The sequence below is a fragment of the Maylandia zebra genome, linkage group LG23 (assembly GCF_041146795.1).
Source record: "Maylandia zebra isolate NMK-2024a linkage group LG23, Mzebra_GT3a, whole genome shotgun sequence".
NCBI classification, from domain to species: domain Eukaryota; kingdom Metazoa; phylum Chordata; class Actinopteri; order Cichliformes; family Cichlidae; genus Maylandia; species Maylandia zebra.
The window spans coordinates 27,340,785-27,484,963 of NC_135188.1; the positions used below are offsets into that span (position 1 = coordinate 27,340,785).

The 144,179-nt window shown below is 42.7% G+C and overlaps 1 protein-coding gene and 1 long non-coding RNA gene across 6 annotated transcripts; one reads left to right on the top strand and one right to left on the bottom strand.

The window, feature by feature from the left end:
* Positions 1 to 18,514: 18,514 nt before the first annotated feature.
* zeb2b (zinc finger E-box binding homeobox 2b) lies at positions 18,515 to 118,341 on the bottom strand. Of its 5 annotated transcripts, none has more exons than XM_023152367.3 (10): positions 118,210 to 118,341; positions 116,651 to 116,791; positions 44,820 to 45,071; positions 38,287 to 38,355; positions 34,963 to 35,151; positions 33,353 to 33,567; positions 29,429 to 29,537; positions 25,158 to 27,160; positions 22,264 to 22,444; positions 18,515 to 20,730 (listed from the first exon to the last, which is right to left on the bottom strand). In XM_023152367.3, the coding sequence occupies exons 2-10, from the start codon at positions 116,721 to 116,723 to the stop codon at positions 20,156 to 20,158; spliced, it is 3,666 nt and encodes a 1,221-aa protein (XP_023008135.2). In that variant the 5' UTR covers positions 116,724 to 116,791; positions 118,210 to 118,341; the 3' UTR covers positions 18,515 to 20,155. The 5 variants fall into 5 exon arrangements, with proteins under 5 accessions (XP_023008135.2, XP_014263134.2, XP_014263128.2 ...); XM_014407648.4 differs by having other exon boundaries at positions 22,342 to 22,444; positions 44,820 to 45,074; XM_014407642.4 differs by having other exon boundaries at positions 44,820 to 45,074.
* Positions 118,274 to 120,905, top strand: LOC112430404 (uncharacterized). The gene is made up of 3 exons (XR_003022039.2): positions 118,274 to 118,362; positions 118,586 to 118,822; positions 120,303 to 120,905. It is a non-coding gene; the product is annotated as an uncharacterized LOC112430404 (long non-coding RNA).
* The last annotated feature ends 23,274 nt before the right edge of the window (positions 120,906 to 144,179 follow it).

Here is a 144,179-nt window from a genome sequence, read left to right on the forward strand (position 1 = left end):
ATCAGGCTCCAGCCGGCCCTCTGGCACGAGCCGAGGCTTTGCCGGTGCGTAACTGACCGGTGATTTAGAATGATATGATTACACCTACACCGGCATGCTGCGCAGCCGTGTGAATTAGCCTTCCCCCTTCTAGAAAATGTGTAATGAGCGATGTTCCCCGCGCCCAGCTGGGGCCCCACAGATTCAGCCATGAGCCGGCATCCTAATCAGCCGTCAGCCAAAAAGCCTGCTATTGCAGGCGCATTAGAATCTGTGTTTGTGCATATCAAAAGATTTCCACAAACGCATTGGCAAAACACATAATCACTTATCCCTCAGAGGGAGGGCAGGCGGAGGGTGGATGGACGAGGGACACGCCGACAGAGATCGTTTCCTTTGAGTGTTGGAGGAAATCGCTGTTCTCATGTGACGAGCCTGCAATAACTGCTGGCCGTGCGTGTATGTGTGTGTGTTCAATTGGAGGGCCCGGATATTCCGGAATATCTGAGCAGAGGAAATACACTGAGCTCATGAAAGTTCAGGAATTCCAAAAGCACAAAATAATCAAATCAGAGCTGCACTTCGACTCATTGTTCCTGACATAACCTACAAATTCGTGCCATTCCCTAACAGCTGCTTTTCTTTTAATAAAAAGAAATGTGATTGGTAGATTACAGCCTATCACTCACTCCCAGCCTTCATGTAAACAATAAGATGCAATACAAGAGAGCAACAAATAAAAAATACACATTTTGAAAGTGGTATTTTGTAACCTAGCAATGAGATATCAGCCCCAAGATAAATAGAGAGGGCTGGGTCAGAAAGAGTTCAATACCTGATCAGATGAGGCCCAGGTTCAATATTGGCCATTGGTACTGCAAGGTGCTGGTGGATATAATACAATTCTCTTTCAGTTCAGTGTTATTTATATAGCTGGGGTGGGCAGATCTATCCAACTATCGATATTATCGACATTAATGCTAGTATCGGTACTGAATCACTAGTAGCACTATAGGATCCATACTACGTATGTTCAGTATGTCCCCTATATAAGCTGCCTTTACAGGTATCAGTATTGGCATCCAGGATACTGGTCCTGTATTTACTTGGTATCGGACTGACGCTAAAATTTGCAGTATTGCACAGCACTATTACATAGCACCAAATCACAAGCAAGGTGCTTTATTATTGTAGGTTAAAGGACCTGCAATAACAGAGAGAAAAGCCCAACAATCAGCCAAAACCCCTTTGAGCAAACACTTGGTGACAGTCTGTAGGAAAAACTGCCTTTTAACAGGAACCAGAAGCAGCCTCAGAGAGGAAAAAGAGCCAGAGTTTAATTATGAAATATGTTAAATAACCAACTATTCAACTGAAATATAATAGGTCATGCATGTACGTTCAAACATTACTGTGTCAACTGCAAAATGAGCTGCATTCCACCAACCAACAGTAAACTATTTACAACTAAACGTACTGTGTTTCACCCACCTACTGGTACCAAAAGAAGCACCTCTCAATTTTAAATACACTTAGACATTGAGGGCTATCAGGAGGGACCATGCGCTCACCTGCTGCTCTCTGGCAGGTAGCTCCATGCCCTCCTGGGTTTTAATTGCACCTTAGAACACACATGCATCAACACTACAATGAGCGGGTGGAGGGAGGTTTGGAGTCTTCTCCCACCCCCATTCTCTGCGGCCTGCTGGAGCGGGAGGGCTAGGAGGAGTTGGCCGTCCGACTGCGGTCTGGAGTGTGGGGCCTCCCTGCTGCTACGGAGTCGGGGCGGTCTGCCTCTCCCCACCGCAGGGAAAAGGGTAACACCACCTGGGTCTGGGTGCAGTTCCCCCCTCCAGGGGCAAGGGTACCTAGACCCGGTTTGTAGAGTACGCTTGGGGAGTGTGATCGTGTGTACAGCGTCTCTTTATGTCTGTCTCCACGTTGGTTGAGTGTGGAGTGAGTGCATATGAGAGCATGAGGGGGGGAATGGATGTTTGTGTCTGTGTGTGCCTGTATGTCTGTGTCTATATGTCAGGTTGGGTATCAGACACCACCTCTCTGGGGACACCTCAGGCCCTCCAAGGTTTGGAGGCCTATCTCCACCCCTCCACCACTTCCCCTGCCGGTGGCGGACTCCCTCAGGTGTCGGTGCGTTGGTGGTTCTTTGTGTCTGGGGGTGGGCGTCCAGGTACACACCGGCTCACTCCTTGGCGGCCGCTTATCGGGGCCTGGAACCTTGGGCTCGCTCGGGCCACTTCGGAGGTGGGGTGCCCCCGGCCTCTCGGCCTGGGGCTCGGTCACTCAGGCACAGCTGGCTGCCGGTGGAGCTCACGGGCGCGTCACTGCAACTCCCCCTGGCTTCTGCTCCGCGGCAGCTGAGTGAGCCCTCATCTGGGACTCTCCTCAGCTCTTGCTGGGACAGTGGCGCGGCTGCCCCTCTGTTGGTCTTCTATGGTCTCTTGTGTTCTGGGGGCCTCTGGATGTCTGGAGTTTTGATCTCCTCCATACCTGCTTCATACCCTGGAGGACGGGGCTGTGCCCCCCCACACTCCCTAGCAGATCGTTACATGGAGAAACCTTTGGAATACAAGCACGCTGATCCACACAGGTATGCACACGGGTGTTCACTGCTCGTAGACTTAAATTACACCTTTCTTGGCTACTACTTCGAAGCACATCTGTCCTGCGTACTGCACAACAACATTGAATATTTAGTATTTACTGCTGTTTACACTTAGCTAGATTAATGCGATGGTGTTGTGTTTAGTATGTTGCTTTGGTTTTTTTTTGTTTTTTTGCTTGTTTTCTATTCTTCTCTCAAAAGGTGATCCAACAGATTCTTATTTTTTTTCTCCCCCCCTTTCTCACTGTCCCTCTCCCCTTCTGTTTTTCCTTTCCTATCCCTCACTCATGTCTGTCCCATCTGTAACATCTGAAAATAAAATATAATAAATAATAAAAACAAAGATCGACCAAATGGACCAATACGGCAATGCCACGAAGATCCATTTGGCAAAGTAAATCCATTGGGTATCCTTGTTGGTCTTCAGACAACAATTCTGATGGCTAAAGAACCAAATGGGACAGGCAAAAAAAAAAAAAAAAAAAAGAAGCAAATTATTGTGGAAAAGACCACCGAGTTCAAACCACGCAAGTGATCTCCTCCATACCTGCTTCATGGACGGGGCTGTGGCTCCCCACACCCTCTACCGATCATTACATGAAGGAACCTTTTAAATACAAGCGCGCTCATGCTCACAGGTGTACACACGTGTGCTCACACACACAAACTACACCCTTTTTGGCTCCTACCTCAAAGCACACTGTGCGCTGTTGATCTTATGTGCTGCACAATAATGTTTAATATTTAGTATTTACTGTTATATTCCCATAGATCATCGTGATGTTGTTTATTATGTTGCTCTTTTTTTTTCTTCTGCTTGTTTTCTCTTTTTTCTTTCTCAACAGGTGATCCAGATGATCGATAGATGTATTTTTGTCTGCTTATTTTGTTGTTTTTTTTCCCTTTATCCCCATCCCTCTTCCCCGCTGTTTTTCTTTCCCTCTTTCTTTCTCCCCTTTCTTTTCCCCAGCCAAATCTGTCCTGTATTTAGCAAGTGAAAATAAAATAAAATAAACAATAAAAGGTGAATCAAATAGACCAATACGGCAAGGCTGGGATGGTCCATTTGGTAAAGTAAATCCGTTGGGCATCTTTCTTCGCCTTTAGACAATCATTCTGATGGCAAAAGAGCCAAACGGGACAGGCAAAAAAAAAAAAAAAGTAACACACATAAACATTTGTCACTGTCACTGCTTAGGAGCTCTAGACAATGTAACTGCCACCACAATGCCCAAACCTTTTATGGTATTTAGTGTACTGAATATCTGACTAATAGGACTGTAATAATAGCAACTTAAAACACTTTCTCTACAAAAGCAGTTGCATTACTACTAGCTTTATTTTAACCCTTATTCTAACTGTACCTTAACTCGTACAGCTTCTACTTGCTCCATTTCCTAGACGGTAATTAAAGTTCTTCCCAAATGTGACCCACATTACCAATGTTCCATGGGCCACATCTGACCTTAAGTCTGGCTGCCACAAACCATCCACAGGTGCACCTTATATTGCCAAGATGTCGCATGTATTGCAACATTGGGGCAACATCTGGCCCACACAACACTTGCCAGAATCCAAATCAATGCCAGCTCACGAGTATTAGGCCCGTACTTCAGCCGCAAGTGCCAAAATAAGCCCAGATCTGGCTCAAATGGGTTTTCCTTGTACTCCTATAGTTTTTGCCACATGTTCAATATGAGATGTATCAGTGACCCTAAAGCAACTCACTAGTTTTTGTGGTGGCAGACCTTTTTTCACTTTTCACTGAAATTTCCTCAGTTTTATATCCAAAACTGCCTCAAAATAAAAAAAAATCTTGGTTTCCAATAAACTCCATCGGAGAAGAATTTTACAGGAGCACCAGCAGCAGAGAAGCTATTCCAGATCTCGGCAGGAGCGCTGCCATACCATGACTCCGCTGTGCCAAACATGGTGTTTCGGTGGGAGTGAGAGGATAAAACGATAAATGCAAATTAATAAAATTCCACGCGGGGGGTCCTTGCAGAGCTGTCCAACATCACCGCAGTGCACCGAACCCCCTCTGATGGTGAGAGCATTGTTGTCTTTGTGGACGCTCTGCAGCTGCTGTATTCACTGGACGAGGCAGCGATAGCACTCTATTCCCCTCATGCTCACACGGTCACCTCCAGCTCGCATGCAGTTCTGCAGAAAATAACTCCAGCACATCCTAAACAGACACATATATGTCTAAAGGATTTATGTGTAGCGCTTGTGATGGTCCACACTGTATAGTAAAGACTGAAGCTACCTAGTCACTAAGCATTCTGGGAAACGTGGGACATCAACACTTTAAAAATGAGTATTTGAAGATGTCTTTGCCCCTTACACCGCAGGAACACATTTTTTTAAATTAATGTTTGATCAACAACAAGATCAAGAACAGTGACTTGGAGATGTTAATCACTACAGGAGCATCGGTCTTTAAAGATAAAATTAAAACAGCAGTTCACAACTTTTTTTAACCCTGTCAGCGGGAACCCCCGACTCAAATCTGCTCATTTAAATTAATTTTTAAAAAGGATCTGGATCATGTTCAGCTTACCATTTACTCTTGCTGATTATACTCAACTCAGTATTTACTATTATTATGTTAAGCTACACTGTCAGCTAATGTATTTAACAATACGTTTAAACCATTAGTGGTTTTTCTACTATTTAGGCATGCTTTTAGCTAAATATTTAAAGTTTAAAGTGTTTTTTTTAATATATTTTAGTAATGATTTTAGTTAACCATTTGTCCGGTCTGCTTAGCTAACATTTGGGGGGTTTTTTTTGTTAATTTATACTGCTGGTTAATAACAGTTTCAACAATTTAAACATGGTTTTTACTACGTTTAAATATTTTATTACTTACAATCATTTTATTTTTCTATTCAGATAGTTCTGGGTTTATTACTTTTACTGTAGTTTTAGTGAAACATTTTAACATATACCTATAAAAGTTTCACATTATACTTTCCAGCAATAATGTTGTTATTTTAGCTGGGTTTAATCAGTTAGCCAAGAATTTCAACTGCGTATCTACACTCACCTGTGACTTTGTTTGGTTCACTTGCTGAACTGCTGGTTGATGTAATTATCTAACCAGCCATGTGATTGGTGCATTAGGCATGTAGACATGCTCAAGACGACCTGCTGAAGTTCAAACCGAGCATCAGAATTGGGAAAAAAGGTGATTTTAATGACTTTAAATGTGGCCTGGTTGTTTGTCTGGGTGTTTCAGAAGCTGCTGATCTGCTGGGATTTTCTCACAGAGCATCTCTGAATGCACAAACTTGTCCAGCTTTGAAGCAGATGGGCTATAGTGGCAGCAGAAGACTTAGACATGGATACCAAACTTGTCAGCTAAGAACAGGAAACTGAGGCTTTAATTCCCACGGGCTCACCAAAACTGGACAATATATTCAATATTCAGATGGTGTCAGCTGGTGATCAGCTGATCACGGGGCCGGGTTTAAAAGAGACGCCACCCACCTGTTCGCCGCTCAGACATCGTTCTCTTCATGTCAGGAGCTCCAAAACTTTGCCGACATCAGTCTCCGCCTGATTCAGCAACTGTGAGTGTTTTTCCCTTCGATTCTTTTTCTCATCCCGGCTCCGCTCGCTCTCCGTCTGTAATGCCAGTTCCGAAGCCACGCTTCGTGCACTGATCGTTACTAGAATAACTGTGTGTCTGTTCCAACCCACCGCTAGCCTTCGCCGCGTTTGGGTCTAGCCAGCACGCCACACGGGCACGCCGAATTACTGTGTGTAATTCGCCCGATCGTGACAGGATGTCTGAGCCACATATAGACCCAGCGGAATTCGAACGGCTGAAAGCTGAAGTACTATATCTTTGCGGTGTGGTGAATCGGATGAGCACAAAAATGGAGTCTCTCACCGAAACTGTCCTCCAACTTTCCACTTCCGTCACCTCGCTGCAACGTCAGCCAGCGCCAGTGAGCGCGGAGCCCCGGATCGGACTACCAGATAAGTGGAACGGAGTTGATGGCCGGCCTGATGGTTTGCTCGCCACTTTAGACATGAATGGGCCGCGGCTCTCTACAACAATAAATCTGCAGCTTGCAATGACTATGCCCTGTTTGTGGAGGAATTAAAAAAGACGTTTGTTCCCCCGAGCAGTGAAGTGGAAGTGGAGTCACAGCTGCTTCATTTACGCCAGGGCAGTCGACCCGTCTGTCACTTTGCCTCCCAATTCCATACCCTGGCTGCTAAGCTAAAGTGGGGAGGCGCTTCTCCATTTTTCTGGAGGGACTGGCTGATTACATCCGAGATGAGATGACCGGCCGTGAGACCCCAAAAACTCTGGATGAGGCCGTGGACCTCGCCCTGAAGATCGACCAACGAGTGATGTCGCGGCCTCGCCACACCCCTCGGGCCTTCAAACCCTTCCAGCCTCAGAGGGCCACGTCTTCGCAGCCTCCTCCCCCCTCTGAAGGAGCCACTGCTAACCCAAGCAGTACATCCAGCGAGGAGCCCATGCAGCTGGGTAGACTCTCCAAAGAGGAGAGAGAGAGACGCTGGCGTGAGGGTCTCTGCACCTACTGTGGATCAGCTCGACACCGTCGTCCCCAGTGCCCGCTACGTCCGGGAAACGACGACGCCAGGTAGACTGCGGGGGAGTCCCACCTGGCCCTTCCCACTCCTCTGACCCCTCTCGTTTTCTGTTACCAGTAATATTTCACCTGAAACACCAACAGTTCTCATCTAAAGCCCTCCTGGACACCGGAGCCGCTGAGAACTTCATGGACCAAAAACTAGCCTCTCGACTTCGCATTCCGTTAACTTCTGTTGATCAATTTCTCCCGGTGACCTCAGTAGATGGGCGACCCCTCCAACCCTACCCGATCCAGTTCCAGACCCAGCCGGTTCGCATGTCTATTGGGGATCATCAGGAGGAGGTCCGGTTTCTAGTAGTCTCGGCCACTTCCTCTCCTCTCATCCTTGGATACCCCTGGTTCCGTCAACATGACCCCCACATCTCCTGGTCTTCCTGCCAGATCCTGGATTGGGGTCCCCAGTGTCCACGCCGCTGCCTTCTCTCTCGGACCCAAAAGACCTCAAAGTCAGAAGAGGCCTCACCCCCGGAGCCCATTGATCTGGATAAGATCCCTCCGGCTTACCACGACCTATCTGAGGTCTTCAGTAAGAGGCGAGCCTCATCTACTCTACCTCCTCATCGCTCCTACGACATGGCCATTGAGCTCCTCCCGGGAGCGGTCCCTCCTCGTGGTCGCCTGTTCTCTCTGTCACCCGCAGAGAATAAGGCCATGGAGGAGTACGTTGCTGAGGCTCTCCAACAGGGCTTTATTCGCCCTTCTACCTCTCCTGCTGCTGCTGGATTCTTCTTTGTCAAGAAGAAAGATGGCGGGCTCCGCCCCTGTATAGATTATCGGGGCTTGAATAAAGTCACTGTCAAGAACCGCCATCCTCTTCCTCTGCTATCCACCGCGCTCGATTCCCTCTCCCAGGCCTGCATCTTCACCAAACTAGACCTACGTAGCGCCTACAAATTGGTGCGCATTAGGGAAGGGGACGAATGGAAGACGGCCTTCATCACCCCTAACGGGCACTGGGAGTACCTGGTGATGCCCTTCGGCCTCTGCAACAGCCCTGCTGTCTTCCAACATCTGATCAACGATGTCTTGCGGGATAATCTAGGCCGGTGGGTGTTTGCTTATCTAGATGACATCTTGATCTACTCCCGCACCGAAGTGGACCATATTCGCCATGTGAGGGCCGTGCTGAGCAGGCTGCTTGAGTACCAGCTGTTCTGCAAACTGGAGAAGTGTGCTTTCCATCAGCGGTCCACCACCTTCCTAGGTTTCACCATCTCCTCCGATGGCCTGACCATGGACCCGCAAAAGGTCCAAGCCGTGACCCAGTGGCCTCAGCCCTCCAGCCTTAAGCAGCTACAGAGCTTCCTGGGCTTTGCCAATTTCTATCGGCGCTTTATCCGTAACTTCAGCACCGTTGTCGTCCCACTGACATCCCTCACCAAACCAGCTAACCTGCCTAAGCCCTTCTGCCTCTCCCCAGGTGCAAAACAGGCATTCCAAGACTTTATCCACCGGTTCACTACGGCCCCCGTCCTGCTCCACCCTGATCCTGCCAGAGATTTTGTGGTGGAGGTGGATGCCTCTGATGTTGGCGCTGGCGCCGTCCTTTCTCAACACGGCCCGGATGGAAAACTTCACCCATGCTGCAATTTCTCAAGGAAATTTTCTCCCACGCAGCAACAGTATGGTGTCGGAGACCGAGAACTCCTGGCCATCAAGTGGGCCTTAGAAGAGTGGCGGAATTGGCTCCTGGGAGCGAAAGACCCTTTTCTGATCTGGACTGATCATCAGAACCTGATCCATATTCGTTCTGCCAAGCAGCTCAACCCAAGGCAGGCCCGTTGGGCCTTATTCTTTGAGCCTTACAATTTCCACCTCGCCTACCGCCCTGGTTCCAAAAACGCTAAGGCGGACGCTCTCTCCAGACAGTTCGCCCAGGATGGCCTCACGTCAGACCCTGGACCTATCCTACCTTCTCATTGCTTCGCTGCCCCCCTTCGGTGGCCCTTGGAGGACTCTATCCGGGATGCCCTGAACGCCGAACCACCTCCGCCTGACACCCCTGCTGGGAGGCTCTATGTACCATCCCGGTGCCGTCAGGAGGCCTTGCTCTGGGCTCACTCCTCCCCACTCTCTGGTCACCCGGGGCCTGACAGGACCCTCCAACTCCTCCGTCGTGGCCCTCCATGACTCGGGACGTCCGTGAATTCGTTTCCGCCTGTGACACCTGTGCTCGGGCCAAGTCCTCCACTCAGCCTCCCGCTGGCGACCTTCGCCCTCTCCCTGTGCCAGGACGTCCCTGGTCCCATGTCGGCCTTGACTTTGTTACCGCCCTCCCATCCGTGGACGGTCTTGACACCATCCTCACCTTTGTAGACCGGTTTTCAAAGGCGGTGCACCTGGTCGCCCTGGCCGGTCTCCCTTCTGCCAAACAGATGGCCAAGCTCCTCTTGAACCATGTCGTCCGGCTTCACGGTTCCCCAAGGACATAGTCTCCGACAGGGGGCCTCAGTTCACCGCCAGGTTCTGGAAAGCCTTTTGCCGCCTGATTGGAGCGTCTCCCAGCCTCTCGTCCGGCTATCACCCTCAGACCAATGGGCAGGTTGAACGGACCAATCAACAGCTGGGGCGCTTCTTGAGGTGCTTCGTCTCCGCCCAACCGTCTCTTTGGCCTCGTTACCTGTTGTGGGCTGAGCTGTCTCATAACCTTCACGTCTCTTCTGCCACCGGTCTCTCGCCCTTTGAAGTTTGTCATGGTTTTCATCCTCCTATCTTCAGCCATCAGGAGGCAGAGGTCGACGTGCCTGCTGCTGAACGGATGGTCTGCCGCTGTCGTCTGGCCTGGATCAAGGCGCAGGTTGCCATTTCCCGAGCCAACGCTCTGTACACCAAGCAGCATCGTCGCCGCCACCGCCCGGGTCATCCATTCCAGCCGGGGGATCGCGTCTGGCTCTCCACAAGGCACCTGCGGCTCCGCACCGAGTCCAAGAAGCTCACTCCCAGGTTCGTTGGCCCGTACGAGATCGCTGCCCGGCTCAACCCCGTGACTTATCGTCTCCGGCTTCCACCCGCCATGAAGGTCCGTCCGGTTTTCCACGTCTCGCAGCTTAAACGGCGCGTTACTTCCCCGCTGGCACCCCCCTCCCCGGCCCCGCCTCCGCCCAGGTTCGTCGATGGGGGTCTTGTCTACACTGTCTGGCGGATCTTGGACTTCCGTCCCCGGGGTTGAGGGGTCCAGTATCTGGTGGACTGGGCTGGCTACGGTCCTGAGGAGCGCTCCTGGGTGCCGTCCCACTTCGTCTTGGATCCTTCCCTCATCTCGGATTTCCGTCGTCGCCGTCCTGGACCGTCGGGTGCCGGTCTTCGGGGGGGGGGGCCTGTCAGCTGGTGATCAGCTGATCACGGGGCCGGGTTTAAAAGAGACGCCACCCACCTGTTCGCCGCTCAGACATCGTTCTCTTCATGTCAGGAGCTCCAAAACTTTGCCGACATCAGTCTCCGCCTGATTCAGCAACTGTGAGTGTTTTTCCCTTCGATTCTTTTTCTCATCCCAGCTCCGCTCGCTCTCCGTCTGTAACGCCAGTTCCGAAGCCACGCTTCGTGCACTGATCGTTACTAGAATAACTGCGTGTCTGTTCCAACCCACCGCTAGCCTTCGCCGCGTTTGGGTCTAGCCAGCACGCCACACGGGCATGCCGAATTACTGTGTGTAATTCGCCCAAGTTGTGACAGATGGTAGAATTTGAAACATTTATGATTATATTTTAGCATTCCTTTTACTTTTAGTTAACTCATTAGTTTCCATTTATTCAAATCTGGTAATTTCTTTAATCAAATGTAAACTCGTTTCAGTTTTATCAGCTTTATGTAATGACCTTTTTATTTTACATTTGTAGACTATGCATGACTCCTGACTCACTTTTACCTTTGCTGTCTTTTACTTAATTGCTTTTTCGTTTATGCTTTGTGAAGCATTTTGGACCCATTTCCCAAAATGGCCCATAAATAGCTGAGATATTCTTATGTCCCTGGAATATTTATGCATAATAATCGCAGGCAAAGGAAGCACCAGGCAGCCAAAAAAAAAGAAGACACCAAGTCCAAAAGTAATGCATTAACAGCTCTGCATTAGGCAAGGATGGGTTTCTTTTATCGTCCTCTTCTTCTTCTTCACCTCCTTTTTTCCCCTCCTCTGTAGCACCGCTGGCACCGGACTGCACCACCTGCTCCACAGCTCTTTTCACTCCAGCCAGAATGAACAGCTGGCTGCTCTTCTGAAGCTCTGATTGGCTAATCCCTGCTGGTCACTTGCGCTTTTCCTCCCTGCGTGTCATTGAACTTTCTCTCGCCGAGTGCCAGGTCCGAGGAGTGTTTTCTCTCTCCCGTCTTTGCCCAGGCCCGTCCTTCATGTGCCCTGCGAATGGTCCGGGTGGCATATGGGGATATGTAAATAATTTAATGAGGTCAAAAGTGTGAGAGTCTCCTCTTTTTTCCCTTCATTCAAACCTTTTTCATGGCATCGATGGTTAAATATGAAACGTGCTTGCTGGGTTGTCAGGAACACCACCTTTACACCTGCTATAACATGCATCTGCATTCACTGGATACTTAATGAAAGCTGCGCATGAATGCAAGACCTCCCCCTTCCTCGGCCAGGAAAGTTTCAGATAAAAACAGTGTTCAATGCACCTCAAAACACCTCTGAGTTCAGTTGTTTCTAACTTTTTCCATTCAGAGACAAATACAACTCCAATTCCAAAAAAGTTAGGATGCCATTTAAAAGATCTCAGGATCAAACAACTAACCATCTGGTAAATAGATCACCTCACTCCACCTCCAAAGACACAGCTACCCTCTACTTTACAGCACCTGTTGTTCCCTGAAACTCTCCCATCCAGGTATAAACCAGACCTGACACTGGTTAGTGTCTGAGATCTGGAGTGCTCAGGGTGATGTGGTTACTCTCCACTGTGGACATTGATAGCTGGAGAGCCGATGGCCGAGTAGTCATTATTGTTGTACTTCTTTGAAGTTCGCCAACTGTCCATGTGGTCACAAAAACAGGCAAGCACCCAGACAGCCACACAGATCCTCGCACTCACCGTCTAATGATGTATGTCCTTTACACAGGAAGTTGTCATCAGCCTCATGCCGATTACGTCCGATCTCTGTTTCTTTACTTGTCAGGCTCACTTGATTTTAACCCCAATAAAACATGATTCAGACTCTTTAATGTTCTGTGCCTCGCCAGATTTGAACTTTTACACCTCAGCAATGCTCCACAGAAAATAAAAAGCTATTTTTTTAGTGCGTGTGTTCTGAAAGTTTGCTCACAGTTTGCTCAAACTTAAACGAGCTAATCTGACATGGATGCACCTAATTTGGAGCTTTGGGGACTACACAGCCACATTTTCATACTAGTTCTGCTTTACTTGAATTTCAGGTGCATTTCTACTCTTCTTAAGTCTGGATAAATAAAATGACTTAAAACTGTTCTGGACACACCACCGGCTCCAAGAACAGGTCTAGGATCAGCATTAAAAAAGACAAGAGGAGGAGATCACATGTAACTTACACAGTTCTAGATTGTTCCACTGAGGGTGGAAAAACTACAAGAAAGGAAGTTGAACCTGTTTACATGGATGCTAAACCTCTCAGTATCCTTTGCTTCACTTATTGGATTGGCTGGTCTTGTACAGCCTCCTCTTCTCCTCATCAAATGCAAAGCTAGCACTGAGTCATATACTCTGAATATTTCAGGGACTAATCTGTTCTCCAGTGGAGCCCAGACTGACTTCAAAATGGAAAAAATGCCCCTCAAATCCTCAGTTGCAACCAAACCTCAAACCTATTTTCATTCACTGGCCTCCGACGTGTTCTGTCATGCTCTATCAGTCATATTTTGTGCATTAAAGCGTGATCTTTTTTTCCCTTACGACTTCATTTCGCTGTTGATGTTTCATGCTCTGGCTCCCTTTTTCCATAATGTAACCCCTCGGCTTCTTAAAGCACATGTATGCGCCGGTTTTGTATTTATAAGCTGGTGTATAAATAGAGTTGATTGACAATCACCTACGGTATTTGACAAATGACCTTTGTGTCTCTCTGAGGATGAGAAATGCAGGTAAAGGAGTGAAGACGATGAATAATACAAGACGGACAAGCATTTTTTAAATGCAAAACGAGTCGATTTTACTACTAAGTGTATCTGTGGAGGCAGCAGAGTAGCCCGAGGCAAAATGTACACTTAGCTTTGGTCTATACAAGGCCCAGCACTGAATCATCAGAGCTCAGCTGTCCAAAATACACCACCAATCTGGCCGAGGCATATGGCTGCATGACACTCGTATGAATTACTACTACACGCTTGTGTTGTTGTTTTTCCTCCCTTTTAAATGTTCTATGAGCCGGGTAGTGCTCCCACCACCGTTTTACATGAGAACAGATCAAAATCGCTGCCCCGATGCCCGAGAAGAGCGGCCAGACAGGTCTGCTTTTTCAGCTTCTTAACACCAGAGAGAGAGACATGCGATCAGGCTCAAGGTTTTCACAGATCAGTCTGAAAGATGTGAAAATGAATATTTGTTGGTGATAAAACTGCATTTAAAGCAGCAGACTTCAGTGACTTATTTTGGGATTTTTAGGCTCTCTTCATAATTCGTAACTCTGAAGGTCTTTCAATGTTTTTCTCTGCTTTTTTACTCATTTTCAGTCCAGTCCTGACCATCCTCGTGTGGATGGTTTTGTTTTTGTTTGTTTGTTAAGCTATTTTACACTGACCTAAAATTCAAGCATAAGAAAGGCTGATGAACCAGTGTTGTGTCTACACATGACTGAAATATTAGCAAAGAACCAAGCAGGTACAATAAGGAAGATCTCACTGGGCTGCCTGCTTTTCTAGCTGTTGTCTACTCTTTACATCTCATGGTATCAAACTCACTGCTGTAGTCCAGTCATCTTCATTCCCACCTTCTACTTCTTACTGTCTGTGGTTGGCATCCACGGTCACACCCCTACTACTGCATAATTTTAAGTCCTGAAACAATTGAAATGGGTAAGTTATTAAAAAACTCAAAACCTGTGCAGTTTTCACAAATTTGGGCTTCAGATATAGAGATTAAAACTGTTTTCATAACCCTATATAATTGTGTTTATTTCTGCTGTAAAGTTGGACCTTTTAACATGGGAGTCTATGTGGAGAGACTCACTGTAGGAGCCAGCCTCTAGTGGCTGCTAGAGGGACTGCAGCTACTGGAATTATTTTCCTCTCTTATTTTTGATTTATTTGTTTTATGTATTTTTTTCTGTGTGATGTGCAGCTTAAAAATTTTAAAGGAGCAAATTTCAATTTTCTGTCAAAACATATTTATAGAAAACACACACACACAAACATACAGAAACACACAGACAGAAAAAAAATCAATTCAGGGCACCATCATGCAGCTTGATTGCAATTAAAAGCTGTCCTCCTCTGGGCCCAGGGCTAATAGTATGAGACAGTATTGATCAGTAAATGTAAGAGCAGACTGGATCAACATCAGTGTCAGTCAATATTTAAGAGTGACAGCGGGAATTCATACAGAAGGAAGAAACGCGCAGGAGCTGGATGGCAGACACACTTCAGAAATCAGCAGATTCTAATGTAAACAGAAGTGGAAAACTCATCTTCTGCCTTTTGCACCTTTTCCCTGTTTTATTTTCCTCTACACCATCTAATAAGTTGAAATCCTGTCATTTCTTTCCTCTGTTTCCAATTCACTCTCTGCCTCCTTTACTTTAGGGTTGCAGGAATGTTTCATCACTCCCATCTCGACCTTTGACCTTCCCCATTAGTGGCTTGTAAAGTTAGAGAGTGGCGAACGCAGTCTTGTATGCAAGTCTAATAGATGTAAAATGCAGAAGTAGAGGAAGGTTGAAAATTTCTCCCTTAATGATAGTGATATACTCCAGAGGATTCCCTCCTCACCCGCTCATTTTTCCGCATGCGTAATTGTCCAGGCGGTTCACGGCACATTATCAAATTCATCAGCTAATCATTTAAGACCCCCTCTTTTATCTGCGAGAAGGTCCGCGCATGATCCGATGGCGTGCCGATCGATAGGAAAATCGAGATATGCAAAGCGCGTTCTGATGTTTGGCATCGCTCAACCTTTGGCGCTTTTATCTTTGCCTTTTGATGTTGCTTTTAATCTGCATAACGCCGCATGAGTGGATGATAGAAGCGAGCGTCTTCTCCACTGGAGAGGACTCCTCCGATGGAGTCCACCTGTCAGGGCAGAGGGAAGTTTCAAAAAAAGAGATTCAGGAAATGAGGAGCTGATTTTTGGTTAGGGGAGAAAAAAAATGTCAGAAAACGGTGAAAAAATGCAGGTCACGGGTTCAACATGAAACCTTCAGATGTCTTCTTCAGTCTCGCCACAAGTCCAAACCCAAGAAATCTTTAATGTCATGATAGAAAAGAAACAAATGCTTACATCTGGCATCCTTGAACCATAATTGCAGTGTTTGTTTTTGTTATATTTAATTATAATGTTGAATAGATACTTGCAAATGCTTTAATTTGAAATTGGTAGCTTTATTTTGAAAGGAGAAATTGAGTCAATCCTTGTTTACAGATCTTTGTAATGTGCCTGAAAAGGTAAAGCCATTTCTTATGCTAGACACGAAATAACCTAGTTGGAAAATGGTAGCTCCACACATTTGATTTGGCAGGTTTTTAAATGTAAATTTTTTTAACACGAGATATCATTCCAGACGCAGTCCCAAAGGGATTTGCATCTCTCTTCCTGGATCAAACCAGGATCTTTCACTTATTAGGTGACAAGGAAGACCACCCTGCAATGAACCCTCGGCTAACGAACCACATTAAGACAGTTAAAATTTGTTGGCAGCTCTGATTTGGACACACGATTTCACAAACTTGTACTTTAACTGTTCAAGCAGATTGCAGGATTGCTCAAGTTTTGACAATCAAGAACGTATAATTAATAGAAGATTATGTAATTTCACAACTTTTATATACTCACACACATTCAAGAAGCTTTAAAAGAGCTTCTGATTAACCCCGTCCATTGTCTCCATTAAAAATAAATGCTGTCTTGTGCAGACAAATAAATATTAATTGAATAAGTCAGGTAAAAACACACAGTTTCATCAAAGAAAAAGTTTAGTAATTTACCAAAACAGCTGATCACTGTAGTTTACACTTAATCAAAATGAAGTAGTGCATTTGGACTATTTATAAGTACTATTTTCAGTAGCAGATTAATACATGTGTTATTCTGTAGGCAGTGAATTTCATTATTAGTAGTTTTTTGGTCTTTCTGTTGGATATTATCAGTTTGATAGGGTTTAAACCCCAGGTGTCAAAAATAAGGCCTGGGGGCCAGAGTCAGCCCAGCAAAGGCTTTGGAAAATGGGATAAATTTTAAATTTTTACTCTATTTTCTAAGGTTTTACAACTTTTATCTTCTTATAAACACTTCCTTCATGTCCATTCAGACTACACTGAAGTAAACAATTGATAGATAAACAATTAAAAGGCAGAAAGTTCCTTTTTTTTCACTAGCTGTTATAAAAATGTTCAATTTTTAGAGATGTTTCACTGTGAAACTTTATAAAAAATCGAGGTCACATGTTTCATGTCCAATGTGACACTTTTAAATCTGAATGACATTTATTGTTTAATGCTGGTAGAACAAAAGCAGCAGAAAATTTTAGTCATCAGCTCCTAACATTTTATATTTGAAATAATCCTCACAAAACCATAAAAATCGCAGGTCCCAGGATCTCAGATAGTTGAACCTAACCTAAAGATGATACTTTCTTCCCTAAATGTACTTTCAGCAACTCAGATCAGCTGAAGGTGCTTTAATGTTATGTTGTCATACTTCAAAATAAAAATCACAAAAAAGTTTCTTTACATTTAAAAGCTTCTGCTCTTTTTATCTAGTGTTATTTCACTGATTTTGACAGTTTTGTGAAGCCTTTAAAGTAATCTGGGAATGCAGTTGCATTTGCTTGTTTTTTTTTAATATTGGTTTTTAATTGAAAATCACATATAGAATATATAGAACTACCCTTTACTTAAAAAATGTGGAGAAACAGCAAAAGATGCCTTTAAATCACACATCTATTCTAGCTGAAAGCAATATAAAGAATATAGTTAAAGGCTCAATAAACACCATATTTTAATACTTTAATACAAAAACTTCCAAATGTGTTTTTATTTAAACTATTCGTGCTTTTTCAATAATCAGTGTTGATATTGAATGATACATGCAGCATTTTTATTACTGTCATCACTGTAGCTTCTCAGCTGCTTCACTATAACGGGAGGAAGAGGGGGGTTTATTATGAACTATTAAATATTATCATACAATCTCATACTTCAAAACGAGCTTTAAATAAAACCTTTAAGGGTTTTAAATCCTTTAAATGTGTCTTGAGTTTTCTTGTAGTAGCTTTTAATCAGTTATTAAGCGGAGGTGGTGTATTTATTTAGAATTATCAGGGATAAGTTGGATCGGTGCATGTTAGATCCTTCAGTTAGTCGGATCAATTCAGTGAAACAACAAGGAGTTTATCAAAATTGTCATGCGTCAAAATAAAAGCTTCAAATATGCTTTAAAAACCTTTAAATGTGTCTTCGCCTTGTGTTTTCTTGCCTTAAACCAGCCTTTAAATAAGTAGTAGTCGTAGGTTTGCTCTGGTGTACATTTGGTCCTCCAATCAGCGGGAGTAACTCAGTGAAACAAAGCAAATCATTTTGATTCTTAAACCTGCTGACAGCTACATAAGTATGTTATCTGCTTACAGCAATTTGCTCAAGATGCTTTAATTAAAGCGTTAAAATGTCATTTGTTTCAAAAGAAAAGCTTCCAAATATGATTTTAATATTTTTTAGAGGTTTTAAAAAGCTTCACTTTGTGTTTTCTTGTCTAAATTAATAATTTGTTTTATATGTACAGCATTTTTTAACCTGTAAAAGAACACTTCCAGAACAGCTGGACACAGCACATTTCAGCAAATTCAGTAAAAACAGGATGAGACTATTTTCATTGGCAGATTGATTCACATTCACACATTCCAGTGACTGGAATCCAAGTTTTAGTCATTTAATGTGATTTACTAAGAAACTAATACAGAATATTTTTGGCTTTATTGTTTAAAACTTTGGTCGTGGCATTTATGTTGTTTTCTCATCTTAAAATAGTGATAATCAGCAGGAGGGCTGGGCTCAGTTGACTTTAATCCATCTGAAAAGAAAGAGTTCATTGTGACGAAGCCAAGCACACCTCACCGTTTGTGAACAAACACGAAGCCCCGAGGGTTTGGTACTCTGTAATTTGGCTACTTTTATTCGAGCAGGGTCATTTTCAAGAGAAATTACAAATTAAGAATTCAATAATACTTTTACAAAGACATTTCAGGAAAGATTCTTCTTCAGTCATGATATCATACATAGTATTTAACAGTCCCTCTTCATTTTTTTTAGCTTAAAAAAAGAAACAAAGATGAAGAAAGTGGAATTTTTCAGTCGAAAATACAGTGTTTTCACAATTGTATAAAAGTTCCCAAATTTGGAATTTTCCAGTAGCTGGAAAATAAAGGAAAAAAAAATAAAAATAAAATAAGATTAAACTTCGCATTTCACAATGTTTCAAAACACAATAAATGCTCTCTTTACGTAAAATTTGCCCCTATGATCGACACCATGTTCCTTTTTACTAAAATATATCTATATATTGAAGAACTATAGTACTGTACACAACAGTATGAAATAAATAAAATTAGGAAATATAAAATGGGCCACATAAATAATGTTTTCTTTTCAACCTACAAATAAATGAAATGCAATTTGTTGTTTTCAAAAAAAAAAAGAAGAAAAAATGGTTTGGTGTAATACTGACAAAGAAAAGAGGTGAGAAAACATTGCACAACATAATGTAAACTAAGGAACTGCTGCCTATAATACTGACACGGGTGCTTCAAAGAACAACGGTGAACCATTTCATCAATACTGAAGCTGGTGAAAAAAAGTAACCTTCCTTTTACACAATACGAGGGTGGCACTTGCAGAAAACACACAGGTTAAAAGGTTTGCATATAAGGCTTCTTTTTTCTTATCAAAAACACCTTACAAAGGCTTCGTCCTTCATTTTTTTTTTTGACCCTCCCCAAAAAACAACATCTGTCCGTAAAACTGTATTTTCCCTTAAAATGAAGGTCTCTTTTAAAAAAAATAATAAAGAAACAAACAAAAAAATAAACGGGGGGGGGAAAGCTCCTTCACACAGTCTTTGAATTTTAATTCCTTCATTTGATTCAAGAGGCCTAAAACAGTGTGGCTGGAGATGAAAACTAAAGACGACACCGTAGGTAGGTTGGTGATAACAAAGGTAATACTGAAGGACTGTAGTAGTGCAGATACTACTGCTCTTTTTCCAACACTGTATAAATATATACATAGGCAATACTTTTTATTATTTTTGTTCATGATTATAGAAGCGGAGTGCAATTTGTACAAGTCACTAGTTGTGCTATAAATACTATGGAACACAGGGGTTTTTATTTGAGGAGGTTAGCACCACACATATTTTTAGGCCTTAGTACTGTACATTTTTTGAAATGTATTCATTTATTCATTGTTCGGTTTGCATAATGCAGCTTATTTCACAAACCCAAGCCTCCCCCTTCCCCCTTCAATGCCTCCTTCTTCCTCCTCCTCCTCCTCTTCCGGATTGATATTTGAGTCCATGTTGAGGAGTCCGTCAAGCTTCCCGGAAGCTTCAGGCACGTGCACGTACAGCTTAAAACACGGCGTTTTAAACCGAGCAGGTAAGAATACTTGAACCGAAAAGAGAGAAACTTAAAAACTTTTTTTCTTTTCTTTTCTTTTGTTTTTTTTTTTCATCAGTTTTTCTTTTTTTAAACTTCTAAAGATGGGAAGCTTCTGAAGTGTCGCCGCCGATTACACGCCATCCTCCATCGCGTCCTCGTGATCCGATTTGGTTTCCGTTTTGCCGTCCAGCGAGCTATCGTCCATCGAGTGCTCTCCGTTCTCCTCCTCGTCCCTCAACGTGTCCGGGTCCGTGTCCATGCTCTTGCTCTCCTCCTCCTCCTCCTCAAACTCGTCGTCCCTCCGTCCAATCTTTGTGTACGTTCCATCCACTTCCTTTCGCCCTGCATCTCTGATCCCTCCGTTCACCACGTCATGCCTCAGAATAGCCTCTCGCTCCGCCAGCTCTGGGTAACCCTGAGGAGTCATGCCCTGCAAGTACGCCCTGCTCATGAGCAGCTCGGTGGGCTCCAGGTGGCCCTTCTCGCGGGCCTCCCTCTCTGCGGCCTCCCGCTCCTCGGCCTCACGCTTGCAGTAGGAGTAGCGGTGGTTCATGTGCTGCGAGTATGAGCCCGAGTGCGAGAACCTCTTCCCGCACTTGTCGCATTGGTAAGGTTTCTCCCCCGAGTGCAGTCTGGAGTGCTCGATGAGATGGTGTTTGTGTTTGAAGGCTTTCTTGCAGATCTGGCACTGGTGCGGCCTCTTGCCTGCGGAGACACAAAGCAGAGAAAAAACGAAAAGGGACGTGAGAGGCGTCCTGCAGCCACAGCAAATCAAACACACACACACACACACACACACACAAGTCAGAATCAAAGCAAAATATTGAGGAAAAACTCTGATGAACTGGATGGCATGGAGTAAAAATGACATCACCGAGCATTAAATCCAACTTACGACTTTGGGCTATTTGTTTATTCAAATTGGGAGCACGATGAGAAAAGCGTGCTCGCATTCACAGGCCTACATTATGGAAATTCCCCTCCTGTGGTTGAAGCATGAAGAAACTCAACCGCAACTACTTATTTTAGGCCCTGCGTGCCACACTGATGAATGCAACATAAATAAACTACTGCAAAAGCAAACAAACAGAGAAGGCGACAAAGGGGTAAACAAACCCGAGATGGGGCTGTGGGGCGGGGAAGGCTCCGAGGGGTAACCCTGCTCATCTCCAATTGCAATTCGAGTTCATGGCGAGGCCTGGGACTATATTAGGTTTTGAGCTGGAGCTCCTTCCCTACCAAATATGACGGCGCGGCTCAGATGCCAAGGCTCAAAATGAGAAACCCGAGCTGTCCAAGAGTGCAGGGTGAGATAGTTTTATGGCTGGCTAAATGGCACTTTTTCCCCACACTCCTTCACCTAAAATATACCTGGATTCTTTTTAAAAAGCTACAAAGAAGCCTCTAATTTTGGCATTTCCCTAACTGCTGCTCACCACGTGTGGAAATATGGCTTCCTGCCTCGCACAAATCACATGACTCCCCCCTCTGACAGCTCCGAAACTGCACTCCAGGTCCAACATCTGGCACGATATTGTTAAAAACACACAGCGACGCATCAGGAGTGGAGATAACGCATCCCCGCGCCCCACCCCATATTTTCTCTTTTAAATGAAGAGGAGATCTGACGGTGGAGCCTCCCTCCCTTTTATGTCCAACCAGATAACACGAAGGCTGCGTAAAGCACAGAGCGCTTCTCTACAGATAGTGGATAAAATAAATGATGCAACTTGGTGAAAGAGGATCTCTGTATAATAACTATAATGAAAGACTTGTTATCGGTGCTCTGAAGCTTCTAAGCACTACTCCGCTGATGTGATCTATCGTCAATAATAGGGCCGATAAAGGCATTAGGGGGCCTTTTGCTGGCTTTACATATCTAGGTGAATTGATGTGTGTCTTTAAAGATAGCAAAGTGGTTCATACAGGAAGACATGATTGGGAAATAAATGGTACAATCCTGCCTATACCTGCAAAATTACAGAAAAAGAACACACAAAGCCTTTACTCATTCGCTGGATTTCAACCCTGTCAATGAAGAAGCAAGTTAGGTGTGGGTTTACATATATACAACTTAAGGGTTAAACAGAGAAGGAAAGAAGGAGGGAAAAGGGGGATAACATAAAAAAATATTTATATATATTAAAATATATTCATACTGATAGGATTTGGCAACACAAACATTTAAAACATAAAAAAAGCATGGGGTTTAAAATAAGGGTCTAGAACAGTATATACCTGTGTGTTCATATTTGTGTCTTAGAAGGGAACTGCTCTTCTGGAATGTTTTGTCGCACAAGTCACACGCGTACATACCACTTTCGGTCTTCTTAATCTTCTTCCGCGACAGACAGGAGTCGGGGTCTGTCATGTCGTCCAGCCCTGACATGTAATCTGGTGTACCGTCGAGCAGGTCCCCCTAAAAAGAAAAAAAATCACAAACAAAAAATAGGGAGAAAGGATAACACAATAATGAATTTAGTGTGATGATGAGATGTTGTATATTCTTTTAAAAGTGAGAAAACAGTGAGGTGGTCACTGTGTGTGTGGCAAATAACATGACTCTAGCTTAAGCTAGCTTCATGTAAATGTTGCTAATATCTGTTGCTGACATTATTCCACATGTAATCCCTTTAAATTTTTACTTAAATTATGAGTTTATGTTCTTAATGTGACTCAAACAAAAATTTATTTATTTATAGTTATGTTTAACCAGAAGACACCCTTTTCTGAAGTGTAAATTGCTAAGCTAACTGTAAATTAAGAGTAAATATCAAAATGCTACACATTGCTCAAAGAGCGTTCGTGTTATAATCTCAAAAGGTGTGACAAATTTTTTTTTAGCAAACACAATAAATATTTTCTGAGCTGCTGGGAGTTTTTAACCCCTTTAGAAGGGTATTTACCTTAAGCCGCTGTAGCAAAAAAGCTAATATTTGTTAACCACTATCTGGTTTTAATGAAAAGTGGAGTTTATTTTATCTATAAAGCTATAAAACCTATAAGCTCTTTATAAGCAGTGTATACTTTTTTAAATGTGAAAAAAGTTTATTAGTTGTTTATTTTTTTAGAATATGTATGTTAGAAATGCTAAAGTTTATTTTTCCTGCTAACTTTGTCTTGCTAGAAAAACAACCTTGTACTAGTAGTTACATTTTCAAGCTATATAATCTTTTAAGGTGACAGTTAATTATAACTAAATTAAGGAAAAATAAGGTGCCTGTGTTCATGTGCCGGTTTATTAACTCCTAATACTAATTTGAGAGAAAGCTAATGTTTATAATTTTAGTTGCAATTTCTTATATTTAGGTTTGCTATGATATATCTTGAAAAATTGTATGAAGTTTGACAAAAAGTTAGCAATTAGGTGTCATGCTAATTGCTATATTAACAGCTAAGTGTTTGTTAGCTAATTAGTATGCTTTGAGAGTGTCATTTAGCAAAACTACAAACACTTTGTAGCTCAATCTACGTTGGTGGAAAAGCTCATACTTGATACTTATATTATTTTAAATTACATTGATTTACATTATTAGCTGATTTTTGTGAGTTTAGGTCATAACTGCTTCATATTACATTAATATAAAGTTACTGATAGCATGCTAATTTCTAAACTAACTGTTAAATTTTAAAGGAAAGTCCAGAAGATCAACGCAAAAAAAGGAAGTTATTTAGTTGTGAATATCCTCTTTTCTTTAAACAATAGCTGGTGAAAGATCATAAAAATATCTAGCCAGACACCATTTGTCCACATAGGATCATTACACTGAAGCGTTCCTCCCAAACAATCACACAACGCTACATGTTCTCATGCATTTTTGATTACCAGCACATACCGGCGTTTATTTCTTATAAAACTTTCAGCTCTGCAGTAATATCACCCATCTATAACTGACAGTCTCCTCATTATGAAACACCGCTATAATGGTGTATTCAGTGTGGTCTAATTTTGTACACGAGCGTTAATTCTGCACATTCCTTTAAAATTCTCTTTTATGATGAAGATTAGTCTTAAATATGAATTGATGGAGAACAATATTATAACATTAGAGGAGGCACAGTGAGCCATTCTTGACATTGCAAACTCATATAATGATTAAAATCAGAAGGTGCACCTTAATGGCCAATATTGAGCCACTGAAGCTTTCCTTAATGAATATGTGTGTGATAATGTGGGGACAGCACTGCACTGTGTTTTAAGAAGGGACCACTATCACTCTGCAATCAATTTGAACTAAACGCCTGTAGCTGTATTTTTAAAATCTAATTTAATAACTTAGAATAGGAAACATTATTAATACTTTTTTTCATCAAAATGGCTCCCTCTATGTTAAACAGCCTTCAGCATTCACTGGTAATGAACATGGAGACTGTGCATTATTAATCCACATGTAGAAGCTCATTTTGGCTTTGGCTCTCTTTAAAATGCAGCAAAGTTGCAATGGGAAATTTCAGAGAAGTGCACAGCTCCGGGGCTCACCTTTGTCATTTTTACAAAGGCCTTTCACCCATATTTAATAACAAAATATGTGAGTTCAGGCCAGCTCTGGAGGAGGACTGGAGTCGAGAGCATTAATGTACTCCAGCGGGTAAAATTTACTGTGCAGAGTGGTAACAATTAGAGCTTTAACGAGATTAAACTTTAGGGCCAATATGGGTCCTGTCATATATTTTAACCTGATGCTGTTTGATATTTTGTGCCAGTGTTTTTTTGAGGGTAAAAATTAAAACACCACTAACATTCATAAATCTGCAAATGAAACTCTGGTAGAAGGGCTGGAGGCTCATTAAGACGGGATGAGATAATCCAGTTAAAATGAAGTCAAGGAAGTAGAAGCAATCCTCAAAGCTTTTTCTTTTTCATCACTGAATGATATTACTGCTAAAACAGCTGAACACAGGCTGCACAGGCCCTCCTTTCCTCCCACTAATGACGCCTCACTTTTTCCACCCCGGGGTTGTGTCACAGCTGTTTATCTCCATCGCCTATGCCAGTTCAGTCTACCTCAGGTGAGCGTTTCACTCTCCTAACTCCTGAGTGGTTTTTTAATTAGTACAGAAATGAGTTCAGATCATTTCAGAGAATCTGAGTGAGCCTGGGGCTTTCACAAAACCACAGGTGGCTTATTTACCTGGAAACCTGGTTTCCGCTGGTACTTTCTCCTCTGCTGCATCTCGGCAAGGGTAGCTGCCCCTGCTGCATAAGTGTAGGCCATGTGTGGTAGGAAGCCCATTTGATCCATGCCCGGATAGGGCCTAAGACCTGGTATGCTGGCCTGCATCGGGGGCATGAATGTGGCGGGTGGGAAAGCGCTCTGAGGTGGAAGCGACGTGTACAAGGGTTTGGCCGCAAACGGGTTAATGCCGAAGATGGGGCTAGTGCTTTTTTCTAAGTTTCCATTGTTGGTAGAGCCTGAGAAATCCTTTTTGAGATAGGCCAAGTTCAAAGGCTCTTCGAAGTGCTCTCGGGGAGAAGGGATGCTGTTATGGTCAATGGTAATACTGTTGACTTTAGGTCTGCTTTTGACAGTCAGTGCATGCTTGGGTTCCTTCATGAGTCTCGGCAGAGACAGGTCCAGCGGCTCAGCCTGCAGGTCTTCTGAAGTCAAGCTGTTTGGAGTGTAGGAGCTGCTGTGAGAGTTTTTGGAAGAAGTGGAGGACAGATTTAGCGGGGAAGGGGTGTTGCTGCGGGAGTGGTCCAACTTTTCACCTGTGGGTTTGGTTTGGCTGCCGCTGAACTGGTGGTTTTTCAAATGTCTGAGCGAGTTGTCACAGTTGTTCACGTTGTTATGGAGCTCTGCTATGGAGGGTGATGTGATGCGGTCAGTAGGCTTGATTAGAGACAGTGGCGACCTAGCTGCCAAAGAGTCTTTTGGTGGAGTGTGGTGGTTATTTGTTCCGACAACCATATCCATGTTGTTCCTGTGCTCTAGTGGTGGGGTCCTGTTAGTGCCGTACTCGTACATCTTTCGCTGCTCAAACCACTCCTTGACAAATTCCTGAGGAAGACCGACCGCTATGGAAATCTTGAGCAGCTCCTCCGAGTTGGGCTCCATGTTCATGGCAGAGTATGCCTTCAACACAGACATGTGGTCCCTGTAAGGGTTAAGAGGCCCAGTGAGTACCTTCTCAGACAACACGGAGGAGGGTAAGTGAGTGTTCTTCTCCATGAATATCCCTGGTTTATTGGGCATCAAATTCTCACTGGGCTGCAGCACAGCTTTGATCTCCTCGTTCATTTTACACAGGTAGCGTTCGTGCTGATGCAAAGGTATTGGCCCGGGGAAGGTTTCTTTGCAGTATTGGCAAGCGTAAGGTGTAAACATGTTGTTTTCCTGCACCTTCTCATCCACACCTCCTTCAAGCATGTGGTTGGGTTTCTCTCGTTTGATATTGCTAATCTGTCTCTTTGAGTCTGTAGTCAAGCTCTGGAGGCAGGCTTTGGCTTCGTTCACTTTTTCTAATGTGTAGTCGATGATGCTTTTGGTGGCGCCGTTGTGATTGACAAGTGGAAGACCGACCTGAGCCGTTGTCAGCGCTTGTTTCTGCTCCTCTATCTGGGATCCCAGCTCCTTCATGTGGGCTTTGAGCTTGGAGAGCTCTTCTGGCTTGCAGTCCATTTTCTGCCTGCACACAGTGTTGTCCACGATCTGGAGAACCTTCTGTACTTCGCTCAGGTTATTCCCCAGTGGACCCGGGTAGCTCAGGAGCTGCGCTTCAAGTCCGGCCATCCCAAGATGCTGCAAGGGGCTCTGGGCCGAGCTGTGGTGGATCCCAAGTGGGCTGTTTCCCCCCACTCCTCCATTCATGAAAGGCCCAGGAGCGGCAAATCCATGAGAAGCCATCATCAGCTTGTAGTCGAAGTCCAGCGGCTCCGTCTTGATGTTCAGGTGGTTGTTGTGCTCGGCGAGGCTGAGTGGCTTTCCGTTCTCAAGCTTTTGTCGCAGCTGGGTGATGGCAGTGTTAGTGGGGGAGGCGGAGGCAGAGGTAGGGGAGGAGCCTGTCTTCATGTTGCTGCGCATCCTGCCATTGACTGCAATCAAGCCAATACACTTTTTGCTGCTGATGTGGGAACTGTAGGAGCCCGAGTGAGAGAAGCGCTTCTTGCAGTTGGGGCACTCATAAGGTTTTTCACCTGAAACAAGAAATATAGATGGTTAGCCAAGACCAGTAAACAACCAATTGGCTCAAAGGGGGGTCATGCAATTTTGCTTTTTCTCTCATATTATTTTACGGTCTATACTTTACAATATAAAATGCCTTGAGGTGGCTGTTGCTGTGAACTGGTGCTATGTAAATAAAACAGAATTGAAATTAACTGAATTGTGCCAAGATGTGCGATATGCGCTAGAGCCGGTAATCTTCCAGTATAGTGTCTGCGTTTTCTTTATTTTCTGCCAAACTGAATTGGTTTAGAGATCTTTGCTCTTTTTTTGTACTTACATGTTTTGAGTGAAAGTAAACCATTCTTTAACATTTATTAGCTTTAACATTTTCTGCTCAGCTCAGTGAGCACACAAAGACACTAAACACAAAGGCATGGAAACCTCACTGACTACTTTTGTTTTGGACATTTTAAGCATGTTCAAACAAGTGTGATGGACATGAAATTATTTTTATTTGATTTTATTTGTAGGGAAAAAGGCTCCCATCCAATAAACTGTAGGAATTAATTGAAAAAACAAATTCCTTAAGAGTTGGGGCACTGTTAAGAAAATGTAAAAGTTATTTAATTCTTCATGTTTTGCTTTGAACCTAAAGTCAATATAATCTGAAAAAACTGCATTAAAATTAAATTAAATTATATAAAATAATAAATTATAGTTGAGCAATAGGGCTTCCTAGGTAAGGATACTATTTGTTTCATGCTTGTATTACCAGAATAACAGCTCCACAGTACATGAAGTTTTGAAGTAAGTTTAATGTACACATCTGAACTCTGCAACAAAATACTCTTTGTTTAAGGCTGATAAAAAGGAAAGTTTGCAACAAGTAAACAAATAAATTCAATTCAATTTAAAAGCTTCACACACATAAGCAAATATTGCACACCCCGAGGACTTCAGTGTCCATTAACAGCCGACGAGTGTCCAAAATAAACCAAAAGGAATATCTGTGGATCCTTAAATCACCGTTATGAGAATGTGGCAGGATGAATGTTATCCTTCGGTCCAACCCACTTTCAGCCTGGCCCATTAGGGGGCGCTGGTATAAATAGTGGCCATTTGAGTGTCTCTGCGTCGCTTGCCTGTGATCTCCTTTTTGGTCACCTGACTTCCCCTCGGTGTGGTGGAGATCATTTGCGGGTTATTCTTCTGAAGCCTCCATCGCGGCTGGTCATAGCTATAGAAGCCTCCTCTGAGCTATTCTGCTTACGTTCTGTGACCCGGCTTACTTGGTACGTAATCAACTTTTGTTACGCTCTCTGCCTTCTATTGTTCTTTTATAGTAATTATTTATTATGTTTCGCAGGAAGTGTGGGCCTTAGTTTTGCGCCAAGCTACGCGAACTGAAGTGCTGCTGTTTTGCCTTGCTGTGCTTTTACCGTCTGTTCCCGTTGTGAGAATTCTTTCCCTGCTGCTGTCAGCTTTTACAGTGGACGTCGGCGTGGACAACGGCCATATGCATGCCGGTTATCGGAGTCAGCTGGCGTGCATATTGATTGACTGTTAACTTATCGTCGTGTGGACGGCAAGTTGGAGCAGTACGGCGATTCCGTTTGCTCCAGATTTTAGAGTTTTATTCAGATTGTATGTTGTTTTATTGCTTTTTGATTTGTAGTTTGGATTTTCTGTTACACCACTGGTGGGAGGCCCTTTTTCTAGCTGTAGATCACCAGTGTGGTCCTGCAGTTGGGTTATCCCCCGGTGCTACACATTAGTTTGTTGTAATATATTGACATTTTCTTTGTTTCTTTTATTCAGATGCGGAGTGCCGATGTGGAGGAGACTAGGGTGCCTTGGTGGTGGGATCCCTTGAGTGTACACACCTGCCTTGTCTAGTTTATTAGTGTGAGTGTGTGATAGTGTGTTGCACTTGTGTTTTGGTGTGTTTTCTTTCTTTAGTTGTGTGTGGCATCCCTGCCCCTCCACTGGTAAGCCTCAGCTCTGAATACCTTTTTAAGCATATTTGTATTTGAATATTTATGATTATGTTTTTATTCGGTGTTTTAAATAATTACCAATAAATTGTCAATTTGTTTATTATTGAACCTCGTCTCTGGATTGAGTATAGCGAACCTAAGTGCCTTTTTGGTGATTTAGTGTCATTTCCAGTATTCTCTGGGTGAAATTCCCAGGGTGGCGTTGTCGTTCTTTAAAACTGAAGAGTATTTACTTTATATCCCAACCTCGTCTCGCCACAAACTTTCAAAGAGCAGGGCAGCGTTCTTCCTGCAACTCACCGCTATGAATCCGGAGGTGTTCCTTCAGATGGTGCTTGTATTTGAAGGCCTTGCCGCACTCGGTGCATTTGAACTTGCGGTTGCCGGCCGCTTGGTTGAGCAGTTGGTGCTGTGAGAGAGAGAAAAAAAAAGAGCGAGAGAGAGAGAAAGAGATTTAAAAAAAAGAAAAATGTACAAACATGGAGGGGGTAAGAGTTCAGTTCACGCTACAAGCCAAATGGCTCCTGTCGCAAACGAAGCATCTTGGCTTTCTACTCCCACCTCCATTGAGCAACTACAGGCAGCGGCGGCGATAACAGAGAGAATCACATACCTTTTAATTTCCTGGCTGCACAGCCAAAGGAGGCCTGCCTTTAGAATTTGGCAGCCCAGAAAATAGAATAAATGAAAAGAGTCTTTTTTTAGAGCGTTTCTCCTTCATTAGAGGTGCCGATGTGATCTACTTTTCATTAATTTGGGGTCTAATCAGTCCAAAATGTATTCAGAATCATCTGTGAGCTCTCTCTCGCCAGCATACCTGTATTCACACCATCTCTGAATTTCACTTTTTTTTCTTTCCTCCCCTCTGCAAATGTGTTGCAGTAATTAGGTCCCCCCCCCCCCCCCCCAAAAAAAAAAAAAAAAAAAACCCTCAAATGTCTCTTTAATAATCTTGGGATAAAGAAGCCAGCACATGGGCCCGGCCTTGATTTTGCTGTTCAAAAAAAAGGTAAACATCAGTTGCAATCCATCACATTTGCAATTCAAACAGAGCCTTCCTCTCTTAAAAAAAGGGAAAGAAAAATTAAAATATAATAATACTCAGCAACAACAACACGGGGTGTGTAAACCTGGCTCGTCACTCACAAAACAATTAATTCCAAGTGGGAGGTAGGGATGTTAAATGGTTAGTAAATATGGATAAAAGAAAAAAAGAGAGAGAGACACATTTTCTCTGAGCTTGCTAGGGGGAAAAGCAGAGCGACTCCCTCCTCCCAGTTCAGCCTTGACAAATGCTGGGGTGTGTGCTGACTCTACCCACATTCCTGGGGAGACAGATGGTGGCGCGCAGGACACTGGGAGGACTGGGAGGAATTGTTCAAACAGCCCCAACCTTCAAAGATCAAGCAGGGAGAGTCGAGGCCCCGCCAAGCGCCGGAGAGGGACCCCACCGCTCGTATGTTGCTGAGTTGCATAAACAAACAGCAACAGCTGCTTCGCTACCTCCGCCCCCACCTCCATCGCCACCGCCACCACCTTCCTCTTACTTCCCCCTCCCTGAGGACCCCTGCCCGGTAAAGTTTAGTCTCGCCACCACTGCTAATAAGACACAATTGCTCCGCGCTCATAATTGTGAATGGCACTGGCGAAAACGCTCCGTCTCTCCTTCATGGCTTGTTGTCTGTGTGAATGCCACCACTGCTGTTTGTGGGCGGGGGCCCGACTGGATTGGACTGGATGTTTGCATATGTATAACCTCTAATTAGTCATATTTCAGCTAATTGCTTAAGAGGAGGAGGAGTATTAACGCTTGTAAACATAGCAGACAGAACGGAGCAGCACATGTTTACCTATCAGAACATTACTCTTTATGTTAATCTGACTGCGGCTCGGCTTGTTGTTAATTGCCAAATGTACATCTAATATAAGCAAACAGTGGAGTTTGTCAGTGTCGATAATTAGAGGACAGGCTAAAAAAAAACAAGAGCGCCACCTAGGGAAAGGAATCAAAATGAGTAAGACATCACCTCAATCTCATCTGGAGGATTAGCACTTAAACAATCCAGCTCATTTACAAATCAAGATAACCGGCTTTGTAGAAGGAGCCACGGTGCTTGAATAGGAGTCTTTGGCCATTGACTGGACTCCGGAGGGGAGCAGCAACAGCATTGTAATATGAGGATTGGGACAGCGGCTCAGTCGGCCGGCCCATCTGCTCACGTTTACACCCAGCTGGTAGATCAGGTGAAAGTGCTGGCTGCTGACATCTGATCAAATCAGCCACAGTCTGAGCCTGTCATCCTCGCTTCAGAGAGCACAACACAACACCCACGACCTGGGACTGAACACCGCAAAGCATCAGAGTACATGATATCATCTGTTATTGGCTGAATGGCTCAGTTCTTTTTTTATAACTCTACTTGCATCACAAGGTTTTTCTAGCAGAGGAAGTCCAAGAGAAAATTGGACACCGAGACGTGACAGATTATTTTTCTCCAAACGGGGCTGACCCATTTGAGCTGTAGTTTCTCTGTATGTAAAAGAAAAAAGTCTAACATTTTATAATAAACATTGGTAATAAACGATAAATTGGTAGTTACCTTTGTATCTCTCCAGGACCAATTCATTCTTGATTTTTCACTTAGTTTGGCAGACAAGTACATTACATTCATTTTGGACCCCCTACATTAGTCTAGTTATTATTACAGTCCGCCAAGTTATTACTGCTATTAGTTATTAGTAAAATGTTTAACTAAGTTTCTTACTGAGACCCATATATAATCTGATTACTGGCATGTCTACAATAACCATTGCAACACAGATTTACATCAGTTTTTCTACTTTTAACAAACCACGAAATGACAATATTATTTGCTACTTAATAGTTTGTGTTTATAGATGGTTAAACATCATTTCCTGTCTTACTCATTGTTTGGTTTTGTTTGTAGTCTAGGTTCACATTAGGCTGGGGAAGGCTGTTCAGATCAGGGTTGACTGAATCTGTGGTTTTATAGGTGAGCTAAGAAAATTAGGAAAGTAATGGTGACATTTATTAATCATTAATAGCTTGTTATATAATCAGAATGTAACTATTACAGAATTGTATTATTTATGTAGTTAAAAATAATAAATTAACAAATTTTTACAAATTATTAGCCAATGATTTCAGGGTGTCTGAGTGAAAAAAAAATTCTGTTTTTTTTTTTGTTTTTTGTTTTTAAAGGCCAAACAGCTGCCTGCTAGAGGTCTCTTCCTGAGAAAAAGGGAGTTTCTTGTCCCTACTTTCATCAAGTGATTGTTCATAGGTGGATCAATGGATTGCTGGCTGAAGTGTCATTAACTCATAATACGATACAGTTTGGCATGACTGTTGCATGGCGCTGTTTACATGTCTGCATAAGTGGATTCTTTACATTTAGAGGTTAAGTCGCAGTTTTTAATAAAGCAAAAATTCTTCAATTATAATTATCCTCCGAAGCAAAAACATCAACTTCATCTACTTTGAAATTTACTGCTCCGATTTTAGCTTACTGAGAACTTATAATTATCCCCAAATGTGCAAAAACTCTGAAAGCGTGCAATTTTTTTTTGCCACAATCTATCTCAGCGCACATCTTCAACTAAAAGCTGACAAGCGAGTTAAACACCCGTAACTGCTGGATGCGTTTTCACCTCACAGAACTTTAAGGTGATTCATGCTAACTGCCAGCGGATTCACATTATATTTCAGACGTACAGGATATAAATCGTGGGAGAAAAAAATTAAAGTATACACAGATGTTTATGCAGTGCATGAAATTAGAAGTGGAGGGGGGTGGAGTTTGATGGAGTGCTACGACTGCGGGCTGCACCAGAAGAACATTAAAGGCCAGGAGTGAAGTGAAGTTAAGGAGCTGATAAAAATTTCCAAATTGGAAATTAACACAATCATTCGATCGTGAACACGAGACTGGAAAATCATATCAGGGAGGGCCATCAAAAAACCATTTAGGGCCTCAATTAAAGTTATTACCATTAAAGGATCTGCATCTTCAAAATGCCATGAAAAATTAATAATGATTGCCAATCAGAAAAAATGATCTCCCTTCTCTGAGGGATCGGGGCACATTAGAAATGAAATGAAACAGGGGACAGGCAGAGGAGGAAAAGGAAGGAGGGAAAAACAGGAAGAAGGGGATGGGATGAGGAAGAAGAAGGAGAAAAAAGAAAGAATATCCCCCTCACCTGATCCCTTGCAGGCTTGTGTGTGGCCATATGCCGCTCAAGCTGAGTGCGGTAAGCAAACGTGTAGTTGCACAGGGGGCAGGCGAAGTTCTCCTCGTTCTTCTCATGGCGGTACTTGATGTGCTCCTTTAGCGATGTCAAACGCTTGTAGCCCCGGTCGCAGTAGGGGCAGGTCAACAGTTGGGCGAAGGCATCTGGCGTTCCAGGTGGCAGGTCTGCACAGGAGACAGCGGGAGGAGGAGAAGGAGGGAGGAGGAAGGGGAAAGGAAAGCGGGCCAAAAGGTCAGCGAATCAATGGCAACTAACGGGCGGGCTGCCCAGAGTGGTATGGGAGTTATCTCTGCAATCTGCTCCACATGAGAGTCACAGTGTCAGGCTGGCATCCGCTGCACTATGACCTCCTCCCGACTCACACACAGCACTCCCACTCGTTCTCACTTTCCTCCACATAGTTACAAACACGTACACGGTACTGGATGCACACACTATTCCACAGACAGTCCGAATTTCTTTAAACAGCCCTCATTTTCTAGTCCCCCCACACCTAACCACCACCGCTGGCACGTTCATAGTGTCTGTAGCGTGAATCACAATCCCGCTCAAATTCAAGCCCCCCTCTTCCAATTCTTTCCCTCCGGGGAGCTTCGGAGGTGTGCTATCTGATTTCAAGCCCCTGCCCAGCTGTTGCTTAAGACTGTAGGTAAACACCCAGGCATCCGGCGAATCTGTGGGACCAACAGCTGCCCGGTCGTGTCAGCGAGAAGACTTTTTCTCCCCCTTTCTTTTCTTTTTTTTTTTAACATTTGCCAGGACATTAGCTGAGCAAGCACCCTCAGTTACTGCAGCAGTTATGGTATAAGAGTAGGCACATTTAAGGCTGGATATCCTTTAAAATGGTCTGGAGTAATAGGAAAGGTTTTTAAATGCATCGGTTTAAAGAACGTTTTAAGACATTCTTCAAGTTTAAAGGTTATTGTGGGTGTCTTTCTGCAAAAAACATCCACCAAGCTGCTGGCAACACATCTAGAGTTAAGAGCAGGGTTTGGGTTAGGTTTTGTCTACTTGGACAACCTTGAACTGAAAAACTATGATGCCAGAACAAATGCATGAGGCTTAATTTGAAAGATATCATATTATCCTTCCTGAAAATATGCCTGTTTAGCCCTGTGAGGTCTAACCCTAAACCTACTTATATTTTAGAGGAAAAAAACTTTAATAGATTTGATGCTTGCCATCTAGAAGGATCCTTTTTGGTATCCCATGATTGTGAACATTTGGAAGAACAATTAAAAAAACATAATGACAAATTCTGATAGGTTAGGGTTCGGGTTGGGTCAGTGCCAATGACCCCAATGACTTAGACTTTACTTTCTTTTAACACGTGACTAAAAATAACCCTAACCCTGACTCTGAGAGGTTAAACCTACCTGTAACTCTTCCTTAACACAGGGAACCATAGATAGGTTATCAAAATTAGGTCAAACTTAGCATCAATTCCCAATATTTTCTGAGTCATAGCTGTTCTGGGTTACATCTTGTCTTGTTTCCTTCCTCTCACCCTAATCTTTCGACCCAGATCCTTCCTACAAACCCTTGGACAGGACCCGTACCGTTCTCCTCCGGTCCAGTGGCTTCCGGTGTGCCCAGGCGGGACAGCTCCTCGGGGGCTTCCGGGTAGATGATGGCGGTGTCACCCCGCTGCAGGTACTCGGCGATGCTCACCACGTGGCTGTCGCTGTCATCCAGCTTCCGCTTGGCAAAGAAGTCCTCCAACTCTGAAGTGCAATCGACGCTCTTGACTGAAGTGACAGAGAGGAAGAGAGAGAGATGGAGATTGTGAAGGAGGAGACTGAGGACAGGAGGGTGGGGGGGAGGCGAGAGGAATAAATTGGATTCCCTTCGTCCCCAGAGAAATGTCTTACAGGAGGATATTGGGAACATCTTGGTGGAAATGTGATGAGGATAGCCACCCTAAAACATTACAGCCGTGCTTTGGGGAGAATGCATCTAAATTACTGGGCTTGCTTGTCACGCCACGTCGGCTAAAACAAGAACTGTAACTTAATCCGAACAAAAGTCGGGAGATAAAGGTGCTACCATGAGCCTTGAAAAAACCTTCACTGACCTAATTTACTCAAATAATTTTTTAAAAAAAGAGCCTCATATACATACACATACAGACAAGCCTGGTTTAATCAGCAACAGAGCCACGTTTCTCAGTATCGACTTTCACATATAAGGTCAATCAAGAGGCTGTGGCTTTTGTTGATTCTGTGTTGAACAGATTACCAGGGCCAAACCACAAAAAGAGAAGAAAAAAAGGGAAAAAAAGGGCGAGAGAGGAGAGAGAGTGTGGGGGGTGGGGGCGGGGGGCATGCTTTGCCATAGCTGAGCTGAATGAATCTTAAGCCAACCAAAGTGCTGAGGCCACACAATGCATTTTCTCAAATTATTTCCCAGTCCCTTCTCTTCAGGGAAACTCTTAAGCTGCAGCGTGGAGATAGCTGCCTCCTAAACAACAAACCGGAGCAAAAAGAAAATCAGCAGCCTTCATTAGTCAAGGGGATGGCCGACTTTCAAAACATCACACGTACGCGCGCACACATACTGTTTACAACCTGGAGAGATCCTGGAGGATGTTTGGTGACCAAAAATATATATATTTTTAAAAATCCTCACAAAACAAAAACAACCAAGTGACATCTCATCAGACTTCACCCCCGTTAATTAGGCTTTTAGACTGCGAGCCAAGGTGAAGTTTAAAGAGCGATTTGTTAGACCGTGATGACTTTGCAGGCCAATTTGCGAAAGGTCAAGGTAGTACATATTTGGATGTCAAAAATGGCACCGAAATGTCATCGGTGCCAATGGATCGCTTTTGATAACCGTGATGGCATAATTCTCAGTCTTCTCATTAGATGATTCTTTGTAGCTTTGGAGGAAGTGCTAAGCTAATTGTGATGATTGACTGATGATTGACTGGGTGCGGCTCAATGCAAGCAGTTCCTGGACTTAAAGCTGAAAAGCTTCAGGGTAATGAAACATGGTTTACTTTAACATTCAGCTGATGCAAGCGACCAAGCTTCTATCGTCAGGAATAATAAAATGAGGACATATTCTGGATGAAAAAACATACATGCAAAGTGTTTCTTTAAGGAGAAAACGACCAGCTTTCTTTCCAACGGACGAGGAAATCACCTGGATCAAAGTGTGCTTTGGCATCGGGGGACGTGATCAAACTGCTCATGTCTTTAAATGAAATCACATGTGATCTAGTGGCGGGGAGCTTCCACAGCGGTGCCACAGTATTGTTTCCAAAAGTCCTTTAAATGGAAAACATTTGCTGGGCTTGAATTTCCAGAACATGAAGAAGGGGAGAGGAGAAAAGAAAGCGAAGAGGAAAACACCAGCAGAAAGTAACGGTAATTAAAGCTGAAGGGAGGATTTTGATTCAGGGCTGCATGGTGTTCTGCGGGGCGAGTTCGGTTTACCATAACGGCGTCCGAGGCCAATTGTCAGGGTGGCCAGGATGATATCATGGAAGGGAGGGTATGTGGCGACAAATCAGCTTTGGTGGCTTAATGAAAAATGGCAGATCGTGTTCGACTCCACCAGAAGAAACACTTAGCTAACTGGGAAAGCTGAAAGTAGCATGTGTAATCAATGGTTATTAAAATCAAAATCACTTCAGCTGCCTATAAACATACACGGGATTGCCTCAGTGATCACTGAGTCAGCAGAGGAAGATTTCCTTTTAATTACAGCGCGCAGTTTGTGGATATGTTTGCTTTGTTCTGTTCAGGAACTCCTCCAGGGACTGCAAAAAGCTAAAAAGGCCTGTATTAACTTATTAACATTCACCAGGCCACCAGCACCCCATTTAGGTTTGATTTTTCTTTTATCCACATGTTAATTAGGCAAATTTTCACAAATTGGAAACCCATAACTCTAGCTCTAGATCAGTTGGCAGTGACCTGGTAGATCTTAAGAGATTCAGGTTCTGTGGTTTAGTGGTTATAACTATTACAACCTTTTATGTTACAGCCAAATTTAGTCTAGTTTTAAACCCAGTTTTGACTTGGAATTAGTCATTTTGACCCCATCAGTCTTCAGCAGGTTATCAATAAACCGTTAAGGTTAGAATTACAAACTAGTGACCCTTCAAATTAATCAAATGTCTTACATACATTTTGGCATTACAGTTCTTCTTTTTTGAGATTATCCAACTGAGTATCTAAAACAGGCAGAAGTGCCATCAAAGGGCTGGATATTAGCTGAAATCCAACCCCACTGAAACAAGCCACATTCAGCCTGATGGCACATCAAAGACCTTCTAACCTCTTAACATCCACCAGGTCACTAGCAACACATCTAAGAAGGAGGGATTTGTTTAGTTTCAATCACTTACTAAATAGTCAATTTTTCATAAACTAGAAACTACAAACATATGCTTAGCCTAACACTAGATCAGTAGTCGGTAGTTTGGGGTCTTTAAAATGTACAACTTTAGCTGAATTTGAACCCAGTGTTGGGCGTGAAATGGTCATGTTGAACAGTTCACTTTCAGTTTGAGAAGCTCTTAACATCTACGAGGTCCTACAAGTTGCAGCTGAGCTGCTGGAAGTAAGTTTTTAACCTCTTAACATGACCTGCTAGATGTAAAGATGGTAAAAGACAGTAAGAGAAAGAAAACTAAAATATCCAATCCTTGACGTAGAGGTAGAGAACCCTTACCCTATATTTCGGAGTTAAAAACAAAGGACTTCCATTATTATGTTTATTTGTTCCAATAGGTTAGAGTACTAATCATCAACGATAGGGCTGTCAGACCTTAAAGACTTGCAGACTGACAAAGAAACATGCACGTAAGGCACCAGACAAGAATGGCTTAATATGAAAGGTTTGACACACATACAGCAAATATCTGAACTCACCTGTACCGTTTCCAACTGTCTGCAAAGTGGTATCAGGCCCCAGGGTGTCAAAATCATCTTTTATTTCATCTGCACAAAAACAGAAGAAGAAGAAAAAGCAGAGAAGGGAGGGTGAGTACCTCGATGTACCATGCACGCTGACAAACGCTGACAATGAGGCCTTTAAGAAGAAGGTATGGTGAAACCAATAAAGGCACCGCTGTGCATCGCAGTGCACCACGGCTTTATTCAGCATGCTTAATGAATGCTATCATCTGAGCCAGACAGAGACTTATTTACCTTTAACGTGACAACAAGCGGCGGGGGAGGCGAAGAAAGCTTCAATCGCCAAACAGAGCGATTAAATACAACACGGAACACATCCACCTGAGCAATCATAGAGCTCCAGCCAACACGCAGGCTGAGCTTATTACTCCCCGGCTGTGACGCCGCTGCAATCCGCTGCATGCAGGATCACGCTTGTTTTTTATCATATGTCATTTTGGTGGATGCTTTTATCCAAAGCAGCTTGGAGTATTGTGAGCGCGCACATTTTTGTGATTCACCACAAGCCCTGGCAGAGACTTAGTAGTGCCTTGCTCCGAAACTAAAAGGAATACAACCCTTAACCACAAATTAAGAGTTTTAGTTGCACAAACATTTCTCCCGGGCAGAAATAACCTCATTGGTTGGGGTAAACCTCAGGTGGGTGGAGTCAGAAAATAAATAAATTAATGTTTTCTGGTGAGGTATGAAGCCCGACAATACAGAAAAACATGTAAAACAGGCGGAAACTATTATTTCAAAGCCTCGCACACACGATACTGAAGGGGAAAGTGCATTTTTAACCAAAAAAAAGACACACATTTGATCTGCCCTATTTACCACTTTTCCAGGCCTTACAGGCCTTTGAATATTCCTTATTCTACAGCAACCTATCTTGATTGAAAGCCTTTCATAAAAGCCTTTTATTTGAAAGTTATCAAGCAATATTCCTCAGTCTCTGGCTAGATTTTAGGCTCTAAGAATCTGTGGCTTTCCTTTTTTGGCTCCACCTACTCAAGCCTGACCTCAGCTATTCAGATTATTCCTTCATCTCAAAGAAACCCTTCCTCGGAGAAATGTTGGTTTAAGCAGGACAAGTTCTTACTGCCAATCAGGATAATGGCTCCCGGTCTGTGCAGACGGGGAGATATTGCCCTGGCACAGGTGAGGCGACAGTAAATAAAGGGTGGATTGACAAGCTCATAAACAAACCCTCTTTTCCACCTCCACCTCACGGTCGACAGGAGGACAGAGACTTGACAATCAGCTTAAGAAGTCCCTGGTCCCTCCTTCCTGCCTCGTCAGTAAAAATTAAATCAAGGTGCTTCCGAGAACATGAGGCCTTTGTCTTAAAATAAAAAACAAGAACAAAAAACCTGCATTGTCTTCTTTTCACGCATCTGTTCTTGCTCTGCTGCTCCTGCAAGGAGGTTACAAGCGTTGCATTGTGAGCATTTTTAATTTTTTTTCCCAGATGACAGCAGGATCCGATGTATCGGACTATCCCTTGGCTATTAAAACAGGATGAGCGCCTACATAAGAGCAACCTGGCTCAGATAATACAGGAAAGGTGGTGGGTGTGTTGTTGATAATAATGTTATCCTGCTTACATTGCTTTGCACAAAAGCCAGAAGCAAAAAGAGTTTTTATTTGGAGTTGGAAACAATGGGCTTGATCGTTGTGGAATGCTTTCTAAGGCTTGCAATTCGGGTTTGCTTGAAATTAGAGATTTGGCTTCTGCGGTGAAATGATAAATACCCCTGTCAATGGCTTCAGAGAATAATGACAGACTCTTCTGCAGGGGTATGTCCTAGTTTAACTTTCCCCATGCTGTACATTTGATTGCACGTCTGCCAAACAGCATCAAAACCACAGTCGCACTATGGGAAAATAAATGGGTTTTAAAGAACATAAATTAAAGCTACAACAAAACAAAACAGATTTAAAAAAATACTTCCACCACAGATTAAAATATACCCACAAGTATCAGATATCAGAATGTAGAAAAGCCTCCCCCCACCCCGTCCACCCTTTTGTGCTTAAAACTCCCTCACATTTCTGTGTCCTCGTAGGCACCGTGTTTGCGTTGGGTAATCAAATTTGACTGCATACTTTTAGTCTGACGCAAGGGGATGACCAGTGGGATTTACTGGCCCTTCACTCTCCCCTATTTACCTTGGAGAACTTTTGTTATCTGTGGTCTAAAGGGAGGGACGGCTGCTTCCAGTAGGAGGTAGACTAACACCACATACACCTCTCTGCTATGGCCTCTGGGACACTTAAATACATAGATCCATGCCAGTGCTGAGCTACATTCAAATGGGCCAAAGTGCCATTGCAGTGAGTGACAGTGGCTCATTGCTCTTTTTAACTTTTTCTGTTTACATATCGCACAACCCTCTCTCAGAGAGACTCAAATTAGTTTCCTTGTTTTAAAACTGGTACTAAAAAGGCATTACATTGAGTGTAATGCCTTTTTATTCTATTTAGCGATGTATTTATAACAATTTAATCATTATGTTAAGTTGTGCTTTTTCCCCCGACATGACAGGGATCAGTAATAACTGTTACTCCATGTTGTTGTCTAGCTATTTCATTTGTTAATCCACATTTTTAGCTTGCAATTCAAAGTGACTGCTAGCCATACTGTTAAATAAAGAATTTCCAAATTTATTTCCAACCAAAATTTGCAATTTTAGTTCACTGTTTTAAGTGTATATCCAAAGAAATTATGGGCCAAACTGGACTAAAACCATGAAAATATCTTTAAGTCTCTTAGCTATTTCAAACAGTTATCTATATTTCTAATACCCTGGCAGCTTTAAAATCTTCATTTCTCTATTCATAATTTTAAGTCTTTATTTCAATTGTTATTTATACTTTTACTAAAAAAAATCATTGTCTGTAAATTCTTAATTTTAGCTACCTATTTCAACTATTGTCCACAATTTAAGCTAACTGTTAGCTATATTATTAGCAAAGCTAATAAGCTAGCCAGTTCAATTATATTTAGTTTGTAAAATAAACTGTATTTTCTCGTTTTTCATATTAGCTGGGCTGGGCACAGAATATAGAAACACGCCCTTGGCAATGGATGGGAATTATGATTAGTGTCATTGGCTGGGAATTGCTGCCTTAAACTAATAAAAACGTCCAACATTAGTGTTATTAGCTTCTGTTTAGAGAAGAATTCTTAGAAAAGTGAGTTTATCCTTGAAAGGGAGCTTAAAAATGTTACATTATGAAAACAAAAACTGCAAGTAATGTCAGAAAAGCAAAAGAAGAGAGGCATCTGATTTCTGCTGGATCCACTTATACCACAAATATGTGCCTATTCTTGGTCATGGAAAGCGTCTTGGATGAAAGTGTCCGCTAAATGGTGGAAAAGTGTGTTTTGTTAGCAGTAAATCACTGAAGACCTGAGGCGGTAAGGTACACACCTCCTTGAAGAGTGATGTTGAGGTTTGAGAGCCGACTCTGGACTCAGGAGGAGTCCAGACTACCTTTGGCCCGACTGTAATTCCACCTATTTTCATAGCAGCTCAGATGCTGTTTATTTTGAAAACATTCCTGTTTTTATGGCCGGTCACCGCAGTCACAGGCGCTTTAAAGTTCTGCCTTTGTGCATTTAGCCTCATTTATCCTGAATCTGTCATGTTTGAGTCAAGCGCCTAATAGTTCTGAATCTCGGAAACAAAACAAAAGTGGCAGGATTAAAGGTTTTAGAAGGCTAATGCAAAATGGGATATTTTTAGACTTGTCAATGGCAGATACTCTGTTCCATCGCTTCAAAATTGAGCATTTAGCAGCCAAAGAACACAGTGTTTTCCTCTGAATTTTATTCTTGGCAGGATGGATAGGCATCTAAAACGCTATGGGAAAGTCCTGGACTGCAGTAGGTGTTTAAATGACAAATTAATAACTGCACAACTCGATAGATGTGCAAAGAAAACAAGAACCACTGTTTGATCGAAAACAGAAGGCCAAATTTGGCTAAAAAAATATATATTTTCGTTTTGTTTTGTTTGCAAACAACACAAACATGAAGCAAACAGCGCTGCTGTGAGAAATCCCCCTGACCCCCCACCGACGGCTGGGAGAAGGGGTTTAAAAAGGGCAATGGGGGGAAGACAGGTGATTTATTTGAAAACGCCTGTCAGTGATAATGATGTCATGCTTTCCAGCACATCGTGTCCAGCCTCACTGTGGGATTAAGGAATGTCAAGGACAATGCCAGACACAAGACTCTGATTGTGCGGTGGAATCAGACGAGGCTCTGCGATAAACTTTTTCTTTCTTACATGCTGTAGTTGTGTCTGGGAGAGTCACCTCGGCTGTTTTTGCCCCGTACAGTTTCTATTTGGCTCGAATATTCCCAACCCTTCCCAAGACCTTCATTCAATCACGCTTCCAAGACCTGTGCAAAAACTCTCGATAGGGGAGTGACGACCAAATCAGTCCGAGTAGGAAGGAGGGAGGGTGCTAACTTATCTCAGGCCTGAGTTATGTGCTGAGGTATCACTGTAGACACTTAGGCACCGCGGATGTTAAAAAAAAAAAAAAAAAGAAAAAGGCAGGCTGGGAAACACAGCACCCGCAAGATTGGGAAAGAGACTCCCAAACGCTCTAATGAACTTGACTTGCTCTCCGAAATATGTCAGACGCTTTATCACACAAGAAGCATATTATCTGGGAATTGCAACATAGTTGAATTACAGACATTATGGCACCGCAGGTCTTTATCAAATAAACAATTACCGTGTGCAATGACAGCTTGTTTATCCTTTATCTTGATTTATTTACCAAACTGTCTTTTCTTTCTTCCACCCCTTAAGGAGGCAATATGAACGGTTATTTAGGAGAAGTGAAAGTTGATACCCGCTAAGTTTTTCCCCCCCTTATCCCTAATAAATGTGCAATTTTCCCCCATATTAAAATTTAAGACTGCTGAATGTTCCCCCGTTTTTCGGCACTGTGCACAGCTAGTTCATTAGCAGAAATGAATAGCAAAGCCCAGCTCATTTAAATGGGCTGTCTTACATGACTTCTCGCCATACTCTGTTCCTGTCACATGCTTCCAAGAATCATTGACTCTTATTATACATGTAAATGGCTATCATAAAAATAAAAATTTCATTTAAGATTGTTAATGACTTTTTGCAGCAGTCTGGCTTCCTTTAATGATTATACCCTGCCCCCTAATTAAAAGTATTTATCTTTCAAGCATCTGTGACTGGGGCCCCTGCAGAAGGAGTTGCTCAAACAAAAGACAATAAGTCAGTCAAGTTGGGGTAGGTATCACCTGCCTGGGATTAGGCAGCTTGTTAGGGGCGAGACGAATTAAGCAGCATCAGTCACTGCTGGACGTTGCTGAAACACCATAAAAACACCCTAAGATTTCATTTCCTGCAGCGCACAGGCTTCTTCCCCACTCCACCTCCTCTTTATACATTACTGTAAATATTTTTTTGTTGTTTGGCTTTTCTCTAAGCGTGAACCAAATGGTCTCTGCCGCTCACAGAGAAACTGTTTATCATGTCTGTCTGCTGAGGGAGCGTCATCGGGGCTTCACCGTCAGACCTGGCTCAAGCATTGTTTGCAAAACGCTCCGTGGCGTTTGTTTAAGTCTGCTCGGGCACCAGATGGGTGGGGTTTACAGCATAAGATGATACCACAAGTGGCAGGATGAGCACACATTCACTATAGAGTATCCATGAGTGAGCTTAGTGGTAGTTTTTCTGACTGACAGCTCACCTGAACCCCACACATCTGGTAAGAAAAGCCAAGAGTTCTTATGGTTCTAAATCTTCCCAACCCCAACCCTAACTCGAAACCTAAAAAAATCTAAAATCTAATTTTTGCTTTATTAAGTCTTGGCAATCAGGGTACAAAGAAAATAACCATCCTAATTGACCAAAATCAACCAAACTTAACATTTCTTCTACAAAAAAGCCCAAAACATAGGCTGAGGGTAGGGAAGGTGTTAGTGTTACCGCCTATAAGAACTTAAACCGCAAAGGGTTAAAAGAACATGGATGTTTGCATGATTTAAAATATATTCTTCTATCATCTTCTGATATTTCTAATAGTGCAGGTCACGTTTCTCAAATAGTGGATATCCGAGTTTGGAATAAACACCCCCATATGTTTTCTTTGTCATTTCAGGCAACAGATTGCTGCCTGTTTAGGAACCTCAGTGGGCAGATCCACAACTGTTCTAGTCAACAAAACCTAGACTGAAAGCCAAGCAGAATTTAATTAGGAAATCATCAATTTGCCGTTTTGCCAGCTTTACAAGCTCAAGAAAAATCCAGCACAGAGTTACTTTGGGAAGTCACAGAGCTTATCCGCGATCACGACATCAAGCTGATGCCATTCTACACATCTGACAACTGCCAAGGCTCATTTTAAAGTGTCCCATTAAGGTTGCCTGTGCAAGCTGCTTTGCAACCCAACTATTACCAAACTCCTACAGTTGACATGACTGAATTTACTTGTTCTACACTCACCAGTACCGTCCACGGAAGCACTCAGCATGTCATTGTCGGGCCAAATGTGCTCCACGCCGCTGTCCCTCATCTCGTCGTCATCGTCGTCCTTGTTCAGCAGGCCGTGTCCCTCGATACGTGGCGAGACCTCAGGGTTGGTGAGGCTGGCCGGGCTGCCGGTTCCGTTGATCAGAGGGTCTTCCTCAGACACTGGCAGCTTGTCTTCCTCCTCCGTCTCTGATCCGGTCTCCACCACATTCTCGTAGTTGAGAGCTGTGATACAAAGGAAGAACAAATTTGGTCAGTACAGGAAAGCACGGCGGAGAAATAATGCAGTTCTCTACAACTTCTTGTGGACAGATGAATCTGACGAGGGATTTAGACCAGTTTTGGAAAACTGAGGTCTATCCGCAGATTAAAAGGATAACCCCACATTACTGCTCAATGCAAGGCGTAGGCCCCTTTTTCTTTTGGTGGGTTACACCCCAATTACAGCATCCATGGCTGGAATTTGTGACTAAACCACAGCGGTGGGCAGACAGCTGTCGAGGAGATACGAGCCAAAATAGCCACTAATTTTCAGCCGTGCTCACATGCCTTGGATGCCAACGAGCTGCACCTTTCAGGATGGCTCTGCTCCGGAGCATACCGCTCACATTTGAGATGCTCCACATAGCACGTACAATATTACAACTGTTGTTGCTATGCATACAAAAGGCTTAACCTATAGTGATTTAGATTATTCACTGCATGTAGCCCTCGGATGTCTTCACATTTGCATTGCCAGTGAACCATGAACATTAATATAAATGTTTCCTAACATATTAAAATATAAAAGCATGGCAGCGCCTTTAGGCACATACACACACACACATTCAAAACTCCAACAGCAGGGCTCGCCCAGTTCCACAACACCCAGGTCCCAGACATATGCCTGCATTTCTTAAAATAGACGGCCTGTAAATAAGGGCTGTGAACTCAATCAAAGGTGGCTCTCGTGCAAATTAGTCACCACCATCGGCTGGTTCTCAGCGAGTACGCGCCACGGCGTAAATCACTGCAGAAAAGGGACGTCAGAGGACTTATTGGAGCAGTGCAGATGGATGGCATCACATGGGGACACACCTCATTGGCAGCTTGTGCAAAAATGTTCTGTGGTGAGAGCCAATCATGGGAGGGCCCAGAGTCTGAGCCACCGAAGTGAAGAGGTGGAGGCTTTCGTTGAATTTATGTTTCCGAGTCATAAAAAAAGCCTTAGTGAGCCCACAAGTCAGCAGAGCTTCGGTGAAAATCAATAGATTTATATCTTGTTTGTGGAAAATATGCAGAACTCCTCACATTGTGACCCTGCGAGGAATGAACAAGCTTAATTAAGGCGGTTTTTATGCCAAAGTTATAGCTACAAGTGTCCCTGCCTCTTGAACTCTCTGAGAATCAGGAGTGCCAACCAGATGAAGTTCATGCACGGCATTTCTGAAAACGTTATACATATCAAAAGATAAGCCTCCCCACATCTCCTTCTGACACGTCTCTGTGCGATTGACTGGTCTGCACTTGCCTTCAGCGAACAACTGCACAACAGGTGCAAATTAAAATGAAAACAGGGCTTTCAAACGTGGGAGGGGAGGCAGTTGGGGGTGGTGGGCAGGGGTGGCAGGCAGGCAGAAAGTGGGGGAGGAGATGAGGAGGAGGACGAGGAGGAGGGTGGGAGTGCGGTGACCTGCCTCGAATACCAATCGACGGAGGAAACAAAACCTTTTCAAGAGGTGTGATCACAAGGGTTTAGGCAAGTTCAGACTCAGTAATGCTCCTTGGGGACGACAAAAAAGGCAACCGAGGCAGGAGACCCACGAGTGGAGAGAGACGTTAGGAGTTCCTGGGTGGTCCACATCCACCTTGGTACAATTGATATTGTGCTTTTATTTGAAAGGTTGGATTGAAAGAGAGCCGTCTCTACCTGTCAAACGTCTAGACGTCTGAATGAGATGAAAGTTTGCCAGACTTAGAAATCTCTTAACTTAAAAATTGTTGGAATTCACCTCTCTGCGCCCCTTCACCCCTGAAGTTTTGAACTTTCCTCAGCAATGTCCCATCAGCTCTGTATCCCCCTCCTCCCCAGCTTGCCGAGGAGGGGGCAGCAGCACAGGATTGGTAGAACAAAAGGCCAAGAGGCTTGGGAAGCTATCAACCCGTTGCTGTGAACCTGATCTCTGGATGCAGATTCAATGACGGCCGGGCAGGGGCCGGCTGAATGAAATTATCTAAGGCTGGACAGGTTTTAAAGGGCCTATTCTTCCCTAATAAAAGGAGCTAGGGAGCTTCTTTTTGTTTAGCAACACATCCACCGCAGCAATGCACACCGTTCTGACTTCCCACATAAGGAATGAGGGAGCGGAGCAAACTTTTCAGGGCAGGACTGAGAACACCGGACCTCAAAGTAAAGCAAAAGAAAAAGAAAAAAAAAGAGAGAGGAGCTTTCTTTTTTATTTTTGACACCAGTTTATGTCTCCTGCTGCTTTTTCTTATCTCTCGTGACGTCTTGTCCTCAAGTTTCTGAACAAATTTAAACACGGGGGCGTTGAACTGTCTCCGTGGATGCAATCTTCCCCGAACGTCAGCTGTCTCCTCCGCATTCAACGTATACCTCCAAGAAGGCAAAATGACAGTGGGGTGCTCGTCAAGTCAAACGCGCAGTATTAACGTCAAGAAAGCTGCCATTGTTTAGGTGCCACTGCTGACAAGAGCCTCTCCCTCTCTGAGCATGAAGCATCTATTGGTATTGTGTCAAGCAACAAAGTAATTCTAACCTACTAATATTTCGCAGGCAGTTATTTCATCCCCCTCCCCGAACCTCACTCTTAATCAGTCTTTTGTGTTGCCGAGGAGAGCGAAAGACAAAGAAAAGATAGTGTTTACTTCTCCAGTGCCTCTCCTCTTCTCTCCTTTTCTTACCTTAAGTGTCATCCTTGACAAAAGCAATTATGAACGACGTTTCGCAAACTGTTGCCGCTACCTGTTTGCTTTCTTCTACTCCTCTTAAGGTAAATTGGGGGGGGGGGGGGGGGGGGGGGGGTTCTTCGACTTGCGTTTTTGTTGATAATTAAAGTGACATGTGTAGCAGCGCAATTCTTGTTTAATATCAGGTTTTAAGCTATCTGACATAACCCTTTCACAGTCCCAGCATTATTCTGTCACTCACAAAAAAAGTACAGAGTGAGGACTAATATTGATTAGTACGGCTGGAAGCATCAGCAATGACAGCCTGAGAAAAAAATCAAGAGTGCAAAGGGACAAAGTCTTATTAAAATCTCATCATTTCTTTGATAAAGTCAGGGAGGAAGAAAAAAAAAAAACAATGGCGCAGGCAATTCTTCAGCTGTGACAGTTGCACTCTGCAGACACAGAGAAGCCCGTGGAATTAATTTAGTCCAACTCTAACATGATTGTATTTACAAAGCTTCAGGTTTGACAGGGAACGAGTAGCTCCAGTGATCAAAACACGCTTTTAATGTTGGAATCACAATTGACTCCTGCACACAAAAAAGAAAGAAAAAACCCCACCAAAGATAACAGTTGTCAGGCCACATGCTGCGTTCAAAGATGCCCAAAGTCACTTGGAGGAATAGGCAGCTACCAACTTGCGTCTTTGATGTTGACCGCATGCATCTGTTTGTCGGAAAACTTTTGCATATATGATAAGTCTGTACAAGCCGAGCGTGCTTGACACAGAATAAAAAGTCAAAAAAGGAGCTTACGTTTAATTGTGACTTCATCACAAAAAATACATTAGTGTCTAAGTACTTAAACCTAACCCCTAAAATCACCCAAATCCTACATTTGGCCTATTTTTAACATAGAAAAGTGGTTTGGGCTCCTTAAATAATAGAAATCAGGTTGTAGCGACACATTAACTCTTTGATGACTTAGACTTTGGGCTGGAAATTGACTTTTTTGGTAAAAGGTAAACAACTTTTATTGTATGTCAGATGGAATGATTATTTTCTTTTAAATCATTAAATTATTTTCTAATTTAATAAAAGCAAAAAATGAGATATGATTGTCTACAAGGTTGCAAATAGGTTCAGAGCTGTATTTTGGGTCATTAGTCGTTAAATCTAACTCTTAAAATCATGCAAACCCATATCTGTGCCTCATTTTAAGCATCAAAACTTGTTTCTGCTTCCTTAAATATCAGATATCTGATTGTAGCATCAAGTTAAATGAAGCTGGGTTACAACAAATCAAGAACATTTCTCTTCAATGCCCAAGTACATTAGGTTACTCTATGCCATAAAATCCACCCTCCTATGCTCTAAAGCCCGAGTTCAGAGGTGTTCCACTTGCGTTCTGCCAAGAAAAACCACTTCACAATGCTAACAGGTATAATCACATTTATTTAACAATCCCAAAGTAGTCATCAGGTGCCCAGAGGAGGCTGCGCTAAAAGCCCTTCCTGCTGGAGTCTCCGAGCCAGAGAGGAAAAAGAGCTCTTACTGTTCGGCAGGCCAACGGTGGAGGTGATCGCTGCGGGGAGAATGACTAACACCCACGTTCGCGCTCTCACGCTAACCCCGGCTGACTTTTTAGTCAAGTGTCGAGGCTTAGCTCCAGGTGACACGCTCGGCCTCCTACGCCGATAATGAGCCAGGACATTCTCCCTATTGGACGATAACTGCTCGCGCTCGCTCCCTGTCTCATGAATGTGAGCCAAGCGGATCACCTGGATGGCTGGGAGGGAGATGGGGAAGCAGGGGCGCTCTGTTAGTCAGAGTGTGTCCGTGTTTGTGTGTGTGTGGGAGGGCATTAAGGTGGAAGCGAGGTCGCTGCCTTGTGGCTACCGCCAGCAGTAGTGGATTCTCGCGATGACCTTTTGTCTGCCATTGTTCCTGTCTGCAACAGTTTAAGCACTTCCTCGGGTAAGTCTTACTCCTGTCTGATGGAAAGCTCACACCTACAGCGAAGACGGTTAAATCTTATTTTATACATATCCTTAGACAGACTTTAAGGCATTTTTTCTGAAATAAAACTCAAACTGGGCTAACAGCGCTCCTTAAAGAGGAACTATTTTATAGATTATTTCACCTTTGTGTTCAAAACAAGAATACACCCTCCTTCAGTCGCTAAACCAGAGCCACCCCAACCCAAATCAGGCCAGACAAAAGGATAGCAGACATGTTTGGATATTTTGTGCTATCTTGTCTCAGTATAATGGTGTGATCGAGCACAAGGGGCAAATCAGGGCCAAGTCGGTGAAAGGACGGTGGCAGAGGGCAAACAAAAGCTCTGAAAGGAGACAGAGGGGGAGAGTGAGGGGTGAGGGCCGGAGAGAGGGGAGGGAGAGACGATGAATGGTGAAAACTCAGTGAAGTGTAAACGCAACCTGGGAGTGTTTGTGTGTGTGCGTCTGTCTGGGCACTGCATGTGTGCGTCTATAGAGAGGGGGAGGTGTGCTGCTGCAAAGTGAAGTAAGTGACGGATATAAGTTGCTGGGGACGACACCTTTAGGTGTTTAAGAGCTAATTTTGAGTCAGATTTATGAGCAAATAGCAGTAAAAGAAGTCACTGTCGAAGCTTAGTAAGTTAAAGAAAGTCTAACTGTGGACATCCAGAGTGAGGCAAACAAAATAAACTCCAAAAACTGCGACGTGATGAGAGTTTTGACGGAATTTAAATCATTCTGCTTGCAAGAGAGTGAAACGTAAGAAATACTGCACTGTTTTCATGCCAAGAAAAGCCTCCCAGCATGAGCGTTTTTCAGGAAATTTGCTCCGACTAATGTGTCTGATAAGTCTTGTTGACCAGATGACATTAAAGCATTGCAAAAAGGACCGATTGCGGGGTTCAAATGAGGCAATCGTAGCCCTTTTTTCTTTCGTGTTTGCAGTCGTTTAACTTTAATACGACAGCACTATAGCACGATAGCGTAGGTTGCCCCGAAAACAAACGACGCTCATAACTCGATTGTGCATAATTAAGCTGAGATTACAGAAGGATTTTTACACGGAGACACATAAGGGGGTAAAGAGGCCACCAAATGGCAGATTTTCTTCCTCTGTTAGAGACTACCAAAGAAAAAACTCGCAGCATCGATATTTGTGGCATCTTCCGACCCATTGGACTGCGTCGAATCGCCGCTGGGTTGTGTCCACGAGGAGCCCCTCGCGCAGCCCTGACTCTAATTCAATTAAAGCGCCATTTATTTGCAGAGGAGGCCCGAGCAACAGGCTGGGGAGGGCGAGGGAGGCACAGAAAGCTTCAAGGTTTGCTCAACAGCTCAGAGGTCCCACCTTTGCCGGGTCCTGCATGGATTCACCATCTGTGCCCACCCCGCCCCTTCCTCCTCCTCCTCCTCCCCCAGTTCACACATGTTCCTGCCTCCAACAAATGTTCGAAGAAGTAAACCTCCCGTCCTTCCCCCCACCGCCTGCCTCCTCTTCGTCACACAAGCCAAAGAAGAAGAATAAAAAAGACACACAAAAGCTTCCCCTGGCTGCCCTCAGGACTCCCAGGCCAGGAGAGTGGGAGGGAGGATTCAGAGAAGAAGAACAGAGGAGGGAAAGGTTGGGAGGCAAAGGGGAAGGATGAGGAGAAGGGGGAGGTGGTGATGGAATATATATATATATCCATACATATATAAAATGTTTTCTCGGCACAGGTGAGCTTCCCCTTCGTCTCCTCACGTTACCTGACACTCGTCAAGCAACGGGAAGAAGGGGGAAAAAACGGTTAAAATTAGAAAATTTAATTTATTTGATAATTTCCCAGAATAATTAGAGTTAATATGGGTTAATTAATATGCAAATCTCTCAGCAGATGTTCAGCAGCGAGGCTGCGCACGGCTGAGGAAAAACAGCCCCCTTCTACTTTCTCCTGCCTGGTTTTGGCTGTCAGTTATTGGGCCGTAATTACTGTAACTAACCAAACACACACACACACACACACACACACACACACACACACACACACACACACACACACACACACACACACACACACACACACACACACAGAAGGGGGAAAAAAGAAAACGTTTGCTGGGTGAACTGCTTCCAGTTTTGGAGTCGTCACAGGCAAAGCAGGGCTTCTTACACACATAAAGGGAGACCATCGCTAATTTCCCCTCCACTATAAAGGCCCTTTTTAATGCTCGGAGCTGAATGAATGCAGCAAGTGCTTTAAACTATTTGAAATTTGCGGGGCTTTTTCTGTGCGTGCGGGTATTAATGTGAATTGTAAAGAAGAAGAAGAAGAAGAAGAAGCATCAGTGCAGGCAGCGACAAGAGCACCTGCGGGTTAATATGAAGAAGGAAACACAGCTAATAAAACAGATGTGTGGAGCCGCTGCGAGCATAATAAAGAGACGGACATGTTTACACGCGTGTCTACAGCTGAGCCGAAACACAATGATCGCACGTGGATTCAAACCAGAGTATGGACAAGTACCAGGGCCACGCTAGGGAAGGACTTTCGGTGTTACTGTTTGTTAGAAACAAAAAGGAAACAAATCAGAAGATGTGATGTTATTCCCACATTTGAACTTTTAGTCCATCATTATTTTACGTACTTTTCAAAAACATTTTGTGGATGAGTTGATCATGTCCTCCTCTTTTCATCTTTATTCTTCGAACTTTCCATCGTTTTTTGTTTACTCTACCTTTCTCCTGTCTTCTCTCCATCATTTGTAGTCCCATTATTAAAACTTTTATTTACTTTTTCACGTTTTCTCGACACGCTCATCACATCTTCTACTTTTCGTCTTTGTTCTCAGCATTTCTCCTTTATTTTAAAAGTTTTAACTACATCTTCCAACATTTTGACTTTATTGTACGGTCAAGTTTCAGTCTTGATATTTTAACTTATACTTCACTTTGTTTAAGATGTTGATTTTACCCTCTGCTCAACTTTTTGACTTTATTCTCAAACTTATTTTAACTTTGTTCTTAAAAAATTAACTGTATTTTTTAACATTTTGATTTTAATCTACTTTCCAACTTTCTTCTTCTTTTATCTTTCTTCTGAAGTTTTGATTTAATTTTCCTACATTTGTGATTTTATTCTTGACATTTCAACTAGAATCTTGAAAATTATGGTATTTTTTTTCAGTATTTCAACTTTATTTAGGCTTAAATTATACTATATAACGGTGTCATTTTCTTTCTGACTTTGTTCTTGATATTACACCCGTACTCGTCATTCTCTGTAAGCATTCAGAATTTATTCTCAAAATTTTAACTTTACTCCCAATATTAAGATTTTGAATCTTTATTTGTTAAACTTTATCAACAAGTCAGTTTTGCAAAATTGTTGGTTTTATTAGGAAACATTTTAAATTTACTCTTAATAATTTAACTGTATTCTAAACATTAACTTCAATTCCAACTGATTTCTCTACATTTTGTTTCCACTTTACTTCTGATTTTATTTATTTCTCCTACTTTTCAACTTTATTCTTGACACCTCTCAACTTTAATCAAAAAATTATAGCTAGTTATAATTAATATTTCAATCTATTTCTTGAACTTGATTCTCATTAAAATGAAAAATAAAATAACTAAATTCTCCCTACACGTTTTTTTAAAATTATTAACAGGAACTATGCCGTGCTTCTTAATATGAAACACTTGCACTGAATATAATGCTGGATTTTTTCCATTTTTTGACACAAATATCTGCACACTTCTTACATAACTTAACAACTTGCTAATCAGAACTTGAAGAAAAGTGCCATCTATTCCTACATGTTAACAGTGTAAAAACATGCTGTTTCAATTTGAACATCTCTGAATCCTGTGCTGACTTTAATTGAGCTCCGACGGCTGACAGTAGAGTGGCTGGGTCTTTTTTAAAACAACTTATTGATCAGCTTACCAAAACAATAATCAGGAGATTGTTTGGTAATGAAAATAATCACCAGTTGCAGGTCCAGACTGAATACGTCTCCCTCTCTCTCTCCCCCTTGTTTGTATTCTTGTGGGAGGAGGAGAGAGTTACCTTTAATAGAAAGATTTAATTCATGAATTCTTCCCTGGGGAGGGAGGAAGAATATAAGAGCCTATCTCGGGGTGCTTGCCAGGGTTCTCCTGTGGTCAGCTCTCTCCAATAATAATGTGTTTCTGATAGCAGCTGTGTGTGTGTGTGTGTGTGTGTGTGTGTGTGTGTGTGTGTGTGTGTGTGCGTGTGTGTGTGTGTCCATGTGTGTATGTGTGTGCATGCCACAAGCTGAGACTTTTATCTAAATCGTTCCTCTTTCTCTCTCTCTCTCTCTCGGTGTCCACTCCTCCTCCTCCTGCCCAGTCTCAAAGGGACACTGTGGCTCAATGCCATGAGTCCACGCCCCACAAAAAACACACATGCACACACACACACACACACACACACACACACACCTTTGCACAGCCGCAACATGCATGTATAAAAATAGCGTTTTTAAATATAGACAAACATGTTAGCACACACTCAGGTGGAGGAATCTGCTGACGGAGCCTTGGATCAAGTTGGAGGTGGGGGTAACAAATTGATAGAGGCAGCCTTCTGTTATCAGGTCTCCCTGTTTAAACCTGACTTCATCAAATGTGTGTGTGTGTGTGTGTGTGTGTGTGTGTGTGTGTGTGTGTGTGTGTGTGTGTGTGTGTGTGTGTGTGAGCCCCAGGAGAGCTGGTGTGGCCTTGCAGTACTTTGTGCACAGTGCCACCATGATAACACATCTGCTTTGGGTTCATCTGTTTATGAATCACTCTTATCTGCCCTGCAAGTGTGTGTGCGTGTGCTTGTGTATGTGTGTACATTTGCGTTCCTGTGTACCCAAGTGTGTGTTTCTTTGTAGGCTCGTGTTATTGTGAGCATTTACACGGGAGGAAAACAGCGAGACGAGGAGGAAGGTGGCGTTTTATCAAGTAGCAAACACACCTGAATCCGTTACAGGCCATATTTGCATTTTTATGATAATACAGGCCAAAAGGGCAGCAAAGGGTAGCATTCAGTACGGTACGAGGCATTAAAGTGGCATTTAAGGTGCTTTCTTTGATTTGCGAATTTATCAGGATTACTCAACAGGTTTGAACAACATTTTTACCAAAGTTAGAGATTAAATATTAGCTAACTTCCATGATCAATAAGATTCCAGGAATCCCTTAAGAATGAGAAAAAGTAAAATACACAACTGCTTAAATTGCAGTGGGATTGTTGCTATGGCAAGATTCTAGAATGTCAAAACAGACCGAAGGAAGTATTCTAGAATGTTGCTATGGTCACAGGCAAGCAATTTAGACTGGTAATGGAACATTCCGCCCATTAAAGTGAAAGTTTTTTTTCCAAGAAATTGGTAAATAATTTGAAAACGCTAAATTTTAATCGCACATTACATACTCAAGTCAGTCATTTCCAAGTTTGAAGAGTATTTCTATGACAAACTGGTGCTGCAATAGGGTGAATTTGGTCTCCATTATGTATGTAGAAATACATTTTTAAGAATGAAAGGAAGAAATCCCCCAGTAATAAACTTAAAATGAATACACTTTGAAAGAAAATGGGCATTTTTCTCTGGAAACAACTATTTACAGGTCAGAATGTAAAGAAACAGGAAACTTGCTTTGCAGCTTTTCTGAAGCTCTATGTTCATATACAAATAGGCTCATATCTCAAGCCTTAATAAAAATCTGTAAACCCTAAAACAGCGGTGTTAAAAACACTCCTCCATGGCTCTAATACGCAGTGACCTTCAGTGCAGGCAGAGACATTACAAACAACAGGAAACAGGGATGAAACAGCCTCCTCACAACACCCCGGGCTGCCACCACGTGACCCGTCGCCTCCTGTCAGGACAGGTGCTGTGACACCTTTCCTCACACCTAAGAGGAAACCCTTTCCCTCGCAGCACGGAAAGCCAAAAAAACCCCAGCAATTCCTCATCTCTGACGGCTCCCACGTGCCTCAGTTTAATAAAAAAGAATCTATAAAAATAAATTACTCGCACTAAGTATATGCAAATTCAAATGTAAGCAATCATTGCAAAATTAATTTTGCCAGAACTGATTAAAAGCTTTAATAAATCTATATACAGTATTGCGCCAATCTGATATTGTAAATTTATTACGCTCCCTGTAAGATTAATTAGAAAGCGACGGTAACATATTGCACTGCCAGGCCAGATTACTGTACTTTTTTGTTAATAATAGTTAAGCAGAACCTGAGCTGTAATTACCGGCTAACGGGAGCTTTTTGATGCTGATTTCATTCACCGTGAGGAAGGAGAATGGGGATGCGGTGAAAGGAAACAAAAATGAAGGCGTCTATTTTGGAGGAATTAATCACGAGGCTTGAAGTTCATCTTTTAATATTGCTAAAAATTCCAAAAGCTGGAAAGCTGGAGGACTTCGTTTTGTGGAAGAAGTCGTTTGGTCTGCGAGTTGAGCAATTGTTGCAAAGGTTAGCAGTTGCAGACCTAGTTGGGCAACACTTTGGGGGTCTGAAAAAGAAAAAAAATGTTGCAAAAAAAAAAAAAGCAGTAAAACATCAGTCTGGTTCATTCTGCTTGCATAAAAGTGTCTGAAGTAATCTCTCCACCCCCTCCAACCCTTTGACAACCAGCCACCTCGCTGCTAGAGACACATCACCGTGGTTACTCCTTTCACCTTTCTCCTCAGACGACAAAACTGTCGCACTGGCCAGATAGCAGCAAGGGGAAAAAAAGCACAACACACACACACACTAACACAACAACCGGTTTGATCTGGCCAAGGTTGTTTTGCATTCTTGTCCACAGCGATGGGGCCACGGCCGCGTTTATCTCAGCAAAACAGCACCTGAGAGCGAAAGCGAGCACTTCTCAGTCCTCAAAAGCGGCAGCGGCGGCAGAAAGAGAGAGAAAACGCTCCTGTGAAATATTTCTTTGAGCAGAGTGGGACCTTGCGCAGCCATAAAACTGCCAATCAGCAGCTGTTTAAAGGTCGATCTGTGTGTGCGTCTGTGTGTATGAGTGTGTGTGTGGAATGAACAGGGAGCTCAGATGGACTAAAGAGATCAGACAGGATGAACCGGGAGGGTGGGGGGTCCAGGTGAGGGGCCACCACGTTAAAGCGAGGAGGAGGTTTGAATCTGCTTCTTCTTCTGTGGTTGAAGCCAATCTGGGGGCCTGGGGCCTCATTCACATGGTAATGAGAGTGTAAAATCACATCTGTTACCCCCTCACACACACACACACACACACACACTGAAGCTCTTTGTCACCTGAATAGCATCCCCACCAGGTATCAAATAAGGACCAGGAAATGGGGAAGTGTGTGTGTGTACATGTGTGTGCTTGTGTGTGTGTGTGTGTGTGTGTGTGTGTAACGTTCCCAGCGGGCAAACTGGGCTCACCCCACACACACACACACACACACACACATAGAAGAGGTGGCCTGGACCCTTGCAGAGAGGGAAAGCCCTCTGGAGAAAGGCAACTCTCTCTGACACTGTTACCAACTTCCCAATTAGCTACTAGCCAGCCACAGGGAGGAGAGAAAAGAGGAGGTGGATGAGGAGGAGGGGGGGGGTGTTAGGGTTTGGGCTGACAGGGGCACAGCTTATTGTCACAGCAACTACCTGAGCGTCCACAACCATCTCCTAGGGGCTCTTTTGTGAGGTGATTTCAGTTAAATCTCAGCAGCATTCGGTGCCAAATATCTGGCTCGGTAGCATTAGAGGTGCCCCTGTAACCCAAAGGTCACGTGATGATCCCCTACAGCTTGTCTGCTAGCACCTTATGATATAATAAGCTGCCCTTAAGCGTGACAAAGACCTACAAAATCATAATTAGGAATGATAAAAGCTGGTTAAATGGGACCTATTGTGCTTTTTCTTATCTGGTTTCTCACACTGTTGAGATCATGCCAGGTTACCGGTCTTACTTCCAGGCTAAATAAACACATAAAAGTGCTCTAAATATGCTGTTTCTGACAGTTTTCTCTCCTCTTGGAACTTTATGACATCAGAGAAATCATATAACCCTAGTATGGTCATCTGACAGAAGCCCCATCCACCTGCTTGTGAGCGGCAGCCAGTTAAAAGAAAGTTGCCTTCTGAGGGGAGGAGCCATAAAGGCTTGTTTTGATTTGTAAATCATGCAAAGCATGCTAATAGCCCAGGAATAAAAAAAAAACAACAAAAAAAAAACACAAAGCTTGAACTTGAGGTGAAAAAAATGCTTATAAATATATATTTACAGCCTTCCTCAATTGATTTTAGCTCTTATTTTGATTTCCAGTTGAATGAGATTTTGCACACCTTCATATGTGCAGATCTGTGTGTGTGTATGTGTTAGATGGTGCCAGCGGCAAGGTACGCCAGGTGTAAGACAGTAGCTAGATGACACAACTTAACCTCTCTCTCGATCTCGGTAAACGGCGCAAACAGGCAGCGCTGAAGTCGGAGGGCCCCAGAGCCCATGACTTACACATGACGTGGGTGGGTGTAAACAGGAGCAGATCGAGGCATTTTGTTTCCTTTCTTCCCTCTTGCCAGATGCTTTTTTTTAATGTTGTACCTGTCTTTCTTATCTAGCTGCAGGAGGGCGAAAGCTACACTTTTAATTACATGGTGGGAGTAGAGGGTGGAAGCAGGCGGTAGCAGTGGAGGGATGGAGGGAAGGAGAAGGAGGGAGGTGTGTGTGTGTGTGTGTGTGTGTGTGTGTGTGTGTGTGTGTGTGTGTGTGTGTGTGTGTGTGTGTGTGTGAATACCTTGGCCTCTTTTCAAAACACCTTAATAAGGGAGCTCAGACGTTAACGGCAAAGTTCAAAACAGCAACAGCCTCGATGTGCACAGGTGAAAGCCATTTATTTGATTAGCTTAGCAGTTAACAGCAAAATTAACACCTTTTCTGACTCCTCAAAGCAACACCAAACTATATTTTGTGGACACAGATGCGCAAAAAAAATCCTGCAAGATAATTGGCTAAAAACCCAAGAAAGACAACATCTAAGAAAGTTATAATATTTCTAGTTATATTTTATATATATATATATATATATATATATATATATATATATATATATATATATATATATATATATATTTTTTTTTTTTTTTTTTTTTTTTTTTTTTTTGTTAATTTATGTTGTAATTTATGTTGCATGTAGCACCTTGGTTCCTGGAGGAACGTTGTTTCGCCTCACTTTGTACTGTTAAACTGTATATGGTTGAAGTGACAATAAAGCCAACTTGACTTGACTTGACTTGAGGTATTAGGCTGTACTTCTAATCCTACCATTAATCCCTAGATCAAAAAATACAAGCAATGAAGTAAAGCCTTGTGCTTTCGCTTTACTCGATGCAGAGAAAAGTACAACGGTTAATTCTTGTGGTGCATTTCTTACTGTAACTACATAAGTTGTGTGGTCACTTCATTAGGTATACCTGTTCAGCTGCATTTTAAGGCAGAAATCTGATTATCCAATTATGTGCCGGCCACTCAGTGCATTTAGGGCATGGTGACATGCTGAAGTTCAAACTTAGCATCAGAATGGAGATGAAAGGTGGCTTTGAATCTGACGTGATGAGAATTTTTCTGCGTCACCCATCTCTGGGGTTTACAGAAAACTGGCCAAAAAAGAGAAACTACCCATCGAGCAGCAGTTTTCTCAAGGAGAAAATGTCTTGTTGAAGAAGTCAGAAGAGAATGGCCAGACTACTCGGTCAGCCAAGGTATGCAGAAGAGCATCTCAACAGCAGCAGCAGACCACACTGTCAGCTAAGAACAAGAAATTGTGACTACAATTCATGAAGATGGACAACAGAAGATGAGAATTGGACTCTGATGAGTCTCAATTTCTGCTGCAACATTTAGATGGCAGGGTCAAAATTTCAGATAAGCATAATAATCGCATGGATCTATCCACAGTCACCAGATCCAACAGAGCACCTTTGGGATGTTGTGAAACGGGAGATTCTCGTGTCAATATGCATCAAAATCTCAGAGGAATGTCTCCAGCACCTTGTTGAATCAGTGCCATGAAGAATTAAGACAGTTCTGAAGGCAAAAGATGGTCCAACTCGGTACTAGCAAGGTCAACATAATAAAGTGGCTGGTGAATGTATGTGCTTCTTAAAGTCACCTCCAAACATGATATTTTCCATCATAGATGCAACATAATATCTCCAATCAAATTTCAGGTACTGGTAAGGTTTCTCGTGGAGAGAAGTACAAACAAAGGTCACAGTCTATGCAAAAATGAGAATTTCCTACTATAGGCTATGATTGCATACACTCACCCCCATGTGTTTATGAATGTATATGTATATAGGGCTTACATAATTGAGCAGCTCCATTGGCATGATGTGAATGGCTGAAACGCGGGCACACACACACTCACTCGCACACTTGTGGTATACTGTAAGTAAAAAGGAAATTTTGATCTAAGGCTTTTCCCCCCACCTACCCTTGGGTTCTGCCTCCCCGTGTTTCTGTCAATCCCCTGCTTTTTTTTTTTTTTTTTTTTTTTTTGATCAGTGGCTTGAAAGAGGCGAGCATGTGTGAGTGCTCAGGTACCTGGGGTATGCAGAGGTGCTAATTAGCTCGGCAGGATAATTGATGTGTAGATTACACCGTTGAACAAATGCTCCGACTTGTTTGTTCTTCGCACTTCTCGGTCGCCGTGCGAGGAAAAAGCAGGAAAAAAAAGAAAGAAAGTCCCCCCCCAACCACCCACCTACCCCACCACCATCTCCTTTTACCTCGGCCCTAATGAACAATTTACCTGGCTTGTAAAGGAGGTGGTTAAGCCTGCCAAGGCAGAGGGAAAACAAAGGAGGGGTTGCACCAGAGTTCATTTCCCACAGGTGGAACTACTGTCTCCTGTGCTTCCAGACCTTACTCTGGTCCCTGGTGTTAGTGGAAGAGGGGAATGTGTATATACGCTTTGCCAAACCCTGAAGGAGAGGATGGCGAGCATACATAATTCCAAAAGGGAAACAATTTTCAAAATGAAAGAGCATGCCATTAAGAGCGCCGGTAGGCCTCCATTGTTCTACCCCCTCCTCTTCCACCTTCTCTTCCTATAATGCTATTTCCTCCATCTTTTGTCTTTGGGATGCTATTATTAGCCAACTGTGCACGCGTACAACCCTCCTCCCCCTGCGTCCGTTCAATAGGGTTTGAATTTGCTCATTAACGGCTAAGAATCCGCAAACACATTCGCCGGAGCTTTTGCTACTGCTAATAAACTAATCATGCCCTCGCGTCTAATTGGGAAATGGAATGAGCGCTTCGCCTGAGGATTTTAGGAGCCCGCTCTCTTAACGGCGGGGAAGTGTGGAAGCGAAGCCCATTAGCAGGACAGATGTAGAGGCAAAAGGTGAGCGGGCTGAGACGGCGGCTCCTCGCCACACTCCCTGGACCGCCCGTAATCTGTCACCCACACTGGTTTACAAGTTAAACACATTATAGCGCTCGCCGAGGCTCATTTCTAGGATGCATAGCCCCGGCTGCTTTTTCTTTTCTCCCCCCCTCTCCCTTGTGAGATGCTTACAAACCTGCCAGGGCACTGTCACCAAGCATTTTTCTCAGCAGTCCTGATTATTCAGGCAGAAAAACAGAGACATCTTAGATCTGAGTCTTATTGTTTCCTGATATTTCCCCTCACAAACCAAGCCCGAGAAGGCCCCTCAATCAGCTCGCCGTAGTCTGATCTCCACAGCTTCCGGAAGTCATATCATTTTTATTTTTCCTGTGTAAGAGGCAAATGATTTCAAATGAGAGGAAATGTGTTCAAATGCTCCTGTTAAGTCTGTATTTACCAGTGAATTAAAGCCCACCTCACCACCCCCCCCAAAAAGCACCACATACACAAACACACACATAGTTCAGCCATGAAAAATGACCTCAATACAACCTTCCTCAAGAAGATCATTTTATTCTCTTGTTATTGTGTCGCTGGCCTTAGGCACCTCCAGTTTGCTATGTCGGTGTGATAAGGAGGAAAAAAGATGAGCCCTCTTCTTTAGATCAACCCTGAACTCCCTGGGACAGATTACCGTGTCATCGAAAACCCGCGGCGGCATGTTTGGACTACACCGGATTGGGAGTCTTGCTGACTAACTGGCAGTTTCCATCGCCAACCTGATAACTCTCCTCCAACATCCCTCACCGCAGCTCAGCCAGCCAGCTAAACAGGCAGCCACTTTCTTTTTTTTTCTTTTCTTTTTTTTTGTTTTTCCTCCCTGCCTTTTTCCTGTCGCCATCTCGGTATTTAATCTAACACCGGCAGGCGGCAAGAAGGGTTTACTTTTCCCCCCTCAAAGACAGCTTTGCGAGACAGAGAAGGCAAAAGTGGAAGGAGGAAGAGAGCCGAGCACTCAGGCAGGGAGGGACAGGGGAGTCTAGGCAAGGCACAGGAAACCTGGGCCAAGCGTCACTTTTAACAAAAGCCTTTCATCTTTCTCTCTGCTTTCCCCCCAAGACAGTGTGCTTCCAGCAGTGGGATCCTTTTAAGTACATACCTGATAAGGAAACTTTTTTCTTCCCTTTCGAGAGTGCATAAAGGAAAGTATCCCCCTCCCACACACATATACGCACACCCCAGTGCGGCTAAAAACCTCTCAGTGCTTTGAACGCCAGATACTGTCCCTTTTATCCCCGGCAAACGGGTTTCCTATGGCTATTAACTCATTCAAAACAGGTAATTACGGCGGGCAAACAGAGACGCCACGGATCAGAGCAAGCTGCTCAGGCCCACTCCACCTTTGCAATCAAACCAGGCAACATCTCGGCTAACAGGATGGAGGTAGTCAAGAATCCATTTGTGGATAACTGTACCTAATCCATTTTAGTCAGGAGTCGCTGTGGCAGGGCTGTGTGCACATTGGGGGAGGGCCCATGGGACGGATCTGATGGAGAGGTCATAAATCACGGAGAAGAAGTTGGAAAAGTTGAGCTCCCATGAAGGGAGTGAGATAGGAGAAAAGAGAGGGGTTTTGGGATTGGGAACGCCCCTCAGAGGAAAACAACTAAGGCTATCATCACCTTAGTTAAAATATCAGCAACCTCAGCCCAGTGAAGGTGGGGGCTGCCAAACAATGCCCTCTTCCCTGTGGTTGGAGAGGAGGATACATGCAGAACCTCCAGTGGGTGGTTGTTATTGCGGGACAATTCCCTCAAGTGCAGTTAACATAGCCTGAGCCAGTTGGTGGACATTTTTATCCAAAGCATTTTTGCTGCGTACAATTTTAGCATGGGCGACACCAGTCGGAGTTAGACTGGTAGTCTGACATTGTTGCTCCAGGAGGGCTGAACCTTTAACCCTGGAGAACCCAGTGCAGAATCACACACCAAACACTTGCAACATATTTTTCAAAAAATCATTTATATGGACATGAAGCAATTAAAAGGTCAAAGCTGTAGGTAACAGATATTACAATAAAGTAGTGGTTAAAAAGTAAAAAGGAACACTGAAATAGCAAGTTAAAATTCTTGCTTGCAGTAAAAGCCAACAGTATGAAAAAAGCTCAAACTTTCTGAGCTAACTGTATGGCTAGTAGTTATAATTGCCAGCTAAAAGCAGTTAAAATTGTTAGCTAAAACAGCTGGATTAGTAAAAACATGGTAAAAAGTAAATAAAATTTTAAAATAGCAAGCTAATATTAGCGAACAAATTGCTGAATTGTTGTTAGCTAACAGAAAAAGAGAAAAATACAATACTTAGCTAAATGTGGATAACTGGTTGAAACAGATAAAAGAAAGATTTAAAAGTTCAAAATGACCGCTTATAATTACAACTACCAATTATTTTTTTCTAGCTAGCAGTTCATATTGAATCCCAAAAAATACGGATTTATATAATTTTTTTATAAACACCAGCTGAAGTCGTCATCGTAAGTACCGGTCAGTGGTTAAACTTTTTCCATTGCTATCAGTTTGTGTTTTTACCTCAAGAATGAAATAACAGTGTAAACTAAACTGTTAGCTAATTGTATGGATAAACAAGCAAAACCTGACGAATAAGTAGTTAAAATGTGTGACTAAATAAAATGCTTAGTCAATAAAGTAGTAAAAGTAGTCTGTGAATGCGTTATTGAAACTATAAAGCGTTAGCTATGCTAAAGTGATAAATGGTAAACTGAATGTAATACTCAGAGCAAATGCTAAGCTGAAATTAATTCAGATCTAGTTTAAAGATGAGTTTAGATAAAGCTATTTGAATTAAGTTGTTCTTCAGTCCATCTGCCAGGACTATGAGGATTTTTGGATGAAAAAGCTTGGATCCATAAAAGATGACAAAGAGCAAGTGGAAAAAAAGAACAGACAAGAGTGAGAATCTTAACCCAATCTCAGGAGCCAAGTAGTCTTTTTTCACCTATCTCCTCATCTACACAGGAAGTAAATGGCGCCCCAAGGGAGCACTCACTCTTTCCTTCCTCGTCTCCTATTTTTTTTCTACACTGTTTGTTGTTTCAGGTAATGAAAACAGAGTGGCTGACAGAGACGTTTTCATGTTGTTTTCATGACCTGGACAACGTGCCAGAGCCTCCCGCCACGCTTGTTCAAGCCAGAGGTGAGGTTTGACAAGATCCTTAAACATTTTTCCCCCTCTTCTCCTCCTCACCCGTCCTCCACTCAAATTTTGAAGCAAGCTGTTGCGTAAGAAACTCTCTGTATCTATGGTAATGGGCAGCTAATTGATCCCATGGGGCTTCGCTGGCATGGGGAGAACTTATTTACTCTTGCGACACAGGAATATTTCAGCTCAGACATTTTTCTCCCTCCTCTCAAGCTCTTCCTCTAATGTGACTACAACTCTCAAATTCTCTTATCTGTGCAGGGCACGGCGAGGTGCAAAGGAGGACAATGTCTACACATTTTCCCATTTGAGAAACATGTGTTCATGGGGTGACAATCAGCTGCCCGTTGCACCACAGAGAGGAACCAATCAAGCTTTAACACCTTGACTCTTCTCACCGAATGTGGCCGCCGCTGCTGAGCCACTACACCGCTTCAATGTCAGTGCAACAAATTGGCTTCCAACAGGAATCCAAGGTGCCAAAGAGCCATTAGATGGACAAAGGCTTGAAGTCTACCCGGCGATTAATGCGTCAGAAATCCTTACACTGCAATGAGCTCTCTTTATTAGGTCTCGCTATAAAGGAAAGAGAGGCAATGTCAGTTCACCTCAGCATTTACTATCATTTCAAATGATTTGAAGGTTTTCAAGAGCTTGAGCATTTACCTGATCCTTCCACTCAGGGTTACAGATATAAGTCTCTCGAAACCTAGTAATTCAGTGAGGTATTTTCTAGGAATCTAAGAGTCATTACTGGATGTACAATGATGATAAATACCAGTTCACCTCAGTATTTATCATGATTTCAATGGATCTTAAGCTCGAGCATTTATCTGATCCTTCGAGTGGGGGTCATAGATATCAGCCTGCCTAAAACCTTGTAATTTGGGGGCCTATTCCACAACTCTCGGATGCTCAATGGTGATGAAAAGCACCGGTAAAACACCTGCACAACTGAGCAACAACAGGTACGATTGTTTGCAAAGCCCATCTCCAATTAAACAGTCATAATCTGCCCCTGACAGAGCAGATTAGGTTTTGTCCTGGAGGGACCCTCATAGAGGGAGGAAGGAGAAGGAGGCGGGGGTTAGCCATGGCCGGCAACTTCATTTCCTGTGAGTACACCCTTGTATCCTCCCGTGAAGTTACCTGACTCAGCGCAGTCTGTCCGGTGGGCAACTGACTGTCAGCTGACTTGCCTTCCTGCTTGTAGGAATCAAATCCTGCTCAAGATAATGGCTAATCATTTGTCACCCTGAGAAGCAATTCCCCCCAAATCACCCAGGAGGAGAGCGCCACTTTATTCTGTGGTGCTGTCAGGATGGCAAGAAATTACATTCAGCCAAGCTTTCCCTTAAGTTCCCCCCCCCCCCTCCCGAAATCTCTCCCGAGTCCCGTTTGGAATGACAGAACAACAGCTGAGAAGACTGGAAGACACTGTCTTTCCAACTCCGAAGACTACACCTGGCAGGATATTCCTTAAAAACAACTGCACTTCCAGGCTTTACCCTAAACCTTGCAAAATATCTGGTGCAATCTTTGCCGTTCTTATGCAAACACATTGCCCCGAACACGTAATCACACAGGGGCTTTGGGAAACTATGGGAAAACACATGCTGGCAATATGCAGGCCCGTATCAAACACACACACAACCACACACACACACACAGAAACACTTCAGCCTGTCCATGCAGCTGTTTCCTTTTGGGATTCTTGAGCTGTTACACTGTGACACTTGCTCTGCTTTCTCCCTCACATGAAACAGCATCCAAGTTTCAAATTTTGCAAGATCGTCAAAATGTTCAAGAACGCAAACCTACACTAATCTGCAAACATGACTTCCAAGCTGTTTAGGAAAAAAGTCTAAACAATAACCTGCCAGATATCACCAGGATCACATATATCCGCCCGTCCCTTCTCTTTTACAGCAGACAGCAGCTTCGTGTTTCCCACAGCTTTCCGGTGAACTTTAGCTTTCCATTTTGAAATTATTTTCTTGAGCAACGGGAGCTGTTTTATCATCAAGAAAAGTTGAACTTTGTGCGCCAAACTTATGTTGTGTTTGAAATGTTGCTACAGACAGAGCGTTGCCCACATTTGGCCTCGTGTGACGGCAGGGTGAGTCGTAGCTCCAAGTCCACCTTTAATGGGCCAGATGTGAGGTGTACCGTGACTTTTGTGCCACCTCTGATCCGCACAATGCTTTCCATAACACATTGGCCTATGTCTGGCTTGTACTACATTTGTCAAGGTTGTAAATGCTCAAAATAGCACTGATTAGATCGAAATGTGTGTGAAAACTGAGCAAACTTGTGCCAACACAACCTGTGTCAAATCTGGCTGGTGATTTTTGGGCCCATGTCTGGCCCACACTGTGTTTGTCAGTGCCGTAGCTGAGCCAAAAGTAGCCCAGATTAGGTTGAAATGCATCACACAATGCCACACAATACGTATTTATCTAATAGATGCTTTTAACTGTCACATTTATAGAAAATACATATCAAGTTCAGACAAATAACGTCGTAAATCGGAACTACAACACAGCTTTTCAGATAAACGCAGCTGGTGTCACTGCCACAAGAGCTCAGCGACAGAACAGCAAAGCGGTGGCAGTTCATAAGGTTTTTATATTTTGAGTTAGTCAACTGACTGGCTCTGGGACGGCTGCCCGCGCAGCATTGGTCATACTTAATTACATTATGCACGGCGTGGGGATATTCATAGCATACATGAGCAGCAAATTAAAAGGAAAAAAGAGACAATATTGCCAGTGTGGAAAAGGACCTCTGACACTGAGCGAATTTGGCGATTTATTTTAAAAAAAGACACCATCCCATTTGATTAGCAATGCTAAATTAACGTCAATTTAGAAAAGGGGAGAAGAAGTCCAACCTGAGAGGAGATCAGTGCGGCGGTGGCGTCTGGGAGACACCAGCTTGTTGATGGCACAATGCTAAGTCTGTGCGTTGCAGATAAGAGTGCCATACAGTAGGCCCTAGGCCCAATGCTGTGTGCGTACGGATGTCTCATGTGTGTGTGTTTGGGGGGTGGATGTGTGTTTGTACACAGATATATATGAGTGCATGTGTGTTAGCGTGCAAGACAAATGAGAAAGGTGCTTGATGGCATGAAGCGACTTATCTCTCATTATGTGGAACAGTGGATGAATAAGGCAGTCGATAGAAAGGAGAAACAATTAGAGGAAGAAAAGTCCAGGGACAGAGTACAGATGGAGCAATTTAAGGTGTGCGTGTTTTATAATTTCTTCTTTAAAGAAGAAACGTGGATTGTTTTGAGTTTTTTTTTTTTTTTAATTTTCAATTTGATGCTAGCATTTGGAAAAAGGGAAGAAGGGGAAACATCTGATCTTCCTCGGGTTCAACTGAATAATGTATGCATACTTTCATTTGACGGGCGTGATGAAGCAATTTTGGTCTTTACAACCTGCGAGAGAGGCGCTTCCTTGCACCTTTAAATAATTCAAGTGGCCAGGTGCAGACTCTCAGAATAAACTCCGCTGAGTAAAAGGGCTTGATTTCCACAGCACATTTAACATAGATGTAAGCAAAGGAGGTGGTGTTGCACAAACAAAAGCGTGGGTTGTCCTGAATTTATCACACCCATCTGAAATTTAAATTTTTGAAAGATGGATTTCAGGGATCAGAAGGTCACCAAACCAGCTCCCCAAATTGTAATAAATACATATAAACCTGACGTCTCCTCCTTCGGCTCTCCTGCTTTCACCTACATCTGACCATTCGCGTTCAGCCCTGCCGTTGCACTGTCTCTGTAAGTCACCCTGGATGAGAGCGTCAGCTAAACGGCTCAAATGTAAATGTAAAATGACAGGCCCTGGAGATCTCCCAGCCCTGGATGTGTGTGTGTGTGTTTTCCATGGAGTTCAGGTTTGCCCTTGATAAAAGAGAGAAAGGAGGTGAAAAAAAGGGAAAATATATTTGTGCCGAAGAGGAGAAAAATGAATAGAGGGATTTGGCATCATAAAAGTGTGTCTGACAGGTTGAAGGGCTGGAACTGTGAACGACTGGACACCTTGGTGGGTTTCCTGAAGTGGCGGCTCTCGAGCAGATATGAAAGAGAGAATATATGATATATATTGGGAACATAGCAGGATGTCCTTTCTGCCTAACCGTTAGGGAGAGTAAGTAACACTCCAACAGCTTGGATTCTCAGTATTTCAACGATATAATGTATTTATTGTGTCCCACCTTCTCGCTGACACTTAAAATTTCCCTCTGGGATAAACAGGCCCGGTATCCAGCAGAGGCCCCGCTGTTTTAACACACAAGCTCACACTGAGCTCTCTGCGAGAAAACTCAGGTACCAGTCCCTGCAGAACCTTCAAATTACTTTGAATCAGTGCAGTAAAATAAAGCAAAATGCATAATAATGTGTTAGCGCTCCACTGGGAGCACAGAAAACGCAGAGAAGACGAGGATAAGGAGGCAAAGGTTTCCCGGGCCAGGCAGCACAGTCGGTTTCTCGGCTTTCGCTCTCAAACTCTAAACGCCCCACGCTGCTCGCGCCGCTCGTTGCCCTCAGTGGCCAAACAAAGAGGAGGATGTTTGTCAGAAAAGTAACGAAAATCAATAAAAGCAAGACCCCACCACCAACCACCTGGCCAAAGGCTCGCTGTATTCATACACGTTGTTACGAGCCCTGCTCCTTTCCCTCCTAGGTTTTTCCTTCCTACGCTAGCTACAGCATGGAGGAGCTGAGAAGAGGAGACCACGGGGAGCCTCACAGGAGGCCGGAGGAGCTGCTGGGCTCCTCCCACAGTGTTGCCCATGGGCTGTCTGCACTGCTCTCGAGTCGGGGCAGAAGGCCACAGATCATTTGGATACTATTACCATCAGCACTACTACCTACAGTCAGATTCAAGGTATTTAAAGCGATGGTTGTGAAGTCAAAATCCTTGCTGTTTCCATCTCTGGTGCTAAGTGGTCTTTGTTGAGGTATTTTGAGCTGAGATCACTTGGCAGTCTAATAGTGTGGGTGGTACTGTGTGAACTACATTCTGCAAATGAAAGGTGGGTGAAGCAAACCAGAGTTTGGGAGGGTTTACTTAAATATCAAAACCAAATATCTTAAGCACTTCTATAAGAAAGTTTTTAAAGGCCCAGCAAGAAAAAAAATTGTGTTTTAGTTGTACATACAGCAAAAAACATTCAATAAAACAAATCGACCTGTCTGAGAAGTTACTGCGTTTGTCCCAAGTCCAAAGGATCTTTATTTGGAAAGTTTCTTTGCTTACATCAGGTCTTTTGTTTTTACTTTTGAGGTCAGACGTTGTTTGGCAACTATCAAGAAATCTTATCAGCTTTCCTTGGCTTGCCTCGATAGTAGTTTTCTCGAGATTATTCAGTGTTTTTTTTTTTTTAATTATTCGTTTTGGCTGTGGATTTCTAACCTATTAACATCTACCAGGTTGCCAGTGACCCAAAGTAAGGTTTAGGGTTATAAACCTTTGATTAAGTGGAATTGAGCAGTTTGGTAACATCTTTTAGCTTTTGAAACTAGGCTTGTTTAGCCTCTGACTCCAGTCCAAGCAAACCCTAAGTGGTTTGAGAACAACCTGTTGGGGCTAAGGGTAGGATTCAGATCTATTCCTCTGACATACTCACATGTGAACTGGAAGGCCACGTTTTTTCTAGAAAGGCTCCAGTTGTAAGGTAACATCTTCTAGTTTCTGAAACTAGCCTTGTTTATAAAAGGTCTAAAAACCAACGCTAACCATTATTGGTTTGCTAGTTCAGGTTAGCATCCACAAGGGTTGTTAAGTTAAGACCAGCTCCACCAGTCTGACCAAACCAACAAAGCACTAAAGCTACAGTTAAAAATGTGTTCAACAACCTGCAACTGCCAATATATCTATTGACGTCTATCTGAATCCAAAGCAGTTACTTTGAAAGCAGTTATTTACTGAAGTGGAATCTCAGCGAGGTATCCATCCATCCATCTCGTATCCCAACCTTAAGGCAGAAGTCTAAATTGCTAGATGAAGTGAGAGATAATACCAAAGAGTTGCTGATCAATAATCAATAGATTCGTCCTGTTGTACAACCCTTACAGAGACATTAATGTCTTATTGCTTTGAGGTGACTTTAATATAAACAAGCCTTATATAAAGACTTTGAGGTTTTTCCACTTTCCCTTTTTGCTGTATTTTTCAACCTCTGGCTCTTTTACAGCTTTTAATTTCTTCACCAGCTTGTGCCAAATCCAGTTACTTCAGTTTCAGTCAGAAATCCTTCCTCGCTGGCTGTTTCAGAGTATTTCCCTCTGACATCATGCATGAGCTCCTCTGGATAACAGTTGAATGGCTAAAATCAAAATATGACTCAACACTCCCTCCCTCCTTCTCTCTTCCACTCTGACACACTGTTCTGGCAACATATGGCAAAACAACATAAAACCCCTAATGCACTCCAACTGTGACTCGCCCTAAAATGCTGCTGCACCCTGTAAAGAGAGTACTTGTTTCCTCCCACACAATATGAGAGTGCAACTTAATCTCAATTACACCTAGAGGTGAGCACCATTTTACTTCCCCACCTGAGTGATTGGTGAACAACAACCGGCTGAACTCTTAAGAGCGGTGCTTTTCTCCACTCACCCGGCGAGAGGAGAGAGTATTGTGGTTGAGGTCAGCAGAAATGGCCTCTTACGGTTCCTCATTCCTCCACTGCAATCTGTATTAGAGCGTCTTAAAGGAAGGATTTTAGTGACCAGGAGAATTTTCCTTCATTTTTTTTCTTCCAAAGGTTTTGGCTCTGGATGCCAGCAATCCCCTGGATGCTGGGATGTTACAGCAGAGGCCTGCCCACGCCGAGACCGCATCACGGCCAGCTGCTATAAGGGTCACAGCTACTGCCCTCGGCCGTCAAGCTGAGCGATGTAGGTGGAGGTTACGCTGGAGAACTGAAACTTTTCTGGCGGTCTGATTGTTTGGTAGTTTGTTTTTAGCCATTATTTCCCCAGGAATTAAAAAAAATACTTTAAAAGAAAAGCTGGCTTATTATTACAGAGAAACTGCAATTTCAACCATTTGTGTATATCATATCTTAGAAGTTACTCAATTTAACAGGTTTTTTGTGTATGTTTAGTTACCAGTTCTCCCACTTACATTGTCAGCCAGTAATTACTGTTAATAATTCACACTGTTAGCCAACAATTTCTACTGTTTATATCTATATTCATACTTATAAGTATGTTTCTGTCCATTAACGACTCAATTTTGGCTAACTATTTCTGCCAACAATCCATTATGTTTATCTACAAGTTTAAATAGTTAGTCCGGTTAGTTAGTCCAGTTTTTTTATTCCAAATTTTACTTTTACTTTAGTTTTTAGTTAATTCAACAGTTAATCTGTTATCAATAAGTAATTTTAGCTAGCTATGTCATGTATTATCCTTTATGTTTAGCCAGCCATTTGTAGCTAATAGCATCAACTGGTAGCACTACTGCTAGCTAAGAATCTTTTAATTCATTATTAGCTTAGTATTAGCTATCAGTTTCATCTATTGACAACAATTCTAGCTATTCAAACATTTATATTTGGTTTTTGACCATTACTGTCATATATTTCTTCTGCTCATCCATACTTTTAGGCTCACTGTTAACTTTGTTCAGGTTTACTGAACTACACCCCTGGAGTATCCCTGACTGGAAAACATTGCACTTACAACATTTAAATTGCTCTCACTCTCATTCAACTCCAACGTTTTCTGTCTCCCACTGAATAGAGGAAATAGCCCAGCTTAAAATCCTGGTTGCACTCCTCCACAACTTTTACCTGCCTCCCCCCTTTCACATAGAAAAGAGAGAGAGTGTGAGTGGGTTTTAAGGACAAGGACAGGCAACATGTTTTTGTATTTTAAATAAACATGACCCTTGTGGTTTCTCCCAAGGCGAGGCATTTAAAAAAAAAGAGAGAGAAAGAGAAGGGCTCTCAACAACAACAACAACAATGATACCTTCGCCTGGACAAAAAGAGACGAGGAGAGTTATCAGAGAGGGGAGGCAGAAGTGCCATTCAGAGCCACTCAGACCTGCACTCTCTAAAAATAGCACAAAGTTAACCCCATTGCACTCAGGACAGGAGAAATAAAGACAAGGAATTCTATATTGCAAGAGTATTTTCATCATTCAAGAGTATAATCTAAGTATTTGAGCTGTTTATAAGACCACAGTGTGCCTGCAGATAGGGCGTATCCGGCAAAAATAACAATCATAGTTCAACAGGTAAAAGTTCAGACTCTCTGTCTCCTTAGATTAGCTAATCTTGTTTTCAGGGGCGCTCAAATTGTCTGTGCATGTACAGTAGCAACAACAGACATAGCAACGCAACAAATATATTTTTACCTGAAGAAACTTTGCTGAAAGTGCATTTTGGTGGACATTGGTGCGTTATATTAAATGCAGGAGAGGTAATGTATAGGAGGGTGACGGCGAGAGCGAGGGTCTGCTTTCTGAAACCTCTGCTGAAATCTTCCAATAAGGGATTATGACACATCATAAATATACTCAACCTTATAAATATTTGAGCTTGGCTACTCCCCTTGCTTAATGTGCTGTACAGGCCCTAATTAAGCTAGTATCTGATAGATGCCACCGCATAATGATGTGCTGGTGTCTGGGGGTGGACTGGTAAAAGGCGACGGCGGTGGCAATGGCGGCGGCGGCAGCTGGGGAAACAAGTATGATCCGAACTGCTCGCTTTGTAATAATGATAGCAATGTTAATGATGGCACTGCTGCTTCAATTAAAACTACTTAGCTACTACAGCTGACCCCGACTGAGCCCATGAGAGTGGAGAGGTAAGCTAGTCCTCCGTCTCCCTCGTTCACGGGAAAAAATCCTCCTTTTATCATCAGGTCATTTGGAGTCTATTGTGGAGCCTAATTCTCTTAAACCAAGTGAGAATATTTTCAATAGAGATCGACTGGTTTCCAGAACAGTTTGGGATGAAGGGTCATTTGGCGCTGTTCTAGCGTTATTATACCTACTTTAGAGATAATCACAGGGATTAAAGTTGCACTAGTTTGCTAAAATCAAGTGCAGGTCAGGATCTGACAGCATGTTCAGGGCAAACATCTGCAGTAAAAATAAAGTTCTGGAAGTAATTTACTGTGAACACTGATTTTGTTTTGATAAAACCGATATTTTAGGGCTCGAACGCAGACTAAAGCAGCCGATTGGATGGAGGATTTCTATCTTACACTCCGTTGTTTTTGCTTGGCAGTAAGATCCAAAAGTTTGGTTTAACCCCTTGTTTTCCGACATTTTTAACTGAAAAGCCCTGGGCTCCATGTATGGATTTAAATGCCATAAGTCTCTTAATGGTGTGAGTCCCAGCTGTTGCCAACTTAACTTTCCCAAATATGTTTTCCCAAGTTTAGTCAGTAACAGCTGCAAAGCTGTAACACCTTGGACTGGAAAAACTGATAATATGAATTTTAGCATTCAAAACAGGCAAAACTAGCCAATCTTTGCCTTTTTATCTTTTGGTTGTCTTCTAAATACCTACCTAGTACGCTACGAGAGACATGGGAGAATACAGTTGTTACACCAACTTAAAAGATAATAACACAGCATAAAGTGCTGGAGTTTTGCTACAATCAGCATCCCAAAAAATCCCTGTAATGCATTAACAGCATCGAAAAAAGTTAAATCGCCTTTATGTAAATACTAATCGTGTGTCAATAAAACTTTCTTTTCAAGTGTTAAAAATAGTCTAAATTTACTTAGAAGAGAGAATTTCCTTCTGTGTCGCATCATTCAAGCTTGACTTGAAGAAAACTTTTGAAATAAATGAAGTGCTTTCAAAGTGGCTGACAAAACAAACGTAAGGAAGACTAACGCACAGCAAAAGCTGCTAATTAGTGATGGAAGAAAGCCATAATGGGACAATAACACTTATTACTGATAGCTAAAATCCGAAAGTGAAATTTGGTGTTAGCAAGAAAATGTATAGTGCATTGTTATTCTATTTTCAAGGCAGTTCTAGACTTTCTGTAACTTTCAAGTCTACGTAGAGCTTCTCAGCCTCATCCTGTCTTCTTTCAAAATGTTTTCAGAGCTAATATTATTGTTTCCAAAACAGCTTGAGTATCTAGAAATAGGACAAAATGAGGCAAAATGGCAAAAGAAGTTAGATGTTAAATTCTTGTATTGTGTTAGAAAGAGGTATACATGAAAAGGATTTTCACTTGATTTAAGAAAAAAGACACACATACACACACACACAGCTCGTATCTGGATGAGATAGAGCAGGCATTGATTTACACGTCTCACTTTCACTCCCTCCTCTCTCCCCTTCACTGCAGCCGACTACCTTCTCCCACCATCCGTGCCTGTAAAGGGACGCCGTTAGTCCCCCTGCACATATTTGTACATTTCCTGCTAAATCCTGCAGCAGTGAACGCGACTTGACTTCTTTTTTTCTGTTGATGAGGTCAGTTTCACGTGCCGCACTTGCTATCCAGGCCTCACAAAGAGGAAGTTTCCCACTCCTGACCAGTAAATTATTCTAATAAAAGAACGATAAAAGGTGGCCATTTTTAAAACTCGCAAGTGCGGCCTTTATTGCTCATGCTGAAAGCTCCAAACAATCCAAATAAAGAGAGGAAACCTGACCCAGTTTGGATTCTTGAAGCGGTTTATAATAAGAAAATAAATGCAGAAAAGTTTTTTACGACGCTCCTCCGGGGAGCTGATTCTTCTGAGCTTCCCCTAATTTAAAAGCTCAACTTGTAACCTTCATTAAGACCCGAGACTGACTCGTCACCTCGAGTTCAAAATGTTAAAGCATTGTCTGGCCAACCCGTGCTGCCACGGACCATCGAGAGAGACGCACAGAGCGAGCGTGGAGTGGGGCGGGTTGGGTGGGAAGGAAGGGGGGCACCTGAAAACTTCATGACTCAATTATTCCCGGCATTTGATTCATGTGCTAACCAGATGATCAATGCAGATTAATTATGTAATAGTCGTTTTGGCGGAGTGCCACTTGCAGCAGAGGTAAAAAAAAAAAAAAGAAAAAAAAGAAAGAAAGAAAAGAAGCTGTAGACCCTTGGCTTGAATCAGGGTTTAAAAGCCACGTGGGCTGCAGGCTTGCTCAGGTACTTATTCAATTACTGTTCTGCAGAGCAGTGCTGGAAGTGTACACGCTCCCCTTCTCTCTCCGCTGCCCTGGCCTGCTTCTGACAGGCTCTTATTACTGAGCAAACACGCCTGCCAAGTAGCCATGAAGCAGATCCTAATGAGCACATTATTGTATTTACCTTAGATAAGGTGAGCCACCCGAGGTGATAACAGACAGATAATGCTGTGTTTGGATAGCGGACGTATACACGCAGCGGATCGTTTGGTATCTGGTGAGCAGGTTGAAGAGGAATGTGATACACCTGGATCAAAGGGGAGACAGGGAGTGGCTAAAGGAGGGTGAAGAGGGGCGCTATTATTTAACTACCACCCCACAGTGAGCCCTACCACAACAAATAGAGTTGTCATATCAGTTTAAGAGTTTAATATTTCAGGGATAATAATGTTGAAGTCATTGCAAATATAGCTGTAAAAATAGAAATCTTTGTTGTGTCAATAATACACACAGTGGAATTGTTGTTTTTGTATGATTTCCAAGATTATATTTAATTTAAAGTATAAAAAAAATTGTAATAACTAGACTAATTCCCCCCCAGTTTTGTTCTTTGCCAATTTTTTTGATCACACATTGGTGCATTTGTTAATTTAGATTAGTACTGGCATTATTTTTTAAATTTGTCATAGAAATTATTTAAATATCATTATATACTTGTGAAGTTAAAGCCTGATGAAATTAAAGTCCAGCTATGAATCAGTGGTTAATATAATAGATCTTAAAAAGCGCCGCCTCCCCAATCGCAGCATGTTTTTTTCCACTAGCTACTATTCCCTAACTCCTCCTAACTTAAATCAAAAGAAATGTGAGACACTGATCTGTACTTCTTCCTCTCAGCAGAGTCAAACATAATCAGTCTTGTAAACACACTGCATTCTGTTGGCTCCATTACCTCCCTGGTTGAATTTTGTGCTTCAGTGCGGGGCTGCCGTATCTCCTAATGTGCATTTATGGAGGCAGGTGGTCTGCTGACAATTAAAATTATTATAGCTCACTGATTTTTCAATTTTCAAGTGGGCTAGTTTGGTATTTATCACTGATTACTGAAAATTTTCTAATTTCACCCTCCCCCCACCCAGCTGGGTTGTGGTCCCCCCATTCAAAGAAATCCTAGAAATGCCCCTGAACAGTCAACAATCACAGAAAATCTGATTGAAATCTTTTTTTTTTTAAAAAACCCCAAATCCTTCAGAATCAGGGAAAGGGTCAGTAGGCTGTAAGTGGCCTAATGCTCTGACGCTGGAGGTGAAAGGTCACCGTTGAAGCCTTTTTATTTTACTTCAGCTGGACTGCTGCCTCCTTACCCCTGGAGAGCTCACATTTAAAGTACTGCAAAGAGCCCCTGTCAGATTTATCACCTATTGACCACAGTTCACGGCAAAGTCATAAATCCCCGCTGCTGCCTCTACAGATGGAGCTCTGTCAGCTCCATAATACGAACGGGATCCAGGCAGAGAAGAAGAACAAAAAGCTACGAACTCGCTGTTGTGTGAAAAGGTATCCGCCGCTGTCAATCCCGTGCATTCGCAGCCTCCTGATTTGGAGTTTTTTGTCCCCCGGTGGCACCTATAGTGTGCCAGATGTGCATTACCACCCCCCCCCCCCAACCCCTTCTGCCGATTCTCCCTCCCCACTTCCACTCCAACTCCCGTCCTCCTGCATGTGACCTGAGACAGGCCCGGGGCTGAATTCTGGGTAATTTCTCGCTCACATCCTACACCGTCGATTGCGGCGCCTTTTTGAGGTGAGGGAAAGTGACAGCACCGACTCTCCAGGGCAGAGCTTCCCAGTTGAGTGGATCAGCGGTCTGAAAATCGCTTATGAATAGTCATTAGGGCCTTCATTACAAAGCCCCTCACTACCCACTTCTTCCTGTGCAACCAAATGCCTCTTGTCATCTTCACAAGGTGTATCATTTAATTGCCAATTGATTTTTCTCCCCCCCCCATCCACCTCCTCCTCCTCTCCGCATATGACAACATGTCACATAGCAAAATGCAGTCCTCGACCAGCCCAAGGCGGCCACATATTCTTGGCATCCCAAGCAGCCTGTGAATATTCTTCAAAAAAAAATAGAGAAAAAAGAGAAACAGGGAGAGAGCTTAAGCGCCTCACACAATAATTAAACTCAATGCATGTGAAGACAGAAAGAGAAAAACGCTCTTTGTGCGGCGGATTGTTTCTTTGTGACCCATTTTCCGTTTCGGAGGCCACAAAGCTTTAGAGAGAGCGCACGTTCACCCCTCTTCTTTCTTTCTTTTTTTTTTTTTGTTATTTAAACATACAGGGTGACTCGTCATGGTGGCATTTTCTCCTTCTTTAAAAAAATCTGTATATTTCCCACTGACATGCCTGTTTGCTGCTTCACAGTCGCTGTCAGTGCCATTAGCACGAGTGACACACCTATTTTGTCTCAAAGTAAATGTGGGACAATCGTCTCTGATCGCAAAAGAGTGAATCTACTGTAAAAAAAAAGAAGGAAGAAAGAGGAGGAGGAAGGGGAAAAAAGCAACATTTCAGTGACAGCTCGACACACGTCTGCTCAAATCTCTCAGCGTTTTCTGTCAGCCTGCCGCGAAACCCCTCAGGTTTTTGCGCCCAGAAACTATGGAGCATTTGAAGTCAGAGGAAGGACGCAAATGGCCTCCTCCTCACTTCAACATGCTTCCTCGCTCATCAGATGCTGCTTGTTGTGTTTTCTTTTCTGTTTTTTCTTGTTTAAATATGTGTGTCTGTGCTGACGGATTGCTGCAGCCCACCGTTGTAATGACATCCAAATCGGCGGGGTTATCTGTCAGGTGCACTTTGCCTCGGGTTCGACTATGGGGAGGAGCGTGCATTGTGTCACGGAAAGACAGAGAAAAAAAAGCAGCATTACACGTCGCCTGTATTTACAGAGCAATTTCATCCCGCCTGCAATGCGTGGAGGATTGAGCTCGGAGCCTTGTCTAGCCTTCAAATGTGGCAAATCAGCACAGTCGCCCCCTTTGACACGAAATGCGGCACGATTATCGAGTTGGTGCAGCCTTAATAAGCTGAATAATGAGGGAATTTCAGAAATGCCCAAGCGCCATTATACCCCAACAATAAGAGCTAGGAGTGAGTAAACCAGTGCAGGGCAGAAGGTAGGCGTCGGGGATATAATGAGACTACTGTGTAAGTAATGTAGTCTCTATTGTATACCCATGTAAATGCCCATTTCTTCACATGCACAGCAACGACGGCATTAAGCCAGTCAGAGATTTCTGGAAGAATGGCACACACAGTGGTGCTCTCTTTTCTGCTTCACCCCTCTCTCTCTCTTTTTTCTTTTCTCTCTGCCTCGCTCTCTCTCTCTCTCTCTCTCTCTCTCTCTCTCTCTCTCTCTCTCTCTCTCTCTCTCTCTCTCGTTTTATTTTTTTCCTGCTCGTCCCGGTGACAGCCAGTGACAGTGGCTGGCAGCCGCCCGGCTTCTTGAAGGCAAACATTACAACGAAAGATGAGCTGCAGGTGTGCCAGACTTGTAAACATGCGCTAATTACACATTTTTCCAGTGGATGACAATGAGGTCACTGAAATAATTGCTGTTTTTTTATGTTGTTTTTTATAACTGCACAGCGTAATGTAAGTAACAACGACAGGCGTACAAATCCTGCTCCGCTGCTGGGCTCCAGAAAAAGTGTAGTGCCTACAAATTAAGTGATTAAAAAACAAAAGAACAAAGAAAAACAAGAACCAGTGTTTTTACCTGTTGCAGGGATTTCTGGACAGATTTTATGACAGAGAACTCGTTTGACTATCAAACTGAGCCCGTGAAGAATTATTTTAAGGTAACTCCTAATGTACGCTGATGTTTTTAAGAAACGCAGTTCCTCAAATGGCCACTAGAGGCTTGCTCGGAAAGTAAGTCAATCCCCATAGAATACCATGTTAAAAAGCCTACCTTTATAACAGAAATATACACATTTATCACCTGCCACGACAAACAGATTTGCTTTCTAAAGCTAATTTACACCCTTGTGAGAGCTTTAAGGGTGGTGAATCGCCCCCATTTTAAGTACATTAGAGTTAGGCACAGGCCATAGCTTCATGCTAGGCTCACTTCAGCCAATTCAAATTACTGAAGATGACCTCTCTGCCCTGCGATTTTGAAGCCTTCTGGAGCTCGTTTAGTGCAATTACCTGAGATCAGTGAGCTTTAGTACTCATCGGGGGTGTGCATCTGTGGATACAGCTTGCCAACCAACTTATCGAAGCATTAGCCAATCAGTTAGCACCCTTGCCTCCAAATAAGTTCAAGTTTGATCGTATTTTTTTTTAAATACAAAATTAAAAACCACAGGATGGTCATAGCCATAAGTCTAGAGCTCAGGCTTCAAAACCAGAGGGTGGGGTCTCAGGGGCTACATCCATCTTTTATATTCAGTCTGATGGATTCTGCCCTTTGCCCTGTTTTTGCTTTGTAACCCTGAACACAAAGCCCGATCACTATTTTACATCTGCTAAATGCATGAATGGGGTAAGTGGGCGAACAATTTCCGCACGATCATGATCGCCATTAATTATATTGGCGGTTCATTCAATACCGTTTGTCCTCATCTTTTGAAATATGAGTCGCCCGGACAGTAAATGATGTCAGGTACCTCACAAATCATGCCTGTGGCCGGCTAAGTTGCTTCAGCTGGGAGATGGCGGGGGAGGTCTGTTTGAAGAAAACAATCTCCCTCCTGCATTGTCAGACATGGTGGTGGTGGTGGTGGGGGGGTTACGCAGCGAATAGGCACATACATCAAAAGAACTGCCAAACAATTGTCTGTTTTTTATTAATAAGCTTCGAATATTGCTGCTGGACAAGGCCAGGAGAAGTGCCTGGCTTGCACTTTTTTTTCTTTTCCCCCTCCTGCAACACAATACAGGTGCAGCTCAGTGGTGTGGATTTTCCTGCAGCATAAAGAGGCTTGTAAAACGTCCTAATCTGTCAGGCTGCGTTGTGGCTCGGCTCTATTGAGGAGGGAGATAGGCCTTCGCCAGGACGCCTGCTCCTTTTCAAGCCGAGGTCACAAAAAATCCAGGTGGATCGTGTTCGCGAGCCAAGTCCCCCCACATTTATTCCCCTAACACAGTTAAAGACATGAATACAGATCTCCCTGAGCCTGCAGGGCCTGGCAATCCTCCACAGTGGAGCTAGTGTGAACAAACTCCATCTCAGCGAGTCACTTCTGACTAAAATTGACTCCTAGGAGACTCGTTTTAAAAAAAAAATAGTTTTCTAGAAATGACCATGGATATGAGTGGATAATAAAGCAGGAGAATCAAGAAAAAAAAATCAAAAGCAGGGATTTTTTGGCTTGTTTTTTTTTAACCGATGTTTTCTTTTTTAACTTATATATCAGTGGTTTATGTTTCTGTGAAGTTATTTTTGTTTATATTCAAATTAGAAATGCTTAAATATATCATTTCTGATCCAGTTGAACTTTGAGTCTCATTAATATATTGATAAAAAGATACTTCTGTTGCATACGCAATAAAAACTCCAAGTTTTTTGAGGGACAGTTCACCTCCAAAACCAAATTTACATATTTCTCCTGTGGTTTGGAAGCTGCAGAGATGTCCACCTACTATTGGATATGAAGGAACTAAATACTGCTCACCTTGTAGCACTTAAATCTGCCAAAAAGAAACCAAAAATTAAAACCCCAGCAGAAACCATGACCTAGTTACTCCACAAACCTTACTGTGAGCAGTTTCATGTAGGAACTGGTTTCTTTCTACCAAAGAAGCATTTTTTTTGAGTGAACTGGCCACAATGTCCCTGCTAAAGCCTCCGTCTTAAACATTTTTCTCCAATACACATCAACTGAAACAAAAGACGCTGGTTTTAATGAAATGTAAGAAAATGGATACTTTTTTTGGTTGGCGGATGTAGGCTGTGGGAAAAAAGTAGTTCCTGTATGAAGATGTATTAGTACTTTTTGATTCCTGGAGTCCTTCAGAAGACTACATCTATTATACTGAAGCCATCTCCCCAAAACAGCTCCACAGGCCAATGGGAAAAAGCATGAATTGGATGAGTCAAGTCTTCCCAATCGACTGGTGAATATCATTTTCAGAAATATCCACCTGCTGCCTCACTAACCACCTCCTCACTAACCACAAACGCTTGAGTTTCTATCTGATCTGCTACACTTTGTTTAAGTATCTCTTTCCATTTGTTGGGGGGAGGCTAATCCTTTGCCGAACTCTTTGCAAGCTGTTAATATTGATTGCCGCCGCGGACGAGAGTAGGGGCCGGCTCAATCTCAATAACAGCATTCCATTATATGGCAGACGACAGCCGTGCCGAGTGTGCATCTTCCATGCGGCCACGCATTTAGGGTATTATCAAATTGATAGTGACTCAAATTGATTTGGATAATGAAGGTCGCCGCACCTTGAAATATAATGGCCACTTATTGTAATTACCATCACAATTATCAAGGTCACTGCATCAAAAACAAAAGGGGGCTGACATTGTGACCAGAGCAATAGAGTCTGATGAGCCTTTATTATGAATCCTGATCACAGAGAAGGGGGGTGGGGGGTGCTGTTATATGTGATGGCGATAAATACAGATAAAGGCTCGAGTGTTTTATCTTTTGTATATAGGTCAATAATTTCCAAAAAACTAAAAAAAAGCTCAAAATCCTTGTTTCATTTGAGGTGAAAAGGCAAAAAAAAAACAGTTCACACAGATATCTCCTCCTGATTTTGACTTCTACTGCCCTTCACCCTCCCTCTTCTCTTTTCTTTTTTCCTCCCTGACGCCCGTCAACGTGTCAGGGAAAACGGGGATGACATCCCAACACGAGTGAACTGTCACGCTCGACACTTTGGCTGGGGCGCTCGCGGGCGTGACTGAAAAAATCCACACAGAAAAAAAATAAAAATAAAACCCCACATCAAAACAAAACCCACATCTCTCGGTTCAGATGTAAACCGACCTGCTTGATAGCGATAATACGGCCATACAAGCATTCAGAGGAAGCAGCAGGGATGGCTGCCGACTATCTCCGAGAATCAAACAATGTTGGAGTGTGTTTCCTTTCACACAGTCGGGCATGCAATAAACCCTTGGCCTTTGTTTCGACTACGCTGAGCAGAAGGATGACCTCAGCTTTGAAACAATAAAGGGCCTGTAATGGTCTCTCATGAGGCCTGCTGCCTCAACTTTGTTTCTCCTGAAAGTGTGAGAAGGCAGGGAGAGAAAAAAAAGAAAGAAAAAGGGCCGGGTTATAAACTTTTCTTGCTCTTTAACCAACCGTGCCCATCGGTGCCACCTAGAAGATACATGATAGCGATAGCAAAGCTTTTAAGTCTAGACCAGGGGTGTCAAAACCAGCCCACTGGATGGATATGGAAAATGTGAAAGTTTTAGACTTTTGACTGAATGCCTGGCATGCTACACCAAAGTAAAAGGTAAACCATTAAATGAGCAAAAAGTTCCTGATTTCTTACTATTTATCTTTTCAGTTCGGTCCACAATAAAAAAAGAAAGGACATACTGTGAATTACAAGTCATTTTTTCTGGTCTCCAAAGTACAAGGTTCTGGGTTAGGGTTGAAGTCATCATTTGAACTCAACTTAGACCTCAATGTGTTAAAATCTTTAATTCAACGCACCCGAGAAATCACACAAAGCCATATAAATGCCACAGCTTGGCATCCAAGACTGGCTTCTACTTTGTTAAATGGCAGATATCTAGTTGTAGCATCAAGTTAACCCTTTGAGGTCAAAGATATCATTGGTCATACAACCGTAACCCCCAACCCTAGACAATCAGGGTTGTTTCCAGTCTCTCCGTTCAGGGAACAAAGAAAATAATTATTCTATCAAAACGTCCTTAAAAACTAGAGACATATTTCCAAGAAAGTCACTTTTTGCATCTTCAAAATACAAGGTTAGAGCAGTATTAGGATTATCACCTATAATGCCTTAAACCTCAGATTTTCGAATTCTCAGGGTGTTTTTATCATCAGTTTTTTAAATCAATGATTTATTAAATGTCTGAATAAACTTTTTTTCCACCATGAGAACTCATTTGCATGTGCTTTTTTGTAGGCTATTAGGCAATATATCCCCTGGTCTGGCCTACTTAAGACCCACAAACTAAAATAAGTTTGACACCTCGGTTTTAAACAATCACAGAAAAGTGTTTCCCACCTTGCTGGGAGGTAACAGCGCTCAAAACAAACACGCTGAGGTTATTTTCTAACAGGTGACAAGAGAAAACGAGAGAAAGAGCAAATGAAAGTGTGTATGTGTGTGTTAATAGTCGTAGTAATAGTGGTGGAGGGTACTAAGGGGGCGGAGGCATGGAAAACTGCTAAGAGGATCAAATATCGAAGCACAACAAAAGCTGTGTCACAGGGGCGTTTGAGTCACAAGTCTCCCTTCGACAAACCCCTCCTTCGCCACCCACCTCTCCCCCCCGCCCGCCCGCCACCCCGTACCTCTAACCTCCTGTTACCACGACAGCGCTCTGCCACAAAGACAGCCCCCGATATGACAAAGAACAAAACGGCAGACAGATGTAGGTATTGTCATGCAGAATGTTCCCTCCCTCCGCCTCCTCCTCCATCCTCCACCTCCTCCTCCTTCTTCTCTCACAGAGAAAACCTGCTCTTCTTTGCCTCGAAAAAAGAAAAAGAAAAAAAGAGCAACCGCGTCGCTGCCCCAGAGTTGCTGCCGCTGGAACTTGGAGGCGGCCATGTCGGCCAGCGATCAGGCCAACTCTCTGGTCACGTCTCTGCAGCCCAGTGGTGGCGTGGAGTGACACAGAGGTGAAGCCAGATGTTTTTAAAAAACTGCAAAGGTGGTAGTTTGTGCTGATATTTTAGTGCATGTAATGTGGGCGCTTACGGTGCCAAAAGAAATCCAAAGATTCCTGCTTGTTTTATTCTTAGGGGAGAAAGCCACAGAGCTCAGGCCTCGCTATCACGGCGCACGAGAGCTCTGGAGTGGAAGTTTGCAGCAGCTCCTTAAGGCCGGTGAGGCCAGCTGATGCATTGATCTAGTTTCAACATCAAACAGGTTTTATTTTTAGCTTGTTGGTAAACTGGGTGAGACTGAATGCTCTCATTTCGCTCTCAAATCACAGACGGATAAGAGCAGACTATATTTGGTTTGAACTTTCCATCATGAGTAGAAAGTTTAGTTTAGACGGGAAAAAAAGACTCTTTAGGACTCTTCAGTGTCCTTCTATTCAGGTGCTGGGTCATCTGACCCGTGGGCTCTTGGTGAAGCCGGGGCATATTATTACAGCTGGGAGACCCAGAGGAGATGCTAGCGTGGGGACGAGGTCCTGATTGATTCAGACCAGATGGGCGTCCCAACACGTTGCAAAAAGCCACGACCGTAAACAGCTCCTACGCCGACTTGCTGCATTCCACGGGAACACATTGTGCACTTCATGGCAGAAGATCTACAAGTTGCTCCCCATAGGGACGGATGGGAGGGGGGGGGGCAACCTTAAATCCAGCTTTTTAATATCCACACCGATTGCTTATCAGAGTTGGACAAGAAGTGAGACGCTTAGATCAACAGATATTACAGGAGGAGGTTTAAAAGCAACAACCTTTCTTTCCACACCCACATTGGGTGATTAATCACCTGAGCAGAGCCATGCCAGCTACAGTACATGACTAAACAAACAAGCCTCAAATCTGCGGTTTCCAAGCACTCCGGCATGATTCTACTTTTCAGAGGTAAATTAACACCTATAATCGTGCTCGTCGCTATTGTTCCAACCAATGAGCGTGCGCACCAAAATAACATATTGCTTAACACTGTGGGAGTTGCAATGGCCAGAGAGGTACCTTAAATTAGCTGGGGATTTAGCCTAATTGGTGAAAGTCATCTGCTTCAACCTTCACCCTGCTAAATCCCCCCTCTGCTCTGCAGTCTAGACTGAATTCTTGACGGCACTAATGTCCCAGGCCGCCGCCGGCTGCAGTAGCAGGAGAGGGACAAATGCAGAGAGGCAGGCCAATCTGACATGAAGCCCGTCTCCGGGGTTTTAATGCAGGGTGGCAGCAAAGGCCTCTTTTTTAAGGAAATCAATTAAGGTTTAAAAAGGTGATTCCTGGATGCAGTGTCTGGCTTTATTCCTGGGAGGGAATGAAGGGGAAAGGAGGAGGCTGGCAGGAGGAAAAGAATGGAAGGGTAGTCCCATGGGGGTAAAATAGAAACCACACACACACATAATCACACACCTCAATGGCACCATTGTCGTAAGCAAAGCACATAACTGTGAATTTGGCAGAGCCGTTTCGCCTGATCTGCAAGTTTACACGGTTGTTTTAGTGTTGATTGACTCTTGGACCCTAGGAACATGCTGAAAGTTTAACTTCTTTACATCTTTCATCCCTCAACAGAGTTTTCTTGACAGCTCGGATAGGCTTCAGCCTCCCCGTGACCTTAAGTTGGATAAGCAGCTAAGAAAATGTTTGTATGTGGGTGTTGGGATGGAGAGAGAGGTATCTAAATTAGCCTTCAGGCTACATTGTGGACAGGTCACCAATCCACGATTGGCAGTCTAGACAAAAAAATAAAAAATGGCCTGGAGACATCAAGCGAGCTCTAGTGCAGACTGCCAAACGTGAGGAAAACATGGTGCCTAAAAATATGACGACGACTTTCCTGCGCGATTCTAAACTTGTGACACTTTTGAACACAAAGTGGCTCTAGCAGAAGTCATGGGCCCAATTTGAATGCAGAGATCACTCAAGTAGAAAACTGAAAACAGCTGAGTTGTTATGGCTCAGGCTTTTGCTGGTGCTAAAACGACTATTTTCCTAATGAACTTTGGGTCACCCTGTCACCCTCCATTTAAAACCACTAGCCTCTTTCCAAGTAGCCCTCTGTTTCTGTTTTCAATATAGCTCACATCTGATACCGCTATCACTCGCCACCAAAACTTTCAAACCTGTGGGAAAGGGTAGGAAGGGTTTTAGCCTCATTCTGCACCGTTTAGCAGTGAGCTTGTTGGATTTCACTCGGTTACACCATGTATCAAAGGGAAGGAGTCTTTACCAACACAAAGGTGCCTCTACACCTTAGCAGCGACTTTAATCTCCGCCCGAGGCACCAGACAAACTATTCTTTCCTCAGCGAGGCACCTTGCATAAGATGTCGAAATCAGCTTACGACATGATCTTTTAAGAAAGCTTGCTCTTGTGTGCAGGTTTCAGACAAGGTGAGATGTGCAGGGGTAGAGTAAATACCATTGTGGTCTCTGAAAGATATACATCATCCTCAGCTCCCGATCACAAGCCTTCAGCGCTCAGCTACACATAAACAAATCCAGGGAGTCTGGCTTAATGCATAACTCTTATTTATGTCATTCAATTTAGCCCCAGTCGCTTGGCAATTCATTTTCATGATCAATTACAAAACCTAAAGGCATCTGTAATGCATTTGGCTTGACAGGGCGCGTTCACAGATGCTCGCTCAAACACACAGCTGTAAAATATTCAACTCCAGCGCCTATGAGAATAGGCTGATTTGGCGAATTTTCCTCTCTTTTCATTGAGTATTTGTTTATATTTATCCCCCGGGAGTCAACAGTTACCTACACCTTTGATGCTAATAGCAGGCTTTGTGTTGTGTTGAACTCGCACACTCGTGTGAGGTGTGTCTGCAGCTGACTGAGCTTGTATGAAACAAGATGAGAAACAAGCAGCAAAGTGGTAATTTGTACTGCAAAGATACAAAGAACAGGGTTGATTCTGGATATCTGACTTGAGCCAAAGAGCAAATAATGGCCAGTTTCAGGGACAAAGAAGATATAAGAATCTCGCAGTGGGTAAAATGGTTATTAACTACTTTACGTACCTGATTATCAACATTACCGCCAATTAGGATGTATAAAAATGGCAAAAAATAAAAAACTTGGACCCAACTATGACCTGTTGTTGTTGATGTGCCACTCAAGATGATATAATTAAGCTTATATTGATGTCTTGCCATATTCTGCATGGGCTCACCATTGTTTAGTCTCTTAAAAGGGAATTTCTAGGTTGGCCCTTTATCTGGCTAATTGAGTGGTCTGTCTATCTCAGAAATTTGGCTTTACCAAATCCCAACCTTTAACCTTTGGACTTAACTTTGACCTTTTCTGTTTGAAGTTGATATGTTATAGCCACACTGACATCTCTTTAGATTAAAGCATTGGGTGAATGGGGATCTCTGTCGGCTATCAGCAATAGGCCAAGCAGATCGCATGTTGGTCTTTCAGAGGTGATTTTTGCTTTTGGTTGTTTGATTTTTGCCTGCTGGAGAATTTATCTTAATCCGGACCTTTGACCTTTGGACCTGACTTTGACCACTTTGTTTCTCAAACACTGTGCGACTGGGCAACTCTATCGGTTATCAGCAATTTACCAAATCCATCACCGGTTGGTCCTTTAAAGAAGATTTGTGGCGTGACTTTCCATTTTATTTCTCATTGCTTAAGAGTTAGGCCTTACCTAATCCTGATCTTTCATCTTTGTGCCTAACTTTGACCTTTTCTTGTTTCATCTGGTACTCAAATTGAGAACCAAATGATGTAACGTGAGAAATTACCATTTGTTGGATTGACAGTAGCTTGTTTCATAATATCTAGTCAGTGTCATCTACCTTTGAGCTGTTGATGATTTTTAGATTAATCCATAGTCTTAAAGCTTCTTTGACCATTATATAATTAACTATCAAATAAATTAACTGTTATTGAAAAGCTTCTAACACAGAGAGACTCATGTATCTAGGTTTTAGTGATGTTGGGCGCCCAGTGATGGGTAGGATGAAAAATCCAGAGGAAATATTAAACATTTTTAGCAGATAAATACCAGCGCTTGAATTATCTGCTGCCTGTAGTAAGAAAAAAAGTTCCTAGTATGAAAGGGCAAAAGCCTCAGCAGCTCAACAGCAGATGTAAAAAATAAACAAAACATTTGAAAACCACAAGGCTGTCCTGTTATTCTGCTGTTTCTCTTTTCTCTCCTCACACCGAGTTCCTCCTTCAAACAGGTTCGATTTTATGAATCACTGCTTGCTCCTCAAGGGAACACATTGTGCATTCCTAAAGCCACGGCTCCGGCCGTCTCTGCTCATATAACTGGGAAAATTCATTTCAATATTTATCTCCATGAATATTTTTCGTTTTCTTCATCCTTTTTTTTTTCTTTGTGAGGTGAAAAATAACGTGGAAATCACAAAACGGGTTTGGGGGATGCGCGCCTGGCTGCAGCGTGGAGGTGGGAAGCTTGGAGGAGATCATCAGAAAGGGAAATTGTGCACAGCGGGAAGAAAAATCATTGTGTTACCCCAGGTGAAAAATATTGTTGCTTTGCTTAAAAGTGCATGCAAGGCGAGCTACATTATTAGAATGTTTAAATATTAATTCTTCTGCTGGGTAGTAAAGATGATGGAGTCGCGGAGTCAACTACTTTGTTTTTCCTCCCCCCGCTTGTAGGCCACAGCTGCATTATTTTTTTTCCCATCTAACCTCGCTTTGTTCCCTGTTCCTGCAGAAAAATACACTTTCCTCTTTGCACCCAGGGTCACTCTGCAGATTCCTTTCACAGCTCAACATGTTAATTTTTGATGTTTAAGCAGAACGTTGTACCGCACGTGATAATACTGAAAGGATCCGGAGGGTTTAACGTGTCATCTGAGCAACTTTGATCTGAAAATCAATACTTCTTGTCTTGACCGAAGGTGAGGTCACATTTCAAGTGCTACAACAACATGCACTTGATGTAAAAGACTCCTTTTGAGACGCAGTCACAAACGGCAGCTTATGTTGGCTAAAAAGTGCTTCTTATTTTTTTGTCAAGGTGACTGTCATCTCACAGAGTGGACATGAAGTGGTTTCAGTCCAAAAACACTATGAATAAATTTCAAAAAGTAATTATCACCTGATGCTCATTTCCACAGCCTCACTTCTACAGATATCATTCAGTAAAATATTAATATTTCTTGTGCAAATGACTTCAGATTGCTGATAACTTCCACGCAGCAGCAGCTCGCTTCATTTCGAAATGAAACCCCTCAGACGTTAAGAAGTGCTTACAGGGTGTTACCGAGAAGAAAGGAGGGGAAAGTGTTTGCCCAACAAAGCCAGGTGTGATTTAGAAGGATCTCCACCGCCACTCAGGTAAAGTGGAGGGAAGCTAAGTTCCCTTGTTAGTCAGAAAGAGCTGCCAGCTTAAAGGTGGGTATTAACTTGCTCACATCTGAAATACTTTGGGATCCTTCAGACTGAAATGGATAAAGATACAAAGAGCTGAGGGCAGGGGGGAGGTGGGAAGGGAGGAGAAGGGGGTGGAAGAGAGAAGGATGGAGAGGGAGGCAAAGGCAGACCTAGAAAAGGAGAGGCTGCATTCACACTGCAGCTGAGGGTTTAACTGATATTTCTAACTTGTCTGGAAGGAGCACTAGACCATATAATGTGGGCTATGTGCTATGTCAGTGATTCCCAACCATACCCGTGGTGTATATTTACTATACCTCCATGCTTGTTTAGTTAACTTTTTATTGTGATTTCATTTTGAGTGTAGCTTTTTAAATTATTTTAGCTTCTAATAGTTTTAAATGTTTTATTTTTAGTTTAGTTTTTATCAGTTTCTGTGTAAGCTTATATGACAGGGGCATAATTTGAGGTTTTAGTCGACTAAAATATCCCCAAGCTAGCTAAGATTAGGAATATAAAGTTGGGAAAAAATAACATTTAACAACTTGCAGTTTAATTTTAACTAAAACTAAAGCTAGCAGTTAACATAAACTGTTAACTAAAAGTACAAATAGCAGATAAATGATTAGCTCACAGTGTAACAAACATAATGTAAAATTATGTTCAAACTGTATAGCTAGCACTCTAAATTGTTAGCTAAAAGTAAATCTTGTGGTTAAAAATGTAAATAAGGCATAAGAATGAATCCTATTAGCAAAAATGTAGTTAGCTAAAACTAAAACTAGTAGCTAAAAGTTTGGATTAAGGTTATTAGCTAAACACAATAAAAACAAAAACATTAAAAATAGTCTAGTAAAATTAAAAACTATATGATCTTGGAGTCAAATCATTAGTTAATGTCAAAATGTAACTGTTAAACTTTAAGCTGAAAGTACTGATTAACAGCTGAAATTATAAGCTAACAACACAAATAAAGAAAGACGCAGCAAGACAAAGAAAAACTGTTAATTACACTACTAAAAGAGGAATAATAATATGGCCCAGATCAACTTTAAAGTGAGTTCAAATAAACACATTTGACATCATTAACACAGAGATTTGACTTAATTTGAAAGTGCTTAGGGGGTCCATAATGAAAAAGGTTGGAAGCCACTGCTACATATGGTACTAAATCAGACCTGGAGTACAGGTGGCTGCTTTTAGTTGCTTTTGTCACCTTCCAGTGGTAAGATAAAAGTTCGCTTGGAGGCAGATAAAGAAGTTCAGTGAAAAGTCTCTGTTACCTGCAGGTTAACACAGACTGTACCAAGAGTTTAATTTTCCTCTCTTGAGCACATTTATGTTGGAAATGGGTTAAAACTGGGTTGGCAGGACTTGCTGAGATGGCTCTTTTTTCCAATATGTGAATGCAACCTGACACCATCAGAGCAGTGACACAAGAAAAGGCAAAGGGACTGAGCATAGACAAAGCAGACCACAGATAGTGACATGAAAGCCTCCAGTGTATGAAAGTGAGAGTGCTGTCACTCTTGGGAACCCCTGCCAGCAGTCCTCACCCTTCCAGCTCTCTGAACCACCCCACCTGAGAGCAATTGCGATGCATGTTCTAGTCACTCATGCGGGAGAAGCAATACATAAGTTGGGTGTACAGCCACTTTAAAAGCTCATCAAGCACATACTCGGCTTGTAGGAAATACCTTATTCATGACGGAGCTGGCTGAGGCCTAGGTAATTACTTGAATCAAGGTGGCCTCGGAAATGTTTAAATCTACAAGGACTGGGAGAAGGCATGAATAATGCAAAATAATTTGCATCTAAATTTTTTAAGTGTGCTTTATTCGAAAAAACTAAAACGCGGGCTCCGATTAAACTTTGATGAGTGAAAGCTGAGAGCATGCAGGCGGGTTAGGGCAGACGGGCGTGCGTGCTTGTAGTAGAGAAAACCTCCTCATTTGTAGAAATTATTTAGAGGGAAAGGGACAGAGGTAGTGCCAATAAATAATAATTAAGAGAGAGGTATTACAGCGGCAGGGTGTCTAGAGGACGGGAAGAAGAGTATCCGCTGTTGTGCAGTCAAACAGGTTGCAGCCGCACTCTTACATTTATGCTGAGCATCTTGTTTGGAGACTTTTCCCCTCCTCATACACGCGTTTTTACAGCTTGGCTTGTGCTGAATATTTATGAGATTGTGTTGTGCACGGAGCAGTATTTCCCTCTTAGTTATAGCTTGGGAATCTATTGGGCCTAGATAGCCAGGTCTGTGTGCATTATGTGAAACAAAAGGGGTAATGCAGGTGCAGTTTACATAATGTAGCATGCGTGAGGAGATGAAATGCTTACCTGCTTTGGAGTGAAGAGGCACAGGTGGAAGGAGTCCATGAACCAGGAGTACAAAAAAGAGAAAGACAAAGAGGAAACTGATTAATAAATGACCACTTTAAAGCTTTCAGTCATCTTTTGAGTCCTGGAATTTGTCTCACAACCTCCTAGCAGCTTGTCAAAGGCTGCCCAACTGAACCAATATCAACTTTCAGTGAACAATATGATGTTCAGATTTTTTAAAATCCTGATAAATCACTGAATAATTGTCAGCTTCTGACTCTGGTGAAACACAAATATTTATTATTGGCACACAATATCATCCGTTCAAATCCAAAGTGTCCAAAAATCTGTCACCGTGATTCCAATTTTTTTTAAAAAAAGCACTGAAAGGATGCACACACACACACCTCTCTCTTTGTTAAACAAACCATATATCTCTTCTTTTCTCTCCCTGTTTGGCCTGGACTGGGAGGTGATGGAGGAGTAGGGGGGAGGAGAAGGAGGAGGCGGCGGTGGGTATTTTTAAACGGAGGCTGGAAACAAAGGCCCCTCCTGAGGCCAGCCCCCTGCCCGGAGGATCACCTAGTCCCAGGCTACCCCACTCCACTTTTCCCACGCTAACCTCCGGCCTCATTTGCATCCCCTGCTGCCCCTCGTAGCGATTATTTTCAGGTGAGCTGCTCTGTATAGGCGGCCCGGCTTAAGTACGTGTGTGAACGTCTACGTGCATGTGTGTATCTTTGCCATTTTATGTCCCTAGGTCTATCTGTATGTGTGCGCCCACCCCCTGATCCTGCTCTTAATTACGACTGACTGGCACCAGACACAATTGCCCCCTTGATTCAGTCAGCTTGCCCCCCAACCCCCCCGAAACAAGCAGCCCGCAGTGACCCGAATCATCTCCCAGCAGCTGGAGGAGGAAAACCTTGTCTGCACACGATTACGAGCCCAAACAGAGATAGCTGAGACAGACTTGCGCTGTCTTTCTGCTCAGCTAACACAGCTCGGACACTGCTTAGGCTGTCACTGCTATTAAAAAGGCTTTCTATAGGTTACAACAGCCCCCTGTGTGCTACTGTATCATCTCAGCAGAGGAGCAGCAGTGTTGTCCTATTCATTCATTAACGCAGCTGTCACACATGTTAACTAGATTCACCAGTCAACTGTTACATATTAACACTAAAGGCTACAGCACAGTAATATACTGCTCTAATGGTTACTACAACACACGCTTTAAGGTGGAAACAGAAGATTCTTACCACACTTAGTCTCTGCAGATTAGTAAACTTGATGATAAAACCTGCTACATCATTTAGCCACACATTACCATACACAAGGCTCCAGCACGCTCCCTATAAAAGGATCCTGTCCAGTAACATGTGCACTTATCCTACACAATTTCAAATTCCCATATCAGATGTACTATTCCACATTAAACACACAATGACGCTATATTATAATATATGCAACAGACTTGCCAACAGTAACGGTGCGATACTGTTGTTTTACATTGAGCAGACTGTGATCAACAATAATAGTGTCGTACTGTAAACAAAAAAGTGGTTTACAGGGTCTGCACTGTAATTTACAACAGCAGATCCTCACTGTGAAACTTTTCTATAGGAAACCGTTATTTTACAGTGCCCCTACTTCACTCTACTGTAACATGCTGTATAGATTTTAAGAGCTAAAATGCAATACTCTCATTTTTTTTTTAAATTTTACTGTTAGTATAGAGACAATAAGCTAAGAACATAAATAGTAATACAATGTTTCTTTTACAGTCTTTAATGCAATGTACAACAAATGTTTCCTACTGTTAGAAATTTGAAGTAAAAGCATTTTTCTTATATTATGGGGACATTTAAAAATATAGCAATAACGGGTGTTTTAAATGGTCTCCACTGTAATCTACAACGGTTAACAACCTTATAAAATATAACAGTTGCTTTACACTGTGTGGACAACAACAGTTTCCCACTTAGAAAACATAACGGTAATAGCAAGACGCTGTTGTTTTACAGCACTTTAATCTAACAACAGCTTTATATTTAAGACATTTTACTGTAAAACACATTGTTTTACACTGTCTGTGTAATCTGTAACAAAAGCGTCCTACTTTAACAAATAGAACAGTACAAGAGTGTTGTTTTACTTTGTGTGGACTATAATCTACAAAAACTGATTCTTAATTTTAAAAAATGACAGTAACAGTTTTTTTCTTACAATACTATAAGTTGCAACAACAGTTAACTACAAAAACACGTCAACAACAAACATCCCCCACTTTAAAAATATACCAATAACAGTTATGTGCATCACTTTGTGTGATCTACAACAACTTTGATGTAGTTCGAGGACACCATATAAGACTCTATATTAAATGAACTGTAAGAAATTATGTAAAAATGTCCCCATATTTCGTGTTGCTGTCCCAAATAGACCCGAACCCTTTCACCCCAGCTGTGTTAGTGCCTTGTTCTTCCCACTGAGCAACACATACAGTCAGCCCACTGATCCCAGCCACAGCAGCGCTTTATCGAGATAGCAAACAGACAAAAACAATGTTTGTCCTGCTACAGCCGGGAGCCGCACACATAACTACACCTTATTATTTCATATCATCATGAGCTCCAAACTCTCTCAGCTGTGGTTTGGGGAAAGGTAGCTACAAGGCAGCGTACAGGGATTTACACATACAGAGAAACAAACACACACATGCCTAATATAATTGTCAGCGTCTGTCCCTCCCCGTCTCAGAGTGAAGTCCCAGTGTTCACAGAGAAGGGTAATTATTGTGTATCCGAATGGGAGGATGCAACCATCTCTGGCTCTGATTAAAGGGGACAGGAGAGGAGTGTCGCCTCCCTTTTACAAGCCACCGTTTACGGGGAGGCGCACCTTTCACTGTCCAAACAATGTCTGTCAGCCACTATCAATAGCTGCCGTGGGAGGAAACAGTAGCCAAGGTGCCTGGACTGCAATACAGACTGAGAAATGGATATAAATTGGGTGAAAAGTGCATTACAAGGCTCTGGTAACCCCACAAATCCCCGCGTGGAGGCGGAGCGTAGCGGCGTAGCAGAAAATGTTGTACAAATGTCCCTTTGCACTTGCAGCAGGTTTCTATTATAAATCACCGTGCCATACTTTGTAAATCTCGATTATATTGCACCTGCAAGCGATGATTGAGCACATAAAACAAGAAGTAAATGAAAGGATTCTGGGTTTGTGTTTTTTGTTTAGTTTTTTTAGTCGGCCTGTATGTCACGCTACACTCCTCTTCCCTCTTCCTGCTTCACTCCCTTCACCTCATTTCGCATCCCCAGAGGTTACCATCTGTACCCGCTCCCCTCCTCTCCCTGCCTTTTGCTGCACATTTCAGCTTCATCTTTCATTCTACGCCCCCCTTGTTTTAATATTTTTTCTATAATTGTCTTTTTATTTAAGGCGCTACCTTTTTGCAGGCTGAAAGTCTCAAAGAAGAGCGCAAACTTAATGTGCCGACTGCCTTTGAAATTCAAGGAAAAGGAAGTTACACGCCACTTGAGATGTCATAGCTAATTGTCCATTGCATACAAGATCATAGAGCAAAGTGAAGAAGAAGGAGGAGAAGAAAAAAAGAGGGGGATAATGACAAAACAGAGAAAGGAAGAAAAGAAGTGAGGGGACATATGTGAAGGTGTCATTTAGTAAATAAATGAGCTAAAGGGGGAAAAGGAAGCTCGCCTTACACACAGCCTGAGCTGAGTTAACGCATCGCAGAAGATGATCGTCTCGACTCAATTTCTGAAAATTGCCACTGCTGCTACACCCCCACTCACTCCCCACCCCACGAGAGAGAGAGAGAGAGACAGAGTAGAGGAAAAAGAAAAGAGGAAAAAAAAACTTATCAGCAGTTACTCCTCCTTCATTTTATTTCATTTATGAATTACAAGGAAAGATGCCATTATATATTATTAATTCTCTGCTGTTGCTTTGGCTCTGGCTGCTGCAGCGGTGAGCTGCGGATGTCGGCGGCGGTGTAATTACGTTCTAGCCGGGCAGCCATCCGTTTCCTTTCAAAAATTTACAGGATTCTTAATCATGTTGCTCATTTGGGTGCACGGTGGCGGGGATGGCGAAACACAAACAGGGGCACGTCTGTTTGCACGGGAACACCTGCTTAGCATTGATAGCAGATGTCAGTCAGTGAACTGAACAAAAAAAAAAAAGTGCAGGGAGGGGAGGGGGTGGAATTAAAAATGCAAGCATCACCAACTTCTTATTATTTACTTACTCCAAAAATGAACTACTGGAATGGGAGAAGGAAAATCCTGGCAAACGCCAGGGAAGCTGGGCCTTGTAATTGTGCTGCTGCTGCTGCTGCCTCCCTAACTCCTCTTCCTCCTCTTCTCCTCTCCTCCTTCCTGTCAATCTCCTTCTCCCTTTCAAATCCAGCTAAGTAGTGAGCATCAAGAGGCATTTTTAACCTTTTCCCTTTCCTTTCCCCCCACTTTTTCCTTCTCTCTCTGTCTCTCGCTCACATTCCCCTATTGAGCGCAGGAGTCTTATATTTCTATCCGTTTGCATCAGTCTTTGCTGCATTATTCATTTGCATTATAGCGCTGGATGGTAATTAAATCTTGCCTGGTATGCTGTTGTATTTAAATGAAATGTGAATATTTTAGCGGGGGAAATGCAGAATGCTTAATCTGCCCCCTCCCCAACCCACCCACCCACTCTCTATCCTTTTCTTTTTTGCCTTTTAAGAGCTCGACTATTGGCCAAGCTTTAAAACTGTTTATTGTTCTCGCAGATTTTTTTCCTGAGAATAATAGTGTTGAGTCAACAGCTGCATTGATGAGCATATTTCAGCTGATGCATTTGCCTGGGCAGGGTTATTTGATACCTCGGAGACCCACATGCTTGCATTCAGTTTCCTCTTCCACACGCATGTATGGAGGCATACAAAATCTGGCCCACAAAATGGGCACTGAGGACCTTCGACTCACAGAAAGAGAATCGGCGAGAGAGGGAGACCTTGATAATGTAGCAAAAGATCACGAGAGAGAGAGTTAAGGAATTAGGGAGGAAGAGACAGAAAGATAACAAGAGGGACGACCGACAGAAGTGAGACGATAAGAAGACAGCGAGAGGGGGCGGGAGACTTGTGTCATACATTCGAAGGATGAGCAAAACCAATAATGAGTTTGGAACCTGTAAACTTTTAAAAACTTGCCTGCACATCAGTCTGGTATCATGAAATGACGTATGAGTAACACGTCATTACCTTGCTTTTTATCTTCCAAATGAAGAGACTTCATTTGGAAGGTAACAACATAACCCTACCCCTAAGTAGTTCATCACGAACCAAGTGGATATTAAAGGGGTTGGAACCTGCCTACACAATAGCTTTTCGTATTGTCATGAACAGTTACATTTAACTAAAGCATTTTTTGTCTTTTCCTTTGTAACGTGAAACTTTAACCCTAACCCTGACCATAATCTTTTTCCTTGTCCAAGTAATGTTTATATCTTGTATGATATCTTTGACATACCCAAATGGAAATGGGAAAAAAAACTTATAAAATGTGTTGTGGAGACTGCCTGCCCTCTTTTTGCATCCATGACATAAGCCAGAAAGCATCGTCAGCTAATTAGCAGGTATCTTTAACCTCCACCAGGTTGTTGGCAGCATGTTAGAGATTAGATTTGCATTGTTTTTTACCCTAGAACTCCAGTACAGGAGTCTAGCTTAGCCTGCGCGTTAAAGTAGTAAAATTAGCCAGCCCTGTAACTTCAGCAGATTTATCCAGTCACCAAAATACCCCAGAAATAACCCCAAAAACACTTGTTAGGTCAATCAAACCTCTAAATGTAACAGCTCTTAGTTGCTGGACAGTTTTAAGATGTAAATATACTTTTATTGATCATTTCAGAATCAAGGCCAATTGACGACAGCCCTCACTGAATGAACCTAAGTGAGACTAGTTTACAGAACACCTTAAAGAAACCTTTGGCTCGAACACAACAAAGCTCAAAACCCTTTATTTGCAACAAACAATAAAAATCACCAGTTTAATTATGCCATCTCTAAAAGATCTCTTTATATGGAATCTGCACCCGGTTGACCTACCCAGACGGAAACTTGCAAGGCCAGATTTTAATCTGAGAGGTAACATATTCTAGTTTGTGAAACAAGGCTTGTTTAGCATGTGGTTAAAATGCAACCAAACCGAAATATTACCCCAAATTTGTTAGCTCTCAACCTGGCGGTAGATTAATCCATTTTTTTCCTGCTATTTTGAGTCAAGCACAACCACTATTCAATGTATAGTTTTGCCAACAATAAATGTGATAATAAAGGGGAAAATGGCTGTTTTCCTGTTTGTAAGGAGGGCTTCCCATGAATGACCTGAAAACATTAGGGTGGCTGCCTTCCTTTTGTAAATGTGTTCAGAATTGGTCGGCTTAGTCCAACTAACACAGTGAGGCTGACAAAGAAACAGTAAAACGCTGAGGGGAGAGGAGGGAGGCAATAAACCTTTGTCAAACATTTGCAGATAGTAAGAAAAAAAAGAAAACAACGGGAGGAATCGGAGAGCGAAAGAAGCAGCAGAAAATGAAAAAAAAGAGAAAGAAAGACAGAGATAAAGAGACCCCGCGAATGAGATGACAGAACAGAGAGAGAGAGGTTGAGAAGCAGAGGGATGAGCTGTGCCTTTAATGCCCATCTGGCCCGGAGATGTAATAAAATTGACATATTGATTCCTTTGAATTTACGAATGCCTGTTTCATAAACTCCATTTCCAAAGCCGAGGCCTCTTTAGAGCCCTGTCATTTTTCCCCCAAATGGATCAATTATGTGCCCACGTAATCCTGTTACCTGAGAAACCCACGCATACTTCTCCCATTTGCGGCGCTTCACCGGGCGCACAGACTCGCATTATGTGCACATAAACAAACTCTAGGTTTTCTTTTTTTTGTGTGTGTGTGTGAGAGAGTGTCTTCACCTCCTTCCCCCCCTGCCACCTCTCCTCCTAATATTAGCGATTGTTTTCTCCCCCCTGGTGTCGTTGTGTGAGTCTCTCCCGGAGGGGTTTTAGGGAGGCTTTTCCTCTTGTTCCTCCTCTGGCTTGTTTTTGAAGTTGTAGAAAATCCCTTTCACCCCTTTTATAAACTGCAATTCTGCCACCACTACATCAACACTAACATCACATCCTATCCTCCGTTAAAAGCCATATAAAAGCATAAATTTCATTTTCAGCTGAAGGGAGGGAAAAAATGGCCGCTTCAGATCTTCTTTAAAACGTTAATCACAAAGGAAGACAGTTACAAGCTACAGGATGATTTTCTTTGATAAATACACCTTCTTCTTTCAACTGCGCCTCGAGCAATAAACAGAGAGTTTGCAGTACTACACACAGGAGGTTTACCCCATCGCCTGTAAGATAAATACTCTTTTGTGGCACTGAGTAGCTGGTTATGAAGGCGAGACACTAACTCAGCCAAGGATTGGGGATTTATTACTCGAGATGGTCACCTATAAGAGTAGCAGCAGCAAAAGTGAGCCTTGCAAATCATGTTTTAGCACATGAGAGGATGAAAAAGCAAAAGAGCACCAGTATAGTGAGAATATTTAAGGATCTTTCCTCGAGAAATCAACCCCTTTAACCTAGCGCCATGAGCTAGGAACTTGTAGAAATAAATTTTTTTTCTTTTTTCTTTATAGACACAAAACTTTCTATACATTCACGTGACATTGCTATAGTACATATATTCTGATAGCACAGGTTATCTTGAAACAAATGATGCATAAACTTGGAAGCTGTAAGATTATACAAGTATTTTTTCACAAAGAGGCTAGATGGATTGAAACCATGGAAAAGACCTCACAAAGTTAAAGAATATCCCTTAAATCAAAGATCCTTATTAAATAATACTCAATGAAAGTGGATTTTTTTTACTCTTACAAGTGTATCTACAGGGATTTCCTCATGTAGTCCATAAAACAAACTGGTTTCAGGGAACAAGAAACACAAGTGGAATTTGGCCCCTTCTCATTGGTGCAGAAACATGTTGACAACAGTTTCTGACCCGTTCTGACACTACAGGGACGGCTCTCATGCCTAACCCCGGTGAAAACAGAGGAGTCAGTATGGCTACCGCCTGGCCGGTAATAGCATAATAGGCAACTACAAGTGGTCACGGGTCAAACCGGTGCAAGTGTAAATGTTGGAGCAATACAGTGGGCTGTCAGGTGGAACGGAAATGTATGAAGAGCGACAGCAACGTCGGAGCACGGGAGCGAGCGCTCACTGAGCCACTGGATATCTATTTTACTATCTTACATTGTTGTAAAACCAAGACGGAGACAGAGAGGGAGGGAGAAAGGAGGGAGGTAGTGGGAGAAAGAAAAAAAATCAGTCCTCGATCTTATTTTCCACACTCCAGCAAGCTACAAGCGGCTCAGTTACACTACACTTGCACTGAACAATCAGTCTGGCAAAGGTTCACAAAACGACGAAATACCTTGTCACTTACTGCCTGACCTGTTCAGCGAAGTGACTCAAAGAGGGGGGGGGGGGAAAGGAAGACGAGGAAGAAGATGGACAAGGATGTAGAGGAAGGAGAGGTGGGGGGGGTCATAAAATAATCATGAAGGAGCTCTGCTATGGGTGATGTCCATGGAACAGTTTCAGCAAATTCCTTCACGTTCTTATTCCTGTTTTGGAATATACTTGTAAGACATGTACTCCAGCTTTTCCTTTTCTTTGTTTCACCATAAAGCTGCCTCAAAGGCTTGAAAATATCAAACCTAGGATAATTTTTTTGCCCAGTGCACCACATGGAAAAGGTCAAAACGGCTTCTAAATGAGCGGTGCCCAACTTTATTTCACGAGATGTAACGTCAGAGGCCTGTCAGATATTCAGAAACTAATTTGAAAATTTATCTGGACTACTTTTACGTAGCATCATTTAGCACTTATGTTTAGGAAAATCGCTTACTGACTTCAAAGCCTAATCCATTTAACTGCTATATATTATGTTTACCGACCAATTTTAGCTCTAATACATGATACATACTTTGATATGTTCCTTTAGCTATATTTCTACCTAACTAAAAAATGCTAATTTGTAGCTTTAGCTAACTTCAACTGTTAGCTAAATTTTTAACTAATAATTACCAACATTTCATTTTAGTTTGAGGTATTTCAACTTAGGAGCAATCTTGTTCATCCATATATTTTTAGCTATTATCAGTTTAGGACCAAGTTAGTTTAAAGTAAAAGGTTTTGCTAACTATTCACCTGCTATCATTTTAACAATTTTGTTCGTTTATTTACATTGTTAGCTAACAATAGCAATACTGATAGCTAGTTTGACCGATTTCAGTGTGTTAATCTGAAGTTTTAGAAATCCATTTCCACTTTTAGCCAGTAAATCCAATATTTTATATACCATTTTAACTAATAGTTTATTGAGTATCTATAGTTTACAATTTTATTAGCTGATCTAAACTGTTACATAACAATTACAATGGCTTTTCCATATTTCTAGCAAAAAGTTTTCATTACTATTAACTAACAATTATAGCCATACTTGTACAGAGCTATTTCAAGTATCATCATTATTTTTAACTTTAATCACATATGCATTTAGTCTGTTTCTGTTGCAGGTCTGTTATATTACAGCTTAAACTTGTTCAGGACCAGTCAGTTATTGTAATTAAAACCAATCTGTCCACATACTCCATGAGTCCATGAGGAATACTGGTGTCCATGCTTTGGAATCACTGTTCTGAATTATATACATAAATATTCCCCCACAAATTCATCCTGACATTTTCAGTATGTTTGAACAAATTACAACCACTGTGAGGCTTTAACACTAGACACCTCATGTTTTAGGATGAGAGAACTCCAGTGGATGCTGCAACAAGCATCTCTGGTGTCAAAAGCAGGGGGTAAGAGGGGTATAAAGTAGATGATTTGTCACATAGCAGCTGTGGAAAGTTAGGGGAGCTTTGAGGCTGAGTGAGAGAGGCGATTGTTAAAAAGTGAAGAGGAGGAAGAGGAGGAGGGGGGCTTAACGGGCTGACAGGCGGCTGGGTTCTGCTCACTGGACTTAATCTAAAAGAAAAAGGCCCCAGTTATGATGAAAGGTCGACAGAGTATGTCTCAGCAAATTGGCTTTCCTAGTTTTTTTTTTCTTTAAACCTTGCGCTGGCTGATGCTTCAGCTCCACTGCTGTGGAAGCCTAATGATCTCCGGCCTGCTAGCTCACCCCCTTCCTCCCACCTGTCCAACCCCCTTTCTCGGTTCAAAAACGGCAATTTCTGTGAAAACTTTAGCTGCTGATGACACTGAAGTTTTTTTTGCTCCAAAAACCACTGCTGGTGACAAATCAGAAAAGGTCAAGCATCAAAGAAGAATTTTTTTTTTATTCAGGAGCAAGGCCTGTCTTTGTCAAAGAAGAGCCACTGACAGAAGCATATAAACTTATGCAAACTCTGACACGTTTCAAGAGAGACAGATAAAGCAGATAAATGAGACAGATAGGTCAACGGGGCGAGTTCAGAAACGGGAGATGTGACCCGGTTGCGGCCAAGTTCAGAACACGCTGGAACAGCTTGGCTCGGTCTCGTTCCAGGCCTGACATTTCTCCAAGGCCAACTATAATGATGGACAATGACAGGTAATTACTAGTGTTGGGAGGGGTGGAGAGCGTACAACGAGAACTCGAGATCAGCGGTATCTGTGAAGTTTCTGGAAACTCTGAGTGGGACGAAGGACGTCGGCCAACAAAGCCCGAGCGGGGAAAAAAAACCCACAGCACCGCAGCTTCGATGTCGTGTTTTCCCTGACTTGGATTGAAAGATTTACAACCACCATTTGAGCGCTGCTACAACCAAAAAACTTCTAGGCAGATTTAGGATGCAACCTCTCCTTCCTACTTCCTCAACCCCCCTCTTATCTTACTGCTTGGAAACGATTCTCCTGACTCCCTTTTTTAACCTCTTGGAAAGAAAATATGTGTTTGCCTTTACTCCTAAAGCGGCGGTAACTAAGACAGAATACCAAGCGGCTTCGATGTTTTGCAAACAGCTTCACCTGCATGCTGGGAAGCCAGTTATGTGGATGGAGGGGTTGGGGTGAGGTGCAGTGGGGTGGGGGAGTCCATGTTGCAATCTCAGCCTCTCCTTGGTGCTCCCCCTTTATAAATTACCTCATCAGTGACTGAAATTAACACCGATTCTTGCAGGCAATTTCTCAATTTCCAATGCTAATTAGCTTTCTCTCTTTACTTTTAAATTCTGTAGCACCTGTTTAGGGGGAAGACATCTTAGGCAGTGCAGGCGCATTTAATCACAATTTTAATTAACCATCCCCGTAGATGTGAAAGAGAAGCAATTATAATGCAGATGAATGATGATTTTTCCACATTAAATTGTTTTGTTTCTTCGTTATGTTGATTGCATAAATACGGAGCGACGTTCAGTTTTTATCTACTGTAATTTTGTAATTGTTTTGCGGGGAGGGAGGCGGGGGGGCAAAAAAAGGCAAAAACCAGCAGTGGAAAAAAAGGGGGTTTGGATAGACTCGTCTGTTGACAAATTGTTTCATTTAGTTAACTCGTTAATCGCTGCCGCAGTATGGGGAGGATTTGGCAGGAAGTGTCTTATTTACTTTCTTCCCCACCACCACCACCTCGGAACAACTGCCATCAACTTCCTTGCTTGTCAATCATCCCGAGGTTTTAAGGCTTTTCGAGGAGAGGGAGGAAGGGCGTGTGGATTAAACCATCTCGTTTGACCTTAACAAACTATCTAACCGAGTGAAAGTCACCGGCGCGTCTTAACTCTGCCTCCCCCCTTTAACTGCTCGGCATATAGTCGCAAATGAAAGCACAGATGGGGTGCGACCAAAATGGACTCATAATCTTTATGCGCTCGTGAAAATATCATTGGGTTCGATGACGGCGCTTTCGACTGCGTTTACGGCCCCTTGTTCTCGGAAACTTTGATTTTAATGTCCGAGTCACTTGAAGCGAAAATAAATAAATAAAGCAAACGCGCCACGTTGCGGAGTAAATCCTTAAAATGCTTGTGTAAGCTTGGAGGTGCGACTTTTTTACTCTGAGCCACAAAGGTCAAATTTAGGTGTTGCAGGTGTTTCTGGTGTGAGTTGCACAGTTTCGGAGTGATTAATTTGAGTAAAATGGCACTAAAAGGACCTCATGAAGGACCTGGTCCTTCATGAGGTCACTGGTTTGATTCCAGCAGGAGACACTAATCCTTTCAGGGTTGTGTCAGAAGCCGGATCAAAGAGGAGGAAGCAGCTGAAAGTAGCTTTTCATGACCAGGTTATTCAAAAAATCCACAAACATTGTGTGAGCAGTAGCTTTTAGCATGCAGGAACTATTTTCTGTCTGCTATCTACATCCGCCAGCCAGGGAAGCCATTAATGAGTACGCCCTCTCATCAAAGGTAGATAAACACTTTTTCCTGTAGAGTGATGCAGGTGTAGACAGAAGACAGAGACCTGCTAGAGGAAAAATGTGATAAATTTATATGTATATATTTTTGTATTTTAACTTGTAGATTTATTTATTTATGCACTCCGTGCAAATTAAGCACCTTTCTTTAAAACTCCCAGCTTCCCAGGTTACATTTTTGGGAAATGATTTGCTATCAGGAGCGATCAGGATCTAGGATTTTTTTTGTACGCGCCCTTTAGGAAGCAGTTGTTTTCTCTCTTTAGCAGATTGCTGCTATAGCACAGGGGGAAAAAAACCCTCCCAGAATCCTCTTGTGTTCTGCCCCCCTTCCACCCACCCTCCGCCACCCCCAGCAACACTCATTCTCTAATCCCACTGAGCACTGCTTTCAGTTTGCCCAAAGACCATGCAGGGTAACTCCAACGGACCAGACACACACACACACACACACTCGTTCCCTCTGTGTGACACACACACATACACTTGTTCCCTATCTCTCTCACAGTCACCGTCAGTCTCGCTGTTTGCAAAAAGCATTTGGTGTTATTCTAAAGATTTATGGGATTCGCAGGAAGTTTGAGATGTATATAAGGAGCATGCCACTACTTCCGTACAACTGCAGGCCCGAGGTTGACAGTTTGATTTGAATACAACTTCCTTTTATGATTTTCGATGAATACCCTGCGTTACACTCCTCTACAAGCAAACCCGCAGTTCTTTCTCCTTTTTGAGGGATCTATCTTAAAGGAAGAAGCTCCTCTTTGAATATTAGTGGTGATTGGCTGGAGGTAAACAGAGCATTAAATCTTGCAAAACTGTGGCAAGGCCAATATGGGGACGGGGGGGGGGGGGGGGGGGACGACAATGGCTTGGCCCCGGCATCTCCGAGGCCTTTGTTCTCGGCTTAACAAAACTCTGCCGTCACACCGTTTTACCTCAATGCTGCCCTGTCGCAACAGCCCATCAGCCCATCGGAGGCACATGCAAAGCCGAGGACAGGGAGGCAGGGAATGGGAATGAGAGAAAGGGCGAAAATATGAGGGTTAGGCTAGGGAGGCGGGGGGGAGATTAAGATAGAAGGTGGGAGAAAAGGAGAAAGTGGCGAGGAAGGAGCAAAGATGACGCAAGTAGATGAAGATAAAGAGGGAGAAGGTGTGATGGGGCGACGCAAGAGTGAAGAAGGAGCGTCAAAAATCCTCAGAGGCCATTAAAGGGGCAAGAAAAAAACAACAAGAAAAGAGAAAAAGAGCACTCACCTCTCTCGCTTAATAAGAATATATAGCAGCTGTGAGGAGGGAGGCGAGGAGGGGTTTGAGCTTCGTGTGACGTGGCTGCGACAGAACTGGAGCAAATGCAAAGAGTCGCTAAAAGTTTCATCACTAAATGTCCCACTGCGGGCCACAGCGAGGATCAGGAGGAGGGGAAAACATGTGCACCTGCGTGCCAGTGAGCATGCACAGATGGGTGGCGTATAAATACATGTGTCCAAAAATATGCAAATATGGATGCATGTTTGTGGCCCCTCTTTAAGAAGATGGCCACTACCCCTTTAAAAATATGCAAAATAAAAACTCCTCTGACTTCCTTTTTCTCCCAGCTGGTAATTAATATTCATACTTTCCTTAAAATTTATGTTTTTCACTACGTCGTGGCTCCGAGCCGGTGGGAAAACTGCTCGTGTCAGTGGTTCCAAGCAAGAAGAAATGTGGCAATCTGGCCCAGTAAATATCCAAACTGTTAGCTATATTCTCGCTAATAAGATTTGATTCCGAGCTGACTTATTAGCACTTAACCCCAAAGCTTGACCTCCCGATCACCATCTTGGATGTAGTTCAGGTCTCTCCTTGTGTGCCGTGATTTGCCTGCTTCTTTCCTCCCTCCCTTCCTTCGTTTTCTCCTCCACTGTCAGGTTCTGGCCTGCCAATTTCCACTTGAAGCTTGACTGGGCCTGATTTGATGCAAACTACCTTGGGGTGAGCTAGGGGAGAGAGAGGCCGGCGGTGGTGGCGGTGACAGCAGCGGGGAGGACTTAAACTGATGAACAGTTATGTCAAGTCAATTTTGCACCGTTGGGAAAAGGTAACCTCTCCGTCGGGGAGGAGAAAAAGGTAACAGGAAAAAAGCAGAAAAGGGGGGCAAAAGAAAAAAAGACAAGTGGAGTAAAGGCTGCAAGCTGTGGAGGGGGGGTAGGTAGGGTGGCAGAGGGGCGTGTAATCGCACCGGGGTGCACCCAACCCACCCTTCGCTACCTCACCTCGCCTCCCTCTGCTTAGTGCCGCTAACTGAAACGCTAACTGTCAGCGCGAGTACTAATTGCAGATGTGCCAGTCTGCCATCATAATAAAATCAGAGGCAGGGCGGACATTAAGCATGGCTGGCTCATTTGTGAGACCGCTGAAAAGGTAGCATAAATGAATATTTCATTACCTTAATTACTAAGGAATACTCCTTTCCGCCAGTCGTGGAATGAGTGTTGCTGTAACTAATTATGAAAAGTAATAACATTAGGGATACTGTGATTGCCAGTTTATAAGGCGGCGTCTGCTTGCTGTTGAGGTATAAACCATGTTGGGTAACATACGGCGAGGAGCGGAAGGAAGGAAGGAAGCGAGGGCGAACCCGTACATCTGCAAAAAAAAAAAAAGAAGCGGTAGCAAAAAAAAAAGAAAGTGGGGTTTGTGGGGATGAATGGAGCACTGATTATTTACCCCAGGATGCTTGAGATTGCCAAGTGGAGGTTTTAACAGGTATGAAGGAGCTGGTGAGGTTGTGAAACTGGCTCGGTGCGTAAATGACAGCTTTCTGGCAGCGCAGGAAGCCCTTTAGTGTGCCGTTTTCTATAAATACAAACATGGAAATATGAAAGGACACATGCAATACCTGGACCGCTGAGTGCAATTTGACTAATCCTTTACCACGCAGCCCTCGAGTACCTGCATGGCTACAAAGGCCACAAGCTGCACATTTGCATCGCTTCATCATCCCACACGTCTTTGAAGTCGGCTCGATACCTCTGTCCGTTATTTACCTCTGTGGCCTGTGGGCACGCCTCCCCCCCATGCCCGACTGTAATGTATGACCACAGATAAGGTCGTGAGGGGGTGTGTGAGAAAAAAGGCAGAGTACAAGGTCTGCTTTGATGGCCATGCTAATTCCAATACCCCTAAGTAGTAAGAATAACAAAGTGGTGGAGAATTTATCTCAGGAATGCCGGAGCAAGACGGCCAGGCGATAAGGAAGTAGCTTCCCTTGGGTGGGGGAGAAGTAATTAGAGACGGCTGACTGATTAGATGACTGACTGGGATGGATGGAAGTAGAGGTAAGGGGAAATGGACTGGTTGGGCGACACAAAGGTGGGGCGAGGAGCAAAAAGGAGAGTTAGATTCCCCCTGGTTGTTCATGTTTAGAGTTTAGGCACCGATCTAATGACTTGATAGTGCAACACAAGTCTAACCTGAAGGTTTTCCAACCAAAAATGAGAAGGGAAAACACAGAAGAGAAGAGGTGAACCCTTGACTTGATAGCTACCCCCTACGGAATTCGTAAGATTTTTGAAAACACCAAAGAATAAACCCTCAGCGATGTACAAAAACATCCCCAGGCTATCAAGCGATAAAATGTTGACTCAACCAAAGACCAGGCTGTGTCTTAGACTGAGTCACAAGGCCAAGTATGAACTCGAGTCTTCATATCGGACCAGATCTAAGTTGTCTCCCGCAAGGTTTCTAGGTCAGGAAATACCCTTTCGTCCCAACAATCCAGCGTGAGCCAAAAGGTCTCATCGGATTTCTCAAGACCTCAAAAGCAAGCAGCAGCTACAACCACACAAACCTTGGGTTTATCACCTCATCATGACTTCTAAAGGTCGATAATAATTCAGCCTCAGAGCTTTTTCCAATCCAAAACCAGAATCGTGCTCTGACTCCTGAAAACCAAAACTGCAACCACAACCACAAAAAGCTCGACCCTGTCAAACCTAAGGGTCCAGCTCCAAAAATCCTTAATTTACCGTCATGTATTTTACACTCAAACCCACGAACTCTTTGCCAGACCACCTTGCCGAAAAACCTTGACCTGCGCTCTTGCCAGAAAAAGCTTTTTTCTGTTGCAGACCCCCCCATCCTGTTCTTCCTGCGTGTCAGAAAGGCTGAGGACAGGCCTGTCGGTGTGATTATCCCCCCTCTACCTGAGGAGGTGTTTGTTTGACATTCGTGTTTGACAGCGACGGGACATGAGGCGTTCAGGGGAGGGGGCTCCCTCTCCAGTCAGAACCCATTAACACGTGGATTCACCTCTCAGAGTCCACTGCCTGCACCACAGATGACATTTAAAAGGGGTGGGGAGGGTGCGCTCCCTGTCCGTGTTCCAGCTCTCCTTCGTGCCAAAAGGTTAAATGAACGTCTGAATAACAAGGAGGTCGGGGCAATTTCTGACCATCTCCCTCTTTGCGCTGCAACCTCCGGTTAAGAAGGTGCTTGATCAACAGCGAGATGAAAGTGAGTGAAATTTGTGCAACCGCAAAATGACCTAATTTTGTCCTAATCTCACTTGGCAATCTGGTGCAATTAAATTGAGATAACACATCTGAATTTACTTCCACGCAAGACGGGATTGGAGCTGGGAGGGGGGGAGACCGGAGCACAAAGAGAAGCGGACAGCAAGTCCTCGTTAGAAGGAAAGAAAAAAGAGGAAAAGGTAACAAGAGGGGCGCACTTAGGTGGCAGAGAAGCAGGACACCTTCTGAATAATAAACTATGGTAAGAAAGCGAGCCCCCTGATCAAATAGCATGTTCTATTATCCAGAATTAAAGGTGGGATGGAAGCACGAAGGCGAGCGCGGAAAAAGGGACCTAGATTTCCAGATGTCACCGTGCCTTAATCTGCCGATCTGTTATTGATTGTTCCACGCGGCCGTGACCTTGCCAGAAGAGCTCTTCCACCCGACAATCAAACATACATCAAAGAGTATGTGTGTGTGTGTTTCCTACTAAATGTGTGTGTGTGTGAGAGAGTGTGTGTACATGTGGCAGCGAGCAGGCGCTTGCAGATCAGCAGCGCCGACATCAGAGCAGAAAAACTGGAGGCTCCTTTCAACACTTGTTTGCACAAAGGTGTCATCTCTGAAGCAGCTGCTGCCAAATAAAAAAAACGGGGAGAGAAGAAGAAGAAATGGGGAAAAAATTATTTTAATAGATTATTTCATGAAGCTGTGCCCTGCTTTACACTTGACAGCAGCAGCGATAAGTCACGCACGCGTGCTAGCACACGAGCTCAAAGCAGCTGTGAGGTGTTTGCTCTTTTGATTAAATCTATATTTGATTCTTTGTTGCTCTATTAAGACTCAATCTTGTTTGTTAAAAGCGCTTCATAATCGGAGCTGACGCCTCGCCTCCCCCCCATTATGATCGATATTTGTGGTGTGTGTGTGGGGGGGGACTCTGAGCCGCAGTAGTCGTGATGAATGTGCAGAGAAACGGGACATTTTAGAAGAGTTGCCGTGCACACAGACGGCGCTGTTAGAAAAAAGGAAGTCAGTGTTTTTTAAGTTGTCTCTCCTTTCTTTCTTTCTCTTCGTCTTCTTTTTTTTCTGTTTTTTGCCTCTCCTCGCACCCCCCCCCCCTCCTTCCTGTGTAATTATGAAATCTGAACGTTAGTTTACACCTGCTCAGCAACCTGTCGCCTGTCGCGCCCAGACTCCCTCGCAAATGGGAAAAAAGTCGTGGAAAGAATGTCGAAAAGCATTTTTAAAAAAAGAAAAAACAGAAAAATCACAGGCGTAGAAAATGCAACGACTGAATAAGTGCAAACAGCAGGAACGAGATGGAACGGATGGGCCAAATAAAGACTTTGCATCTTCACTTGAGAAAGACTCAAATGAGGCATGATATTTTTTTAAGGGAAAAAAATGAGAAAATGCATGTTTTTTCCCTCCCTCCTCCTACCATCTTTCCTACGCGATGCATAAAACATGCCTGGGCTTAGGGTAAAGAGTGTAAATGAAAAGTCCAAATGCATGCAATTATTTGCCGGACCAGTGAAGTTTCAATTTCTGTGTTTGCTTTTTTTTTTTTTATGTCCCCCCCAAAAAATGAGAGAGAAAAAACAAGAGGTGGAAGAAAACACGCATGGAGGCATGAAATAAAGTCAGAGAAGCAGGAGAAAGACATCTGAGTGCAACTTTTAGAGCGAGGAGGAGGGGGAGGGTGGAGGGGGAGTTGATAGGAGCTGTCAAATTCAGGGATGGTGGTGGTGGAATAAAAAAAAATAATAAGGAAGGAGGGGACAAGCCGGCTGCCACAAACACCTTGAAGTCTGTCACCTTTGCTCCATCTTTACTGCTGCCGCCGCCTTTACACCACCACAAACTGCCAGAGTCCAAGCAAACCGAGCTCAACCCTTACCGGCGGTTCAGGGAACAGATACAGTAAAAAGTTTTTTTTTTTAAAGAGTTGCTTTTCTTTGGTCTGACGTGTCATTGCAAGCGGGTTTAAAAGCATAAAGGCAAGTCAGAGAGGGGCAGAGTTGGCTCACTATTGGCTGATTCATGCCTCGGTGTTAGTCAGGCAACGGATCCCGGCCACCGCTCTCGCTTTCATCGTTCTTGGCAGTTGCTTCGTGTTTGTGTGAGTGTGCATCAGCCCAAATACATTCTGCATGAAAAAATATATATATATGTGAGTCGAATTTTTTCAAAATTATGGGAATTTTATTTAACTAAACCCAGAAAACAAGAGAGGAGGAGGCGGCGGCAGGGATGGTCACAGCGCTCTCATGCAAAGCATTAACCCCTCCACCCCTGTTTTCTCCAACGCACGGGTTAATATCGTGGCTGCCTGGTAAGGCATTATCCAGAACCTCTCCGAACAAAAGGCCCCTTTTGCAAACAGACTCGTATTCCTCTCTCTCTCTCACCCCCCCCATCCACCACCACCACCAACAAGCCCCAGTGTCCAAAGGTGTTTGCTGAAGTAAATCTGCCTAAATCCTGCGCAGCTTGGGCCAGTAGGGAGGGAGGGAAGGTGTACCGATAATCCTTCTTCTTAACCGAAAAGAAAGAGGAAAGAAAAAAAATAAAGAGAGGAAAGTTGTGGGAGAGGAAGGGATGAAAGGAAAACTGAAATCCAGATCACATGATACCCCCACCTCTCCATCCATCCAACACTTTACAGCTCTGGCAATCCGACGATAACAGATAAATAATTAAAGACTGCGGCTACTATTTTATTTATTTATTTGAATTCACGTGCAAAGTTGCCGAGAAGTTGGTGCCAAACAGAGGAAGAAGAAGCAGAGGGAAAAAAAGCGCATCGTGCAGACACCTGCTCCCGACTCTTATCTCCTTCTTTGTGCACAATCCAATCGGTCGCAGCCAGGATCTTTTTCTTTTTTTTATACCTCTCTCTTCTTCTCCTCCTTCTTCTTAAGTGTGAGTGGCCACGAATAGTGTGGGCATCTCGTAACACTATCTGTCTGTCAGGAGGGGCCCGGGGACCCTTGCAATGGAGTAAGGGAGGCTATAAAAGGCTTGTAACCAGGGGACAACCAACAAACAACCACAAACACCCTAGTTATTTCTCTCCCACCACCCACCCACCTCTAGTTTTCCCCCCTTTCCTCGTCTCCCTTTTTTCTCTCCTCTCTCTCTCTCTCTCTCGCCCCCCTTTTCATCTCAGGCCCTTTTTTTTCTTCCTGATGCTGAATGCAAATGTGCGAGCCCTGCTGCTGGCGGCGAAAGGGGCTGAATTGTGATTAAGAGGGAGAAGAAGGAGGAGAAGAAGAAGGAGAAGAAGAAGGAGGAGAAGAGGAGCTCCTTTTCTTTGTTCCCCCCCACCCCTCTCTACTCTCCTCTTCCTCCCTCCCTCCTCCTCCCCCCGGGGGGATGTTTACCAGGAGAGACGCGGCGGATCAGATATGAAAGGCATTCAGGTCAGCATTGATGTGAGCGAAAGTGAAATCGTACCTAAGGCATTCCAAAGACCCGCGGTGTCAGGGGGTCTGGGCTCGCCGTGCCTCTGTGAGTGTGTGTTCTCTGGCCGCCAGGCGGAAAAAATATCTCCACACAAGTAGGCAGGGCGGTCGAGGAGGAAGGAGGAAGAAGAGGAGGAAGGAGTTTTTTTGGTTTTTTTAAGAAAAGAAGTGTAAAAAAAATGCCTTTTTCCCCCTGGGGTGTGTGGTGCGTGTGTGTGTGTGTCTGTGTGTGTGTGTGTGTGTGGGGGGGGGGGGGGGGGGATATAATAGTAAAAATTAAAAGAAGGTGGAGGAGGGAATTGATGAAAGTTTGCTGTCCTGCGTTTAGGATGAAGGTGAGATGATCATTAGCTTCTACCTCTCCTCCTTTTTTAAAAATATGTGTGTGTGTGTTGGGGGGGTACAGCCACAAGCCATGCTATTTGCTTTTATCTGCCTTATCAAAGCATGAAAAAAAAGAGGAAGAAGTCGAAGAAAAAAAACGTGCATGTGCTGCAGCCCGAGCAACATTCCTGATTTAATTCCTGGTGGAAAGCACACGCTAAGAGGAGCAGACATCACACCGCATCTCCGAAATAAATCCCAATCACAGGAATTTTATAAGGAATAAAAAGTCCCTCCTTTTCTATTTTCCTTTGAATATATTTTTGTTTATGTTTTTGCTTTTCCTCCCTCCACAGCAATCTCATTCACAGATATATTTAGCTCCGTGCAGGAGGAATATCGGGCCTCTCGATGCCGAAGCAGTGCAGTGACAGGCAGGAGGCTCGGAGGAGTCGTCCCTGCCTGATGTCATCATTTCACTTAAAGAAAATAACGCACAGCTGAACTCTTTCTCTCTGTCCTTTCTTTCTTTCTTCTCCTGCTCTGTCTGCTGGTGCACAACAATCGCCAGCCCGTATGGGAATGGCAGCAGTGAATGGCGTGCCGTGGACACCCCCAGCCCCCCCCCCCCCCTTGTTCGCCACTATTGACGGTATAAACATGTAAATGAAACACATTACCGCTGACAATCAATTGTCCGCGAGCGCCCCGTGAAACCTCCTCCTCCTCACCCCCAACATCTTCCTTCTCTTTTTGCTTAGTCGCCCTCACCCCCCTAAATTTTTGACTGCAGATGCTCCAAACACAACTTTAAAAAAAACAAGCAGAATAGAAGAAGAATAAAAAGATGGTTTCTTCCTCCATTTTACTCATAAATATGTGACAACATTCGCACAACTGAGGAGAAAGAGTCAGCAATAGATAGAGAGCAGGATTCGGACTGCTTCGGATTATGTAATAGGAGTATTTTGGAGGGCGAAGAATCACCGAAAAAGAAAAAAAGAAAAGGAAAAAAGAAAGCAGGACGGGAAAAGCACCTGCAACATCTGCAACATGTGTGTTTCCTCCTTCCTCCTCTCCTCGTGCAGGGAGTCCAAACTGCAAAAACAGAGTCGAGCTTTTCGTGGTTTCTTTTTTGTTTTTGATGCTGGTTGAGTAATAAGAAAATAAGGACAGGTGTGTGTATGTCTGTGTGTGTGTGTGTGTGTGTGTGTGTGTGTGTGTGTGTGTGTGTGTGTGTGTGTGTGTGTGTGTGTGTGTGTGCTGTCACAGCTGGATGTGACAAGCAACACCTGGCGAAGGCCAAACTCTCAAACGCTTCACGCTGCTGAGATCGAGTTTCACAGCAGGAAGAAGAGACCCTCTCTCTCTCTTCTCCCTCTCTCTGCGGTGGTTCTAACAGTCGTGTGAGAATAAAAAAATGTCATTTCTGCGCTTTTTCATAAAAAATATTTTCCTCGGAAATCTGCAAGAGAGGCGGGTTTTTTTTGGGAGAGGGATAAGTGGCGAACTGCGCTGTTAAATACCACATGACGTGAGAGCGAGCGCAGCAACTCCAACCCTGAAGGCCAACAGTCATCTGGAGGAGAATGTCAAAGAGGGGCTCCAAGAAAGCGCTCCACCGAAGAAGAGGAGGAGGAGGAGGAAGGGGTGTGTGTGTGTGTGTTATTTCTATTTTTAAAAAAATAGTAAAAAAAAAACATAACAAAACAGGTGGCACACAAATTAGAATTAGCGCACCGCCGCCTCAGAGACACCAGCTCTAATTCAACGTATATCGCATTTGTGTACATTCATCTGATTTGCCAGTTAGTGCGCCTAACTCGACATCCATCTGCTGGAATATTTAGCATTCCTCCTTCTTCTTCTTCTTCATTTTTAAATCTGTGTTTTGTTTTTAAGTGTGGCAGCCGAGCCGTAAACAAACCGCCATCCCCTCCGAGCGACCCGAGCCCGGGCAGGAAGAGGACAGAGAGGAGAGAGTGGCCAAGCCTCAATAAGCCTCTGAATTCCCAGAGGAGGGGGGTTGGGGGGGGTGGGGGGGTGAGGGGTTGAGGAGTGAGGAGGAAGAAGGGAATAGTAGGGGGGGGGTGTCATCAGAGAGGACTTGTTTGACTTTTTTTTTTAAATAAATGTACTTTCTTTTAAAATAAGGAAAGAAGAAGAAGAAGAAGACGGGAATACGCTGCATGCTTTCCCTACAACGGATAAAAATAATCTCCCTGCAGCCGTGCCAGAGCTCCGTCAGGTTTAAGGGTGTGAAAATGATATTTGTGCTCCTATTATTATTATTATTATTATTATTATTATTATTATTATTATTATTATTATTATTATTATTTTTATTTCCTTTTTAACCAAAACAGGTGGCCAAGGCTAAAATGCACACACACACACACACACACACACACACACACCATCACATCTCTTCCGTCCTTGTTATTCCATCTTGCCGCAGATCCAGAACGTGAGAGATCTCCTGCACTGTTGTGAGGCTCTTTAAGCGTGGAACAAAATGCTTGTCTGCCATCGATTGTGCGGGATCAATAAGTGAAATCTGATCTAGATAAATAACCTGTGGGGGCACAGTTTTCTCTCTCTCTCTGTCTTTCCTTTCTTTTAAAATTAAAAACTGCAAATAAAAACCTGCTGAATCACACACACTTCCACACACACACACACACACACACACACACACACACTCTCTCTCTGAGCCTGTATGGAATAATCAGGAATAACGGGGGCCAGGAAATGTCACTGCAGATTTGCCTCTTGTGGGGAAAAGTGTGGTGCAGTCAAATGGAGGAAGAAAAGCAACAAATCTCCACCTCCAGCGCTCCCCAGTCCAGACCCAATTAATGTCCAGCATTTATCGGACATGTCACCCTATTTATACAAGCCTCTCGTGCTGCCTTCACTTACTGATAGGAAAATAAAGTTGTTGTTGTTGTTGTTTTTTTAATCGTTTAAAAAAAATTCAAAAGAGGAAAAAAGTGAACCAGAGAAGCCAAGTGCCACCTCCTGTGAGATATGTCCCGGAAAAGCAGCGACAGTGAGGCGTTCAAAGACTTCGAAAAATACTAATGAAAGAGAAAGAATATAAAGGCCCATTAGCGTGGATTTATTATAGAAATAGAGGGGGAAAGTGTGTGTGTGTTTTTGTGTGTGGTGGTCACGGAGTGCCAGCGCGTGGATTAAAAACTCAAAGTCACAAGACTGGACTTTTTTTCCTCCACAGCCAGTGACCGCTACACTCAGGCAGACACTCAGTCCTCCCCCATGGCCGATTTTTCTTGTCTTTTCTCTTTTTTTCCCCAAAGAGAAAGCAGCCGGCAACCGCCAAACTTTCCAACATCCACAAGTTTATTCTCACTATTTAACATTTTTGGACTTTTCTTTTGTTTTGTTTTTTTCAACACAAGCCTCCTGACAATCTTCACCCCCTCCACCCTCCCCCTCGCTTCACCACAATTAAAAGCCGCTATTATTTCAAATTATAAATAACTAAAAAAAATAAAATAAAATAAAAAAAGGACAGAGAAACTGAATCCTAGGACGCATTTACGCACACTTTCTCTCCCGGGGTAACGCTCTTTACATCCACGCGTAAAAACTAAATAAAGTAAATAGTCATAATAATTTATTTTTTAAGCCCGAATGAACGCGGACTCTCTCTCTCTCACACACACACACACCCCTGAACCGCAGCGAGAAGCCTTGAAAGCGGGCTTACATCCAAAGATACCACCACCTCTACACTACACACACACACACACACACACACACACAACCACCACCATCACTAACACCACAACAACAACAGCAGCAGCTTTGCGTCCCGTCATCTTTTCTCTTACCGTTTTTCCGTCTCGGGTTGGCTTGTTTTCGCCTCTTACACCTGGGGCCATCCGCCATGATCTCCTGCTTCATTGATAAGTGTGTGTGTGGGATCAGATGGCAGCTCGCATGGACTCGATTCCTTGATTTCAGCTTGAGATCTGAAAACACACACAGACACACACACCAGCACCAACAATGTGAGTTGGGGTGAAGGGAAGGAGGAGGTAGTGGTGGTGATGGTGAAGTAGTAGAAGGAGGAGGAGGAGGGGTGTGAGAGTGATCCACATCCACTTGCGCCCCGGACGAGAAGCTGAAAATGCGTGTTGGATCGGAGGGACAGATCGTTTCAAAGAGAGAGAGGAGGAAAGAAAAAATGGGAGAAATAGGGGAAAGGAAGGAGAGGAGAGGAGCGGTGAGGTGGAGGGTGGGGGGGGAGATCCGTGTCCGTCTAATTTAGATTTTCAGCTGATCGGCTCAGAGATCAGGGCTGAGGACGAGAAGCGGAATTCTTCTTATTTAAAATCAGGAAAGTTTCACAGCCCGCTCTCTACCTCCTCCTCTCCGTTGTAAGCAAAATATTTAAAAAAAATCCACTTCTTTAGAGAGATCTTTTAATTAAACTTCAAAACAATCATTTTCTAGTTTTTTGCGCTTTTTTAGGGAGAACAAACTCACATTTCAGTCACTCTGTTCTTTTAAAAACGGAGGGCTTTCCCTGGGATTTAAAAGTCACGCAACACCCGATAAACACTTGAGCAAAAATTGCTCTTTCAGGTTTAATAAAGTGAATCCAAACTCTGCTAATAAATAACAGATGGACGGGGGGGGGGGGGGAAGAGATAATTGTTCAAATGTGCCAGAAGAGAGGAAAGAAGAAAGAGGAGAGAGGAAAAGAAGCTTTAAGGCACAAATGGCGCATAAACATAAAAGTAGAAGAAGCGATTAGAGCCAAATTGCGCGTTTCGCCTGCGAATCTATCAGCGCAAATCGCCGTTACTGGGAAAAGTGGGTATTGGAGTGGAGAGCTGAGTGAGCGAGCGAGTGGGAGAAATCGTTCAAATAAGATCCAGAACGAGAGGAAATAAATAAATGAATAAAAAAAACAAAGACACCCGTACGGAATCGCCTTTTTTTTCTCCGGGTCTCCGGGGCTGTGCGGCGACAGACGCCGACAAAAAGCAGCTTCTCCCCGACTGTCACAACCCCGCAGGACGCCTTTACAGGACACCGCGGAGGGAGACGGCGAGCAGAGCGCAGGGAGGCGTGTGTCTGCGTGTTGTGTGTGGAAAAATGTAAAAAGCGGATGGATTTTTTTTCCTTTAAAGAAAATAAAATAAATAATTTTTTTAAACCCAAGCGCACCTTTCTCCACCTGCGCAGGTAAGTCGAAGTTTCGGAGCTCCCAAACTCTGGCGCGAGCGCGGTGGAAGTTGTAATATCCCGACACATTTTGTCCGCGAGACAGCGAGCGACAGCGCGAGAGCGACAGAGAGAGAGAGAAAGAGAGAGCGGCGAGAGAGGAGGAATATAAAAGAAAAAAGAGTGGAAATGATAGAAAAGGTAAGGATGCACATACCTGCTCGGCTCTGTTTTTTCTCTTTTGGGTTTTTCTTTTTGTGTTTTGTTCTTTTTTTTTTTTTTGCTTTTTTTTTTTAAAGGAGGGGTCCAGAGGCTTCTTTTTGCGGGGAGAGGAGCTGCGAGGACGGGCTGAAGCGGGAGCTTGGCGGCGGTGAGCGGGTCCTGTTCCACCGGTGTTGATAAAGCCTTAGAAATAAAAGCCTTAGAAATAGTTGGAGGAGGAAGGGACCGCTATTCCTGCTAGGGCAGGTTTACAACTGATGTCTTACACCCACTCCAGGAAACAAACCTGGGTAGGGACTGACGTGTTACGCCTCTTCTAATACATTTTTTTTTCCCTTTCACCTCCTTTGCTTTGCCGTGCAAACACACAGAGAGAGGAGAAGCCCCCTGAAAAGCACGCCACCTATCTTCACGGGAGGGATAATTGAGGAGAGCCAAACGTGAGCATCTTTCTGGGCTCAAGTTCCCCCCCCCCTCTCTCTCTCTCTACCCTCCCTCCCTCTCTCTTTTCTCTTCGTCTTCTTTTTTTCCCTTTTTTCTTCTTCTTATTTTTTGGAGCGTGAAACCAACTATGTCGGGCTTCGAAACGGAGTAAGAACCAGGCGACAGTGAGTGTTACTTCTTTTTTTAACCACTGTCTTCTGAGTGTTTGTGTTGCAGAGAGAAGAAGGTGGAGGAGGTGAGGTGGTGGTGGTTGGGGGGAGGGGGGCAAAAGGAAAAAAAACTCATAAGGATGATTCATTTTTATATGTGTTCGCTCGTGGAAATGTGTGCCTGTTGTTAGGAGTAATGTGGTTTAAGGTCGCAGAAACAGGAGAGGGATGCTGGAGCTGGGGGGGGGGGGGGGGGGGGGGGGGGGGCAGTTACATGTGTTCTGTATTTAATTATTATTATTATTATTATTATTATTATTATTTTGTAATTGGCTGCAAAAAGATTGGCGGATGTTCGGTTTTTATTTAGCTGTAAATATGTAAATTTGGTGAAAACGCAGCTTTTCCTCAATTTTATAGTTTTTGGGTTCTGAAAAAATGTTTTCGTTTTTTAGTTAAAAATGTTAGAAATGATCATTTTCTTGTTTTCGGCTCGTCTTATTCTTTATTTTTTTCCCCCTCATATTTATTTTTTGATCCTTTTGGAACAAGTTTTATTCTTTTTTTTGCGGTTCGTTTCTGGAGGTGTGTTTAAATCAATGCACCTGCGCCGCAAACTCGGCGCATTATACAACTTAAAAAACTGAAAATAAAACACGAAAAAAAAAATAGTCCCATGTTTGCCGGTTTGCAGGAGTCCTCGCCGTTTGTTCCCCCGATGCTTGCCGCGCAGCCTCGGCGCGTGTGTGAAGGCAGGGGGGGAATCATTACATTTTTTTCTGTTTGTTTGTTTTTATTAAAAAAAAAAATAAAAAAAAGACCCCAACTGGAATAAAGTGAGTGTGATGTCACACCGCCACAGCCGCACGAGCCCGCGCAGGATATCAGAGGAATATTCCGGGATGGTTCGAGTGATTTTTCCCTCTCTGTCTGTGTGTGTGTTTCTGGACGCCACTTAACAGGATGAATCCCGCATTTATTACAGAAGTCAACCATCTCTGCACCACTCACAGAGAGAGAGAGAGAGAGAGAGAGAGAAGAGAGAGAGAGAGAGAGAGAGGGAGGGAGAGAGGGAGGAAGCTCCACCTTTGCAGTGCTCTGATTGGTTATGTAAATAAAGCATTATTTTGCGTCCTGTCCTCCCTGCAGTTCGCCACTGTATGGCTAATTAAATCATCAATCAAGGGGCTGAACTGGATGATTTACCCCCACCTCACCTCAACCTCCCCATCACCTCCACCACCTCCACCCCTATGCCCCCCCCCCCCCCCCCCCCCCCAAACACTCACACCAAAAAAACAAAACAAAAACATCAGATGTTGCAAAAGAAACTTTTGCATAGAAACCCCTCCTCTGTGTTATTGTTATTATTATTATTGTTGTTGTTGTCTGCAAGGAGAGGAAGTGTCCTCTCTCTCTCATTATTTTTGTTTTTCTGTATTTTTTTAATCACTTCCATCATTTCTTCTCGTCTCCTTCCTTAAACCCTGATGAGGATGATGTCGTAGGAGGAAGACAAGGAACCTGAGCATGACGAGGACCAGCGAAGCTGCTTCGCCCCCCGTTGCTGTTGCTGCTCGGGGTCCAGAGTGGTTCTGGTTCCGGGTGAATTGTTGTCACGTGTAATTTGCTACCACGGTGTAAACCAAGCAGTCACGCCATAATCCCCCCACCCCACCCCCTTTTTCCTCCTCTTTCACTCTCTCTCTTACACACACACACACACACTTGAACCGCAGCTCCAACTCTGCCCCCACTGAGTGGCACCTCTCCCACACCCCCACCCCTCCATCGTCCGTGGGGCCACCACATATTCACCGTGAAAACGGATTACAGTCGGTGTGTGACCTATAGGGGGACCTTGTGCTTAATGAATATATTGGTTTCAATGAAGGGAGGGGAGGGGAAGGGGGGGGGGGGGGGGGGTACCCGAAACAACACATGCATGATTCATCATTTTGTGTGTGTGCGCATTACCTGCAGAATAAAAAGTGTGAGATAACTGTGCAGGTTTGAAGTGAAAATGATCAAAACGTGTGTTTTTTATGGCTTTTTTTCTTTTCTGGAAATAAAAACAAGAACATTTCGCAGCACATTACCCGCTGTTGCTTTTTCTTTTGGCTTTCTTTCTTTCTTTTTTCTGTTGTTCCTCCTTCCTGAAGTTGAATTGTTGCCCCAGAAAAATCAATAAGTGGGAAATTCACTTGGGTTTTAATGGTTTTTAATGTCCGACGCCTAAATTGGAGCTCTGCAGTTCTGCAGCTGCCCGCCTCAGGCGTGACTGCTGATTACCGAGATTATAATCCTAATTTTCTCTCCCAGCCTCAGTGTGTGTGTGTGTGGGAGAGAGAGAGAAGGCCCACTTTTAGTTTTTTTCGACGGTGTAAACACACAAAGACAGCAGTGCAGAGGCTTCTGCAGGAACGTCTCGCAGTATTTGGAGGATCTGTCGGTCTAATTACGGCTTCTGTTTGTGCGACTGCTGAGCAGTCGGGTTACGCTCGCTGTCAGCTGCTGTTACAAAAAAAAGAGAGAGAGAAAAAACCCTCCGTGTTAATAATAACAAACGTCACTCATAGGATGCAATTTTGAGATCACAGGCGGCGAACGGGGGAGGTCAGAGGTCAAAGCAGCTGACTTTTAGTGGGTTTTCTGCAGATCGTTTTTGCCCACAGCGACTGAGTCCTCAGAAGATTTCACGTAAACGACCACAAATCAAACCTACAAAAGGCGGCGTATTTACCGCTAATGGGGCAGGAGAAAAAAATCAGCAATAAGAAGCCGAATCAGAGGCAGAGATGCGTGCTGTGCTTCAAGCAAAAAAATTCAAAATAAATAAAATAATAATAAGAAAAAGCACTTTGCTGGAATTAAAGAAGAATCTGTGATAGACGCTATTCGGTGTTACTTTCACCCGATGCTGCGAACTTCCTGCTCTAGAAGAAGCGTGCAGGGAGTCCGTCTGTAACAAGCTGACCTGTTAGACACGTTCGTGCACTTGCGGCTTAACTTCTGTCCGTGCAGGTATCCTTTGAGAAGTGATCCTCTTACAGCTTACTTTTAAACCCCACCCTTATTCTCAAAAGCTTTTACAAACATGGAATCTTTTTCTCTTTTTTTGCCTTGTGAAAATTTAATCTGCAATCTCTCTGAAAGAAAACAGAGACTATACACACACACACACACACACACACACACACACACACACACACACACACACACATATGTGCTAATATTTACTTCTCCTCTGGCTTCCAATTGTTCAATCAATCAAGGTTTTGTTTTAGGTTTGTAAAAATTTGCATGTGATTTTGTCCTTTGAAAATATTAATTTGCATACCTCTGTCAGTGTAAATGTGTTTGTACTTATATTAATTTCTACTCGGTGCTCACACACCCCACACACACGATGAGGGATCTGTCAGCAGCAGTCTGAGGTTCAGTATTTTTGCCCAGGGACGCTCCGACCTCTCGATTAGAAGACGGCTAGATCTTCATCCTGGAAGCTTCCTGATTTCGTGTCGGGTGGTGTTCTCCAGTCTCTCAGTGTAACGGTGTGCACTCACGCTAAACGGACAAGGAGGAAGCAAAAAATAAAGTCTTAATGTGCCTAATATAATAAAAATATAATATTATAATCTGCACTAACTGAATAAAATACAAACCCTAACCCTCACAAAAAAGGTGATTTTTGGGGGGAGTGGGCTTTTGAAAATTATTCTTCTCAGTCTTTGCAATCAGGGAACTAAAACAAATTATTATTTATATTATTTTTACATTTACACCCCCTAAAAAAAAATCAGATGCCATTTGTCTCAGACATGGTTGGGATTAGGGTCACACACTGAGGATTACAGGTGTGCTACAACCCACTCCATCCCCGCTTTTGCCTGCAAATTGCACCCTTCGCTCTGGTGTAAATCACATCAATTAATCTGGAATAGTGTAAATAACTAAGAAAAAACCCTCCAGGATCTACGTCAACCTGTTTCCAACCTTAAATGACCAAACAACTCCCGTCTCCTCCCTGATTGGTGTGGTCGCTTGTGTTACAGCCGTGCCCGCTCTCCCCTCTCCGTGGCCGACATCACTGGCCATCTGACACCGCCGGTGTGTGCGTGTGGTTATTAACAAGGCCCACAATGTGCTAGGGATATATTTGCAGGGATCAACGTGTCTGTGTGCGTCTCTGGTTTTTGCTGCACGCTGAAATAAGGCAAGAAGGGAGCGAGAGAGAAGGATGCCATTGCAGAACACGCCTCGGGACTGTTGCATGTACATGCTGTGCATTCAACAACTCAGCCGCCCTGATTATTGGCCTAATTTAGTACTGTGAGCGTCACGTGACGCAGCGGTGATGAATCTATGCCCAGTCCGGCAGCAGCAGCATCATCAGTAGCAGAAGCAGCTCAACCAAACCTGTTACAATATGAGGGGAATACTCATTGTGGTCGTTTGTGCGTGCTGTTCTCTTATGGTTTAATTTCAGGGAGAAATAAAAGAGTGTTGCATGACAGTGATGCATTCGGGTGTGTCTGTTATCTAAAACTGACCTGTGCCGCTCAGATCTGCACCGCGAGAGCTGTAGAATCAGCCTCGTGGAGGATGACGGTGAGGGGGTGATACGCCTCATTTTGGGTCGCCGAGAGGAGTTTCACTGCTGATGACACATCAAAGAGAGAGGAAGAGAGAGGAAAGGTTTTATGTGACTACAGATCAGGTTAAAGATGCCAGACAGCAGACACATTCGGGCCAAAGCTGAGCTCGTTTTGGCACCGACGCCTCAGTCGGGGAATTGCAAGTGTCACGACACACCGATATCCATCCATTAAGGAGTGGAGCTGATGCCGAGAAAACGCTGTCAGTCGACGCCAATGCCCAGATTTGGGCGAAACTTTCAACGCTATCTGCAGTTACGCACAACTGACACGATGGAGGTCAAAGGTCAAGACGGAGGACGATCCCGACGCTGATGCATTTGGCTTGAAGCTGCTGAAACTGCTGTTTCGTGCCCACAGTTAATAGTTTAATTATTGGCAAAAACAAATCTGACACTTTTCCAAGCAAAACAATGATTCAGCGTTTCCCTCTCAGTTTGGTTCATGACATCAAAGCAGAAAATAGCCTTACAAAGAATTCTGTCCGACATGGGAAGCCGAAACTCCCCAGGGAGAAATGAGAGATTCAGATGAAATTCAGGGTAATCGCGAAGTAGCATTAGTACAAATGTCCCAGTAACATAACTACTGTTCAGTTCTGTACAGAAAATCCCCCACTCCTATAAAAACTGCTATTTTGAATATGAGTGACAATACACATAACTAAAAAATCATAGACGGTATATAAAGAATGGCAACTGTAACGTTTCTCATTGGTTTACAGACTATTTAGTTTTTTCTCTATCACCATATTGGTTTGCAAACACATCACACACATTTGCAACTTTTGACCTAAAACATTCTTTTTTTAATTTATTTTTTTAAACCATAATTTATCAAAATTATTATCATGTTGTAGTAAATTAGACTAGAAAGTAGCAAATTACCCTAAAAACTAATTAGGAAAGTAAGTAAGTGAGAAGTAAGCCTGTTTTTTTCAGGCTTCTCTACAACTAGAGGAGTCACCCTCCTGCTTTTTGCACATTTGTGCACTGGTTTCACTCTTCAAACGAAGAGGTGATAGCCACCCTCTTTATACCGGCTATGCAAAAAATCTGAATTTTAAAACATGCCATAAAACAGTTGTCTAACTACACAGAATCATTGTACATTTGATAAACATGGTTTCCATCATAATCCTACCTAATCCGTAAGTGCTGTTAGGGTCGGCTTTCCTTGTTAATGATTGCGAGGCCATAGCTACACCTGGCTTTGCCACGAATTCTTCGCGAATTCTTCGCCAATAAGATACATTTGAAGCACTGATCAATGATCGATGAATGATAGTACAGTGAGCCAGGCTGCTGATCAATCTAGAACTCGGGTAAACCAGAGGGTAGGGTTAGGACTAACCCTAACCCTACTTTCTAACCATGTGTGAGAATACGTGCTTTATGTATAATATGTGCAACTACATACCAGGGCCTCTTTGCAACCCCTGGGGTGGCTGTAGCTCAGGTGATTGTGCAGGTCATCCTCTAATTGGATGTCAAATGTCAGCTGCATCCACCCACCAGTCCATTTACCATTTATTTCTGGTCACTAGGGAAAACCGTCTATTCCTCAACTAGTTGGCAAGCAGTTCCTGGGAGTCGAATCAGTTGCAAGGAGGATGTCACGTGACTGCTTTGATGACAGCAGATTTTTTCTGTTGAACATTGTTTGCATAGAAAACACCGACTTCTTGGCAACTAGGCACTGAGTGGTGTGAATCATGAAAAAGAGCGACTCAAAGAATATATGTGTGTGTGTGTGACAATTACATTTAAATACCAATTTGATCAATCACAAACTGACAGCACGCTGACTCCATCGTATTTTACGACTGAGTTGATGTACCAGGGTTGCTCTGAGGACGTCAACTGACCACAAGTCATTGCAGGACTTGTCAGGATCACAAGTTCATTGCACTCGGCCGCCATAATTGTGGTCGTGCCGCTGCCTGTGTGATTGTAGCATTAAGCAGCATTTGTTCTTAAAACCTACCCTCCTTTATGAGCATGGAGACTTTAAGGGGCACTTGCAGAGTTTCAATCAACAACTGCTCAATGTTCAGTTGTGATATAACCACAAAGTCTGACAGTAATATACACCAGCTCCACCTCATGTGATGGGTGGTGTCGCTTTGCTCATGTGTCAAGGGCATATAACATCTCTTAGACATTAAGTAAGAGGGGATTTTTTTTATTATCTTTGGGCGATCATCACAATGATTCAGATTTGCCCACAGGGTGGAAATCTAGGTGTCGAGTTAAACTGCTAGAAACTTCAAATCTGCTCCACTCCTGCATTCACTCCACTCTGGAGAAAGACAGAGGTTAGACAAAGTTATGAGGATGGACAGAGTTTGAACAACATGCCTGCAGTGGAGGGAGCTGGTGTAAATACAATTATAACCACTTCATGTAGAAAATCAAACAAAGCTGGTTTGACCAGAAAGTGGGTCTAGAAAAAAAAGAGGAGGGACATTTTTGAAAATGCACTTCTACAATTCAAAACAGCTGTCAAGTGGCTGCAGCTCAGCCCCTCGAGTGTTAAAGCCTCAGCATACAGTTTGTGCTTTAGCCCCGAAAGCGAGCTTCGCCTCTTTTCAATTAAAATAACGGTTGTTGTTGGCGTTCAGAGGGTTTGAATGCACGACAGAAGTATCCCAGATCACATCTCCTTTTCTGGCTCCTCTCTGCACTCGTTTGTGGCTCTTCCAGCTCTGCAACATCAAACTGGAAATCTCTCGACGGGGTTTGGCTCTGTGATAGCCACCGCAAGAGCCCCGGCACCACAACAACTCCAGAGATTGACGGACAATTAAAGAGCGAGAGGCGAAGGCTGGAGCGTGTGATCTGCGAGGACTCTTCAAACATGCAAAATGAATTTAGTTTACATTGGCCGTGAGGAAGAAAAAGGGCGAGAGGAGGAAAAACTGCTCTTTTTCTGAGCATTTCTGATCTCTCTCAGTTGGACAAGAAAGCTCGCAGAGAGAACAAGATCGCTGCATAGCTGATTGGTGCAGAAACAAATGCTCGCACTAAAAAAAAGTATTGATTTTTCATGCTGTTCTTGTTAGCTGAAAACCCGAGCAGAGTCTTCTACAAATGACCACGACTGAGCCACTTTAAAAAAAAGAAAGACAAACACATCCTGTGCCCTTTTCTCCTGTGGACAGTCTTCAAAAAAGAGGGGAAAAAAGCAACCGTGTGGGAAAGAAAACTGAATGAAAACTTTTATTTTAGCCAGACACACGTTGACATCTTTTGTCATATTCACGTGACACAAAGGTTAACCAGCAACAGAGTAAAGAAACCCCAGCAGATCGGGACTATTTAATTTTTGTTAAACTGTAATTTAGGAAAGTCAAACGTGAGCTTTTTAAATATGTCATATTCAGTGTACAAGTACATAACTGTATGTATGTATGTATTATTTTCTTGGACGTAACTGACATTTAGAGTAGATGTATAGTACTATGCAAAAGTCTTGAGCCAACCCCTCATTGTCATTTTTTTAATGTGGTCTTGAGCAATAGTTCTCCAGGCTTCCTCGAGGTATTTCAAAGTTTTTCTTTGGATCAGTTCTTGTATTCACCATTTTCAGAGGAATTCTAGTTTGTTAAGCAGTGACCTATGAATTATTTGACATTTTGTTAGTTAGTCATTTTTCAGTTAAATCTATGAAAAATGTCAAAGATAACACAGTTTGACAAATTTAAAATACAATTTTTGTGATTACCAAAGAGCTATTGGCTGAAAACTTGTCATATAAAACTTCTCATGGTGTGCAGTGTGTCCTTAAAAAATTGAGGAAACTGGAAATGTGGAAGACAAAAGAAGAAAAAAAAACTACAGTAACTACTATCTACTAAAACTACTATTTACAGCAGGTGAACTGTATCTGAAAGTCACGACCTTAAGAAACAGGAACAAATCCAGCAAAGGCCTGACACAGGACCTAAGAGATCCATCTGAACCCTCAACTGATTCATCTGTTGTTCACTGAAGCCTCATCAGAAATGGTCTCTGTGGAAGGATGGTTGTCAAGAAGCCATTCTTGACACGGAGAAAAGGCTGAGGTATGCCAAATTACAAGACTGCAGATTGCACTAAACTGAAAATCAGTGGAAGTAGGTTTGATGGAGTGATGAATCCAAATTTGACATTTTGGGGTTCAAATCATCATCAGTATGTACAAAGATCAGCAGGAAGGAACAACAGTGTGTGGCTACAGCCATCTGTAAAATGCAATGGAGGCTCTGTCATGGTTTGAGCTACATTTGGGTCTGTGGTGTTGGCGATCTTGTCAAAATTAATTAATTATGAACACAGAAAGTACCATCAGGTTTGATTCGCTATGCAATACAATCTGGTCAATCCTGTCAACAGCATTATTTTTTATCATGTCAATGATCACAAACACACTGCCAATGCAGTAAAATCATACCTGGATAGAAAAACACACAGTGGAGCACTATCAGTCATGGATTGGCCTCCCCAGAGCCTGGACCTCAACATTATTGAAGCAGTGTTGGGTCATCTTGAACAGAGAACAGAACAAAAGGCAGAAACATCCAAAGAAGAGCTTTGAATGTCCTTCAAGAAGCCTGGAGAACTATTCCTGAAGATGACTTAAAGAAATGACAAGAAAGCTGCCTAAGAGAGTTCAGACTGTGCTGAAGAATAAAGGTGGTCACAACAAATATTGAATTTCAAGCTTGTTAGAATTGTACAAACTCTGGATTTTGCCTTATATGCTGCATTTACACGTATATTTGCACATGTCAATAAACCAGCCCATCTGTTTTCCATTATCCTAGCAAAATGTAAAGAAAGGAGGGGTGGCTTAAGATAATTACACCGCAGTGTAGCATTAGGAAACAGATTGATTTCAATAGAGAACAGCTATGTTGAGGCAGACCTTAAAGGAGATACAGAAAAGGGAGTGATAACTACATAGAAAGAATATAGAGAGATATGGAGAATATAAATACAGAGAATAGACACATAGAGATAATGATATAGAAAGAAGAGATGGAAAAATAAAGAATAGACAGAAAGATGCAGATCACAGAGAAAATAGAAATATGGAGATCTAAGGAATATAGATATAGAGAACAGAGATATAGAGAAATCAGTTATTTCTTGTAAAAACCATTATCAGAAACGCTCTGAGCATTTTTGAACAAGCACAAAGAGACAGTATTTAAAGTGTAGCGTCTGTCTGCTGCCACCAAAACAAATCCTGCACGTTTACTGCACTTCGCAAATAAAATGGTTTTGATTGGGATTCTGATAGATCCCTCAAGAAAACTTTTCACTCCGAGATGAAGGGGGAGAAAAAGAGAGACGACTTATCGCTCACCGAAATGAATAATTGACGGCGTCTCCGATGAATAATTAATCAAACATTTGAATAATTGTTGTAGCTCTAATTTCGACAGACATTTGCATATCGGTGTGCTCTTAATATCTGCCTCCGTATATGAGTTTACATCCTCTCAGGACGCACGGATAGAATTAAAAGATCTAACTTACATCTGCAGAAACCTTGTCCGGCTCTCGGCGAGTTCTCACTCAGAGAGGAAAGAAGCACTGCTCAGAGAGGAAAAGTTTCTAAACATATGGATAAAGGCAAAAAATAAGACCTGCAATCCCACGTAATATTGCAACACCTAGGAATGCAAATACATGCAACTGCAGCTAAAAATTTTCCTTAGTATCGTTTCTTTTTCAAGAATAGGTAAAGTATATGTGGACTGATTAAAAAGGCTGAAATGATTAGCTGTATTAAAAGTTTGTTGGGTATGAAGTGGATGAGTCTTGGGTGGAATAATATCAGCCTTTAAAGCTTTTCCCCTGTCTGCTTGTTAGCAAGATATCTTAAAAAGTAAACACATTTGGCTGAAATCAAACCAATCAATTTTGAACCAAACACTGGGTGGGTTTTGATGGCAAACATTTTTAGCAATAAATTAGATGCTCTGTTTTGTTATTTTCAATGGTCTATGGGGCATTTACTCGCTTTTAGAGCAACATTCACTTTTTATTCTCTTTAAAGTCTTACTTTTAGGTGCTATAACATTTTAGCTTCCATTAAATAGGCCAAGTTGACAGATTATAAATACATAGACACGAGTTCTTTTTAACCAGTTTGCTCTGTCACTAACTGTTTGGAGGGCCGTTGTACTCTCTTCAGATTGGCACAGTAGCTAACCATCCTCTCAACCAGGGTTGGATGCTGGCCACTTTTTAAGAACTGGTGTTGCCTCCAGGAATGGAAATTTGTGATTTAGCCAACTCACGGAAAAAGAAAAAGACTCAGAGGGAAAGAGACTCAGGCCCTCTATATTCCCCAAACGGTTGCTAGGGGAAACTTATTAAAATGAGGTAGATTGCACTGGACCAAAAACCTCCTGTGGATTGCTTTAGACATTGGCAGTCTGACACAGGCTACGTCCACACTAGCCCGAATAGATTTGAAAATGGCTTTTTCATCTGAAAACGCTCCGCGTCCACACTAGCGTTTTCAGTCGTTTTTACAGAGTTGTGCGTCCACATTGAAACGGCCAAAAAACGCTTACGTTCCAGTACTGCGCATACGTGAAACGCAAGAAGATTCGACCTGCCTCTTTGAAACGTCGCGCCAAAAGGTCGAGGAAAAGCACAGAGTTTTTTTTAAATGGACTAACAATGAGGTGGAGTTGTTGCTGCGAGTAACACAAAAGTACAAAGTAGCAAAAGCGAGTGAGAGTTAAAGAATTTGAAGAAAAGCTATCTGGAGCATGTACCGACTGATATTAATCTTTAATAGGGCAGTCAAAATTGAGAGCAAACAAAACAACTGCTGTATAATGCCCTCCGCTATTCTTAGGCTATGTCCACACGTACACGGGTATTTTTGAAAACAGAGATTTTCCGTTTTCGTTTTAAAAAATAATCCCGTCCACACGTAAACGCAGAAATAAAAGAAAACGCTGCTAGGAACATGCCAAAGCAACAGGTGGCGATATATTCCTAACCGTGCAGAAATGTTGGCCAATCAGAAGTCTAGAAGCCTCGGTGGGAAAAAGTAAACAAAGTTGGGGCATAGAAGCAGAACTGAGTCGTATGTGTGGAGGGACAGAAACTGTGTGTGTATATGTAAGCATTTAAACACTGCAGAGAGTACAATTAACAGTAACAGTATTGTAAAAAGTCATTTCACCGAAACAATAATGTGGCGCACAGTGTGACGTCAAAAAAGGCGCGCACCTTTGGACGCTGCATTTTCTCCGTTTTTCTCGTTCAAACGTAAATGCAAAAACTGAGTTTTCGAAAAATATCCACCCTGGCAGGCGTTTTTAAAAATCTCCGTTTTCAGTGACCAAAAACGCCGTTTACATGTGGACGAAAGGTGCAAACGCATAGAAAAATTTGCGTTTTCAAAAATATCCAGGTACGTGTGGACGTAGCCTTAGTTTAATAGGTCACATGACTGCATCATATGACTAACATGCATCATCGTTTTAGAAAGTCTGCGTTTTTGCTGTCCACACTGCAACACGAAAGCACAGTTACCAAATGTATGCGCTTTTGAGAGCGTTTTCAAAACGCGTTTTCCATCAGCGAAAACGCCGTCTCAGTGTGGACGGAAACGCATTAGCGTGGACGTAGCCACAGTCACCTGTTGTTTGCATAGAAGACGCAAGGGAGTCACAAACTGCTCGCCAAAGTGGTGGTGAAACTGCAACATGTGTGATACAAACCAGAAATGGACACCATTTGATTAACACTGATAATCTCTTCATTATGGCACCTGTTGGTGGGTGGGATATATTAGAGAGCAAGCGATGGAAGAATGTGGCCTGGTCTGATGTTACCTTATCACGTACTACCTACCTAATCATCGCTGCAGACCATGTACACCATTTCATGGAAAATGTATTCCCTGATGGCTGTAGCCTCTTTCAGGAGGATAATGTTCTGCCACAAAGCAAACGTGGTTTAGAAACGGTTTGAGTAGCACAACACCAAGTTTGGGTGTTGACTTGGACTCCAAATACCTTGTGACAGATACCCAGGCACACCTTCAGCGGTCTAGTAGGGTCCATGTCTCGATGGTGCAGAGCTGTTTTAGGAGCAAAAGGTGGACCGACACAATATTAGGCAGGTCGTCATGATATTATGCCTGATTGGTGTAAGTAAAACTTGGTGGTGAGGCGCAATTTTTCTTTGAAGGCAATCAGTTTGCATTGCACTTTTTCTAGTTTCACGGTGAGTGAGTCTGGTGCGTTGGATGGTTGAACCCCTAATTTTAACCCCAAAAGGTCTGGAGGGAAGGAAAATTACTTTATTTGGAAAACGTGTTTGATGTGTGTTAGTTAAACGCCACATATTATGATAGCAAAGGGTTAGAGTTTAGGGTGTTGGTGTTATCGGTGAAGTAAAGCGTAAAACAAGCACATTATACCACAGAAGTAATTCAGTAAAACAAACTGATTCCCAGAATATCACCTACAACTGTCCAAACTCACTATCAGTTAATTTATTGCCTAGGACCACATGACTACAACTGGTTTGAGTGTGTTTATGTGTGTCTTCCCAAAGGATCACTAACTTTAAACCAGACTGCAGCAAATGAATGTTTGTTTTTTTTTGCCATCAACTGTGGGGTAACTTTGCAGAGAAGTCAGCTTTGAACCCTTGGCCTCTTCGATAAGACTTCACAGAGTTCCCAGTTTGCTCATTTGGGCTTTCAGATGTTTGCATTATTTTTCAGAGGTGCCTCAGACAAACAGATCTGTTTCATCCTCTGCTAAAGTTTATGGCCCTGTAGGAACTCGTAGAAAGTCAGTTCACGCTCTGCTGGATGCACTGTATACCTCCACTGCTCATTTTAGACGCACTATCCTTCCAACATTGTCATCCATGGCGTTTGTTATCTTGACACTCAAAGGATTTTGGGGAATATAAGCTGGTGTAGGAAGCAAATTGCTGTTGTGTTCAACACTTCCTTCCACGTTTGGTCCTCGCCGAGTAAAACCATCACTCGCACCTCTCGCTTCTATTTCTCTTTGTATGTGTGCGTGTGTTGGCGTATGTGTTAGGAGGGGAGTCGATGATTCGTCTTTTGATCCTAGCGTGCTTGTTGTCAAAAGCTGCCTGGATTGAAGAGACTGTTGGCCACAATTGACTGTGACAATTAGGGCACGATCGCAGTCCCCAAGTGGAGCACTTAAAGGCTAATTTACATGTCACTTTGCCGAATTAAAAAAAGAAAAAAACATAGCGGGAGAAAAGATATTCTGCTTTTGCTCACCCTCCCTCCCACCTTCGTCTTTTTTCAGTCTATCTACTCCATCTTTTTTTTTTATTCCTGCATGCCTTGTAAACTGTAATTTGTACACTGCTTAGGGGAACCAGGCAGAAGAGAGGCAACCGGCATTTCCATTTGAAAAGAGGCAATCACCAGGCCACTGCTGAGCCTATTGTCCGGTGGTGGTGGTAGTGGCGGGGGGGTGACAGAGGGGGTAGCAGGGGGGCAATTTACAGGCAGTGAACTTAACCTTCTGGTGAGGTACATTTATACTCGTACGCATGCAGATCTTCTCGTGTTTGCTGATATGCTGCGCTGATACTGGTCTTTTATCAAGACCAGGATGTCCATCAGTCAGGATCCTCGTCGCTCCTCCTGCTGTGAGAGATCCTTAATTCAACTGTCCTCATGCCTTTCCATCTCCATTCACATGGAGTCAAATGCTGACGTTTTTCCAAGTCACTGGCAACTTTAAGATACCCTTGAGGTGTCCCTTGGCGTTGGTGACACTCAGAACTCCCTGGAAACAGTGGGACAGCTTGTAAAATTTGATGATTATTGCCAGGGTCACATTCTTGTTTTTTAACATGGTGTGAAGAGGCGAATTTTGAACCCAAATCAAAATCTTTTGCCAAAAGCTTAACACTCTCGTCTTTGTAATGACAATAACGTGGCAGTGTCAATGATATAAGATCTAAGCAGCAAGACTTAAATTATTGTGATTGTGTGGAATAAAATTGCAATCTCATTCTTTTTAAAATGGTTGTTTAAAAGATTTAGACAAAGTCTATGGACACCAGCCGGGGTTGCCATTTCAAAGCAACCCCCTTTTTTCTAAGGGAAGGAAGAACCACGGGTAGGATCAAACCACCCACCTTCTAATTAGTAGACAATCTACACTACCATCTGAGCCACAGCCACCCCACTACTTATCCAGTTTTGTTAACTGGAGTATTATTTACCCAAGATTAAGCGATTGGAAGTAGCACAGATTTCTGTCATATAAGGTAGTACAAATTTACTAAGCCAAAGACTAATTTTGAACTCTGCCTTTGATTGTAACCAGCAAGCTAAACGGAAAGAAAAGGAAAGTATAGTAGGTAAAGTATAAACCAAGCAATGGAAAATGAGCACAAACAAAAATCTCCCAAACAGGAAGCAAATTGCTGTTTCCTTACTGGTTCCTACTGAGTTACTCTACTCAACAAATCTTTGCAACTCTTTAAAAGAGCACTGTTATCTGTGGTTATTCAACAATGCAACAGCGACCACTTTAAGGCAGCAACGCCAAAGGATCCATCATGACGCTAGAACACATTGCTATATCTGAACAATACTGGCTAGTCGAAATTTTTTGTTGCCAAAACAATTCAAGCCTTTATTTGTAACTAGTTGGAAAAACAACTCGGTAACTCAATCAAGACCCTACATTCAAGAGAAAATTCCAATTTCCATACAACAAATGTAGTTTACGCTTTGTAATAACAGCAAGAGCTGGCATGAATGGCAAGGTGGGCTGCAAAGCAGCAGACGTGTCACAACTGCAGGCAGGCTGAAGCAGCTTCAACAGCACGTCCTATATGAGATATGCCGTTTAGATTTTTAAAAATTCACACTTGGATGGTGTCAACTAAAAATAAATGAATAAATACACATTAAGGGAGCAAAGTCACCACTATACTGAAAAGGGATGTGCTGGATTAATAACACAGAATTATCTTTTTTTTTATGTCGATTATCCTGTTTTGATCATTCCTGGAAGACAATGAAATGTTGCTTTAACTGAAAATCACATCTGATTGATTGCCCACACCTACTGAATTATGAATTCAAAAACCTTTTTAATTTTAGCAACACATGCAGTCAGTTATGGCCTTATAAACCCCAAATCGGCTCAAACAAACACCCCTTTTCCCTCAGTTCTTCCTCATGGTTGAACTTTCTTTTCTTCCCCTCTGACAGGCTGTTTGTGACAGGTGCAGAGTGTGTGTGTGTGTGTGTGTGTGTGTGTGTGTGTGTGTGTGTGTGTGTGTGTGTGTGTGTGTGTGTGTGTGTGTGTGTGAAAGGACTCCCTCCCTTCATCCATGTCTCTCTCTCTCACACACACACACACATGCACAAACACACACTCCTGCTGTCCTTTCAAAGAGAACACAGAGGGGACAGAGAGTGTACAGAAACAGCAGGTTGATGGGATAATGCCCATCATCTGTTGCACCGTGTCATTTCTGTGCCGCCATAACCTGCTTTTGTAACGGCACACACACACACACACACACACACACACACACACACACACACACACACACACACACACACACACACACACACATAAATGCACACACACGCTTCACCTCTTCCGTGTGAATGTGTGTGTGTGTGATTTTCTACATGTGAACGAGTTAAACAGGAAGAAATCCAAGGTGGGAATCTTCTTCATCACTCCTGAGAAAATCTAACAATCTAGTTACAAAGTCAATAAGTGTATCCAAAGGTGTGTGTGTGTGTGTGTGTGTGTGGTGTTCAGGCATACGTCAGCCTGGCCTGGGATTGTCGTGGAGCTCAGCCCGCTCACAATAATCACCGGAATAAATTCCCTCCTCTGCTGTGAATGACCTAATCCAGATTTGATGGTCATTATATCAGACCTGCTTCATTATGCTGTAAACATACAGCACAGATAATCTTAATCTCTGTAATGCCACTGTAAACGAGAACAGCAGTGCTGCTGCATGAAACCCACCTCTGGTTTGTTTTTGTTCACTCATTTTGTGGATTTTATGTTATTCGAGACATTTAAATTCAGCGTTTTCTCCCTCCCTAAATCCCTGCAAACATCATTTCTGTAGATACTGATATGAGTATCAGGTTGAATGTAGGTTACTAATCCTGGCGATTGAGCCTTTAATTAATTGCACAGTTTTGTAATAAGGCTGGGAGGATTAGTGTGTGGACAGGTGGGCAGATTTAAACCTCACTGGGCTGGACACATGTTGAGACTGAAGGGAAGCCATCATCCCGAACAAAGAGGGATTTTTCTTTTTTCATTCCATGGATAAACTCCAAATGTCTGCGTACATGCAACAGAAACTGTTCAAAACAGCGCTCCGAATGTAAGCCTCAACAATCCATTTGCTGCTGCCAAGTACCATTTCACAGGGTTCCACACAGGACCTTTATGGTGTTTAAACACATGAAAGGCTCTCCATAAAGGAGCCCGGTCACATTGTTTTTCAATGGCTATTGTTCGAACTGCAGTCTTCATTCATGGCACCATGCTCAAAGGTGACACACTGAACTTACCACTGTCAAAAGTTTACAGTGGCAAAACAATAACTAAACATGAAGTTCTGATAGGCTACACGGGCGCTTTAAAGGTTTCTTCAGCTTCTGATAATGGTGCAGTTTTTAACCACTACTACTACTACTTCTAACACTTTCTATGAATTCTATGAAAAAGTTTAACAGGTTCATGTTCCTGCATAGGTATTTGCCTCTTTTTTCATAACTATCATTTTTTGCCCAGTCTTATATGATTTGTGTATCTTAACAGGAAGTGATTTTTTTTATGCTTTCAGGGTCAAAAAGTCCAAATTTGAATGCTGGAGCGGCTGGTGGAAGAGGAAGTCGTTTTGTTGCTCACACAGGGTTTATTCAACAAAACCACCGGGTCAGGTTTAGGGACTAGTGAAGTTATTAATTAGGTTTGGGTACCAAAGCCAAAACACTTGGTTATGTTTTTTTCACCAAAGCTACTGTGTTAGGTTTACTCACCAACAGAAAACAAATAAATTTGGTTTAGGCACCAAAACCAAAGTGCGTTGTTAACAGAAACCAATCACTTAGGTGTAGATGTTTGACTAGAAAACATTGGTTAGGTTTAATATCTTGAAGTAAACTAATACATTAGCTTTATACACCAAAACTACAGGTTAAGGTTTATCCACCAAACTAAAATACTTGGTTAGGTTTAGGTATGGAAGTTAGGTAAAAACACCACAACCATTTGCTTGCGTTTAGATACTAAGTCTGCTCAATTAGACATCCCTACTGTTATCAGTCTTTAATAATCAGTAAGAGCAGAAAAGCACAATGGAAACAATGTGTTTTACATCACATTCCTCCAGTAGAAATACTTTGAAGGTCATGCTGAATGTAATGTAAAAAATAGACAATTTCTGTCCTTGTACAAGAATAGATTACATTTTTATGACTATTTAACACGTTTCTAACCTAAATCATCTTTGGTGTCTTAGGTACCACTCTTTTCCTCTGTTGGTTCAGGTGAAAGAGTCGATAAACAGGTAAAACTTGGACTACAAGAACACTAAAAACAAATATATTGCATTACACTAGCATTATTTCTGATTTTAGTAGTAGTTTTACTAACAAAGCTTAACTCTTCTTTATACTGTAGATGGAGAAAAAAGCACAGACTGCTGTGCACAAACTTGGCAAAGTCCAGTCTACATGCACACACACTTAGATTACCTCCTAACTAGTTGCCGACCCCCACGCACACACCGCCTGGTTAACTGAACACGTCCCTGCATATTTACCTGTGTTTTATCTCCTTTCCATCCGGAATGGTGGAGATGTGAAGCGACCTGCTGAGCGCCTCCACGGGAGGAAAGGAAACAGAAATTACTGAGAGACAGACAGAGAGAGAAAGAGAGAAACATGACTGATTTATCCCACACATACAGAAATTAGAGAGGTGCAGTAAAGAAAGAGGAAGAGACAGCATTTATATGGTTAGAAAAAAAAATGAAATCAAATGAAAGCAACATTGTTAAATGTTTCCTGTGCTGTTTCTGAAACCTTCAAACTGCAGCACAGAAAATAGTGGATGAATTGCCGAATACATTATGGAACACTGGAAAATATATAAAAAATGTAGACTGGGCATCATTTTATAATAGCACAAAGGTGGCTTTAGATGTCCTGAAATATCTGTCTAGTTTAGCCTCCCATGAATGTACCTGCTGACCTTTCTTTCACATAAGATGCCAGATACAATTTGTCATAAGAAATATGACTGAACCTCTGACTAAAAGGGTCAAACCTCAATATTTCTAACAAATTACTTTGTTTGTTAATATTTAAAGTTCAATATATCTGTTCATAGCTGGAGCCAAGACTTGTTCAGCCTAGCTTAGCATAAAATCTGGAAATAGGTGCAAAAAGCAAGCCTAGTTCTCTCTAAAGAGAAAATACCCTGAAGTTTTTCCAAATATCATGTTGCAAGGGACAAACTATGGGTCAAAATAGTGCAAGTATCTCGTATACTAGTTGTTTTACTACTTATACAATAATTTTAGACCTCTGAAGCTTTAGAGGACTTGTTAAGCAGAACTTTGTGATGTAGATATCCTGAACCAGTTCGTCTACCACAAAACCAAACTGGACCCCACTACAAAGCATCAAGAGCCACATCTTAAGCATCTAAACTAGACCACTCGGATAGATTAGTCACAAAAACTGGTTCTCAAACCTAGCCAGGAAGTACTAGGTTATCTTTATGAACCAAAGCTAAACTAGTTCACTTTAGGCACAAAAACAAAACTACTCAGTGAGGTTTAGACACTAAAACCAAACCAATCACTGAGGTTTATGCACCTAAACTGCTAGGTTATGTTTATGAACCAAAAGCCACACTAGTCGGTTAATTTTAGGCACAAAAACCAAACTACTCGATGAGGTTGAAGCACCAAAACTAAAACACTTAGTTAGGTTTAGACATTTAATCTGAACCAATCAATGAGGTTTAAGCACCAATAACTCTACTTCTTTGGGAGCTAGGTTTAGGGGCCAAAACTCAACTATGTGTTAGATTAAGGCACCAACTTTAATTAGTCAGTTCAGTTTATCATTCTCTTGGATAAATTGTGTTTTATTTCAATACCAAACTAACTTTCACAGTTATGTTGAATGTCCCATATACAGTGTCTTTCTTTCCTGCAATTTATTAACCATAAACTTGGGTTTAGGCACAATTTGATCAACTAAAAATCAACAACCTATTATATCATCAGCGCTACTACTTTCAGTACGGGGAGTAATAACATATGGAAAAGTTATGTTACGTAAAAATGTTTCATGTATTTCTTAAAAGACTGAAATAATAGCTCACTGGCTGTGAGTACATTTTAAAGATCTTTGAGTAGGTACATAGGTGTACATTACAGCTACCAAAAGTAAAAGTAGTAAAAAAGAGTATGCAGAATGGCTCTTTGTATTACTGTATCTGTTGGCAAAGTTGGATGAATTTATTTTAAATATACTGCTGCTTTCTATAACAGATTTTAAAAAGACTAACCAATTCTCAACAATCGCGATATTCACTGTTATTCAGAAAATGTATCCTCAGGTAATAAATACAATTAACAATAGGCTTTAAATATGATTTCACTTCCATGCCAGTCATCACTTTCTAAGAAGAGGTGTTAAGTTTGTTAAATAGTGGATGTCTCGTTTTGGAACGAAACTCTTCATTTATCTCCAAATGTCAATTAAATTCAAATATAATCAAATATATCTCAATGAATAAAACATTGTGGGTAGCACGTTGGATGAGCTTTCGCTGCTCACAGTGAACGCCATTTCTCTTTCTCTCTCATTAGAACCAGCCTTGAGCATTATAGCAACTCCCTCTCTCTCGCTCTCGTCGCTTCCCCGCACACACACATTTCCACCAGGCTGTGTGCTCGCTGTTAGTGGCCCCAAACAGTTTCACAGTACATTTAGAGTTTGATCTTCTGCTAGTGATATGATGGCGCAGCATGGCCGAGCTGCCTGCTGCACAGGGTATAGGCAATCCATAGAAACAGGCAGAGGACCACTTAAACCCGTATAGAAACTCACCTCTGTGCCGGCTGCAGAGGATAATAAGGACTTGCTGTTTGAAATCAGGTTTTCACCAAGCGAAGACTTCATTTTCCCTGAAGAGGAAACCCAGGTAGAAAAAACACCTGTGTTATAGACAACATATTTAACTGGACTTGAGCAGACATAAAAGCTTTTGAGAAAACTACACATAACAGAAAAGCTGTGGAAATATACAGGCAAAAGGAATAAATTCAAACTGATTAAAAAACAGTCAAAAAATAAACAAATTGTGAAAATAGCTCTCTAGAACTACAGGCTACCACCTGAAACTGATAGCTAATAATATGAATAACCAAATTAAATGGTTAAGAAAATGCGGGTGATAAATATTTAAATTTGTCAGGCAGTATGGACTGAGTGGTGACAAAGTTCACCAAACTAAAGAAAACATTAGCTAAAATTAGTCTAAGGAGAAAACGATTATGAACAGGAAGTATGAAATAAGTTGGAAAGTTGAAAATATAGCAGTAAAAAATTTAGCCAAGGTTGTAACTGTTGCAGTACTTAGCTCTATCTAACCCATCAGTGTTGCTACTTATTGTAGGTGTTTAATAAACTTTATTTATAAAGCACACTAAAAAAATCAAGGGTATACCAAGGTGCTTGACAAAATAAGATAGGAAAAAGGAGATGGGAGGGAAAAGAGAAAGGAGCTAGCACGTAGCAATTATAAAACCATGGCAATCATAATACATAAAAGTACTTAACAAAGCATAACGGATAAAAATGTATCAAAGCACACCAAATATTAGCTAGGTGGAAAAGCAAGATTAAATAAATAAGCCTTTAACGGTGATTTAAACAGTGGCATAGAGTCAGACGCCTGGATAGCAGCAGGAAGATTGTCCCATAAGACTGGGGCAGCTACAGCAAATGCACGGTCGCCCCGAGGCTTCAGCCAAGAACGAGGTTGCTCCAGAAGAAGTTGGGTAGCAGATCTAAGTGCTCTGACAGGAGCAGTGTTAGTCAAGTTACTTGAAAAAAGTAATCACTAACTAATTACTGATTACTTCCCCCAAAAAGTAATCCCATTACTTTATTGATTACTTAATTTCAAAAGTACTTAGTTACTTTTAAAAAAATGATTTACAACCTGAATAGGTAATAAAACAATAGATCTTTCAGCCCAATTCTATTTTTTCTGCATAATCCATCATATAAAACGTAATCAAATGGAAAAGTCTCTTTTTAAAACTTATTTTATTAGTTTTAATCTTTTAACTTCATGCATCAAGCAAGCATTAAATTATATGCAACATTCACTGACTGGAATAAATTTGTTTAACATTTAAACCTATTTTCTGCACATTCCAGCATATGAAATAAAATAGTTTTTTGTGTTTACACTCAGTCTTTCAAATAAATGCAAGTGAAACACAGCAGAAAATAAATAAAATCAAAGTCTCAGCAGTCCTGTTGCTCTATTTTCACCTGTATAGCAGGAGTGGGGCAGCGTTCAGTGGAAGGATCCTGGAATTTCACATTCCCGTAGCAGCGTACTGTCAGTGCTTGCTCGGAAGTTTAGGGGTTTTTTTCGCTGTAAAAAGAAGTTTTCTTCTCACACACTGTACAGCAGACACTAATGTTTTTGTCACTTTTTACAGAATCAAACTCAAAGTAAGGTCAGTACTTCCACGCTTTAAACGCTGCATGCTCATACTCTCTCCCGCACTCATTATATTATCCATTGTTGATCTGCACACAGCTGTTGCCACGAACGTGGCACTCGCTTACATCTTTGGCATGAGACACGCAAAAAAATCACGGTTTTAGTAACACAGCGTGCTTACGGGAAAGTAACAGTAATCAAATTACCCTTTTTACAATAGTAATCCCTTACTTCACTCGTTACTTGGAAAAAAGTAATCAGATTACAGTAACGCGTTACTGCCCATCTCTGGACAGGAGCGTGTAACCTAAGAAGCTCATTGAGGAAGCTCGGTGCCAAATTTGACTAAAACCACACAAGTATTAAATATACGTTATATTCACATTCAAAGATTTGCTTTTTATCAGAGGGAAATGGGGCTGGAGGTTCAAACAAAAGAGGTCCATGAACTGAGAGAAGCTCCCAGCTTAACCTTTGCACTTTTGGTTTTACCCTAGCATAACCATAGCCAGAAACAGTTAAAGTGTTGGAATATGGGCACCATTAGGGGATAATGGGATAAAGGCATAAACTGGTTCTGACACTGCATGTCCATGTACGGTACTTAAATTTTAACATATAACAACATTTGGTGTAAATCTAGCAAGCAGCAACCTGAACTTTTGATACAAGGCAGAATGAATCCATGTTTTCATGTTGTTTACATCAAATTTCGACCCTACCATCTCAATGTTGCAGCAGAAATCAAGACTCATTAGATGAGACAATATTTTTTCAATCTTCTCTTATTCAATTCAGGTGAGCCTGTATGAATTTACTTCTGGCGTCACCAAGCCATTTACGGCTATTTTTTAGAAGTGCCAACAACCAACAACCATGCACCATTCAGTCATTTAAAGTTTGTTAACAATCCTTTCTTTCCCACTCTGATGCTCACTTTGAACTTCGTGCTCACCCATGTCCCTATGCCTAAACACAGTGAGTTGTTGCCATGTGATTGGCTGATATTTACACTAAGAAACTTTTGAACTTTATAAAAGATAAAGATGTGAGTGTACATCTATGGTTTGTGGTACAATTTTGAATGTTGCATTTTCTTTTAATGGAGTAAGATTTGATCTTTTACTTTGCTTTATTTTTTAGGGCAAGTACAGGTTGGTTTTCTTAGAGTTGGAAAAGAAATCGGGGTTTAAGACTTATTAATGGCTGAATTGTTTAGCCTTTATATAAAGCAATGCCTCACTGCCAAACTACTTTTCTGAGTCCATTATCATTATCTATTAAGTTTTAATGTGTTTAATGCTGCCTGTGTGCACTGTAGGGGCAGTTCATAAAAGTCTGGCAAATACTCGGACAGTGCAATCAAGCACCCCAAAAGCTCAAACCTTAACACAAGGCCTCCTGCAAAACAGACATCAGGGGTTTTGGTGTACCAGTCAAGTTTTGTTGCCTATTTTTGGGGGTAAAAGAATTGTGGTGTGTGCAGAAGAGGGAGGAGCATTTGTGGATTGGTAGGGCTGTTGAGGTCTGTCTTTACAGAATTGTCTATCAATAGGTGCAGCCAGTGTCAGTAGTCCTTCTCATCAAACCGGGGCCTGACAAAGAGGCGGTGGCGCATGGGAAAGGGGCAGCAAGGTGAAACTAATGCCATGGATGTTTGATTCATCAGGGCCTCATTGTTGGCGGCCACGGCTGATTGTGAAGGTTCAGTCAAGCAAAAGGGGTGCGGAGTAATCAGTCGGATTTATGGTGCCGAGGGCCTCGGAGAGAGGCAAAAAAAAAAAAAAAAAGCCAGATAGAAGCTGTTTGCAGAGCAGGTCTGAAATACACATACCTCATATGCAGAAAAACTGTTTAAGGGCAGAGTTTATCTTGCTTCCTACTGCACCTGAACTAATCACAGTGCCCCCCCCCCCCCCAAAAAAAAAATTACTAAAATGGGAAGTTTTTAATACGTACATAAATTAATTACACCTAAAACCATTTGTGAACATTTGAACCTAAAGGTAGGTCAGAATAGAAGATAAAATACAAAAGTATTGAAGGTAAAGATTTATAAATTCCTTAGAATTTTAAATGGATTATTTCAATACTTTCATATTTTAAGAGTCATGGTATGAGTACATGTCACTTTAATGATGTAATTATGCACCAGTGTTCCCCATTAATGTAGAGTTGAGAAGCATAAGCAAAATGCTCCTTTTTCAGTGCCTACGCCAATGCCAGAGCGTCAATTCAACCACCAAAGGATGCTGTAGGAAAGAAAAAAATTGACCCATTAATAGTTGTAAAATATGCATGAGTTTCAATTCAAATGCACGGCATTCTTTTCAGAAAGTCTGCTAAATAAAATACAAACTAATGTGCTTTTGCATTTATTCCTGTTATAATCCAGCATATTAGGACAAGTTATTGTGCTACTCTGAGTCATGTGCCTTTAAAGCATTGCAAAGGAAGAGCTTGTGCAATTAAAAGAGCAACAGCCCAACCTAAAATAGTGGCAAGCACAGTACAGGAAATATGGCCTTTATATTTGTTTCATGCATTAAATTTCTGCATTTTTCAGGCACGTGATTCTTGCATGTGGTGATTTATTTGCCATATTATATTTCTGTTCCTCTTTAGAGAATTTCATTTTTATTCACCAACCTTTCGGCATAAGCTATATTTAATATGTAGCCAATCAGTGTCTATATGTCTGCATACATTATATCTCTTCCTTAAGAGTAAGTCAATCTGTATGAAACTTTGCCCAATAAACACACATGCAGCCATTATTAACATCTATATGTTTTAAGAAAGATGTATGATAAAACACAGTTCTTTTGAGTTTCAAACTCATCATCACCCTGTGAACGTAATATTTCCGCGTTCCCATTTGTTCAATCTGTAATGATTATCATAAGCCCGTACGTAACATTACAGTCACCAA

Excerpts from the sequence above, each read along its gene's own strand:
- zeb2b (XM_014407642.4), bottom strand. The coding sequence starts at position 116,723 with ATGAAGCAGGAGATCATGGCGGATGGCCCCAGGTGTAAGAGGCGAAAA. Across the intron at positions 22,445-25,157 it reads AGCGGAAACCAGGTTTCCAG|GGGGACCTGCTCGACGGTAC; the intron begins GTAAATAAGCCA and ends TTTTCTTTTTAG. Across the intron at positions 20,731-22,263 it reads ACACAAATATGAACACACAG|GCAAGAGGCCGCACCAGTGC; the intron begins GTATATACTGTT and ends GTGTCTCCGCAG.